General features: G+C 40.1%; 7 protein-coding genes and 1 long non-coding RNA gene across 9 annotated transcripts; 4 read left to right on the top strand and 4 right to left on the bottom strand.

The window, feature by feature from the left end:
- Positions 1-14,943: 14,943 nt before the first annotated feature.
- LOC134287356 (uncharacterized) lies at positions 14,944-15,689 on the bottom strand. Its single transcript, XR_009997246.1, has 2 exons — positions 15,376-15,689; positions 14,944-15,330 (listed from the first exon to the last, which is right to left on the bottom strand). It is a non-coding gene; the product is annotated as an uncharacterized LOC134287356 (long non-coding RNA).
- A 34,936-nt stretch (positions 15,690-50,625) lies between these two features.
- Positions 50,626-82,794, bottom strand: LOC109426668 (uncharacterized). 2 transcript variants are annotated; one of them, XM_062853569.1, is made up of 3 exons: positions 82,542-82,794; positions 63,013-63,189; positions 50,626-51,022 (listed from the first exon to the last, which is right to left on the bottom strand). In XM_062853569.1, exons 1-3 carry the CDS (start codon positions 82,554-82,556, stop codon positions 50,888-50,890), a joined length of 327 nt encoding a protein of 108 aa, XP_062709553.1. In that variant the 5' UTR covers positions 82,557-82,794; the 3' UTR covers positions 50,626-50,887. The 2 variants fall into 2 exon arrangements, with proteins under 2 accessions (XP_062709553.1, XP_019557744.3); XM_019702199.3 differs by lacking the exon at positions 82,542-82,794 and adding an exon at positions 72,746-73,609.
- Positions 82,795-97,397: 14,603 nt separating this feature from the next.
- Positions 97,398-104,721, top strand: LOC109426667 (uncharacterized). The gene is made up of 4 exons (XM_029869701.2): positions 97,398-97,632; positions 97,717-97,885; positions 104,153-104,238; positions 104,392-104,721. The coding sequence occupies exons 2-4, from the start codon at positions 97,856-97,858 to the stop codon at positions 104,507-104,509; spliced, it is 234 nt and encodes a 77-aa protein (XP_029725561.1). The 5' UTR covers positions 97,398-97,632; positions 97,717-97,855; the 3' UTR covers positions 104,510-104,721.
- On the bottom strand, positions 104,711-106,352 carry LOC115265269 (U6 snRNA-associated Sm-like protein LSm6). Its single transcript, XM_029869700.2, has 2 exons — positions 106,194-106,352; positions 104,711-105,010 (listed from the first exon to the last, which is right to left on the bottom strand). Exon 2 carries the CDS (start codon positions 105,007-105,009, stop codon positions 104,770-104,772), a length of 240 nt encoding a protein of 79 aa, XP_029725560.1. The 5' UTR covers position 105,010; positions 106,194-106,352; the 3' UTR covers positions 104,711-104,769.
- Positions 106,353-108,571: 2,219 nt separating this feature from the next.
- On the top strand, positions 108,572-116,888 carry LOC115265270 (charged multivesicular body protein 4b). Its single transcript, XM_029869702.2, has 5 exons — positions 108,572-108,731; positions 108,843-109,122; positions 115,571-115,748; positions 115,814-116,067; positions 116,143-116,888. Exons 2-5 carry the CDS (start codon positions 108,942-108,944, stop codon positions 116,199-116,201), a joined length of 672 nt encoding a protein of 223 aa, XP_029725562.1. The 5' UTR covers positions 108,572-108,731; positions 108,843-108,941; the 3' UTR covers positions 116,202-116,888.
- A 4,868-nt stretch (positions 116,889-121,756) lies between these two features.
- Positions 121,757-123,523, top strand: LOC134286877 (uncharacterized). The gene has a single exon (XM_062848571.1). It carries the CDS (start codon positions 121,757-121,759, stop codon positions 123,521-123,523), a length of 1,767 nt encoding a protein of 588 aa, XP_062704555.1.
- A 1,098-nt stretch (positions 123,524-124,621) lies between these two features.
- On the top strand, positions 124,622-125,920 carry LOC134286878 (uncharacterized protein K02A2.6-like). Its single transcript, XM_062848572.1, has one exon. The coding sequence runs from the start codon at positions 124,622-124,624 to the stop codon at positions 125,918-125,920; it is 1,299 nt and encodes a 432-aa protein (XP_062704556.1).
- A 3,181-nt stretch (positions 125,921-129,101) lies between these two features.
- LOC109426633 (uncharacterized) lies at positions 129,102-131,020 on the bottom strand. Its single transcript, XM_019702161.3, has 2 exons — positions 130,552-131,020; positions 129,102-130,482 (listed from the first exon to the last, which is right to left on the bottom strand). Exons 1-2 carry the CDS (start codon positions 130,567-130,569, stop codon positions 130,090-130,092), a joined length of 411 nt encoding a protein of 136 aa, XP_019557706.2. The 5' UTR covers positions 130,570-131,020; the 3' UTR covers positions 129,102-130,089.
- Between the last annotated feature and the right edge of the window lie 13,159 nt (positions 131,021-144,179).

Raw genomic sequence — 144,179 nt, forward strand, 5'->3', positions numbered from 1 at the left:
TTCATTGGAAATTTGTTTCAGAACTTTTTCGTTAGGTACATATTTGTTTGAGGAATTTCTTCAGAAATGATTTGAAAATTTACCTTAGACCTTCCCCAGTAGGGTGGCCCACACTTATATGAAAAACCAAAAATTTCGAAAAAATGCCGTGTCTTATCTCCTAAATCAGTTGTTTTGAACTCCCAGAAGCTACGTTCAAAATTTGAGCAGAATCAGTTGAGCCAAATGGGGTGCTCAAAACGCTTGAAGTTTGTATGGGAAAACTTGTCCAAATGTATGCAGAAATTTTAAGTTTTCGAATTTTGCCACTAGGTGGCAATATAAGCGTTCAATAAATAAACTCTTTTGTATTATTGTAGGTGACTGCCAAAGAACTTTGTCGAAGACCGCGAAGTGATCCGACGGCTGTAAAAAAAGTTATACCACAGGCAAAGTAAGGCAAAGTATTGAGATTTCATTATTGATATTATTCCTTTACATGCACTTGAAAAACAACAATAATGCTTCGCCTCACTTTACCTAGGGTATAACTTTTTCACAGACCATGGATCACTTTGTGGTCTTGGACAAAGTTGTTTAGCATATAGTCACCTACAATGATACCAAAGGGTTTGATTTTCATAAACGCTTTGAACGTAGCTTCTGAGAGTCTAAAACAACTGATTTAGGAGGTAAGACTTGGCATTTTTCAATTTTTTTTTATTTTTCATATAAGGGGGTCTCCAGTTAGCCTAGTGGTTAAGGCTATGGATCGCCAATCCGGAGACGGCGGGTTCGATTCCCGTTCCGGTCGGGAAAAAAAATTCTCGACTCCCTGGGCATAGTGTATCATTGTACTTGCCTCACAATATACTAATTCATGCAATGGCTGGCAAAGAAAGCCCTCCAATTAATAAGAGTGGAAGTGCTCAAAGAACACTAAGTTGGAGAGAGGCAGGCCCAGTCTCAATGGGAACGTAGAGCCACGAAGAAGAAGAAGAAAAAGAAGAAGAAGAAAAAGAAGAAGAAGAAGAAGAAGAAGAAGAAGAAGAAGAAGAAGAAGAAGATAAGTGTGGGCCACCTTATTCCCTAGTCATGCTTTTGAAACTCCTTCAAAAGTTTTTGATACTCCAGTTAATCATTTCGAAACATCTTTGACAATTACCTTTGAATCTGTCATGTAAATTGACGATCCCTTCATTTTCTTTTTCATTTTGAATTGATCTGATACTAAATAGTTTCTCTTTTCTTTTTTCATTTCGCTTTGCAGTTAGTTTTTTATTCTTCAATCACTTAACCTAATTTACAGCTCTTTTTGTCCACTAAGGCACTGCGTGAGCGATTCTAATTGGCGGCTGCACTGACAACTTTGTACAGCGCCTAAATGTATTCTATTATATTCTTATTCTACTTTATCGAACTGGTTTGCCTCTGTGCTGCTTTCACTTTTCTACCCTGTTCATGGTAGAATGATGAGCACAAGGATGTTGATGTGTGGCTCTTGTTGCTTTTCCAGTCCGATTGGGGGTCCATTATGAGTTGCCGTTTAGCCAAGTTTCCAGGTCCGTTAGAGCATACGCACAGAAGAGGGTCAGGTGTCAGTCGCTCTCGGGGGGAAGAACAACTGACGAAAAATTTGCAAGTGCTGGGGCTAGGATCGATCCCATGACCATCCACTTAGCCGGCTTTTTGGGCCCGTATGAAGTTGATCACCAATATTAACTTCTTTTCTTGATCAGCCTAGATAGCTGTGTAGTGTCGGTAGCGGTTGGTTCAACTAGCTAAGAATAGCACTACGGACCGCCTATTCCAGTGGTAGGAGTCCACTAATCAGGTGACCCCTAATTCAAGGTGTTATGCGGCTTGATGCTTACCGTGCCTAAGAATAAATGGTTAGGGGGTCTAATAAAAACCTAATCGCAAACGGAGCCTGTTGAGTACCAGGGTACCCTCCACAGTATTTTGCCCTTACTGCGCTAACCGAAGCAGTAGCTCTGTGGACCTTGTGTTTCTTCGAGACAATCAGCTGCCCTTCTTCAATCTTATACTTGAGGTTGAATAAGGGCGGGGTTATGAAGATGTTGTTAATTAGTTTAAATGTTCACCTATATGGTTTCGCATTATGCGTTTTACACAGTGTATTCTGTGTATCCTCGCCTTTGGCGCATTCAAATCGACCGAGTTGGCTTTATTGTTGCTGTTCTTTGTTGTGCTGTTGTTGCGAAGCGTTTAATCTTGCCTAATTTGGGTAGTGGCTACGGTTAGGATAGTTCAGATCAATCTTCAACACAAAAGCTACGACCAATCTTTGCAGACTTATGCAAAATGGTACAGCCCAAGTGACGTTAGTCCAAGAACCTTACTTTCGTAAGGGGAATTTCTATCTAGGAAACCTTGTTAATCCGGTGTTGGCTACTTTCAGTAAAATGAAATTTTGTGATCTCTTTACCGGTTTGAAGGCAGCCAAATTTCATGGATACTCACCATCTATTGATACTCCAAATGATTAAGATGATGCCATTGATACTACAACGGCCAACAACGGCCTTCATCATGGAGGCTTTTGAAGAAGCTTGCCCTCTGCGGTCTGTGAAGACCACAAGAGGAACCCCTTGATGGAACTCTGATCTGGCGAATCTCAGGAAGAAAAGTTGGAACAGACGACGTTCGGCTGGATCGGAGGCTTTCAGGTCGGCATGCAAGGCCTACCAGAAAGCTCTTCGGCCTGCTGAACGATCCGGCTGGAAAAACCTTTGTACAAATGTTTCCAGTTTGAGTGAAGCCAGTCGGTTGAACAAAAATCCTTGCAAAATCTAAGGATTTTCAAGTGAACGAACTTCGTTTTTCGAATGGCGATCTGACTTCCTCTGATGAGGAAGTTTTGAAATGTTTATTCAGTACACACTTCCCCGGATGTGTGGATGTTACATTTTCGGATGAACCTGATGTCTTTTCTTGTAGTTATGATTCTTTAGCTTCGGCTCGAAGTAGCATAACTTTAGAATCGATTGAATGTGCACTAAATAGCTCCTTTCAAACCTCCTGGTGCAGATGGAATTTATCCTATTTTGCTTCAGAAGGGATTTGATTATTTCAAACATGTTTTTTAAAAACTACTTGTTTGCAGTTTTGCTACAGGATATATTCCCAAATCCTGGCGGGATATTACTGTAAAGTTTATTCCGAAAGTGGGTCGTGCGTCGTATGAAGAAGCAAAGAGTTTCAGACCTACCAGTTTGACCTCTTTTCTTCTGAAATGCTTAGAACGCATTATCGATCATCACATCCGTGATGTTCATCTGGCCGGATGTGCCTCTTCATGTGAACCAACATGCTCACCAATCTGGAAAGTCCAGTGTGACTCTTTTACACAAAGTTGTTTACGATGTCGAGAAGGCATTCGCTAAAAAGCAATCCTGCTTGGGTGTTTTCTTAGATATCGAGGGTGCCTTTGTCAACGTGCCTTTCGATGCCATATTGGAAGCCGCACGGGGTCATGGTATATCTGCAATGATTTCCAATTGAATTCACCAAATGTTCAAAAACCTACATCTCTTCTCGACATTGCGTCAAGCGGCGATTAGAAAATTAAGTGTTTGTGGATGCCCTTTTGTGGAATCTCGTAGCAGATACGCTATTGAGGCAACTCAATAATAGCGGTTATCCTACTTACGGTTTTGCCGACGACTACCTAACATTGATAATCGGTATGTGCATCAGCACCCTTTTCAACCTGATGCAAAACGCTCATCAGGTAGTTGAGGGTTGGAGTCGCCAATATGGCCTTTCGGTAAATCCGAGTAAAACATCCATTGTTCTTTTCACGGAAAAGCGAAACCGTAAACCTTTGCGTCTCTTTGATTCTGAAATGTGACTGAACAGTTAAAGTACGTTGGAGTCATTCTTGATTCCAAGCTTTTCTGAACACCTCATGTTGAGTTCAGAATCAAGAAAGCTTGTATGGCCTTCGGGCAATTCCGGCGAACCTTTGGTACAATTTGGGGTCTAAAACCCAAGTATATCAAATGGATCTACACAACTGTTGTTCGACCAATATTGGCCTATGGATGTCTTGTGTGGTGGCAGAAGGGCGAAGTCAGAACGATCCAATCAAAATTTAGCTATCTTCAAAGGATGTGCTTAATGACGATGTCTGAAGCGTTCTCTTCAACTCCCACGGCAGCGCTCGAAGTTCTCTTTGACGTTGCCCCACTACACATTCATCTCAAACAAGAAGCACTTTCTTGCACTTGCGTCCATGGGTAGTCGGTTTTCTAGAGGAAACTCCTGTGAACCGCAGTTCAACACACACCTTTGGCGCAAAAGTCTACGCTCCATATAAATTTAATTTTTTTTTTGTACGGATAAAAGTCTAGTGGACAAAGGTGGATTGTATAAAATATTTAAACGGCTGCAGGTTGAATAGACAGAAAAACACATACGATTTAATAACTGACCACCAAGGCCACCATGAGGGTAACCTAAACAAGCAATGTCCAATACTTCGTTCAGCTTATAAGATGTAAAGATCTCTGTTTTGATCACTGGGAAAGTAATTGAATTGAATCTTGCAAAAATACAGAAGCAGCATTAGCTTAATATTGTTGGACAAATTTTAGGTACCTGTGATAATGTTGAAAGTATCAACGGAAACAGAAGCCAATTAATCGACATGATTGCTTATACCATGAACAAGAATTTTGTCAAATGAATAAAAGCGCGATATTCATTAACATGTTACTTCAGTTTGGTAGAGATGGTTTCTCGAAGGCACGAGAAAGGCACCATCATCGCTAGGTGAATTCATTAGGGTTTTTTTTAACTACCAGGTTGACCCCAAAAAAGGACAGTTTTGGCATAATCTCTTTTAGCAATTATTTTAAGTCACGTCACGGATAGGGCTTTTTTCTACAATGTTGTTTCAAGCGCAAAGTACAAAACTCACGAAGAGAAGGAGATGTTGTATTCAACCAAATACAAAACTGAATCTGTAAAAAAAAATTTGGAAGTTAATTTAGATTAAAAGTTTTTTTTATATACACATTTTTCTGCGAGATTCTTTTGACCAGGTTTAAATAAATAATCTCAGCAAATAAATAAATTCTTTCTTTTTTTAACAGAAATTCTAAGTGAATTTTAGATTGGGATGAAAACCGAATTTTGGGGAGAAATTTTTGGGAATTGTTGGAAAAAGGAAGGAGGTGGATTCTGCAAAGGACAGGATCTTGAGTTAACTGGGCAAACGTGAATTCTAGCAGACGGCATAGGACGTCTGGCGCATAAAGCTAGAATTTCGGAGGTCTTTGCAGGATCCTCCTTACAACGGGAATCGAACCCGCCGTCTCTGGATTGGCGATCCATAGCCTCAACCACTAGGCTAAATGGAGACCCTCACACTAGCAGATATACCTACGGGTAAGTTCAATTTTATAATTGGTACCGGATGTGATATGTGAACTCAGCTACAGTGGCTGGAAACTAAAAAATGTCCTGTATTTTTCCAGCTACTTGCAATCCAGAAGAGTATCATCGTCATCATCCTTGATAATCACCTCGGCGTGCAGCTACACTCCCGATCAAAAGTTTAGGATCACCCCGTCAAAAACATGTCATTTTTTAGGCCTACATATATCTCCGCCAATTTGCGTCCGATTTCAAAATCCTAGATCTCATTTAAAAGATAATTGGTCAAAGAAACTTTGCACTTGATTTAAACGAAAAAAATTCAAAAACTTAGATACGAAAGAACTGGATAGGTCACCCGAAACTCTTACGCAGTTTTGCAAACCGTACATCGTTGCTCTTATCAGTCCGGTAAACTTCCAAGAAATGCTGTTCTCGTCCATGATTTTGCATAGCGGTCGATACTGTCGTATGCCGCCTTGAAGTCGATGAACAGGTGGTGCGTTGGAACCTGGTATTCACGGCATTTCTGGAGAATTTGCCGTGCGGTGAAGATATGATCCGTTGTCGACCGGCCGTCGATGAAACCGGCTTGATGACTTCCCACGAGCTCATTTCCTTTAGGTGAAAGACGACGGAAGATGATGATCAGGGACAGTACTTTGTAGGCGGCATTCAAAATGGTGATCGCTCGAAAGTTCTCACACATTAACTTGTCGCCTTTCTTGTTGATGGGACAGATTATTCCTTCCTTCCACTCCTCCGGAAGCTGAGCTGTTAAGTTTCCCAGATCTTAACTACTAACCAGTGCAGATAGGTGGCCAACTTTTCCGGGCCCATTTTGAGAAGTTCTGCTGCGATACCGTCTTTACCAGTCACTTTGTTGTTTTTGAGCTGGTGGATGGCATCCTTAACTTTTCTCAGCGTGGAAGTTGGTTCATTCCCGTCGTCTGCTGCACCAATGCTGCTGCCTACATTCTCTTCGCCATACAGGTGCTCGTCGAAGTACTGCTTCCACCTTTCGATCATCTCCCGTTTGTCTGCCAGGCGGCTCCCGTCCTTATACCTGCAGATTTCGGCTTGCGGCACGTAGCCTTTGCGGGATGCGCTGAGCTTCTGGCAGAACTGGCGTGTTTCTTGGGAACGTCACAACAGTTCCATTTCCTTGCACTCCGCTTCTTCCAGACGGCGCTTTTTCTCCAGAAAGAGGCGTGTCTGCTGCTTCCGCTTCTATTAAAGGGTAAGTCCAGTAAATTGTTGACTTGGATGATGGAAAGTAGTAAGTTGAATCCTTGAAAGGGGGCGTCCATAAATGACGTAGCTTTTTTTGGGCGATTTTTAATACCCCCCTCCCCCCTCGTAGCATTTCATCACAAATTCGGATACCCCCCCTATAAATGACGTAGCTTGTTAAACACCCCCCCCCCCCCTCAACAAAATTTTTATTTCAAAATCGCAAAGCAAATCGAAACTTTGTTCTGATATCAATTTTAACGTGTATGTTTAACGAATACTTATTATGAAAAATAAAACAACAATATAAAGAAAACATTTCCGACTTCCAGGTTCAGATCACCGACATCAAGACCATAGGTGCAACCAGTGTAGATTATCACCAAAGCTAATGACTCAATAAACCGCCCATCGTTCTGCTTGATGCCGAAGAACAGAAAGTTGAAGCTCCCAATATAGTTAATCTGTATTGCAATCTGTAAACTGTAATCTGTTAGGAATATCAAATTGGTTTCATTTGAATAAAATGCACCATGACATTTAAACTCCTGTAGGGTTTCTTCTAAAATCTCTTCAGCATTTCATTCTAGAATTCCTCAAGGAGCTTCTTTTGGGATTCCCATTCTTGAGAATTCCTTCCTTTTTAATTTCTCCAACACTTCCTTCAGGGATCCCTCCAAGAATTCCTTCCGGAGTTTAGCCATGGTTTCCTTCAGGAGTTCTTTTAAGGTTTTCTTCTCCTCTCTTTCAAAACCCCTCCCGACATTCTTTCAAAACCCCTCCAGGAGTTGCTTGTGGGATTCCTCCAGGAATTATTTTTCGGATTCATTCAGGAATTCCTTCCTGGATTCTTCTGGGTGTTTCTTGTGGGATTCCTCGAAAACTTTCTTTTATGATTCATCCAGGGTTTTTCTTCTGGTTCCATTTACTCCTTCCAGTATTCCTATAGGATCCCCTAAAATTTCACGAAGAATCCCTTTACGGATTTCTCCCATAGTTCCTTCTGGAATTCCTCCTGGGTTTTCTTTCTTATACTTATGACACACATGTGATTCAAAAATCACTGTACAATTGCGCTTGAAATGAGTGCCATACTGAAAATTCTCTCAGTTCAAGTCAGTCTTGTTAAAATTTTCTTGACACTGCGTACCGTTGTACAGGAATCACACTCGTATCATATGTCTGTCCGGGGTATTAGATTTCACTAGGAGTTCTATCTGGATATCTTCCGGGATCCCCAAAAATCGGGATTCCTTAAGAAATTCCTTCCGGGATTCCATCAAAAATTTTTAAGTGTTTTCTACAGAAATTGAACCAGGGGCTCCTTCTGAAAATCTACAAATAGGTCCTTCTGAGATTCTTCCAGGAGTTTATTCAAGATTTCTCCAATAGTTTCATCTAGAATTGCTCCAGGAACTCCTCACGGGATTTCTTTAGGAATTTGTCTATGCTTTCTTTTCAAGATTCCTCCAAGAGTTTCTTCTGAAATTCCTCTGGAAGTTCCTTCAGGGATTCCTCCAAACCCATTTGGAATATTTTCAGAAGTTTTTTTTTTCTGGGATTCCCAGTGAGAATTCTTGTAAAAATGCTATCCTTCTCCTGTTGGTGAGACCTATACTGCCCTGAATCGCATATCTGTCCCATTTGCATAGGAAATCCAGCAAAGATGGGACTGATATGCGATTCACGGCAGTATAAAGAACCCAACTAACATATTCAGCGCTAGAAGCTTCAGTCATCTGCTTTCTGTTGTGTAACCATCGAGTAAAAGCAGTCAACGCTGAATAGAAGGAAAGCTAGTCAAATATAAATCATAAGCTAATACACGACTGCAAAACAAGCACCATACAGCTACCAAACTCGGTTTTCAGAAATCCATTGCTTGTCACTGGGGCTGCCTTTACTCCACCCTATTCCAACTCCGGGAGATTTCCCGGAAGATGTGAAAACTTGAACACATCGAACAGGAGTCCCCACTAACAAAACAGCTGCTACTATGCAGTACAATTTATTATACTGACAAATCCCCAAACCAGCAGAACTTTAAAGGCCGTTATGCGATTTCATTACGGCTAGAAGCTGTAATAAAGAAACTGTTTACCAACACGGCTTGTCGGTTATAAACATTATTGTCACAACAAACTTTAAGCGGGATATATAGCTATTACACAAATTCTTTACAGCTATCCATGTATGTGCTGTGAAATTATTTGGGTTGCTTTTATTGCACTTTAATTCAATGCCGGAAGATTTGCCGGAAGATGTGCAAATCGAGTAAGAGTCACAGCCACTACAACAGCTGCTTTTATACAGTACGTTTTGTAATGTTGCCAAAACACAAAACAGCAGCGCTTCGTAGCCGTTTAAAGAACACTCTTTCAGCTAGAAGCTGTGAAGAAGAATCTGTTGGCGCAACCACAGAGCTTGTTCAATGTAAACATTATTGCGTTTGACGTTTCACAAGCTTTTACAGCAAGATGAAGTTGGGTAAGGTTTCTTGTGGCACAATTATGAAGCCTTGTCTGGAGTAAAACAAAACGGGCTATTTTCTATGTTATTTATATATAGAAGTGTGGCAGCGAGGACATCAACGGGACCAGTGGATACGGAGATCGGGAGTTCGATTCCAACTAGCGGCAAGTACTTTAATTATTCAATTTTAAAAGTGATAATTCCAGTCAGTGTTGGTAAAAACTCAAAATCTCAAAACTCATGGTTGAGTTTTTTCACGCGCGATTCTTGACTCGCCGAACTCACTGCCTTAAAAATCAAGCATGATTTGACTCATGATTTTACTCATTGCTTTATTTCTCGATCTGCTTACTATTTGCAATGAAGTGTTGACGATTGTACGACAGAATGAGACTATATCTTGCATGTAAATACATTAAAAGTCGTTTAAATTGATTTGGATTCGTTTTACAAGCGAACGAGTTTTCGGCGCTTGACTCGCGAGAGCGAGATTTCGCATGAAAATCTCGCACGTGAGAAAATGATTTAGAATCGCGCGCGAGTTTGCTCACGCAAGAGCGGTTCATGAGTCAAACTTGAGTGTGATTTTACCAACACTGATTCCAGTTCCACATGTATTGCGTCACGGTATCCATAACCTAATTATATTTAATCGTTTAATTTGGGGATGCCGTAAAACTATTATTTAACAACTGCGAAAAGGCTGAAAAAGCGCCTTCTCAAGATGTTATTCAGTTAGTGGTTACATAAGAGCCGAGAAAAGAGCTATGACTAGGTGGCATAGAAGCTGATCGCACAGCATGTACAAGCTGATTAAGTTCGCCAGATTCATTGGTATAGGGCTTGCATAGAAGCTTCCGTCCATATGTACAACACAGTAACTCAGCATCTAGCCGTATTAAGGACGCTTTGTTGACGTTTACATTCACAATAAATGTTAGTTGGGAACACCATGTGAAATTCCTTACAAAGCTGCTAGAGGAACTACTAAAGATATTAATGCAGAATTTCTTCGAGGAAGTCCTGGAGAAACTATATAAGGAACTCCTCAAATAATGCCATAATGCCAAAAACTTGTTTTTTTTCCTTTGCAGCCTTAGCGGTGTGCAGTGCCTTATAGCAAGCAGCAAACTATTGATCGTGAGAAGCATTTGAGCGATATTGATTTTTTTTTCTGCGTACACAATACATTATTCCTTAAACAGGAATTCAAACCATTTTATCAGATGCAGTTGTTGCGTCTGATAGCTGCATGTATTATGAAAGGAAGCCGACATTTATATCCATTATTTGTTATTTACATTAATGTGAATGGAAAGAGAAATCATGCAATATATTTTTTCTTCGATTAACTAATACTTAATGCAAGTAAAAATTTTATTAATTACGAAATATTTTTTTCAATAGGCTTAGTAGAAAGCTACGTAGCATATCATAAACCCCTACCCCCCTATCGTCACACTTCGTCACAAAATCACAAACACCCCCCTCCCCCCCAAAAAGCTACGTCATTTATGGACGACCCCAAACTAAGCGAAAGTTCAACCACAAAGCTCAAACTATTCCTCATTTTAATTATAATTTGATTGAAATTTTGCTGAATGGACGCCTCATTGAAATATGTCAGCTTTTATGTGAATAATACAAACTAGCAGATTCATACGAGAATGTATGTGCTGTGCAGCATACACTAGTGTCACTCAGGGCTCAGGTGATATGAAAGTTTTCCAATGCATTTAGCTCCAACTATGAAACGACACAAGGCGACGACGATGTCGATAGGGCTTTCAATAAGCTCACTTATCCCCGGAGGATTCCGAAAATCAAACATTCCACCTTTTGTACAGCCTCGCTCACATGCTTGGGCCCCCCGGTATGAACCTTCGCATAAAAAGAAACTTTTCATAGCATCAGGCACCTTCTACTCGTTCGGGGCTTGGGGGCCAGATTGAATTGAATTCACTCAAACACACTATACACATTATTGGAAATTTAATAATGTTTTTATACATAAGGAGAGAGAAATCGAATATATTGAAGTGAATTGAGTTTTCTTTTCGCCTTGAGCTATCGGGGGTGCCTTCCGAGCCTGTTCCCGTGCTTCGGAATGGATGCAAAGTTTTTCCACCCGGAGTTCCGGTAGCTGATGCGACTTTTTTCGTCAGTGGCGGCGGTGTGGTATGCTGGGACGTGCAACGAGATGGGACTGAAATATTGACTGAAGTTAAATAAAAATTCAAAATTGAGTGAAATGAAGCATCGTTCGGAGTGGTTGATTGGAGGTTTTCGTCGATTTTGTGGCTGTAATCCGTCTTCTTTCAAATAAGGTCGCGATTACGGGATCGGGCTCTATGTCGGGGTTGCGCCGTGAAAAGGTGGGAAATTTTATTAAAATAAAGATTTTTTTTATGCTCAATTCGAGCGAAGAAGGGTGAGATCATCCGGACTGAAGGAATTGCGAATTTGTAAGGGATGATTATTTGATTGCCGTCTTTGGAGCGGTGCGGTTGATGATGATTGGGTTTCATCTTGGATGTTAATCTAGGATAGATTCAATATGAGTTTAAGCGGGAAATATTAATTTCTCTTCGATTTTTTTACATAATGGGAATGAGAAGCTCAAAACTTTGGTTTCTAGAAGATTTATCACTTTGGTAAGGTTTTAACTTTTCTGAAAAGTGATTTTAATTAATTGACGTGTTAAGTGATGTAAATTTTCTCCATATCAGCACCATATTAGCATTCAAAAGCAGTGTACAAATACTCTATTTCCAAGAAGTGTAAGTAAAATTACATTTTTCTCTCCATGTTTAAGATTTTTGTTGCTTTCCAGAGAAATCATCTTGATATGTCTCCAACATATCTGATACACTGAACTCCTCTCACCTTCTTGCTTCATGTAATGTTTATACTGTTATGTTAAAGGATTAGGATTATCTGTGCAGTGTGCATGATAGTTTATCTTTCGGTTTTGTGCTCATTTTCCAGCAAATTCTCTCTGCAGATCTTGACCGCATTGACATAATGTTTATATTGGGTTCTGCCGCCATCGCATGAGACTCTTGGTTAAGAACGTGTCCTTTTGTTCAATTTAGTCCTTCCCGTCGTAGGGGGAGCCGATTCAAAATGCATCACACGTCAAAATGAAGGCAGTGATCATGCTTCCAAGGATCGTTTGTTTGAAGACTATGTGTTTATATTACCTAAGTGTCATCCCTCAGGGGAGCATATCACCAGGGTTTCCCTTTCCGTCCATCCATCTCCTAGAACTGACGAAAGAAAGCTGCAGAACCAACCGCACGGACTCGTAGGTAATAGATATGGATCTATTCTGTAGCCACAAACACCACACGACCCGGGGTTAAAACTTATGCCAGTTCGGTAAGATGAGAAGCATGTGTGACCGATGATGAATGGTACTGGTTTCGGCTTCAGCTCTACCTTTTTCGCACATTGGAGTTTGCTTGTGAAGAGGATTACGCCCTGTACCGTTTTTCATATGAATCTCATGTTGCACTCAATTGACGAAATACTGGGATTTTGTCCTCCCAGCGACGACGCCGACGACGATGGGCGTGGATTTTACCGTTGTCCGATGACCGATGGTCAGTTTTCGCTGCACCGAATTCCGGCGAAAAACTGGACCACATATCATCCAGTGGGATTTGTCTTTTCTGCCAGCCAGCAGCGAAAATCTTCTCTGGTCGTGGCTGTGAAAGCTTTCAGATGCATGTGATAAAGTGATTTGTTCCCTTTGGATGCTGGAACAATGATCGGCTTGGGACATGTGCAAATATTTTGAAAGGCAACCACTGATGCCGATTTTGGTTACTGCCACGCCACTGCTAAACTGCATCCAGGGAGATCGTAAAATAGCAATAGGTTTTATTAGCAGCATTGGGTTTCTTTTGTAAACATTTCGGAGGTGTTGGACGGAGGGTGCGAAAACAAAGGTACTGTTTGCTCGAAAATCAGAGCGAACAAATTGGCCTTAATCCTATTTCGGGGAATCATGGGAAAATTAGCCTTGTTTCAACAACAGCTCACTGCAGCTATACCATGAATGTATTGTGTGCTACCCTAAATGACCATCGAAGAGCAGTGCCACTGAAATAGTTTACACCCATGTCATATGGGTGATATGGGGTGGGTGGAATGACATGGTCTGTAATTAAATTCGTTGAAGTTTAATGCCAGAAAACTTTGATTTACACAGAATCCATGCATTTACAATGTGAATTGTGAATGTATTCATTGCTTTCCTTTATCACAGTGCTAATTGACTCGTGAAGGTGGGAAATGGGGGTGGATTTGGTTTTAATAAAAAAAAGACCAATTTCGTAAAAAAAAAACATGAGCAGTTTGGCAAAATTACTAACCTTATCAAATTTTATGAATTTTCTGGCAAGCTCCATTTCAGGAAACTTAGGGACAAATAAACCCACAGAAGGGTCTCAGGAAGGATTCTAAATAAGCTCTGGTTGACTTCAGAGAGCTTCCGAGGGTTTCAAGGAGTATCAGGATAGTTTTCAGAGGTGTTTAAAAACGTTTGAGGGAATTTCAAGGGCGTTTCAGGAGTTCTGAGGAGAATATCAAAAGGCTTCAGAGAGTTTCAGAATAGTTTGCAGAGACGTTTTAGAGATTTTAGAGATTTCTTGGGCGTTCCAACGGATCTCAGAGGGTATTGAAGAGCTGTTCCAGAGAGGTTCAGGGTATTTCAGGGCGCTACAAGGGGTCTCAAAAGACCTTAAGGGGTCTTAGAGATTCTCAGGGTTAATTCAAAAGGCTTCCAGGGGATTTCATGGAATTTTTGGGGGTTTTGGAGTGTTTCAGAGCTCTCAGAATGGTTTGCAGGGGTGTTTTAGACCGTTTTAGACGATTTCACACGTTTTTAGGAGGTTTCAAAGCATTGTCGGGGGTTTCAAGGACTTCTAAGGGGCATGTCATGGCGTTTCGGGGGATTTCATTGGATTTCAGTGTGTTTCAGGGGATCTCAGAGTTTTTTGGGGTATTCAAAGACCATTTTATAGCGTTTGAGGTGGCAACAGAGGTATTTAAGTGTATTCGACGGTGATATCTAAATGGGTGTAAATGTCGCAATAGTTGACATGCAGATTTAGCCATGACTGAGCGGCCGAAAAATCAGTCGATACATTTCAATTCTCATAAACATCACCTAACGAAGGAACCCCTGGCCGATGTGCCAACAAGAGGTTTGATAGGGTTTTTAGGATCGTTTCAGGGCGCTTATGGAGCTTCAGGAGGTTCAGGTCTCAGAGAGTTTCAGGGTTTTTCAGGTGCCTTTTTGGAGCATCCTGAATCTATCTTAATCGGCTTTTAACACTTTGGAGCTGCAGGGGTCATATGTAACAACGGCAATTAAACCAAGCATAAAAGACTAATGGGTTCGAAGGTAATCCAAAAATTTGTGACAAGCATGTTATCTACGTATGAATAATATAATTGACGCATATTTTTGATTTTGACAATTGAAGAAAAAACCGCGACAACCGTACCAACCGTTTCATTTGTAGGAATATGGTGTTTGTATGCAGAATCGGTGGGAGAGGCGTAGCTAAGAAAATTATTGTACACTCCAGGAATGGGACACTTTAGCTCAGACAAATGAATTACATTGGCCTTAATGGCTAGGCTTAAGCGCCTCTATACTCGCTCTCTGAAACGATAAAATACCACCAACATACACCCCCCTCCCCCCCCCCCTCCGACCCCTCGTTATTTTTTCCTTGTTGGGTAAATAAGTCACTGCTGACTATTTATTACATCTAAGACGTCACTAAATCTTCAATATCAACGGAAATTTATGAGCTACAGGTCTTCGGCGTGTTGGTTGGGACCTGAGACGAGACCGGACAACTGGCTTCTTATTGATCTTCTTTTCTTCCAAAATGTTTGTTGTTTATTTACGTTTCGCTTCGATCGTCGTTCGGGCTAGTGTTGCCAAATATTTTATGTTGCTTCAAGATCAAAGTTTTTTACGGTAAATATCATTGTAATATTTTATTTGAGTAATTTGAAATACAGGACGGATGAAACAAAAATGAGAAGAGCCCATAAATGTTGTCATGAGTTTAGGGGAACGAGCAAAGGGAGATAACTTCCATAATTTGATTGATTGTCCATAGCGTGTTCGTAAATAAAAACTTATGAAGGATTAGTTCTAAATGATGTTTGTAAACATAATTCTTTGGTAAAAATACCTTAACGCATAAGCTAGATTTTCTTCAAAATTGATCATAATTCACGATTATCATACAAAATAGTCACCGAGATGTTGTAACTCTGCAAATGACACAATCTCCGTAATAAGAGTTTTGAATGTTGAATTTTTATTTAATTCTTCATGCATTTAAATAATTATAACGAATGGGCAAATTAATTCTCTTTCATTATTATAATGAACTTATAACATAATGAAAATGTATGCAGATCGTATTTTCAATCGTTTTTGACAACACTGCCCACACGCGGTCGGGAACGGTCGGATGATTTTTGCTTTTTTCTAATAGCATAAAATCAACCAATCAGCAGTTGGTCCGTTTTGGCCCCATATCGAGCTACGGTATTGACCGGTCTCGTTTCAGGTTGGGACGTTAAACAGAACTGGCACGATGGCCCTCCGGTGAGACAGGAGTGCTGGCGGAGGCCCAATAAGCCACCCGTAAAAATCCCCATTGCGAATAACATCCCAGGTAACCACTAAGCATTTGAATAAGCCGTGTATCAGCCCGTATTATGCATTGAAACTGCTTACTGCCCTACATAAGCAGTTCGAATGCATAACTGCCTTGAGTTAGCATAAGCTGTGTTGCTCAAATGCTTTTGGCTGTTAATAAGCATTTCAACTGCTTGAAGTGTTTTCACTTGGGAGCAATCAGAATGCTTTTCAACTGCTCTTTAAATGCTAGGAGCAAAAGGTTGGGAGATATGTTACGCATTTGGCAACACATATTGTCTCTCTCTTACAGAGCCTATGCTTCTGTTTACAAATTTGTGCATCTTATTTGTTTCTTCATTTTCCCCTACTCATCCAAAAGCACCAATGAAAACATTACTGCAGCTGTATTGGATTGAGAATTTGTCCATCAAAAAATCACCAATTATTCATCATTTCGTCGGAAAATGTGTGCCGAAAAGGTGGATGCTTTGGTGGATCATAGAATTGTTTGAAAGAAGGAAGAAAGAATCATATTCCACAGATATTTGAAAGAAGGGATCGTAATGCTCTACTACAATGAAACATCTCAATGAAAACAAGTTTTGGATGTTAAATCTGAAGCTGTCATTGAATCATTCTTTATATTGGCGATTAAATCAACGCACGCCACTGGAACAGCTTTAGCATCGTGGATCAGGAGCAACAGAATCAGAAGCAGATATGATTCATCAATCTCCGGATCGTGAGTTCAAACCTACATCACTACAAAAATCAGCAAAAAAGTACCACCTAGCACCGGCTGGAATATGGAAGGACGATGAAGCGGGGAAGCTGACTGAGAGAACGAGAAGCAGACGTCAATCTATTTTTGTTTTTTTTTTGATCGATGAGGCGTTACGCTTCTTTGACATTTCGTCACGACGTTCCTAAAGGGATAGCACTAAGACAGCCCGTTATTTTGCCAAAACCTGCTGTGAAGCAGCACTATAGGCGCATATACGGCTAATTAGCATTAAAAGCCTTGGCGTAAAAACTACTATAATGCTGAAGGAATGCTATTTTTAATGCTTACTGGTTACTTGGGATAGGAGAAAATACGACTCGATACAATCGGCAAAGACCCACGCAACGAAATAAGGACTACGATTGGAAACTTGGAACATGGAACTGCAAGTCACCAGGTTTCGCAGGATGTGACAGGATAATCTACGATGAACTACATCCCCGCAACTTCGACATCGACTTTGTTGGACTGGACAGAAAGTGTGGAAAAGCGGGCATCGAGCGGCTACCTTCTACCAAAGTTGTGGCACCACCAATGAACTGGGAACAGGATTTATAGTGTTGGGCAAGATGCGACAACGTGTGATCGGGTGGCAGCCGATCAACGCAAGGATGCGCATGTTGAGAGTTAAGGCTCAAGCATTCGTCATCATTTTTTTGGAAAATTAAAAGCAGTTTTCTCACTGTAAAGCAAAATATCGACCATGAAAATATATTCACTGCATTCTATTCCTCATGTGGAGTACAATGGTGTCAGGCCATTCGGCCGAAGGTCATTAGGCCGAATGGTCATTAGGCCGAATGGTCATTAGGCCGAATGGTCATTAGGCCGAATGGTCATCAGGCCGAATGGTCATTGGGGCTTCTTCTTGCCGTTACGTCCCCACTGAGACAAAGCCTGCTTCTCAGCTTATTAACTGAGAGCTTCCTCTGCAAATGACCATTTTGCATGTGTATATCGTGTGACAGGCACGAAGATACTTTATTGATGCTGAATCTACTGATATTTTACCCATGAATTTTTCCTTCTTTTAAATATAGGCTGTTCTTTCTAGTATCATTGTTGAAATAGTTTTTGGCGCTGAAACTGCTGATATTCAATTCATAAATTTTTCCTTCTTTAAAACATAGGCTATTCTTTCTAGTTCCATTGTTAAACTAGTTTTTGTCAAAAATTGTTGGAAAAGGTAAAAACAACGGCTAACTTTCAATTCGTCCTGATGACCATTCGGCCTAATGACCATTCGGCCTAATGACCATTCGGCCTAATGACCATTCGGCCTAAAGACCTTCGGCCTAATGGCCTTCGGCCTAATGACCTTCGGCCTAATGACCCAGCATCACGATGATTTCAATGACGAATTGTTCAACGTTAAGGGCCGTTTCTTCAACTACAGCATCAATAACGTCCACTGCCCACACGAAGGGAGACCTGATGACGAGAAAGAAGCGTTCTACGCGCAGTTAGAGCAAACATACGATGGTTGCTCGCCGCGTGACGTGAAAATCGTTGTCGGCGACATGAACGCGCAGGTAGGAAGGGAGGAAATGTACAGACCGGTAATCGGGCGAAACAGCCTGCACACCGTATCGAATGATAACGGCCAACGGCCAACAGCTCAACATCGAGCAGCTGCGTAACGTAGGAGTGGCTCAAGACTACGCGCAGCAGTTAGCAGTGGCCCTACCAACGGAAGAGCAGCTTGGCGCAGCTACACTTGAAGATAGCTGGAAAGACATCCGATCCGCCATAGGTAGTACCTCGGCTACAGCACTAGGCTTCGCGACTCCGAATCACAGAAACGACTGGTACGACGGCGAATGTGAACAGTTGAAAAACGAGAAGAATGCAGCATGGGCGAGAATGCTGCAACACCGTACGAGAGCGAATGAGGCACGTTACAAACAGGCGCGGAACAGGCAGAACTCAGTCTTCCGGATGAAGAAGCGCCAGCAGGAAGAACGAGATCGCGAAGCTATGGAAGAGCTGTACCGCGCTAAGGACACACGAAAGTTCTACGAGAAGCTGAACCGCTCGCGCAGAGGCTTTGTGCCACAAGCCGACATGTGCCGAGATAATCACGGGAATATTCTCACGAGCGAGCGTGAGGTGGTCGAGAGGTGGCGGCAGCATTACGATGAGCACCTCAATGGCGACATTGCAAGTACCGAAGGTGGCGTGGTAACAGATCTAGGAGTTTGTGCACAGGACGAAAGACTTCCGGCCCCTGACCTCCAAGAGATTGAAGACGGCACTTGGAGAAAGCGAATGAACTACGAGCTGCATCAGCTGCTGAGAGAATCAACCATCGTCCATACCGCGAAAATCGGGAGGCTACGGTGGGTGGGTCACATCATCAGGATGTCGGATAGCAACCCGACTAAAATGGTTCTCGAGAGTCAGCCGACCGGTACAAGAAGACGTGGAGCACAGCGAGCTAGGTGGGTCGACCAAGTGGAGGACGATCAGCGGACCCTACGCAGAGTGCGGAACTGGAGACAAACAGCCATGGACCGAGTGGAATGGAGACGGCCTCTATGTACAGCAGAGGCCACCCCGGCCTTAGTCTGATCGGTAAGGTAAGGTAAGGTCTTCGGCGTACATCGGACGCGAAGTGATGATGTGATAACATGGATATGGTGATATCTGGATGATCGTAGCGAGGAAATATGTCCATTTTCGAGATTATTGGCCTGTACAGTGATAAGTTCTTATCAAACATTTTACGGCCTTTGTATTAGCTTTGTCACTGTATCTAAAGTGCATCTTCAAATATTTCATGACAAATAACTATCACGGTCATTATGGCACTTCTGTCTGGTCGGATTCGAATTGAAACATCAGTAGTTCTATACATCGAATATCGAAGAATTTCGAGAAGAGAAAGTAATCGAGTGTGGTTACTGCCACAAATGCGAGCATTACGACTGCAAGAACGTCTTTGGAATAGCTATACGGAAGCTTTTCTCTTCTAATCAATGAGATGAACTACACTAAGGGATAAGATCGAGCAATGAAACCAACTCACAAGTGTTTAAAAACTAGCAGGCTGCCCTGAAGGAGGGTCGTGATACACGAGCTGCAATGCACGAGATTCGGAATACTGTGAAAGTGGATCACAAAGCGCTGAAAACAAACTTCAAAAATCTCAAAGCCGCTCTACTTTATCGCAAAATGCAGTTATTATTGGAATTCCAGCTGTTGAGGACAAGAATTCAATTAAGATTGTGCACAATTTAGCTACTACTATCGGATGACGGTTGCCTCCTGGTTCCGTTGTTGATGCCAACCGTTTGTATCCAAAGTATCGTGATGCTAGTTCTGCCCTGAGACGAGACTCGCGAAGACGGTCTTCTTTTTCTCCACTTTGTTATTTTTTCTTCTTCCTATCTGTGTTGACATTAAGTTTTGGGCTGGTGGTTCAAACACGTACGTGACCGCATCACCTCACATGCAGTGTGACTGAATCCCATTCACGCACAAAATCATGTTGAGGTGACATTTTGCATCGCCATCAATCGCCAAGCAAAGTAATCATTGGAATATTTTGTTTTCAATTTATTTATGACAGTACAGGAGAAGAAAATGCTGCTCGGAGTGAATTTTGACTTCAGAATTTATCTCGGATAGCAATACTTTACTCGTTTTAGGTAACGTAATCAAACGGGCTACAACTGACAGCTCAGTTGGACTGCACTTGACGTTGCTTTTTTTCCTCTTCGCGAGTCTCGTCTCAGGTTCTGCCCTGTTCTACCACTACAGGGCCAGCTTCCATCAAAGTGTGCTTCAAAGATGTGTGTCATAAAAAGGCACTTCTATCGAAGAAGGAAAAATATAGTCCACTACGCTCCTCTGATGTTGATCCTTCAACTACCCAAAGTCCTCAGGATTCTGAGCTATGAGATTTTTAAAACTTGCATGCTCACTAGCGCCGGCTAGTGGCAGAATTTCGAAACATTTTATGTAAGCCTATGTCATACTGATCAACTTTGCCGAAGGCACCGCCTTTCTAAGTTATCAGGATGTCGAGATATGAGGTTTTGAAAAGTTACTTTCTCAGTAGCGCCTCCTAGTGGAAGAATTACGAACTTCTCAGCTCATTTTCTTTAAGTTATCGGTCTACCCAACAACTTTTCCAAAGACATTAACCATCCAAATTATTGGGGTCTTGAGCTGTCGCATATCGAAACAGTTGCTTGACAACCTGATATGGTCCCAGTAGTGCAATGTACCTTCCAGGGATGGAAACACTCACTTGCAAAGAGTTACACTCACTTGCCGTTTTCTCAGCTCATAAGCCTGCAATTAATAAACGATGTATGGACGACGACTTTTGCCTTGTAGTTTTGTCTAAAAGTTTGCCGAATAGAGTTGCGGTCGCACACGCATACCAAAGTTGTGACAGAGCTGTCGAAGCGACTCTCCATAAGGTGAGTGTAATTTACAATCACCTCGTGGAGAGTTGCCATCGCAGCTCCCTCACGACTTCGGTATGCGTGTGCGACCGCAACTCAATTCGGCAAACTTTTCGACAAAACCACAAGGCAAAAGTCGTCCACACATCGTTTCTTGATTGCAGGCTTCTGAGCGGAGAAAACGGCAAGTGAGTGTTCCCATCTATGGTACCTTTCAAACTATTGAAGCAAAGTTCTAAATGGTAGATATTTCCAAGCACTACAACTTTGTATTGCGTTATCTGTAAATTAATAAAATCAATATCACTTTTTGATCGCCATACCAAAACATACTATTGAAGAGTGTATTTCTTCTTTCTGGGAAAAGTAATAAAAATCTATACTAATTTTTTTATAATTATTTTTCCACTATGTTTGTATACAATGCATAATCATCCAAGAGCCAACGGACTAGCATTTCAAAAGTCTCACCCCCAACGCTCCCATTCAAAGGCTTCGATACCATCTGAAGCATACACCTGCAAATTGCAAAGACCCACTTCACCACCCACATAAAATGATCCTTTGTTTTGCATTAAATGGAACAATCAATCGACAAAGGCACGGCGGATGATTGAGTTGAGTCTGCTTTGGGTGTCACCCGTCGTCATCATCGTCAGTTAGCAGAAGTGGGTGGAAAAAAGGATCGCTCATCGACCGACCCCTTCAACCCCGAAGCAAACGAGCGGAAGCTGATTGCTGCCTGACAAAGTAACGAAATAAAGAGCCTGTAAATGGTAAATCCACTTGAACTTTTGCGCTTTTGCTTTGGAACGACTTCTTCCACGCTGCTCCCACTTTATGTACAAATCTTACTTGGCAGTGCTTCAAGTTCTTTAGTACTATAATGGCGAGCATAATGGTATGATTCCCAATTCGATAAGATTTTGTTGCCCTTAGACGAAATTATGCAATGTCAAAAGAAACTCCTCAATAGAGAATAATGTTAACAAAATACTGAACTCGTAAATGCAGACCTAGTTTAAGAAAATATAAATTGTTTGAATTTTTTTTGTCTGTATTAACGAGATTTTAAACCCTAGGCTAGTTCATCTCGGGGCCCACGTTTTACTTCCCTTCCGAAGGAAGAACCCACATTTTGTGAGTATGTCGGGAGTGGGATTCGATCCCAGGTCCTCGGCGTGATAGTCAAATGTTCTAACCACCACACCAGGTCCGCTTCCAGCACAAAAAAAAATCAGCAAAATAAAATGCTGAAGTTCAGCAAATTTGTTGCTGTATTTCAGCACAACGTTGTTGATCAACTGTCAAAGTTGCTGGATGGTTCAGCAAGTTGAAAAATAATTGCTGATACTCAGTAAATTCGTATTGCTGAATGAAATCAGCACAAAAACAAATCAGGAAAGTTTGCTGAATACCAGCGAACAAAATTTGCAGTGCAGAAACTAAAACTATGTAACAGGTAGAGTTAACCGAATCGAAGCTTTGTTTCTCGGAAACAAATAACTTTGTTATGTACGTTACCCGTCATAAGTATAGACTCACAAAATGTATTACAACAATATTGTATCACCCTGGCTCACCTCGAAAAGTGTTTTTTTAGCTTCCGAATAACTTTGTTGAAGACAATATCTTTGTAAGTCCTCAGGTTATGGAGATATCGAGAAGAGTCAATGTTAAGCAATATTGTTTGCGAGTCTATTCTTATGACTGGTAGTGTATACAATATACATAAGTATAAATCGTCCCACACTGTATCGTTCCTTCTCAATGATCATCAGTTGATGAACTGAAATGAAAGAAAAGTGAATTAAAATAGAAATCTACACCCATACCTTCTCATAGAGTCACCGAACCGACCCTATCCTGTCTCGCTTACCTTACAAGACTGTAGCGAATACGACTGTGGAAAAAATACTTTCAACTTTTTAGTGCCGGCTCACACTGGGGCAGAACTGAAAATACATGGAAAAAACCTCTAGCTCGTCGAGATGTCGAGATACTCATTTGGTGTCTTCAGAGAAAATATTTCTATGGACATGGTCGATATTCTGAGCGGTAGTCAATTTTTCTTACGTTATTCGCATAAAAGTCCTATAAGTCATTTTGGCCAAATTGCATTTTAGCGATATGGTTTCTTCGGCAAAGTTGTTCGGCTATTTATGCTGAAAAAGTTTGCTGAAGACGTCAAATTTCCAAAGCCTACTATTCTTGAGATATTGACCGATTTATAAAATACCTACCTAAAATCGATTTTTTTCATTAAAATACGTTTTTAAACAAATTTATTGTCCGTTTTCGAGTTATAATAATGAAAAATACTAAAATAAAACATATATCGAGCAAATTAATTGAAAAAAATAAAATATGCATTAATTTTATATAGAAAGTTCCCGAAAAACACGCAAAATGTATATAGGACGTTCTTGCAGTCGGGCAAGTTCGGGCAAGTTTTTTCATCGGCAATCATCTGAAAAATACATTAGCTTTTATGTAAAAAATTTTCACAGACATGATATTTATTGATTTTTTTCTAAATTGAGTTCAAAGTTTACTGTTTTGGGTAAATTAGTACAAAGTTTTTGTTCATAAAATACTACACGGCGTGTGTATGGGAAAAGTTTATAACAAAAAAATGGGCATCGTCAAATTTTTCGCTATTCAAAAATAGAGGCTTTCAGCTTTCATTTGCAGGGTCCCTCAAAAAAATCCACCGAGGGATCCCGAACAACTTTTTCAGAATACTGTTTTTCCCCATACAAAATGCACGGTTCCAAATTAATCTCTATTTCTACTTAACAAACATACCCAATTTTTGTATGAAAAAGTTCCCCCGATGGAATATTTCGATGTTGGGCTTGAATGAAAGCTGATAGCGTCAACTTTCACGTAGCGTAAAAATTAGCGATGCCCATTTTTTTGTAATAAATTTGTTCTACCAGACACACCGTGACTACGTTTTAAGGTGCCAAGTGAACCATAAAAAGGATAGATACAATCTAGTAATAAATTTAGTTATTTCTAATCTCCAAACAAATTGTAAAACACAAAAATGTCCCAAATGCCGCCCATAAAAGCATGCCTTGATTTTATCATTCTTTAATGATTTATTCACACGTAATGTATTTGCGTGATGATTCAATGTCTGTTTTACAACACATCCAGATTTTGTAGAGATCTAGGCACAGGAAGCAATGTGATGGCCACTAATTTGAAAGACTGCTAAATAATAGAGGAAACAAATAACAAAGAATAGTTATTTTTTGGTTTATTTCTGATGAATTGTTATTAATTTTGCTTAGTACGCAAAACATTTAAATATTTGGTACGTACGACTAGGTTAAAATAATTGAAAAGCTTTTCTACATTTTTTACTCACATGCTTTTGAGTTTTTAGATAATTGAATACATTTATTTACGCTTATAGCTCTCATTTTTTTTTTAATATCTGTATTAAATAAGATAATATTCATACAATCAAAAAATATTCATGATGTGTGACTGTATAACGCATTGAAGAATGATAAAACCAAAGCATACTTTCATTGGCGTTTGGGACATTTTTGTGTTTTACAATTTGTTTGGAGATTAGAAACAACTAAATCTTTGACTAGATGGTATCTATAGTTTTCATGGTTCACTTGGCACCTTAAAACGTAGTATTTTATGAACAAAAAATTTGTACTAATTTACCCAAAACAGTAAACTGAAGTCAATTTAGAAAAAACCATTAAATATCATGTCTGTGAAAATTTTTTACATGAAAGCTAATGTATTTTTTAGATTATTGCCGATGAAAAAACTTGTCCGAACTTGCCCGACTGCAAGAACGTCCTATATACATTTTGCGTGTTTTTCGGGAACATTCTATATAAAATCAACGCATATTTTATTTTTTTCAATTAATTTGCTCGATATATGTTTTATTTTAGTATTTTTCATTATTATAACTCGAAAACGGACAATAAATTTGTTTAAAAACGTATTTTAATGAAAAAAATCGATTTTAGGTAGGTATTTTATAAATCGGTCAATATCTCAAGAATAGTAGGCTTTGGAAATTTGACGTCTTCAGCAAACTTTTTCAGCATAAATAGCCGAACAACTTTGCCGAAGAAACCATATCGCTAAAATGCAATTTGGCCAAAATGACTTATAGGACTTTTATGCGAATAACGTAAGAAAAATTGACTACCGCTCAGAATATCGACCATGTCCATAGGAATATTTTCTCTGAAGACACCAAATGAGTATCTCGACATCTGGACGAGCTAGAGGTTTTTTTTCCATGTATTTTCAATCCTGCCCCAGTGTGCGGCTGGTTCTATCTGAATCCAGGAAAACGTAGGTTAAAATGGACTGACTAGAAAACTACATCCAAAGAATACGAACATTTATATAAATAGTTTTAATGTTTCTGTTCAAGTATTGTTCATATAAATACAATTAACAAAGTGCTTCATGATCCATCCAATTGAGCAAACTTATGGAAGTACGTGCTTGTTAACGCTTTGTTTGGGGGGTTCTGTATATGAAATATGGTGGAAACCTAAAATCGAGCACAGCTTTTGGGATATTGTGACGATAAGCTTAGTAATAGATACAGCAAAGCGGCACTTATGTTTTCCCTAATCGCCGTTCGACCGAAATGGTCTTAGTTAAGGTGCATTATCCACTACATTCCCTTGCCGCCCACAGCTGACTAGTGCCAAGTGGAAATTCGAAAACAAATGAGTTTTAATGGAAGTACTTGTCCCGTTCATTTCGCGCTCATTTTTCCATTTGATTCCATCTCCAACCGGGTGGTGCTGGAGGTGGGTGCTGTCAGGAAGTCGGTAAATCGTCAAGCACCGTGGGATAAAGTGATTCGTAACGAGGCGTTAAGCTAGCTATAGGAAGTCTCGGCCTCATCTATGTGAATGAAAACTGCTACCGATGCCGACGTTGACGGCAACGACGTTTTTGGTGAGTGCCATTGGCAACCGGAAAGCTTTCTTCGAATTGAGTTGGAATGGCGCTGTAATCATAATGTGAAACATTCCTACGTTCATCATGCGTGCTACACATGTGCGATTATTTCTTTTTAACTTGATCCGTATAATGTAATATTATCAAAATGTAATATCAATTTGTTTCCTAATGTTTCCGCCTGAACTGCAACCCCAAACGTCTTGAATTGAATTCAATCTACCTTCGCGAATTAAAAGTCAATCACTCGTCCTGCCTGGTGCCTATACTTGTCTGTCCGTAACGCACTGTGTCAACACAGTATGGAATTAATTATCTTCCTATAAAATAAAATTGTCCCAACGTTTTTACAACCGATACGTACTCTTTTGATCTGGGATCCGCTCTTGCTGGTGTATTCAACCTCCGCCCACTTTCGGCTGTAGTCTTTAAGGGTATGCGATGAAACGTCCTATGGGTTTGTCAAATACATTTTTCATTTTTGTACTAGATGGACCAATTGCTCCCAGTACCCCTGGGTATAAGGAGTACTTTAAGAGAACAACGTTTCTACGATTTTTTACAGCATCTCGGGGGAACATTCAGGGAGTGCTGACGCGCTCTTCGTTTTGGCCATGATTACCCTGTGGGCAGAGGGTCGTTTTGGCTGCCAGGCAGATATTATCGAAGCACATTTCCTCACGCGCCTTAGTCTCATTGTTTTGTGCTAGTTTGGCCGCCCTATAGGCCTCACTTCGCTCCATTCTACCCTCATCGGTGCGAGCTCTTTGCATCCTCCTCCTAGATCCGCGTGTTCTGCGATTTCTGGACACTACAGGTATAAGTACCGGATTGCGTCCATTCCTGGGTGGGTTAGCCTTGACATTGCGGCGTCGCATGCACGGCTTAGGGTTTCAATTAGATCGTCGCTAGATCAAACCATGGAAAAAATCCCGAAGGATTAACTGAAGGAACTTCAGAAGAAACCATATGAGGAACTCCTAGAGGAATCCCTGATAGAATTCCTGGAAAAATCATAAAAGAAATTTCAGGTGACATCGCTGAATGAACTTCATGAGGAATCCAAAAAAATCCTGCAAGAATTCCTAAAGCAAGCCCTGAAAGAGTTCCTGGAGGAATCTCTGAAAAAAATCCTGGAGGAATTACTGAAGAGTTCCTGGATAAATTCCTGGAGCAGTTCCTTGGGAAATTTCCAGCGAAATCTCTTGAAGAATTCCAAGAGTCATTTCCAAAAGGATTTTCTTGAGGAACCCCTCAAGAAATTCCTAGAGAAATCCCAGAAGGAGTTTCTGGAGGAATACCAGAAGTAGTTCCTTGAAGAATCCCTGAAGAAGTTCCTTGAGAAAGCCTTGAAGGAGTTCCTTGAAGAGTCTTCTAAAGAGTTCTTTCAGAAATCCGCAAAGGAGTTCTTCCAGAAACCCGCGAAGGAGTTCCCGAAGAAATGCATGAAGGAGTTCCTGGAGGAATCATTGATGGAGTTCCTAGAGAAAACTATCCAGCCATTCCAGGGTAAATCCCTCAAAGATTTCCAAGGAAATCCCTGAAGAAATTGCTGGAAGAACTGATAAAGAAATGCCTTTAAGAATCCACGAAAAATCCCTTAAAAAAAATCACAAATAGAGTTCTTGATGAATCCAGAAATTTCAAGAAAAAAATTCCACAATCCATGAATAAGTTATTCCTGGGAAGACGAGAATATCTAAATCAGATCTCAAAACGAATCATTTCTGATATCATATCTGTATGTGATATTGATGTGTTATTCAAAGATTTAATGTAAACCACACGAATAACTCAACGTGATTGCTGTGCCTGTGTTATAAAAGCTTAAGAATACGCTATGCTATCCCAGAGAATGAGATACTCTCGAAGGCAAGAGCTGAACTGCCTCTCGAGCAGTGGTGTATACGAATAGGAGAAATATATTAGATTTGAGAAATGGTGTGACTGTAAACAGACCAAGACGTGTTTTATTGCATGTCAGGCTGGTTGTCTTGCTGAATATAACAGTTTCGTACGAGAATGAACATTTTCTATCGTAATGATGGCGGGCCACCAATAATTTGTTCAAATATTGTTGATATTATTTCTGATGTTATACCTCTTACATCAATCAAACCAATGTCGTTTTTTTCTTCAGTAAGTCAATTAGTAATAAACAAATGTGTAATTCGCTTGATTTTCTCACCTATTCGATTTCTTTCAAGGAATTCCAGAAGAAATTCAACAAGCAAATTCAAGAGAAATCTTTTAGGAAATTTCCTAAGAAATCCCAGAATGAGTTACTGCAGGAACCCTTACGGAATTTCCTGGAGAAATTCTTCATAACCTCGAATGATTGCAGTGTTAAATTTTGTTCTTCACGTTGTAAAAAGTCTCGCTTTTTGTACTCAACATTAGCGTAGTGCTGACAGAGGTGGCCAGCGGTGGTGCGACTGACGGAACGTTAAGGTATTTATAAAGGAACTTCAAGAGAAATTTTTCAAAGAATTACGGGAAAAATCCCAGAATAAATTCCTAGATAAGTGCTTGGAAGAATCTCTTAAGAAACTAATGAAGAATCCCTAATGAAAATTATTGGATGAATCCTTGCAAAAAAAAAACTTAAAGAAATCCCTGAAGAAATTCCCGGAGGACTCACTGGCAAAAATAAAGAAATTCCAGAATAAATCTTTTACGGAATTCTCGGAGGAATTGCAGAAGAAATTCCTGGAGAAATCTCTAAAGAAACTTCTAGAGGCGTAGGCGATGGCGTAGTGCACGTTCAGCGTGCCTGTTTAGCTCATATTGACATCAACATCCTGCCAGGGTTAACCAGTTTGACCCCAGGTAAAACATAAAAGTTCAAAAAATCGCCAACAGCCCATTTCTCAACAGAATTTAACCAAATTTTGAACACAAACTCGCACAACACTATAGTTTTGGAAATATACGAGATCAACATTTTCTTGGACTTCTGGACGGAGTAAGGCCGGTGGATCACTGGGTCAAGTCGGGCAAAAAAAAGGCCAAGTACGATTTGCACCCCCATTACTTTCTTCTTAACGAAGTTTTTCAATGGGACTTTGCACATTCTGTTGCCTAACGTTGATGTTGCTACAGGTTCAAATTTGAGATTTTCCGATAGGGTTTTTTTTTTTGAGTTCTTAAGATATTCAACATTTCTGAACCATCCAAGTCTTCATTTGCGTTTGTTGTTTTCAAATGAAATTAAACACTAGATATTATTCCCTTATTGACCCCATAGGTCATCCGTCTAGGTCCGACGCGACCTCCGACGCGGAATTCATTCAGGAATCCCTCCAGGAATTCCCACAGAAACTGTTAAAGATTTCCCTTTTTTTCTTGTTTTTATTTATGTGTATTTTAACATCACGCTAATTCTACACTTAAAGAATTCTCTTCGGAATACCTCCTGAGATTGCATCCGGAATGCATCCTGTTGTTTATCCAGGAATTCTTTCAGGGATTTTTTCAGGAACTGCTACTGGGATTCCTCTAGCAGTTCCCCCACGAACTTTTCTTAGGACTCTTTCAGGATTTTTTCAAGAATATCTTCTGCGATTTCTTTAGTTCTTCCACTTAAGATTTCTTTCGAAAATCCTCCTGAGTTACCTCCTAGGATTCCTCTGGGAATTCCTGCAGGGATTCCTCTAAGAAATCCAAAAATTCCTCCAGAGATTCTTGCAGGGATACTTCAAGGAATTTTAAATATTGCTCAAGGAATTCTTCTAAACAATCTTCCAGGACTTTTTTTTTCTAAACAATCCTCTAGGAATTGCTCTTGAGATTGCTCTAGAAGTCCTTTTGATATTCCTCAAGGCGTTCCTCCAGAGATTCCCCCAGGAATTCCGTCAGAGATTCCCCCAGGAATTCCTCTAGGGATTCATCCAATAATTCTTCCAGGGATTCTATTAGGAATACCTCCTGGGATTCCTCCAAGAAGTCCCTCAGGAATTCCTCCAGGGATTCATTCAAGAATTCTTCCAGGTATTCCTCCAGGAGATCCTCCTGGCATTCCTTCAAAAATGCCAGGCATTCCTCCAGGAACTGCTCAAGAAGTTCCTCTTCTTCCAGGGTTTTCTCAGAAATACTTCCAGGGATTCATCCAAGAATTCTTCCAGGGATTCTTCCAGGAATACATCCTGGGATTCCTCCAAGAATTCCCTCAGGAATTCCTCCAGGAACTCCCCCAGGAATTTTTTCAAGGATTCCCCCAAGATTTCCTCCAGGGATTCCTCCAGGAATTCCTCTAGGGAATTCTTCAGGAATTCCTCCAGGGAATTCTTCAGGAATTCCTCTAGGGATTCCTCTATGAATTCATACAGTCATGTCTTCAGGAATTTCTCCAGGAATTTCTCCAGGAATTCCTCCAGGAATTCCTCCAGGAATTGTTCCATGGCCTCCTCCAGGAATTCCTCCAGGAATTCCTCCAAGAATTCTTTCAGGAATTCCTCCAGGCATTCTTTCAGGCAACCCTTCAGAGATTCCTCTAAGAATTACTCATTGAAGCCCTCTAGGAATTTTTCCCAAAATTCGTCCCTTTATTCCTCCAGGATGCCCTCCAAGGATTTCTGCAGGGATTTCTCCAGGGATTCCGCCAAGAATTCCTCCGGAGATTCCGCCAGGAATTCGTTCAGATATTTCTTCATGGAATCCTCCTGGCATTCTTTCAGGCATTCTTTCGGGAATTTCGCCATAAATTCCTCCAGGGATTCCTCTACGGATTCCTTCAGGGCTTTCTCCAGCGATTTCTACAGGAGCTCCTCCCAGAAATCATTTGGGAATTCCTCCAGGAAATCCTCCAGAAATTATTTCAGGGATTGCTCCAGGGAATTCCTACATGTATGCCAACACGAATTCCTCCAAAACTTCCACCTCGTATTCAACCAGGTATTCCTCTAGGCATTCTTTCAGGGATTTCTTCAGGCAATCCTTCAGGATTCCATCCAGGAATGGCTCCAAGGAGCTCTCCAGGAATTCTTCCAAAAATTCCAAGCATTCATTCAGGAATCCCTTCAAGATTTTTCCAAGAATTTCTTCTGCGATTTCCTGCGGATGATTCTTTAGAAAATCTTCCTCGTGTTCCTTCAAAAATTCCTACAACAAAGGCTCCAGGAAATTCACCAGGAAATCCTCCATGGATGCCTGTAAGAATTCTACTAGGGATTCCTCCTGGAATTCCTCTAGGGATTTCTCCAAGAATTCCTCTAGCGATTCTTCCAGAAGTTCCTCTTGGGATTCCTCCAGGAATTACTCCAGGGATTTGTCAAGATGTTTATCCAGGGATTCCTCCAGGCATTCCTTCATAAAATCCTCCAGTGTTTTCTCCAGAAATTTTCTCAGAAATTCGCCCAGGCATTTCTTTACGAATACCTTCAGATTTTTTTCAGATTTTTTTCCAGGAATTTTTCCAGGAATTCCTTCAGGATTTTTTTTCAAGTATTCCTACAGCAACTCGGACAGGGATTTCGTCCAAGACTTTTTTTCTCTCAGAATTCCTCCAAGAATGCTTCTTGCGATCTCTCTATGGATTCCTCCAGATATTTATCTAGGAGTTGCCTCAGGAAATTTTACAGGCACTCCTCCAGGTATTCCAGGCAAGTAGGTGTCATTTTCAAACCAATTTAGCAACGATTGGTGGGGTTCCACCTTATTATTATTATTATAATTTATTTATGACATTTTACCCAAAAGTGGGCATTCGTGTCGGGCCAAAGGGTTCCACCTTATGATAGTGATTGTCAATTTGGGTTTATTCACGCATTGGTGGTCATCGTTTTGGAAGGCTAAAGAGCCTCCTCTAACAAGCTGTTTTGCTCATGGAATGCCCTCTTATCTGAGCTTTTGATTACTTGGGTAGATTACAGGATGTTTTATCTGCCAAAAAAAATGTTAAGCCCTGAGCTGGTTTATTTTGGTATCAGCGGTTTGATTTCAAAGGAAGCACTGTTTCGTGAGTTTTTCGAGGTGAGATTTTAATAAAGAAACTTAGGATATTTTCGTTCTTTACCATGCACCAGCTTTGTTTCTGAGGAATTTAGGGGAAGTTTTCCTTGAAGAGGGAAAGCGGACCTCAGAGCATTTAGGTACATAAAAACCAATTTAAGGGTTGGCCAAGTGGAATCAAGCAGAGCTCAAGGGCGCTCAAGGGCGCTTTCAATTAGATGTCAGTCGGTTTTATAGTTAGTTTCTCAGAGGGTTTTATGGGGTTTCAAGCAATAATGTCACAGAAATTTCAGGGGATTCATGGATATTTCATGAGGGTTTCAAGGGATCATATCCTTTGGGGCCGAAGGGGTCATATATGACCCCGGCCGGCAATGAAACCGAGCATAACGAACGTGTTCAAGACCAGCGATACTGCGACCAAAGAGGCATGTCAAGGGGTTTTCAGAAAAATGAGGTCGGGGGCTCTGGATGATATCACGTAACTCCATAAGTTTACCCAAGGCATTGAAATAAGGTACTAGACAATTTCGCATATCATTTTATTTCATACCTACATAAAAACTGCATATCATTCACCCTTAACCGCCACGCTATAAACGGTGGTCTGATCCAAACCGGTTCCGGATTCAGGAAGCGAATCCAGCGCGCGTTGCCCGAAGGATGCTCGTTCGGGATCCCGTTTGCCAGCGAGCACGCAGTCCAACTTGATGAAATTTATCTTTTCCACTTTTCCCATCCCAAATTGGCGTGATTTTTCCATTGGTTGTCGACCGGCCGCGCTTGGGGATGGGCGGTCGGGAGCGCAAACACCGACGACGTCCGACGCCAACCCGTTGCCGATCCGAATCGTATCGTGCCAGGCAGGTTAAATTAACTTTGGAAAATTTTCCAATATAAAACACGACACCGAAGCAGAATTTCATTAAAAGCTGATTTTATTTTTCTTTCTCGTTTTCTCACTCCTGGAAACCCTCCCGGGTGTCCTACGCTGCGTCGGGACGGAGCACGCTAGAAAAGAACGCGCACCAACAACGCAACGGTATAAAGGTTGACACCCACGAACAAACTCTGCCTCGAAGATAGGATAGGGCCTTGCCTGGCAAAGTTCCCTTCTTTATCTGCTTCCGTTGCCACACAGTCAGCGTGTCTTGTTTGCGGAAGATGTCGTTCTATTTTTTTTTCTTCGCCTCTGTTGCCGTACCGCTTAACGGTGGTTTTCCACAAACAGCTCGGGAGGATTTAAGATGAGGGTAGCGAAACGAACAGGATGGATAAAACTAATAAAATAAATTTCATTGCGGGTTCACTTTCAAACGAAAACAAACTTGCCTCCGGAGTTCATGGGGGCTTGCGACAGATAGGGTTTGATACGAGATTCTTTGGGAGTGGTAGGCAACCACACAGGGCTATCGAAATCCATGGAGCGAACCGGTATTCCAGATAAGCAATTCAGATTGATCAAATAAGCGGTGGACGGTGTGTAATCTGCGTAAAAGCTTGATATTATGTATTTCACTCGAATCTCGCCCGGGACTACGACAAGGTGAACTGCCATGCCTGTTGTTCAACATCATCCTGGAAGGCGTAGCCATGATCACTGCAGACTGGCCTGGCCATTTGGAGTCGTTGTATGTATATGGAATGTGATAAATCAACTCATGAAATAACAATTTAGTAGTAGTAGCCCAAAAGAAGCTAACTACTTTCTTTTATTAAACTTCAAAGCCTTCAAGCATTGTTTCCCTTCGGTAACCCACACAATTTATGCAACAGATTCTTTCTCCAACAAAAGAACTACAACGACCTTTCAACCAATCTAGTCCATAATGACCCAATCCTGTTTTTGACGTTGTCTATCCCAAGCAATTGCATCCTTTATTCCAGCAGTTTTCCCTCGGAGCTCCTGCTGTGTTTTTCCATTATTTTTATTATAATGATAAAATGCTAATTGAAAAACCCGATGAGCTGTGTCCTTCTTTGCAGAATTTCTACACGCAAAGCAGTCAACGACAACAGTGAGCATCAGCAGCAAGTAATTTGATCTTTCCGTAATTAACTTTGGTACGGTGCTCAGGAGCACACAAATTGCATCCTTTTCCAGGATGGGTATAGTATGTCATCTCTCAGGGTTAATTGTTCGAATCAGTCAGACTGGCTAGTCTTATTCTCTTGACTGTTAACTCTAAAGTGGAGAATCTGCAAACATGCTTCACTTGCCAGTAAACAGTTTCCTCCCGTGGTTTTGTCGTCTGTGCGCATTACTTGTTACACAATAACCATCTTTCCTGTAATTTTGCATCCTGCGAATCCTCTAAGGACTTCCTGCCGTCTTCTGATTCTCCGAAAAAATGTCATCAACCATCCCATCCGCTGCTAATTATACTCCCACCAAGGAACAACGATGGTGGGGCATTTTAAAATATCCCGCTCGAACAAACACCAAAAGTCACCGCCGAAGCGCACTTCCCCTATGGCTGTGTTTCATTCATTTCGAATCGTTTCCACCCTCTCCAGCGGCAAACGATGCTAATCATATTGAGTTTAACCACATCATAATCACCCATCATTATCATTGTCGTCCTACCTATACGGGGAGATGAATGTAGTTAACCCTCTACTGCCCCATCTAAATCTCGAATGGTTTTCCGGGACGAATTTGAAATGGTAACACGTCTGCACATCAGTAAGTTTTTTAAACCATTGCAGTAATTTGGCATTTTAAATATTCCCTTGATCATGTAACATAGAAGAAGCGGATGCAATTAATTAGCACCAAAAACATCGTTACCAATTCCGGATTATGCCAGGTCTTTTCCATCTCCACACTGTGATCAGCAGTGTGGTTTTTTAAGCTCATTAGGGTTACTAGAAGTTCAAATTAAAAATGAACCCCGTTAGTTTACATGAGGTATCATTCAAACCAAAGCAATGAGGGTAGATGATACTCCTCCCATAATTGGGTGATCGATATCCCGGTTGAATCTTTGGAGAATCTTCCCGAACACGCTATATCAACTTCTCAAATTATTTCACCAGCTATTCCTGCAAGAGTTTATTAATAGTTTTAGGCAATTCAGTATCATAATTTCTATTTTATAAAACTCATTTTGGTATCATAATGATCAACTTTTCCGAACTGGTTCATTATACAACTGAAATGAGTTGCATAATAAAAAATAGTTGCATAATGTTCATAATGCAACTCATTTGAGTTGCATTATGAACATTATACAACTCAAATGAGTTGCATTATGAGAAAATCATTGCATAAAATGTTGTATGGAACTCGTTGCAAAACTCGATTTTTTCAGCACTCTTCGTATTTATCCAACTCGGCAAGCCTCGTTGGATAAATGTACGACTCGTGCTGAAAAATTCAACTTTTTGCAACTCGTTACATAAATAACTATTTCAGCTTTTCATCTTGAAATCATCCACAGTGTTATATTCTTAAAAAAAGTCTTTTAACCTTCACGTACCCGACCCTCAACAAATCATTTTCAAAATGCTGGCATTTCATCAATTTTCATCCGATTGTTTTGGTTCCGGATACTACGTGGCCTTACCTTACTTACCGATCAGGCTAAGGCCGGGGTGGCCTCTGCTATACATAGTAGCCGCCTCCACTCCACTCGGTCCATGGCTGTTTGTCTCCAGTTCCGCAGTCTGCGTAGGGTCCGCAGATCGTCCTCCACTTGGTCGACCCACCTAGCTCGCTGCGCTCCACGTCTTCTTTTACCGGTCGGATGACTCTCGAGAACCATTTTAGTCGGGTTGCTATCCGACATCCTGATGACGTGACCCGCCCACCGTAGCCTCCCGACTTTCGCGGTATGCACGATGGTTGGTTCTCTCAGCAGTTGATGCAGCTCGTGGTTCATTCGCCTTCTCCAAGTCCCGTCTTCCATCTGCACTCCGCCGTAGATGGTACGCAACACCTTCCGTTCGAAAACTCCAAGGGCGCGTTGGTCCTCTGCACGTAGGGTCCATGTTTCGTGCCCATAGAGGACGACCGGTTTAATCAGCGTTTTGTAGATGGTTAACTTCGTGTTACGGCGAACTTTATTCGATCGTAGAGTTTTGCGGAGTCCAAAGTAAGCACGATTTCCTGCCACAATGCGCCTCTGAATTTCTCTACTGGTGTCGTTGTCGCCTCGATTTCATCACCGTCGATATAAATTCGGGGTGGAGGGCGCGCTGATTCCTCCCTGGAGCCCTTTGCCATCATGTACTTTGTCTTCGACACATTAATGACTAACCCGATTCGTCTGGCTTCACTCTTTAGTCGGATGTACGTTTCCGCCATCGTCTCAAATTTACGAGCAATTATATCAATATCATCAGCGAAACCAAGCAGCTGAACGGACTTCGTGAAAATCTTTCTACTCGTGTTTATCCCCGTTCTCCTAATTACACCCTCTAAAGCAATGTTGAACAGCAAGCCGTAACCCTCTGCGAGATTCGAAGGGACTCGAGAGTGTCCCTGATACTCGAACTACCACATCACTCGATCCATCGTCGCCTTGATCAACCGTGTCAGTTTATCCGAGAATCCGTATTCGTGCATAATCCGCCATAGCTGTTCTCGATCGATTGTATCATACGCCGATTTGAAATCGATGAACAAGTGATGTGTGGGCACGTTGTATTCGCGGTATTTCTGCAACACCTGGCGGATGGCGAACATCTGGTCCGTTGTAGCGCGTTCACCCATAAATCCAGCCTGATATTGCCCCACGAACTCTCTTGCAATCGGTGATAGACGGCGGCATACAATTTGAGAGAGTATCTTGTAGGCAGCGCTCAGTAGTGTGATCGCGCGGTAGTTCCCGCAATCCAACTTGTCGCCCTTTTTGTAGATGGGACACACGATACCTTCCATCCATTCCTCCGGTAATACTTCCTCCTCCCAAATCTTGGTAATGACCCAGTTTAGTGCTTTCACCAGTGCTTCTCCACCGTATTTTAGAAGCTCGCTTGGTAGTTGATCTGCTCCAGCGGCTGTGTTGTTTTTCAATCGGCCAACCTCCTCCTCAATCTCTTGGAGGTCAGGGGCCGGAAGTCTTTCAATCTGTGCACATACTCCTAGATCTGTTATCACACCACCTTCGGTACTTGCAACGTCGTCATTGAGGTGCTTATCGTAATGCTGCCGCCACCTCTCGACCACCTCACGCTCGCTCGTGAGAATATTCCCGTGATTATCTCGGCACATGTCGGCTTGTGGCACAAAGCCTCTGCGCGAGCGGTTCAGCTTCTCGTAGAACTATCGTGTATCCTTAGCGCGGTACAGCTCTTCCATCGCTTCGCGATCTCGTTCTTCCTGCTGGCGCTTCTTCATCCGGAAGACTGAGTTCTGCCTGTTCCGCGCCTGTTTGTAACGCTCTCGTACGGTGTTGCAGCATTCTCGCCCATGCTGCATTCTTCTCGTTTTTCAACTGTTCACATTCGCCGTCGTACCAGTCGTTTCTGTGATTCGGAGTCGCGAAACCTAGTGCTGTAGCCGAGGTACTACCTATGGCGGATCGGATGTCCCTCCAGCCATCTTCAAGTGTAGCTGCGCCAAGCTGGTCTTCCGTTGGTAGGGCCACTGCTAACTGCTGCGCGTAGTCGTGAACCACTTCTACGTTACGTAGCTGCTCGATGTTGAGCCGCGGCGTTCGACTTCGACGCCGTATCTATATTCGCACTGCGGTATGTGCGGACATTGGTTATATCCGAGAAGAATTTACCGTCGATTATTTTCATTTTCATTTATTTATTAGCATACTTGTAGATTAAGGGTTAACCCTTATTAGAACTCCACAATCGGTTTCTTGGTTGTCTGAACCACTTTAAGCACTAAATCAAATTATTTAACATAAATGCGAATTCAAATTCAAATTCAACTTAATTAAACACAAACAAAAAAAAAACTTACGTACCATTGACCTTCTACTTATTTTCCATTCCTATTAACTACTGTCATTTAGCCAGCTCATGCACTCACGATGGAATCTTGCTGCTGATTGAATATTCTTCATATTAGTTGGAAGCTGATTCCAATACACAATTGCTCGTACAAAAAAAGTATTACCATAGTGGGAAGATATATGTTGCGGCAAAATAAAGTGCTGAACACGAGTACTACGAGAGATATGTATTTTATCGGATAGATATTGAGGTCCCTGACGAATGATTCTGAATAGCATCAAACAACAACGTAATTTGCAAAAGTTATAAAAGGAACATCCTAGCAGTTGTTGCTGTAGATGAGTCACACTAGAGTATCTAGTCAAGTTGAATGCCCAACGTACGCAATGATTTAACGCAACTCTCAAACGGTGATATGCAGCTGCAGAAGCATTTAAGGTTAATTCCAATCCATATGTTAGGTGTGGCAGTAAAAGGGATTTGAAAAGGTTTACTTTCATCGAAACTGGCAACATTCCTGCAGTAAGTTTTAAGTGTCGCAGTCCTCCATAGATTTTGCCGCACTGTGAATTGATTTGGCAATCCCATTCAAGATTATTTTGAAAAATAATTCCAAGGTTAGAAGCTTTATTGACGTGATCGATTCTATCATTATTAATAAATAAACTTGGTAAAATTGGATCAACTAGTCGCCTGCAAATAAAAATTGCCTTAGTTTTCGAGGAATTGATAGGTAACAAATTATTTGCAGACCATTGGGATACATTTCTAAGGTCAGCATTAATCAATCGTGCCATAGTAATAGTGTCCATATTAGTTGAGTAGAAATACAGCTGCACATCGTCAGCAAACATGTGAATATAGCATACTTTCAAAGATGATGGAAGGTCGTTAATAAATAGGGAAAACAATAATGGTCCTAAAACCGATCCTTGTGGAACTCCTGATAGTATACTGATCGGGCTTGAATGATTTCCTTCAACGTCCACAATTTGAAAACGGTTGTTTAAATAGGATTTGATTAATAATACAGAATCACGATTGAAACTAAATTGGTTTGATAATTTGTGTAAAAGTTTAACATGAGAAACTCTGTCGAAAGCTTTTGAAAAATCAATCAATAGGAGAAAGGCTATTCCTTTTTTATCGATATGCTGATGGATATCATCATGCACTTTGAGCAATGCCGTCGTTGTACTATGACCAGTACGAAATCCAGATTGATAACGGCTTAGGAGATCGTATCTTTGAATATAGTTCTGAATCTGATTTTTCAAAATTATTTCGAAAGCTTTTGAAAGGGAACAAAGTATACTTATTGGCCGTAGATTATCCAAGCTGTTACTTGAAGCTTTTTTTCGTATTGGAATTACCTTTGCTGATTTCCAAGCACGAGGAAATTTTGAAGATGTGATGAATAAATTGAACAAGTATGTTAACGGTGAAATTATTGAAGGCAAAATAATTTTTATAAACCTCAGTGGAATACCATCCAAACCAATAGCGTTGGAGGTAATAGAAAAAATGGCTACGCTAACTTCATTTTCAGTACAAGGAACAAATTTGAATCCTGTTGGATTTAGTGGTGGAACGGATGGGAATGAGGCTTCATGAGTGAAATTTCCTCCAAAGTAAGCGTTTATTTCGTCAGTGGTATAGTTTAACTCTGCACGTTTGTTTGGCTCTCCCGTTACATTCATATTCTTGAGTTTTTTTCCATTTCTCTTTAGTAGAAACGGTAGATCCCAGACTGGCGCAAATATAATCGGATTTGGTTTTTCTTATAAGATCAGTAACTCTGTTCCGAAGCCTTCTAAATTGAGCATGATCGGATTCAATTCTACTGCTGGTCCATTGGCGGTAAGCTATATCTCTTATAATTATTGCATTTAATATCGTATCGTTAAACCATGGAGCGTTGTGTTTTGCTCGTGGAACACGCAAAGGAACAAAGTGTTCATACATTTCAGTAATACAACTATTGAAAAAATCAAGCGCTACGTCAGAGTCAGTTATGCTGTATAACAACGACCAATCAGTATCTCTCAAAGTATCATGAAGACGAGGTAAATCAATACGATTGTAATCTCTAAATGGCTTCACAGAATTTTTCCTGGATCGCATAATATTGATAGATGAAAAAATTATATCGTGCTGAGAAAAAACTGGGGCGGACACTTGGTTGAAATTCTTTATAAAATCTGCGTCATTTGTTAACAACAAGTCTATTAGAGAACATCCGCCGGAATAAAAATGAGTAGGTGCATTATTTACGCATGATAATCCATAGTTATCTAAAACACTACGGAACTTGTTTGTTCTGGAACAAGATTTGTTCAAATTCGTATTGAAATCTCCAATCAATATTGTATTCGAGTAGGTTAAAGATAATTCAGATAGCTTTTGGTCCAAAATGCCAGAACAATCCACTCCTGGAGGACAATAGAATAAACCAAGAAGAAATTTTTGATGATTGACTCGAACTTCAACGAATAAATATTCTGTACGATTAACATTCTCTGAACTATTCAAAAAATTAGAAGCAGAAACAATTTTGCAGATAAGGTCACTTTTATAAAACAAACAAATACCACCACCTCGACTATATCCTCGGTCATTCCTCAATAGGCTATACCCTTCAACATCAACAGATCTATTTAAAATGTCCTGATGCAGCCAAGTCTCGGTAACACAAATCAAATCCAATTTACTGTTTGTGAAACATTCCTTGAACTCATCAAGTTTGCTTAGTTGGCGGGCACACAGGCTTTGAGCATTCATGTGACAAATATTGATGCAATCATCGCGAAGAGCTACATTCATAACTACTCGAGGAATGCTGGCAATACTTCTATTTGTACGGGCAATATCAATTCCTTGATCACCCGGCATCATCGAAAAGCAATAGGTTCGAAAGTGTTGGCATGAACAAGCAAAAATGAAAAGTAGTTACTAATGGAAAAAGCAAATGGTCAATGGTATTAGTATCGGTCATTATGAAAAAAAAAAATCCCTAAATTAAATTACTACAAAGTGGTTCTAGATCGTGCGTTCAACTAATCCAACATCAGTATGAGCTACCAAAAGCAATAACAGCAACAGTATCCTCAGCAACAACAGCAGCAACATCCATCGGCAGCAGCGTCCATCGAAAAACAGCAACAACAGCACCCAGAGCATCCATCGTTGATTGACTTTTAGGAGGGAAGATAACACGGAATAGCTTGGGAGAGAAGTCATGGAACAAACTTTGGTAGGAGTACTAAGAATGTTTAAAGGAGAGGTAAATTGGTAAATAAAACTTTCAGGAGGGGAACAGTCATGGGACTATAAGGAAAGGAAACATGGATGTAGTAGGTAGGACGAGTGAAAATTCTAGGAGAGGTAATTATAAACGATGTCCGTACTTGTCCAGTTGACGAACGTGAAATATAGGCTGAACAGCAACATCATCCTTTGGTTTTACGTAGATTACTCCAGCCTTCGAAATGACGTTTTGGATACGGCCCGCACGTTTTAACTGAAGAGCAATCCCTTTGATGTTCCTTGCACTTTCAGTTAGATTTTCATTCAGAAAAATCCGTCTCTCCACATTGAACCCGAGATGTGACAAACTCAGATTCTTCCTAGAAAGGTAACGAAGGAAGAATTCATCCCTCACTGCTCTGAAGGCAAACTGGAGCAACCGAACCGTTGGTTACAGGAGCACGAGCTAGTCGTTTGGTGAATACCAATGGAATATTTGTATCACCATATCCAAGAACAGCAGCTAGCTTTATAAACAGAGAGCGAGTGTTCTCCGCTGGACTATAAGGCACTCCTGTAAGAATTAAGTCATTTGACTTTGAGAGCCTATCCACCGCATCCCTATTCTTCTGAACTTCAGCATCAGTTCTGGCGTGAGAATCCCTCAGTTGGTTGAAATCCCGAGCACAGTCAAACTTGAGTTGGTGCACCTCGTCACGAAGAGTGGCGATTTCGTTGACAAGAGAAGCATTCGATGAATCAATCTTCCTTTCTATCCTCGCATTGCCGTCGTCGATCATATGTTTCAATCGCGCCAACAGGTCATCGAAGTTCTCCACGAGGTTGGTGGTCCGGTCTAATTCCTCTCTTGAGCGCGTTTTGTTTTGGTACTCATTATTGGAACGCAGAGTTACAGCAAACGTAGGTCTGTGCTTCCCCATGGCAGTAGCTCGATTTTGCTCTGTGGTGGTCATCAAGTGAGTGGAATAGAGCTGACAATAGTGTTGCACGTAAATAATGCCGATATGGAGGGCAATTATCACAAAAAGTTGAACGGAGACTATGTCCAACTGGTAGCGGTAATCGGAATAATTCGGCTGCCTGTTCTTCGAATGGGTGTTAACAGATTACCACATCACAAAACACGGTAACTGAGGATCGTATTACGGGTTGAAAAACTTAGTCGAAGCACGATCTTAGACAACTCACTTGCTACCGTTATGCATCACACTCACTCCCATCGACAGAACATGGTCGATTTGGTTTTCTGTTTGTTGATCGGGTGATCTCCAGGTGACTTTGTGGATATCTTTGCGGAGGGAGAAGGTGCTTCGGACTACCATACCACGGAAGGCTGCAAAGTTTACGCATCGCTGGCCGTTATCATTCGATACGGCGTGCAGGCTGTTTCGCCCGATTACCGGTCTGTACATTTCCTCCCTTCCTACCTGCGCGTTTATGTCGCCGACAACAATTTTCACGTCACGCGGCGAGCAACCATCGTATGTTTGCTCTAACTGCGCGTAGAATGCTTCTTTCTCGTCATCAGGTCTCCCTTCGTGTGGGCAGTGGACGTTAATGATGCTGTAGTTGAAGAAACGGCCCTTAAGGCTTCTTACGGCATCATCAGCATCGGCAGCCATGTTAGATATGCGGCTCGAAATTTCAAAGTGATGATTCTCTGCAAACAAAGCGAATATTCGTATGAAAAAGTATCACTCTATTAGCTCACTCGTAGTGATTACGATGATACTTTTTCTGCTGTGTTGCTGCAGAGTTGACAGTTTTTTATCACTTCAAAAACGCGAGGCAAACAATCATTGAAAAGCAAATAGTCAATGATTCGTTTGAAAGCTTATGCATTATGACACCTTAAGGTTGAAGGATTCGTCATTGATATTATCGTAATCATTGAAATTTCAAAAGCAGTTTTCTCGTTCAAAACACAAATATTCGTTATGAAAATGTATTCACTGCATTCTTTTCTCCATCTGGAATACAGTGAATATATTCTCATAACAAACATTTGTGTTTTGAACGAGAAAATTGCTTTCGAAATTTTGAGGATGACGATAATATCAATGACGAATCCTTCAACCTTAACTCTCAACATGCACATCCTTGCGTTGATCGGCTGCCACCAGATGGTCGCATCTTGCCCAACACTATAAATCCTGTTCCCAGTTCATTGGTGGTGCCACAGCTTTGGTAGAAGGTAGCCGCTCGACGCCCGCTTTTTCACACTTTCTGTCCAGTCCAACAAAGTTCCTGCAACGCCACGATGTCGAAGATGCGGGGATGTAGTTCGTCGTAGATTATCCTGTCACATCCTGCGAAACCTAGTGACTTGCAATTCCATGTTCCTAGTTTCCAATCGTAGTCCTTATTTCGTCGCGTGGGTCTTTGCCGATTGTATCGAGTCGTATTTTCTCCTATGTTATTCGCAATGGGGATTTTTACGGGTGGCTTATTAGGCCTACGCCAACACTCCTGTCTCGCCGGAGGGCCATCGTGCCAGTTCTGTTTAACGTCCCAACCAACACTGGGACGACTACGCTGATGGGGCTACCACCTTGGATCTAGCTGGGCGTGGTGCAGCGTTTCTTACTCAGCCGCTGGATGCCAGAACAGACGCTGTTTGAGCCGCACCTCCTTGGTGAACAATCGCTCGAATCGTACCTCCTCAATCTAGCTGAAGTCAGAAGGACAACAGTGCCCAGGCTGCACTACCAGCTAAGCACACAACTCTTAGCTGGCGGTCTTTGTCATCGTTTGACCCGTGGAAGCATGAGGTAGGAACTTGTGAGGACCAGATCTATGTTGGACGCTCTCCTTATCGACTTACCGTTTTGCAGTCCAATATACATGGCCACTTGAGTTTAGCACCAAATTATGATCATTTAAGGGCGACTTCAAATAATATCATGGCTTTTGAAGCAAGAAATTCATAAAAAGCTTCGGGCATTAGAGGGTTAATTAGGGCTCGGTTTCCCTAGCCTCCCATCGCCACCGGATCGGTAGTTTGTTGGACATCTCAGAAACAGCACACCATCCGAACGTCATTCGCATAATAACTTAAGCAATTTAATTTCTTTTGTTCTGGTTGGAAGGATGGGTGGCACTGCCACGGTGAGGGTGGCAGCTGGAAGATGAGAGAAGCCACCCATCATCAACTCGAGGAGGGATGACAATTTTTCCGCAATTTCTTTTCATGTTTCAGCAGTGATGAACGACGACAAAGACTAATGTCGACGATCGGCCGGCTCGCATCCGGTGTGCTCGTATCTTGCTAGTTCTCTTTTGTGTTGAGCGTTGAGCTCCGTGTGGTATGCAGACGGTTGTGTCAAGTGGCCTAACTGTAGGCGACTTCCAGGGTTTGTGTGGAGAGATTTTTTTCTACATTTTGTCGGTTGACGTTAAATTGATTGAATGTAACCAAAACTACTGCAATGTTTTTTTTTAAATTAATAGTTCATGTTTCGAATTGGTGTTTCATATTCCTATGAAATATACCTACATAGTTTTCAAATTAATAAATTTTGCTAATTAATCATACCGCCCGTAGCGTTCGTTAGTGTGTTGTCTATTCGACGTTTAGCATGCGGCTAGCAATTGGTGAGCTCGTTTCAAAATATTATATATGTGAAACTACGTATTGCAACACATGATAGCAACACAATGACTTTTACAGGAATTATAAAACATTTATAATAATCAAACATTGGCACTCCAATTGTCGATGTGAAACCCTAGACTACAGTTTCTAGAAAACTTTTTGTAAGATTGTGTGCCTACACACTTAACGCTTTCAGCAATATTTTGCTGAATTTTGCCGAGCTGAAGGGTCCAGCAAATTTTTTTGCTGAACTTTCAGCAAAGTTTGCTGAATTCCAGCAAAACGTTACTGGTGATCAGCAGAGTTTACTGAACAAATCAGCAAAATTTTGCTGAATTTCAGCAAAATTTTTGCTTAGACCCTCAGCTCGGCAAAATTCAGCAAAATTTTGCTGAAACCCTCGATCGATTTTTGGTGTGTATTCACATACGGAGGAGAAGAAAGTGCTCATCTAATTTTGGCATTCTATATCCTATTTATTTCGCAATTTCACTGGTTCAATTAGGGATTAGCAATCAAAGATGTGTGCAGTAGCGCCTCATAAATATAAGAAAATTATCTGTACCATTCTTTATAAATGTTGTGCATCCTCATTTTTTAAAGAATAACACTTATTACTTCGTACTATGGAATTTTGATTCCGCCCTTCTTAACCCTTCAGCGCGCGCGCTGTTGTAAAAAGTACAACACTATTGCGCAGTTCCCACCCAACTGGACCCCTTTCGCAGTTAGTATAAGTGCGGGATCGTGAATAAAACTGCGATTTTGCATCGAATCGTTTCGGTGTCTTCTGCGCACTTATTCAGCACTTTGTAATGCATAAGTGCGCAGAAGACTCCGACACGATTCGATGCAAAATCGCAGTTTTATTCACGATCCCGCACTTATACTAACTGCGAAAGGGGTCCAGTGGGGTGGGAAATGCGCAATATCAAAAAACCTCGCTTTTCGTATACAGCGCAAGCGCGGTGCAGTTTCGGTTGCTTGATGACGCGCGTCCTGGAAGGTTAATTTAATTTAATTACCTATATCATTTGCCTAATCTTCCTGTGCTCTCGCAAACATAGAGTAAAATCTCATGTGAATTTTACGATGCCTTTATATGTGATGGAAATTTCTCCTCCTAAATATAAGAAACAATCCACGAGTTCTTAAATAATTATCCAAGAATTTTAAGTCCTTGTATGGATTTCTTCCTTTATCAATCTATGAAATCCTCCAGAAATTACTACAGGAATTCAATTTTAAAATCTACAAGGTTTCTGTCAGAAGCAAGTCCGGCATTTATTTTTCAGGAAATCTTCCCTGGTTTTTTGTGAAAAAAAAAATATCCAGGCTTCCTTCATATAGGGAATCGCGCCACTTGGGCGGTGGCTTCTATATTCGTCTGTTTTCCACTATAACTCAGTCAAATTTGGACCAATTGGCACCTTTTGGAATGTGGTGAGATAGGTATAGTATCTGCCCGTGTACAACATTTCAAGTCAATTGGTTCAAAATTGACTGAGTTATAGTGGAAAACAGACGAATATAGAAGCCACCGCCCAAGTGGCGCGATACCCTATTCCCTTATAAACTTCTTAAGAAACATCTCCAAGAATTCTTTAGGGTAGTTTTTGATGGATTCCTGAAACGCAACCAGGAAATACTTAAGAAATTCTTCTAGGGGCTCATCGGGAAATTCTCCAAAGATTCCTTTAGAATTTTCTACAGGTATTCTCTTAAAATTTCGCTCAGAGATGTTTTCGTAAATTGTTCCAGTGGTTTCTTTCGAAAATTATTCGAAGATTCCTTCATACATGAATTTGGGAAGTCCACCAGAGATTTGTTTAGGAATTGCTATAGGGATTCCTTTGAAATTTCTCCCATGAATGTCTCGAGAAATTTCTTCAAAGATTCATCTAGAACATCCTGCATTTTCTTCAGAGGTTCTTGCAGGAGTTCATAGAAAGTTACCTCCAGGATTTCCTCAAGATATTCATCAACGTATTTTCTCAGAAATTTATCCAGCTGAGGTTAATTGCAATGAAAAATCCACGTATTCTTAAAGAAATTTATTCACACATATTTCCTAGGAATTTTTGATTTAGAAATATTTGAAGATTTTTTCAGGGATCTTTCGAAATGCTCATCCATGCGTTTCTCTGCAGAATTTTTTTCAAGTTCAGATTTCACCAGGAGTATGTTCAGAAAATTTTCCAACAATTTTAATAAAAGATATCTCTTTGGATTTTCTCACCAATTCTTCAATATTTTTTAAGAAATTTAACCTAGGGTTTCTATAAGTATATCTCCAGAGAAAGTCAAATCAAATATATCTCCAGTAACTTTTTAAGTAATTCCTTCTTAGTTTCCCTGAAAATTCCCCTAGGATTTCTTGAGATATTCATCCAGAAATATATTCAAATGTACTTCTTTAATATTCTACAGGAATTCTACTGAAGACTTTTTCAGAAATTCATTCGGAGTTCTTTCGGAAGCTCCTGAAGAGATAATTTTATCTTCAGAGACTTCTTCAAATATTCCACCAAAAGTTCTTCCATGGAGTTAAATTCTTCTTAAAAATTCTTTACAAATTCTGCAGAGATTTCTTCAGAAATTCTTTCCAGGGTTTCTCCAAGAATTCCTTGAGAAATTCCTTCATTGATTCATGCAGAAATTCTTACAAGATATTTTTTTTTTTTTTGAAAATGTTCCGGCGTTCCATCAGGAATATCTCCTGAGATGTCTTTCTGCAGAACATGTTCAGATGTTCCTCCGAGGATTTGGCATAAATTTCCCCAAAGTTATTGGAGTAATTTCTAAAAATCCCTGAACGATTGTCTCGAGATATCACTTTATGCACTCCTGGAGATACCGTTTCCATCCTATCAAAAATCCATGAAAATAATCTGGAGGAATACCTGAACAAAAATTCCTAATCAATATATGAAGTTATCTTTGGAGCAATTCCTGGATTAATGCCCTGGAATATCTAAGAGAATACCTAGAGAAACAACTTAATATACCCCTTCAATTATCTGAAAAAAAAATCAATGGAGGCTTCTGGAAGAACTCTGCAAGTAATTCTAACGGAAAATGCATGCGAAATTGCAGGAGCAGTTCCTTTAAATCTATAGATGAATGTCTTAAGGAATATATTAACCCTCGAGCGATCGCGCTGTTGTATTTTGTACAACACGTTGAAAAAATCTCGCTTTTTGTACTCAGCATTAGTGTGGTGCTGACGCAGGTAGTCAACCGCGCGAGTTACGGAAGGTTAACAAATGTCTGCTATAATTCCAGACAAAGATTGGAATTTTTTGTAAAATCCGCCAATAAATTTCTGAGGGATCCCTGGTTTTTTTTAAGGAATCCTTGGTAGATTTTCGGAATATATATCTGAAAGAATTCTCTCAAAAATTTAAAAATGTCTGAAGGGATTTGAAAATTAACATACCCTACCTGGAGAAATTTCTGGTGAGAGTCATGCAGAAACAAAAAAAAACCTGAGAATTTCTTCGAAGAACCACGGAAGAAATTAAAAAAAAAAAGATCTTCTGGAGAAATCTTTGAAATAATACCTGTAAGAACTGGAGAACCCTTGGCAGTTATAGATATAAAAAGTTCTTTAAAACATCTTTAAAAAAGCGCTAAGGAATAGATTTTGGAGTAATTTATGCAGGATTTTTTTTTTAATCTGAATCGGAAACAGTTTTTGAAAAGTTATTTAACCCTTATGTGGCCGACAGGGTACCCGGGTACCCAGCGCCCATTTGAAAAGCACGGTGTAGAAAAAAGCAAAAAAAAATTGTCGGGCACATAACGGTTAAATAAATCAAAAGCAACGCCCGGAGGAATTATTTCAGAAACCCCCGTAGGACTTCCAGTAAAATTTCTTGAGAATTTTTTAGAAGAATTTCTAAATAACTGCTCACAGAAACTTCTAAATAAGAGTAGCTATACCTGATGGAACCTCTGCAGAAACAATTATTCCTAAAACTTTTTGAATTTCTAATGGAAAGAATCTTAAAACCAAATCCTGGATTTGCATTTTTAGAAGAAACGTTTGGAGAAATTCCTAAAGGAACCATTGAAAACGTTTCAAGAAGAAATTCTTGGAAAATTTCCAGAAGAATTAATGAAGAAATTCCTAAGAAAAACTTCTGGGAAAAATTCTGACAATATTTTAGAAATGTTTGAAGAAGTACATGAAGTAATACAAGCATTAACTTATGTAGCAACCCTTGTAGGAATTTCCTATAGAATCCCTTCAAAAATCCCAGAAGGAATTTCGGAAGAAATTTCTGAGTAAACCCGTAAACAAGTTTAAGGTAAATATTTTGCTATTTTTTAGTAACTCCTGTGGAATTTCCAAGGAAATTTGCTGCGAGCATTTCAAGGGGAATCCCCAGAGAAATATTTAAAGAAATGCGTGGACCAAGATGCACACTAAGAGGAATCTTTAGAGGAATTCTTATTGAAATGATTCCGAGAATTTCTGTGAAAATCTTCTTTCTGTAAACATTTTAGAAAAATTTTGATTAATCTTTAAAGAATCCTTACAAGAATTTTTGCGGTGTCCCTGAATTTTTGAGAAATTTCTTGCTAGAATTTTTGCTGAGCTCATGAAAGGAGCGGTTTTCCGGAATTATTCTCAATTGGGCGCAATAGTGAAGTAATTTCCCTGGGAGCTTACCAACACAGGGGGCGCTTAAATTTTGGAAACCTTCAGTAACCAGCTCTGATTTTATCATGACAGCACTGTTTGTAACGGATTAACATTATTTTGTAAGTATGTAACCGGCGATGTTAATTTCTTGCATGGGATGCCCTGAGAAATTTTGTTGGAGACCGAAAAGCGAGTCTTGTGGCAAAAGTTATAACCATAGGCACCAACATAGGTTTTGTCCTCCCAAAAGTTTCCGATTTTTTAAATTTCCCATACAAAAATAAAAAAAAAATACCTCCTTTAAGCCCTCCAAATATCCTCCCAATAATTTGGTAATAACCTACTGATTGTTTGAGCGTGCATAACATTTAACATGTAAAGGAATAACATCAATAACTTTTAGCAATTACCAAGGGTATAAGTTTCTCCACATGCGTCGGATCACTTTGCGGTCTTCGATAAAGTTCTTCAACACGTTCCGGACTATACTTCAAGAAGATCGTCGGATATAAGGTATAGGACAAATTTGGGGTCTCCAGTTAGCCTAGTGGTTAAGGCTATGGATCGCCAATCCGGAGACGACGGGTTCGATTCCTGTTCCAGTCGGGAAAATTTTTTCGACTCCCTGGGCATAGAGTATCATTGTGCTTGCCTCACTATATACAAATTCATGCAATGGCAGGCAAAGAAAGCCCTTCAACTAATAACTGTGGAAGTGCTCAAAGATCACTAAGTTGACTCGAGGCAGGCCAAGTCCCAGTGGGGACATCGAGCCACAAAGAAGAAGAAGAAGACAAATTTTGAACTATCTACAAGAAAAATTCAAAAATTCCTTACAAATTTCAATCGCGATGCGCAAAATGTAGGCTGAACCGTTCATGCCCAAATTTTGTACAATTATTTAGGACCTTAAAAATTTTGATCTGATTGAATCGACTCAAATTCAAATTTTCAATCTAATGTGCAGTCCGTTTACATTGAGCTTAGCTCTGTCAAACCAAAAATAATAAATTAAATATATTATCTAACTAGAAACATCATAATTACAAGAAAAAAAAATAGAGATTCTAACAGTTTCATTGACACAAGTTAGTTTTGAAATATGGTCGTGATACATCATAAAAGAAACAACATCATCTTAGCTTTAATGAAAAATTTGTTTCGCTCTATGTTAGCAATTCCATTTACTGGACCGCTTATTTATATTATTATTGCACATTTTCCTACAGCTTTTCCATATCGTAGCTACTACCAAAACAAGTTTTGGTAACACTACTCTACTCGAATAAAATCAAGCTAATTGCTTCAATCAGCTTCAATACATCTTACATACACGCAACGTATATTGCAACAACTGCGGCTCTATATCTCAAATTCTCGCCATCTAAAACATGTGCATAAAACCGACAACAAGTACGACTAAAACAGCACTGGGGGTATCATCATTGGGCAACCAGAACCAAACCGCACACACTCCTATCATTTGCAGACTCTCCGTTCACTCCGTGGTTGGACGACGAGGGACGTCAACAACGTCTCATCTCACCATCGTGCCACTGCTGACTGTTCCGAACTCTCAAGGCTGATGATCGTTCAACCCATTCAGATGTCCTTCGTCACGTGCTCGCTGCTGGGCTGCCCGTTCCCGGTGCTTGCCGTCGATTCCGAGTCCCAACCGCTCGATGGCCTTCTCTCCTCGATATCCGTGTTGCTAAAATTAGACGGTTGAGCAAAACAAAAAAAAATATGGTAAAATTAGAACAGTGAGGTAGAAGCTCATAGGTTGACCAATCATTAATTGATTGACTAGTTCTACTTCGGAATCAACCACAAGTGAATAAAAAATCGCCAGTTCCGCTTGACCAATGGATCAGAAGTCACCGGTGCAGAAAATTAAGCAGGCATGGTAAAAAATATTTTCTCATTTATTGATGATTCAGCCTTGCCATTGAACGTGACTCTTCGAGCGCAACTTCAGCTCAAATCAAGCGCCAGGTGCCGAAAATAAACAAAATAAGGAGACCGATCAACTGCTGGAGAAGCTAGCCACGGCTCACACTATAGCTAGAGCGAAGAGATGAACGAACGTGCAGCAGCGGTTCTTCATCTGGTTAAAGTCGTAAATCGTTCAATGGAGTTTTGGTTTTGGAATGGGCACGGGTTCTGAGGAATGCGACGAACCCTTGACGGATCATGCCGAGATGTTGGTACCGTAGCCGACACTTGAAAAGCGTTTCCAAAGTGCTCGAACCAGCGATTCAACTTTAACCCTTCAGGACGTGCGCTATTGCGATGACGTGCGTTCTAAAGGTTAAGGAACCACCCGACTGATCGGTGCTTATCAACTGTCAAAACGACTCTTTCACAGACATTGTAGCATTAATCTTAGTCCTACTGAGGCTCCGTGAGGAGCCAGCATTTGGGGGTTTCGTGCTTTGATTGGTTTGGGAGTCCACGCAAGCTCTTTTACCCCGTCTTCATGAGGTTTTTACTTTCTTCTCCAGAGCCGAATAGCGCTTATGGGCTACGGATTTGGCTCCTCATGTTTTCGCTCGCTCAATCACAGCACAGGCGTTCTTTCGCTCCTCTGTCTTCACTCACGTGCCATATGTAAACCAGTGCTCTGGATGTATGGTTCTCACCTGTGTCGATGATGCGTTCTTGATGGTGCTACATTGATCTTCTACGGTGTCACCTTCCAATATCGGCAATGTCACAATTTCGGTACAACATTTGTTCCGTATATCTCCGCAGAGGCTTCATCGCCTTTTACGGATGATACAGATGTGGTTGGTTTGATTATCCGTGGTGTCATCACGGGAAACCCAAGGTACTTTGTGCACTGGTCGATGAGGAAACAGCGATCCCCCATCGCCATGTAGTTGAGACCACAAAACTCAGCAAACAGCTCTCCTTTCTCGCTAATTTTTCCGAGGTCATGACTTGGAGAGTTGCTTAAAGAAATTACTATTAACATGGTACTTAGAAAAAAATCGTGGAACAAATTTTAAGAACATCTATTGATTATTTCCTGAGCAAACCCAAGTTGAATCTTTTTTCATTATCGTAATTTTACACTATCGTAGAAACGTGTAGTGAAAGCCGATTTGAATTTCATTCAGCTTCCGCTGTGAACAATGCGAATACATTAGTTCCACATTTTAACTTCTTCCGGTTTCGTTTTCTTTCCACGTTGGTTATGTGCACCATGTATTTGTAGCAAGTTCGGAATTTGGACAAGATCACGGAGGTGCTACGGTGATCTGATTTTGTTGCCGCTTAGAATGCGCAACCAGTGCTCACTAATACCAACATTCACTCAATACAGCAGTGGGAGAAAATAAGGAAAAACGCACTTTGGCGAACAAAGTTTGCAAAAAGAGGTGTTGTATGTCTTTTCACAAGTAATTCCCACTCTCTATAGGAACTTTACCTAAACATCGACACTCTGAAATTGAAAAGCATCAATTAATGCCGCTTTTTCATGATCAACACTTTTATGAGATCTAATGTGATGTAAGCGTTTTGCACCGATATCCCTCGTAAAAAGGTAAACATTCCAATTTCACGACTGTGTTGGTGAATAATTTGGCTGGAGCATAAATTTTTGCTCCACGTAAGGAGGCACAATCCAACCTGTCAAACTCCATAGTGAAAAAATAGGTTGCCGTCCCCTTGGACAAGATAGCAATATTCTGTCTTCGGCAAAATTATTCAGAACAACAATCACTCGCTATGGATTTTATAGTTCCGATTTTCAGTATCACGTGACGCCAGTGTACATAGTGACTTTGATAAGACATAGCACAAAATTTAAGCAAGATAGAGAAGTATGATCTTCGCAAAGTTATTCAGGACTACGAACATTTCCAGATGATTAGAGTGGTGCTTTGAATCCAGTTTAACTTTCTATTTCCCAGAATCGTAACTTGTTCTGTGGCTTAGTTGGTTAAAGCGCCGGGCAATACGGAGTCGTGCGTTCGAATCCCACCAACAGGGGTAATTTTATCTCAAATATTTCTCTTAATTTTTCAATTAAACGGCAATTATTCAAAGTGCTTACAATGCTTCAAGATTTTATTGCTGTTTCAGTCATATTGACTAACTGGTACTGGTATAGCAGAAAAAGGGCAATCTGTTGTCGTCCTCTAGCTGCACTAGCTATTCCTATGATGATCAATTTGAGAAAATGTATACAGAGAATTCCTCAAGGGTTTGTCCTGGATTTTTTTTCCAAGGATTTCTTTGAGAGTTTAATAGGGATTTTTTCGGATATTCTGCCAGAGATTCCTTTTTAATTTTTACATAAATTTATTCCGTATCTCTTAAGTTATTCCTACGGGAATTCATAAACGTATTCATTCTGCAACGTCTCCAGGAATTCCTCCGGAAATAGGATATCTCCGGTTTTTTTTATTGTTCTGGAAATTGTACCTCGAAGGATCCCTCCGAAGATTCCTGAGGGAATCTCTCAAAGAAATTATGGCCGTCTGATAATGAAAAGATGGAAAAAAGATTAATCCGCAGAAGATGGTCGAAGGCCAGTCAAATCGACGGAAACGTCCGGACAGTCTGACAAAAGTTTTTATTATTCCTCGCCGAAAATCACACGATGATAAATCTGCACTCAAACTTCTTTCCAGGCATTCATCCTCCTGAGATTCCATTGGGAATAACTGCAAGGATGCCTTCGTTTTGTTATCATTCGGGAAGTCCTCCAGTCAGGAAATGTTCCAAAGAATCCATCGATTTTTTTTTTACAGTGATTCTACAATTTATCTAGGGACCCTTTGTAAATTCCTTCAAGGATTCATCCTCTACCGCTTCCTTTGTGAATTTCTCCAAGGATTATTTCAGTAATTCCTTCGGTGCTTTGATACTTCAGTGATTTCATTTCAAATCGCTCCAGAGATTCCTTCTGCGATTCCTCCACAGAATTTTCAACGATTTCCTCTGGAATTGCACATGAAATTCCACCAGGAGTTATTTCAGAAAGTTTTTCAGGAATTTTCTGAAAGTATCACTGAAGAACCTCTCGATTAACGGCTACGCAGTCTTGGGATTTAAAAAACGAGTTGTTTTATTCACCCGACGTTTCGACACGGGGATAGTGTCTTCCTCAGGGGGGAACTGTAATTGGTACATATTTGGGTTTTGAACAATTTTGTCTTAACATAAATTTGCTTAGTTACTTACATAATTACTATCGTTTTTTGTAAATTGTTTTGTCTAACTGTAACTGTCCCTTTTTGTGTCGTTTTTGGTACATGCTGTAAAGTGGGTGTGCGGTTTATCAATTAATTATGTCCTTTAAAACTATAACATTAAAATATCTTACACTTCGGAATCACTTTCAGTTTAACGGTTTTTTGGCAATGGCGAAAATTTTCCCTCTTTAGCATACCCCCTTATTCGGACCGTTCATTTTGGTAGTGGTGATGCCCTATCGGAATAATCTAACTTTCGTCTAAATTATTATCGTTTCTCGATTTGTTGTGTTTGTCAATGTTCCTAATACTGTGTAGTATCCCTGCGTATGTCGTACTTAGCCTGTCTATGTCTGTTCTTTTATTGACTGTGTGTTCTGTGTTAGCAATGTGGCACATTTCTAGGAATGGAAGTGTGGATTGTTTGTGACTGTGGTCTACAATTTGTGTCTGGTCTAGGTTGAATCGATGGTTATGGTCTACGCAATGTTGTATTAGTGCGGTTGTCGCTTCAACTAATGCGGTGGTCGCTGTTTCAGTGTTTGTGTTGTCATTAATCATTTTGTCCAGTTTGTTTACATTTGATCTGTGTCCAGCTAATCTACGGTGCAAATTATTTCTCGTCATACCAATATAGCAGTTGTTGCAGTCGTTACAGGGAATTTTGTATATAACATTACTAATCTCTTCTTTTCTTTTAGGATATTTAACTTTGGTGTGGAGATCGTTAATTGTACGTTGCTGTCTGGTCGTAATGGAAATGTCGGGATAGTCTTTGGCAAGGATTTTTGTTATTCGTTGGGATAAAGTTGGTATGTAGGGGAGGGATCTGTATGTTTTTTCTTGTTCTGTTTCAGGTTGACTTGGGTTTACTTGCATGTTGGCGTCGAGGATGGATCCTGTGGTTGTCTGATGATCGATGCATGGTTCTGTTTGGTTGGTTGGTCGGTGGTTATCAATTTCGTCGATTGGATTGTCGTCTCTGGATGTCGTCTGTGTATGGGATTCGTGCAGTGCTGGCATGATTGCTAATTGAGGTGGTGGCTGGCTGTGGCTGTTTCTGATGATGGTGGTGGCGGCTGGTGGCGGTGAGGGTTGATCGGGGGTGGGTGGTTGCTGGCACGATGGTCGGCTGGGGGGATTGTTGTTGGGCGGCGAATCTTCATTCTGGTGAATGTTGACGATTGATGAAGTTGGGTGGTGTTTTGTAGTGTACAGCTGCAGCAGGCGGTTAATCAGTGACTTTGGATATCCATTCTTACGAAGATGTTGGTGGATTACTGCCGTTATTTCGTCCATCGATTTGTTCCGTGTGAGTGAGAAGACCCTATGAATGAAGTTTTTCGCTACAGAACTTTCCGAAAAACCCTGGGGGAATTTCTTATGGCTATGGACTTTTTTGGGAATTCTGATGTTCATTTCTTTTCATTTGGCAGGGTTTGCTACAAGAATTTATCCTGGAATTCGTTTGTGAAGTCCCTCCAGAGATACTTTTAGGAATTTCTGCACTGGGCACGGTAAAGGCTGGGTATGCTGCGCAATTCAGATCCCATTGTGATCCACTAGCCTCTGCCCAGCAAGTACCTCCACGCGGTACCGGCCGGAAACTATGAGCAACCTTAGGGAAGATCGGGTAACCAACCCCGGTGGGAACTTTGGTCGTAGGCTGACAGGGAAGGGGGGGGGGTTTGCTTCGGCAAACCTGAGCGTCTGTTCTCCAGGAGGAGCGGCTCACAACAGCGTCTGATCCCCATGTTAGGGGCGACTGATCTACGTCCGAGTGCCAGGGAAGGACTCTAAGCTCAACTGTGCACTATGGTCCTCCGGAAAGTAGGGGGTTGGTGTCACGCCGTACGAGCCAGCTGTAAAAAAACCATTGTAGCGGAAAATCAGCAACAGAATAATACGAACCGAGACCAACAGCAACGACCCCAGCGAACAGAAAGGACTTGCGATTGGAAACTCGGTACGTGGAACTGCCGATCTCTCAACTTCATTGGGAGCACCCGCATATTCGCCGATCTGCTGAAATATCGCGGGTTCGGTATCGTAGCGCTGCAGGAGGTGTGCTGGATAGGATCCATGGTGCGAACGTTTAGAGGTAATCATACCATCTACCAGAGCTGCAGCAACACACGCGAGGAACAGCTTTCATCGTGATGGGTGATATGCAGAGGCGTGTGATCGGTTGGTGGTCGATCGACAAAAGAATGTGCAGGTTGAGGATCAAGGGCCGATTCTTCAATTTCAGCATAATAAACGTGCACAGCCCACACTCCGGAAGCACTGATGATGACAAGGACGCATTTTACGCGCAGCTCGAACGCGAGTACGATCGCTGCCCAAGCCCAAGCCCAAGGAGATTTGAACGCTCAGGTAGGCCAGGAGGAGGAATTCAGACCGACGATTGGTAAGTTCAGCGCCCACCAGCAAACGAACGAAAACGGCCTACGACTCATTGATTTCGCCGCCTCCAAAAATATGACCATACGCAGCACCTTTTTCCAACACAATCTCCCTTATCGTTACACCTGGAGATCACCACAGCAGACGGAATCTCAAATCGACCACGTTCTGATTGACGGACGGCACTTCTCCGACATTATCGACGTCAGGACCTATCGTGGCGCCAACATCGACTCCGACCACTATCTGGTGATAGTCAAACTGCGCCCAAAACTCTTCGTCATCAACAATGTACGGTACCGGCGGCCGCCACGGTACAACCTAGAGCGACTGAAACAACCGGATGTCGCCTCAGCATACGCGCAGAATCTCGAAGCCGCGTTGCCAGACGAGGGCGAGCTCGATGAGGCCCATCTAGAGGACTGGTGGAGTACAGTGAAAGCAGCCATCAACGACGCAGCAGAGAGCACCATCGGGTGCGTGGAACGGAATCGACGGAACGAATGGTTCGACGAAGAGTGCAGAACAGTTTTGGAGGAGAAGAACGCAGCGAGGGCGGTAATGCTGCATCAAGGGACTCGACAGAACGTGGAACGTTACAGGCAGAAGCAGAAACAGCAGACCCGCCTCCTTCGTGAGAAAAAGCGCCGCCTGGAAGAAGCGAAGTGTGAAGAAATGGAACTGCTGTGCCGTTCCCAGGAAACACGGAAGTTCTATCAGAAGCTCAACGCATCCCGTAACGGCTTCATGCCGCGAGCCGAAATATGCAGGGATAAAGACGGAGGCCTCTTGACGGACGGACGTGAGATGATCGAAAGGTGGAAGCAGCACTTCGATCAGCACCTGAACGGCGTGGAGAACGTAGGCATGGGAGCCCACGGCAACGGAGGAAATGACGACGCCAGTGCAGCGGCGGAGGACGGAAATGAACCAACTCCCACGCTGAGGGAAGTTAAGGATGCCATTCACCAGCTCAAAACCAACAAAGCAACTGGTAAGGATGGTATCGCAGCTGAACTCATCAAGATGGGCCCAGAAAAGTTGGCCACCTGTCTGCATCGGCTGATAGTCAGGATCTGGGAAATCGAACAGCTACCGGAGGAGTGGAAGGAAGGGGTAATCTGCCGCATTCACTAGAAAGGCGACCATTTGGAATGTGAGAACTTCAGGGCGATCACTATTTTGAATGCTGCCTGAAAAGTGCTACCTTAGATCATCTTCCGTCGTCTGTCACCTAAAACGAATGAGTTCGTTGGAAGTTATCAAGCTGGCTTCATCGACGGCCGGTCGACAACGGACCAGATCTTTACCGTACGGCAAATCCTCCAGAAATGCCGTGAATACCAGGTCCCAACGCATCACCTGTTCATCGACTTCAAAGCGGCATACGACAGTATCGACCGTGCAGAGCTATGGAGAATCATGGACGAAAACGGCTTTCCTGGGAAGCTGACTAGACTGATTAAAGCAACGATGGACGGTGTGCAAAACTGCGTAAAGGTTTCGGGTGAACTATCCAGTTCATTCGAATCTCGCCGGGGACTGCGACAAGGTGATGGACTCTCATGCCTACTCTTCAACATCGCTCTGGAAGGTGTGATGCGACGAGCCGGCGACGAGCCGGGCTCAACAGCCGGGGAACGATTTTCACGAAATCCGGTCATTTTGTGTGCTTTGCGGACGACATGGACATTATCGCTAGAGCATTTGGAACGGTGGCAGAGCTATACACCCGCCTGAAACGCGAAGCAGCAAAGGTCGGACTGGTGGTGAATGCCTCAAAAACAAAGTACATGCTGGTAGGCGGAACCGAAAAGGACCGGATCCGTCTGGGCAGTAATGTTACGATAGACGGGGATACTTTCGAGGTGGTGGGGGAATTCGTCTACCTCGGATCCTTACTGATGGCTGACAACAACGTGAGCCGTGAAATTCGGAGGCGCATCATCGGCGGAAGTCGGGCCTACTACGGGCTCCAGAAGAAACTGCGGTCGAAAAAGATTCACCCACGCACCAAATGTACCATGTACAAGACGTTAATAAGACCGGTGGTTCTCTACGGACACGAGGCATGGACCATGCTCGAGGAGGACCTGCAAGCACTCGGAGTTTTCGAGCGACGGGTGCTAAGGACGATCTTCGGCGGCGTGCAGGAGAACGGTGTGTGGCGGAGAAGGATGTACCACGAGCTCGCTGCACTTTACGGCGAACCCAGCTTCCAGAAGGTGGCCAAAGCCGGAAGGATACGCTGGGCAGGGCATGTTGCACGAATGCCGGACAACAACCCTGCAAAGCTGGTGTTTGCAACTGATCCGGTTGGCACAAGAAGGCGTGGAGCGCAGAGAGCACGATGGGCGGACCAGGTGGAGCGTGACCTGGCGAGCATTGGGCGCGACCGAGGATGGAGAGCGGCAGCTACAAACCGAGTATTGTGGCGTACTATTGTTGATTGTGTCTTGTCTTAATGATGTTGAACAAATAAATGTATGTATGTATGCACTGATTCACTCGTAAATTGCTCCAGCTGTAGATATTCTTAGGAATATTCTAAAAATATTCGAAACTAGATGAATCTTTAAAAAACTTATTGTAAATATCGCTCTAGAAATATATTGTCAAAAATACCTAAGATAATCTAATTTCCAGGCGATATTTCGCACATTCTAGAAGAAACTTCTAAAAGAATATTTTAAATAATCACTGCCAAGTATTTCTGGACGTATGCTTGAAAAAAAATCAAGATATTACTAAGGAAATAACTGGAAAGATTCCTGAAGAAATGCTTGACAAATTCTTGGAGAAACTCCCTAAAAAAATCTGAATGTTTACAAAAAGAACTTCGTAAAATGTTTAAAATTTTAAAAGGGAAAAATGATGTGTAAACTTTTGATCATCAAATACCTTCCAAATTTTGAAGACGACTCTCGAGGTATCTCTAAAAATAATAAAGCATTTACCTAATCTGAAAAAAATATCGAAAACACATTGGATTTGTTAAAGAATTTTTAGCAAGACCCGATATATTGAAAAATATTTTTTTCTATCTCCTCAAAATGCAAAATCCAGCCAAACATTTTTGATGCGGAGGGGGGGGGGGGGTTTCAAAAAGTCAAAATGATAATTGTATTAGCCAATTTGTTTTGAAATATACTTACCTAACTTTTGAAAAGGGCGTATGAAAATTACCCAATTTTCTTCTTCAAAAAATTATTACTAGAAAACGTTTGTAGGAATGAAACGATGTCTTTGAAGATACAGGGGATAGACAAAATGATCGAGACACGCAAAATTTTCACTTTTCAAAAAAATTCTAAAAGTGCATCAAAAATTCTCAAACTTTCACTGTCAGATGATCGACTAGTTGTGTATCAGCGGTCCAAATTTGGAAAATCTCGGGCCATTCTGCACGAAGTTATAAAGATTCTTGAAAAAGGCATAACTATCCAATAGCCAACTTTGAGCTGTTATATCTCCGGATCCAATGAATCGATTGCAATGAAATTTTGACCATTTATGATTTATATAATAAGCTCTAGAAAACATTGGACTTAACTTGAAATATGTTACAAGAAAAGAAAAAGGTTTATCGATTTTATGGAATTTACGATTTTTAGTAAATTAGTCTATTTTTAATATGCATCCCATTACTTTTTTAATTTTTTGGGGGCTATGTTGTTACTTTCTTTCCAAACACATTTATATATAAGTCAATTATAGGGAAATTAAGTGAACTATAATTTGCATCTTGAATATTGAAACAATGTTGAAGTTTTAGATAATCGTTATAATTTTCTTCCGTGTTAAGAATTTTAAGTTATATCAAAGGTTTTTCATAGCTCATTATATAAGTCATAAATGGTCAAAATTGCATTGTATTTGGTTCATTGATTCCGGAGATATAACAGCACAAAGTTGGCTATCGGACAATTATACCTTTTTCAAGAATATTTATTACTTCGTGTAGAATAGCCCGATCTTTTCCAAATTTGAACCACTAATACACGACAAGATGACGAACTTACAGTAAGAATTTGAGAATATCTGATGCATTTTTTGTAAAGTTAAAGCTAATTGAATATTTTTGGAGAGTGAAAATTTTACTTGTCCCAATCATTTTGTCTATCCCCTGTATTTAAGGATATGTGAAGAAGTTTAAAAAAAAATATACTGAAAGTAATATTTTTTATCGCGATTTATATAAGATGTCAAATAATTTCAATTTTCCTAAAACCTTGTCCTTTTATTTTTTAGAATTATTTTTCTGTAGAAAACTGACTTTCAGCCTCAAAATTTGCCAATTATCTCAGGATGATCAAATGCGTCTAACTATTTCAATCTCGAATTTTAAATTTCATCGATTTTTTAGACTATTACATTGAAACAGTTGTTGGGATTTCTTATGCCAAAAATAGAATTCATATACAAGTTCCAATATAAATAACTATACATATTTTTTTCATCCGCCCAACAGTTGTCAAGTCACAAATCACAGAAATATAAAAAAGAAGTTGCACCTTATTAAATGTTATTCGAGAAGGCCTAAAAATTCATATTTCAATTATTAGATCCTTTTCCAGAAAAAATAACTCGAAAAACATTTCACAAGCTCCTTACATTTTTTTCACTGATTCAGTCGCTGTAACTTAAAAATATGGTTGAGTGTAGGAAATTATGCATGTTTTTTTTTTGTTGTAACATGTACGTTGATATAAAAAAACTAAAATATTGTTTCCTTTTGCATATTTCGAAAAACGATAAAAAAAAATTTAAAAAAATCCAGAAAAAACAGTTAAAAGCATCCAGGGCTACTTGACAAATTTTAAGACTGTAAGTCAGCTTCGCCCTCCTAAAATTCTGCTCTAACCATCTCCACTACATACATAAAAATATATGTTTGTATGGAGGGGCGAAGACTAGAGCAGTGGTGAAATCTAGTGCTTTAACCCTATTTAAAAGAATTATTAGAGGAATTCTTGCAGTAACAACTAAAGGTATACTGGAAAAAAAATGCGGAGGAAATCCTAAGACATGGTAATGCAAAGTCATTAGTTTCATATTTTTTTCCTGTCAGTATTTCACGTTGAAACCCCTGTTGGTATAAGAAGTGTTTATAAACTAGACACTTTCAATATGATCCTGCCTAATATTCGCATGTTTACCACTTCTTGGACTTGAGAGTTTCTTTCGGCCTTGCAGTCTTAGGTGTGCAATCAAAACGACATATGTTCTCTATGCCCGACGTTTCAATTATCTATGCCATCCTTCTCGGGCATAGAGAACATATAATGTCGTTTTGATTGCACGCCGACGACTGCAAGGCCGAAAAAAAAACCTAAGTCCAAGAATCAACAGTCGATAGCATCCACAGCAGTTTACCACTTCGGATAAAATTGCCCCAATAAAACGCAAACTTTACAAATTATGATATTATCATAAATTCAAAAACAACCACTGTCAACTTCAATGCCTACCGTTCATCTTATTTATCTACCACGAAGTATCATTGAACTTGGGCATTTGAGATTCATATGCTAATTATCATACATAGCCTAAATAGCAGTGTCATCACTATCGTAGACATACCGGGTCTATATGTCAATTCACCTTACACTCATCAGTAACCACATCCCAATCAAAATGCCTGTTTTACATCGTCCGTCATCGAGCGTGTCAATCGAGAGATTTGCAAAATTTGTTATGATGTGCGGGTACAACTCCAGGCAACCGCTGGCGCCGGTTCCGTCATGGTACCGCGACTTCGGCCTTGTGAAACCCACATCCGAAAATCAAACACCGACAATAGGCATCTCAATTAGCGGCACGAGACGGCTAAATCTTAAAACACGGCCATCAGCAACGGTCCGCTGAGGAAGAATTAATCTTCCAGTCGATACAGTCGATGGTTGCAGTTGCGCTTTTCTAGTTGGTATACCAGTACATAGATACTTTTATTGAAATTGAAAGCTCAAGGTACTTTAGTCGAATGGTTTTTTTTTTGCGGTACGTAACTGCTTGGTGGAACAAGCAGATTAAATTTGAACTATCTTAGGAAAGCATATTTATGAGGAAGGCGCTAGAAAGAACTTACCTCGTAGTACAATTCTCTTCGCTTTTTGCTAACTTCCGGGTCGAAGTCGAATTCTTCGGTTTTGTGAATCAACGGAATGCCGGCGATGTTGTTTTGGAGCGCTTCGGTGATTAGCCGCAAAACTGTGGCTTCCACTGGAGGGGTCTGGATGTTTGCCAAAACGAGCAAGACGCTTACCTGGGGAAGATACATATAGTAGAAATGAGTTAACCCACATAACTATTGATTCGCCACGCATCAAAGGCCCACCGTGATTTCTCGGCTTACCTGCATTTCATAAAATTATAGTTAATAGGGGTATATGAGTGCAGTGTTATGCCCTAAACAGGCAAAATAAAATTAAAAATATTGATACAGGGGGTGGCCAAAATGTTTGGGATAGGCAACTTTTTTTCTCCCACAAAAAAAGTTCAACATGCTATAACTTTTCATAGAGTGCATCAAAAATTCTCAAATTTTGACTGTTTGTCAACCTGTTATATGTGCATCATTGGTACAAATTTGAGCTCGATTGGTTAATCTTTCGTAAAGCTAGAACCATTTCGTAAAACACTATTTTTCAGACAGCTTATTTTGAACTGTCATATCTCAGAAACCAGTGATCCGAATTGAATGAAATTTTGAACGTTTATCAACAATATATTTATGCTTCACAAGTTATTAAAACATTGGTACTTTTTGAACATTTAAAACAGTTATCATGGGTTGACACTTTTTGGATCTATCTCGAAAAAATGTATATTTTACATCAATGTTATTAAATTTAAGGTTTGATATCCAAAGATTTTCTACTTCTGTTCTCAAGATATCTCTAATTCGATATATTAGAGCCTGTTTGGATTGAAAGAAGAGCACATTTCGTAATTTTGTGTGGTATTGTAAATTTGACTTAGTTTCCTCTATATGGGTGAAAATGTTCAACCGGTATAACTTTATTCGTTGTTAGAAAATATTACATTCTATAATGTCGCATCAAGTATCAATATATTGTTGATAAACGCTCAAAATTTCATTTGATTCGGTTCACTGGTTTCGGAGATGTGACAGTTCAAAAATTAGTTGTCTAAAATATAGTGTTTTACGAGAACGGTTCTAGCTTCGCGAAAGATTTACCAATTGAGCCCAAATTTATACCAATGATGCACATATAATAGGTTGACAAACAGTCAAAATTTGGGAATTTTTGGTGCACTCTATGGAAAGTTACTGCATGTTGAACTTTTTTGTGAGAGAAAAAAAGTTTCCTATCCCAAACATTTTGGCCACCTCCTGTAAGTTTATTAACTTCCTCGTAATATATGCCAATGTCTGTTTTCTGTAACTTTTTGATGAAATATCAACAAAAAACCTATTCACGGCGGTACTTATAGAATTTCGAAGCTTTTCTTATATGAAATAAGAAAGACTTTTCTGATTCTGGGACCCGTTGGTATGCTTTCCTTTCCAACCGTTCGTCGAATTTGCTCGAGAAGTTGTCAAAACTCGGTTGTTTTTGCGCTACTCTCGCGAACGAGAGGCCACCTGTTCATATCCAAGTTTGCCCGAGTCATCGTTTTGGACTCTTACCTCAAGGGCTTCCTCGAACAACTGCTAGCTTAACTAAAACCTCAAAATGCACTAAATGCAACTCACAAACGTACGTAATGGTCGACAAAATGTATAGTATGTATGCATGTGTGTGTGATCATGTCCATGAACTCAAAACGACGTACCTGCGCAGGTTTTTTGTTTGTCGGTGCTTTCTCGTGGCCAATCGTCGACGATACGCTCTCCATTTCGTTCGCTACAAGGCTGGACCGCAGAAGTGATCGCTTTTTTGAGTGTTTGAAGCGAAGTCAAATTTGGGATTTCGTGGCATCTTCAGGCGTCAAACGCGTCCACAAGTGGAGAGAGTCCGAGAGCTCGGACCCCCGTACGTCACCAATCAACGTACGCCGAATCGGATCCGTATTTGGGAAGTAGAAGACGTAGCATGCACCGCTCGGCCTAGCAGTAATAAACGTACACGAAGCCGGGTTGCTGAGCTCTGATACGTCTCTATTAACCTTTGGAGGATCAACCCGGGTAGCACGACTTCGTTCGTACCAAGCTCTCGAAGGATAGAAATCGGAAGCCTTCCGTCTAGCCACCACCTCCTCGGCACCGTAATTCGCCCATCCTATCCGAGCTCAACCTGCATCGCTGTGCGCCATTGCAGCAGCTACAGCGGCTAAGCCATCTGCCGCCAACGCTACCGAGGACGTCGAACCGAACATCATCAGAGCGAGCCGTCTTCGTCGGCAACGGCCGGGAACCCCGCAGCCAGGACAACATCGGAGATCGACACACCGCACCGCTACAAAACCTGCGTAGGTACGTGGGAACTTTTTTCATGGCCATGTTTAGTTACCCTTATTTTTTATCCCGTAACCGTATAGTTCAACCCGAATAAGATGATTTCAATGAATAAATGTTAATGATAGATTATTCAACCAGAAGTTCCTTCAGTTATTCGTCAAAAGTTTCAGCTGAGATTCATCCAGGAGTTCTTTTGGAAATTCCTTCGTTGATTCTTGGAACGTGGATCGACAGGAGGAGAAAATCGGGCTCCGGTTCAACACACGCCGACTGGAAGACGCTGCGGTGAAAAGGTCGTCGAGGAGCTAGAGAACCGTGCTGCGGATATTCAAGAACGCCTTCTTCGACACCGGCGAGAATAATTTGGGTGAGCTACGCACCCGGAGAAAGTGTTGGATCACAGATGATACCTGGAGGAAGATAGAGGAGCGAAGGAACGCCAAAGCCGCAATAGAGCGAGCAAAAACACGAGGAGCCAAATCCGTGGCTTGTCAGCGCTATTCGGCTCTCGAGAAGGAAGTGAAGCGCTCATGTAGACGGGACAAAAGAGCGTGGGCGGACTCCCTAGCCGACGAAGGCGAGAAAGCCGCAAACACCGGCGACAACCGTCTCCTCTACGATGTTTCACGTCGCCTTAGTGGCACAAAGATAAATGCTACGATGCCCGTGAAAGACACGTCTGAACAGTTACTGACCGAACCGACTGACCAGTTGAAACGCTGGTTCGAGCACTTTGGAAACATTTTTCAAGTGTCGGTCATGCCATCAGCACCTCAACATGATCCGCCAAGGGTTCGACGCATTACCCGTGTCAACACCGAAGCTAGCTGCATTAGTGCAGGAGATAGAAACAGCCATCCATAGCATGAAATCGAACAGAGTCCCAGGGGTCGATCGCATATCAGATGAGATGCTCAAAGCTGACCCCGTAGTATCCGCACAACTACTGCATCAATTATTCTGCAACATATGGGAAACCGCGACATTTCCGGCCGACTGGCTGCAAGGCGTCTTAGTGAAGGTACCCAAAAAGGGTGACCTGACTGTATGCGATAATTGGCGGGATTCCGTGTCGGACGATTCTGTGTGGATCATATTATCACGCTCCATATCATCCTGGAGGAAATCAATGAATTCCAAGAGTCTCTCTACCTGGTGTTCATTGATTACGAAAAAAGCTTTCGACCGTCTCAAACACGAAAGCATGCGGGAAACCCTCAGGCGCAAGGGTGTCCCTGAGAAAATCATCGGCCTCATTGAAGCACAGTACAAGGCATTTTATGCAGAGTACTGCACAACGGTGTTTTGTCCCATCCCATCCGCCCAAGTAACAATTTCAATTCCTTTTAGATTTGATTATTTTTATGGAAGCTTTATCACGGCATGACCAATTCATGGAACATTTATAGTTGTTTTTATCAAGAGAAAACAATCTTCGTTCGTTTGCGGTTTTTAAGTTGTCTTCAAGTTAGTTTTGAAATTCGCGCATAAAACAACTGAATTTACAAGAGCGTTAAATATTATAATAAGTTTTAAGGCGTATTTGAAGTTATTTTCAACACATAACATCAACATATTTTATCGAAAGTTTATGCTTCGTTTATTCAAGTGCATTTCATCTGGCTAATCCTCCTTTGAAAACTTCTTGAAGCCTTCTATTCTTGAGCTAGAGCCATTACTCTGGAACAAGAACTATGCGAAATAATGATATGACAACGAACTATTTTTCAATCCAAATAAAATGAATGTAACAAATTGGTTGAAAAACCGCGTTCTCATGCAAATATAAACACATAAACATGTTTGCTCACTGATAATTTAGTCATTCTTGTGCTAAAAAGTAATCATGTCAACGAAATAATGATTTTACGGCCAATCAAAAATGCGAGTAGCTGGATGCTGTCGTCCTGCCTTCAACCAGTTTCTCACACAGGCCATAGCTATGCGAATCGAAAATGAAATGGGTACTTACTGTGACTCTGCTCAAGCTCATGCCATATAGTGTTATTGTAGTAAGTTGCACTTCAATATTAATAGCAAAAATACAGGGAAACAAAAAAGAATTGGCACATCTTGACGCGAAACACCACGAAATGTACAGAGACAACTTTCTAGCATCGAAAACGTAAACAAACAATTGTCAAAGGCTGTTACTCTTGTATAAAACGAATAAGTTTCATTTAAGACGAACAAATCTGCCTTAAGATCATAACTAGTAAAAACAATCTTCAATAAAGGCTGTAGCGTTCATGCAAGGTGACTTGGTTCCATCATTGTTTTGAGGGGGTTTGGATTAAAGGTAATAACAATTGATGGCGGCTGCATGCGTTTTGTTCGCTTGGAACGGCAGCCATGCTTAGAAAGAATTGAAAAAGTGGCGTAGCCTTTTGTTTTTAAAGGAAATTTATGTCTTCGTATATTAATGATTGATATTATTTTTGAGGCGCTTTGTAATTTTCGTATGTTTTGGGTGGCATATCAACGAAAAAGTGGGTATGGCACGGAAAATTTCGATTCCCTGTCATCAATGATCTGTCAGGCAATTTAAATGTTTTAGCCATTTCAATTTGATGAAAATTAATTCGCAGTTCAATTAATATTTCATCCATGAAACAAAACTTGTTTGCATCTGCATAATGCTTAGGTAAAAGATTTCATTTATTATGTATTTTTTTTCTGTTTAATTTATTTGGCAGGCTCGGTCGTGAATAACACATTGCGGAGCCGAATTCAACATTAACACAATACAAGAAGATTTGCATTATTACACAAAATAAGTATTACAAAAGGCAGAAAAAAATCAGTCGTGGTAAAAAATAAATTGATCCATCGGAGTGTTGGTGGCCTCGGCAATTCTCTGCTTGTCCTCCTCAATAAGCGATCGTCGTTCGTTTTCGTCGGTGATCCAATCATAGCTTGCGATTCTCTGTGTAATTTTTCTGGGAGATGCATCAGCGGCGGTGATCAAACTGCTATCCTCACTTTCACTCGATGACGTGTTGCTTTTGTTCTGGCGTTTATAGGCTTGACTCTGTACAGAATCAGCCTGACTGTCCGTATCCAACGAACGCTGTCTCTTGGTTTCGGTCTTCTTCGTCTTCTGTTGTCGTTTATCGCTTGTTTTTTCATTTTTTTCCACAATGCCCTCCACAACAATAGAGGCGTCTCCATCAGCTTGCTTCTCGGATGTTCCTATTTCAACCGCAACCGTCGGCTGCTTCTCCTGTCTGGCACTCGTCCGTGCACGCAAAACTGGACAATCCTTTTTGAAGTGTAACTCCGATTTGCAACTGAAGCACTTCGCCTTTATTCCGTCATAATAGACTCTCCCCTTCCGGTTGCGGAAGTAGAGGACATCTGGAATTTCTTTCTCTACGTTCATGTAGACGCCTCGAACCCCGGTAAACAGATCCAGGTGAAAATCTGCCGGGAATCGCTCCCGTACCGTGCGCTTGATTTTTCCATACCTTTGCATCACCGTAACAAGATCCACATCCGACACTTCGGGTGGCAGATCGAAAACGCGCACGTATCGCGTGTTTCCTGCCACCAGCATGTGCACCGCCACTTTGTCCCCATTGGTGTAATGGAAGGGCAACGATTTAGAGTTGTTTTCGAACACGAATTTCATTGCTTCTTCGGATTTGAAGCGAATGAAAACCGATTTTTCATCCGAAATTTTGTAAGCTGTTTCCATCGACGACAAGTCACCTTTGAGTGCTTTCACAAAGCCGGCCATATCTGCTACGGTCGGTTGCGCAGCATCCTCCGGGAACAGGAACGCCAACGTGTTTCTAACCTCAATGTCGTTCGACATTTCGATCGGTGCACTGTATTTGATCAAACAAAAGAAACTACTGAAACAAATAAACAAAGGAGCGACTGAAAAAACGTCTATTCGCATCAAGAGCTGATCGTCCACTGACATTTATTATGTACTGCTGATACTTTTGAGAAAGACAGCTAAAAGATCAACATGCCTCAAGATATTCTTGTTAAAGTTTCATGAAGTTCTTATAATCAATCATCAGCGCATGTACATAAATACAACTAGTTTCAAAGCAGTCTTCAAAAGCAGCTTTGAAGATCTCCTGAAGAGTGGGCCAGATTAGTCTTATGGATGTTTTATACCTATTTTATCTCAGATTTGCAGAACAAAGAGCTTTATTGCTAAGTTTTATGATTCTATCTTAGAAATTACTTCAGGATTGCCACAAAAGTATAATTGTTACTTGGGCGGGTCGTTGCTGGAGTGAGGCAAGGATGTATAATATCACCGCTACTGTTCCTCATCATAATCGACGAGACCCTTGTAGGTGCGATTGACCGTGAACCGAATCGTGGATTGCTTTGGCAGCCCATTACCATGGAGCGCCTAAATGACTTCGAATCGAACTAGCTGATGACGTTGCTCTCCTAGCTCAACGGTGCTCTGATCTGCAGAACAAGCTCGATGATCTTGCTAATCATTCCTCAGCGGCAGGTCTTACCATCAACGTCAACAAGACCAAATCGTTGGATGTAAACACGGTAAACCCTTCCAGCTTTACGATCGCTGGACAATCAATAGTGGAGAATGTTGAAAGCTTCCAATACCTTGGTAGCCAAATGACGGCCGATGGCGGCACCAAGATCGACATAGGTGCACGGATCAAAAAGGCGAGGGCTGCTTTTGCGAGTTTAAGAAATGTATGGAAAAGCAACCAGATTAGTCGACGCACCAAAATCCGAATTTTTAACTCGAACGTGAAATCTGTGCTGCTATACGCCAGTGAAACCTGGTGTGTATCAATGGAGAACACTCAACGGCTGTAGGTCTTCATCAATAGATGCGTGCGGTATATAATTCGTGCATGGTGACCTTACAATTGGATCTCCAACGTGGAGCTACATCATCGATGTCATCAAAAGCCGATAGCGACAGAAATTCGGGAGCGAAAGTGGAGGTGGGTCGGCACACTCTACGCAGGGGTGGGAACGAAATCTCCAAACAAGCGCTAAATTGGAACCCAGAAGGACATCGCAGCAGAGGCAGACCCAGAGGCGGCGCAGCCCTAACAACGAAATCGAGCAAGTCGACAGAAATTTGAACTGGCAACAGGTCAAGGCAATGTCTGGCAATCACCCAGGATGGAAATCTTACAATTCGGCCCTCTGCACCACCGTGGGTGCCCAGGACTGAAATTAAGTAAGTTCGTGGATTTTCTAGATGTACCTTTTGTGTTTACTCTAGGAGTCCTTTCTAGATTTCTGCAGGAGATATCCAGGAAATCTTTCCGAGATTCATCCTGAAACTTCTTCCATAATTTCTCCATTTACTTCCGGAAATTCTCCAGGGCCTCTTTCTAGGATTTCCCAAGAAGTTCATTCATGGTTTCATCACATACCCAAGAAACAGTACTAGCTGAATAACAGTTTCTTAAGCTAAAGTTTACTTGAGAGTCGTTTGTTTTATTCTTATACAGCAAAAATGTTCCTCCAAGATTTCTCCTGAGATTACCCGTGATTTCTCCCGCGGTTCCTTTAGAAGGCCTTTCCTAGATTGCTTCAGCAAATTATTCCGAATTTCCTTTAGGAATATTTTCTATGATTCCTTTAATAGAATTCTCACAGGAATCCTTTCATAGAATTCTTACAGGATTCATCCAAGTAATCTTAACGGAATTCCTCCAAGAAAGTATTGCGGTATTCCTACATGAAATTCTTGTGTGATTCCTCCTGTAATGTTTACACATTATTCTGCAAGTCTTGCATTGACTCTTTTTCTAATTCCTTCAGATGTTTCCAATGGAAATCTTCAGAAGTTTATTATATTATGGAACTTAGTTTTTTTTATCGAATTACTCTAGGAGGAAATTCAGCTTATCAGTCCTTGACTTTCTAGAACGAAAACGTTCATGATTCATCTCTACGTTTTAGTAATGGTTGTTATCATCCTCAACCATTACCGAAACGTAGGGACGAATCATAAACGTTTTCGCTCTAGAATATCAAGGACTTATAAGCCGAACTTTCTAACCTAGAACATAGATCTAACAGTCGAACTCTCGCACATCCCTTACTCTAGGAGTTCCGTATGAAATTCTACTATGAGTTTCTCATAATATTCCTTTCATGAGGAATACCTCCAACAATTTCTCAAAAAAAATCCTGTATCAGAATTGTAAGGATTCATCCAGGAGCTACTTCTGAGCTTTCTTCCTATAGTCGTGCCAATAGTTCTTAGAGTTATAGTGATATTCACTTCCAAAATACCACTATAATTTTTCTACACACGCCATTAGAAATTCCCACCGGAATCGCAATTCAATTCCCTCCGATTTTTTCTCAAAGTCATATCAAAGAAATTCAGCTTTTAGAATTCTACAAGATTTGAATAACACTGAACCGCCACTTTTATCAGGCAAAAATTCTAACTGCAAATTTCTCCAAAATGGACTCCAAAATTAATATTTACCCCCGAATCCACCCAGTAAGTCATGAATCAACACACTTTTCAAATGTGGTGAACTACACATTTCGAATTCAATCACACTTCCAATAAAGGCCGATTTTATTTTCTTAAATCTAAACCGTAAACAAGGCCACAAAACATCAAAGACTTAGATAAATATTGCAAAGCAACCGTGGCATGCAGTGCCCTATACTCATCTAACGCTGTTACTTGGCTTAGATATAGGGTCTGGGACCATTTGGGTAGGCGGACCAACTTTGGGCACTTGCTGCTATAACTTAGTCAATTTTGAACCGATTGACTTGATTATTGGGACACGATCAGATGCATACAGTATCTAGCCCAAAATAGACCCTCTTGCCCAAATGGTCTCAGACCCTATTTATCGAACGACAGAAAACATGAATTCGATGCCACCCAGATTTGAAACAGTGTAGCTGCCAGTTTTCTTCATGCATCTGATTGATTCCCCATACAAACTTTGAGTTCCTTCCTTGTAGCAGCACCAAATGGGTAAATATTTGCATAGAATATTAGTCACGAAAATATTCAATTATTGGAATAAAGTTGAAAATTCTACATATACTAAGGCCACTGATGTACACTAAACTCCAATGTCAACTTTTGTACACACTTCGGCTAACCAGCAGCTTCAGCTGCTGTAACGAATTTGCTGATCACAAGTTCCATAATGATGATTTGCACCGATCAAACAAGAGCAAGTCCAATGATCTTCAAACACTGAGGTGCGACTCCAAGAGAAATCCGAAAGCGCGCAACTCCGCGCCCGTTGCTCAGCTGCTGCACTGCACCATTTCAGTTTCTCACAAAGCTTTCAACGGCCTTAGAACGCACTCGCGAATGCAAACATGCCGCTGAGATGAGCAAACATTAATTTGAGCCATGAAATCATTTCCCACACGGCTAAATTTACATACTTACAATTATCACAGATTTATTCATTTTCACTAGATGACACCTATCACAGGTATTTGGCACCGACGAAAAAGCACAACGAATAGCACTCAATACCGTTTTGGAAATCGATCGCCCGCCGCAGAGTGGCCTTCACTTCAATCGCTCCGTACAAACATCCGTTTTCGTAGAACTTTAGAGTTCGACTAACTCTTGCTCACCACTTTCGACATAACCGCCAGCCAGCAAAACAAACCAAACAACTACGAGCTGCGCGAGGCTGGGACTATAGCTTAGGCACTGGTTAATACTCGCATAACACACTGGCGTAAGAAATTACAGCCGTTCTCAGCGGTCTCACAAGGTACGATGCACTTTTCCTCCAAATGCAACTGAAGTGGTGTTGTTTTTTTATTAATCTACCGCATGTACAACATGCACGATGCACTTGTCTGCGCTAGCCTCGATTTCGATGAGATAATACGAACGAGCACACACTGCACTGCCCTACTGCACGCCAAAAGTATGCGACGAATGCACTGCTTGATTCAATTCCCTTTCGCGAATGCACCGTACTGGCGCCCAAAGCATGCTATCCGCGCAATTCACGAGGAAATGAATGCAAGAAGGTTACTGGCTCGTAAAAAATACCAAAAAACATATCACTTCCTGCTGGACGAGTTATTTCGATCGTTTCTGGCCTTTCGATTTGCCGATGAGCACCGTTCCGTTGTAGCGTACGTTGGAGGAGGTTCACGACGAGGAGGAGTAGTTCCCGATCCGATCCGGCAAACCGGTAGCGTGCGGTGCGATGTTTCTTGTTGCGCGGTTCGACTGTTTGTAAGCATCGGTGTGCGATTTGTTGGTTGTTTTGAAGCTTAAGCCGTTCGTTCTGAAGAGGAATGAAGAAAAAAAAAAACAATCCAAAACAACTCTGCATCTGGATCGCGCGAATACGAATTGCGATCCCGCACAGCGCTCAGCGGAGATCATCTCCGGGCACCGGTCGAAAATGCGGTAGTGGTTAAGGACAGACTTGTTAGAATCCCAAAATGGCCGCCACAATGGCCGACTTTGGGACCTACTCACGATTTCGAGGGCACAAATCTCTTCATAAACAAAACCAGCGCACCTGATCTTCTCATTTAAAGCTTATTACAAGTGAGCAAGAACAGAATAATGAAATTTACTGTTGTTTGAAGCTTGCTTCTTTAGATTTGTGCGTCTGAAGTTCTGATGCACTGTTGAAGCGGGATTTCAAGACGTTTGTCCTTAATTTCACGTTGATTATTGTCGGTAGGATAAGGTATTGTATTCGAGATTACCGCAAATGTTATTGAACATTAGTGACATATTTAGAACTGTTTTATGCCTAAAGATGCCGGGCACCTATATGGGACAGTTGTAAAGGCGTGGATATTCAGCATGACCATGCTGAGTGTGACTCCGCAGAACTCTACGATCGAATAAAATTCGCCGTAACACGAAGTTAACTATCTACAAAACGCTGATTAGACCGGTCGTCATCTATGGGCACGAAACATGGACCCTACGTGCTGAGGACCAACGCGCCCTTGGAGTTTTCGAACGAAAGGTGTTGCGTACCATCTACGGCGGACTGCAGATGAACGACCGGACTTGGAGAAGCCGAATGAGCCACGAGCTGCATCAGCTGCTGAGAGAACCAACCATCGTCCACACCGCGAAAATCGGGAGGCTACGGTTGACGGGTCACGTCATCAGGATGTTGGATAGCAACCCGACTAAAATGGTTCTCGAGAGTCATCCTACCGGTACAAAAAGACGTGGTGCGCAGCGAGCTAGGTGAATCGACCATGTGGAGGACGATCTGCGGACCCTACGCAGAGTGCGGAACTGGAGACAAACAGCCATGGACCGAGTGGAATGGAGGCGGCTACTATGTACAGCAGAGGCCACCCCGGCCTTAGCCTGATCGGTAAGGTAAGGCAAAGTCCAGTTTACCCTGCTGGCGCTGGGTTAATGTTAATACATTCCAAGTTCCAATTCTTGTCCGTAGCGTTTTAGCGCAAGTAAATCGTTGCCGTTGGATCAGTTCGTATTCTTTCATTCTCGCTTTCTGAATCGTTTTTGGATTGCGAGAACAGAAGGTTGTTGGCCTAAGGTCCCCTATCAATCATGGTACAGCTTCCGATGGAGGAGCATTTAATACTAAGCCACTGGATGCCAGAACAGACGCTGATTGAACTGCACCTCTCCATGATGAACCGACGCTCGGTGCGTATCTCCTCAATCTAGCTGATGTCAGAAGGACAACAGTGCCCAGGTTGCACTACCAGCTAAGCACATAACTCTTAGGGAGCATCAATAAATGACATAGCCCTTTTCCCAGACTATTGCATGGTCCGTAGCATTTTCAGGAAATCCCCTCTCCCTCCTAAAGTGCGACGTCATTTGAGGACGATCCCTTAGCTGGGCGCAGGGTTGGTCAACTCTGAGGAGAATTCAAAGTGTAGTGCATTTTTCTCACACAGCACCCACAGCTTACTTGATCTGATTCGCTCTACCAATCATCGCTCTCACTTCACAATGCTCTTTTGTGAAATCTCACCCGCGAGAAAGTGTAGCACATTCTCTTACACTTTTCTAGTAAAGAGCAATCAAGCAACAGTACGCTTGCACAAAATGAAAACAGCTTTCGGAAGTTCTATACTCTACTTTAAAATCGGTAGCCCAGGTTAGAACCCTTGTCAAAACCAGAGTGGCTGATGAAAAGGCCTAAGCATCGATCCCATTCCGGTCTGATCGAGGCTTATCCGAGTCAGTCCGAATCACGGACTCACGGCACGGCATGAGCAAGAACATAGAACATGATTGGAATAAAGTCGATGTCCTGGGGTCGACCAGGTCTTAGCACGGTACCAGCCCAGTCGATATACTGAAAGCTGTGGAGTGTGTATCCCTTCCTAGTTTTCGGGCAGTTCCAGTTTGTCACAGGTTTGCATGAATGAATGCGAATGATTGAGGCTGGAGTTATTTAGGGAACCCAAAATCGCCATTCGAAGCACTGACGGGGCCCTCAACCGGGGCTAGCGCAGCGCCTGGCCCCAACGCCAGCGCGGCCTGATGATAACTTCTTCTACAATAAAGCCCAGTAGAATCTCCGTACACCACTGCATGGTATGATGATCTCTAGATGATCCCAGAAATTCGTTCAAAGTGGGATTGAATTGCCAGCTGCATTGACAGTTTGCTGTAGCAAATCAGATTTTCATCGCGAGTCTCGTATTCGAGCTTGTGTGGGTGCCATGGCAACATGCATTCGTTCACGCTTCCCACACAACCGAGCAAGAAGAGGTAGTGCGGATAAATAAACTACTCTTTGCGTGGGAAAAGCTCGGTGCACTACGCTCTTTTTCGTGGTTTCACTTTTTGGTAAAGAGATATTTTTCTCTTTGAAACCAAAGAGCGTCAAGGCACACTTATCTATGCCGCACTGAAATTTGCACTTTTTAAGGGCAAGAGCGAGAATTGACCAACTCTGGCTGGGGGTTTTTGTCATCGATTTACCCGTGGAAGCATGAGGTAGGAACTTATGAGGGCCAGCGCTATGTTTGACGCTCCTTGTCGACTCACCATGTTGCTCAAACCTTCAAGTACGTTGCCCAGAATGCAATTATAATAAAATTGAAACTAAACCATGAAGATTGATTTGATTGATTTGTCTTTATTAAAGAGATTTTCAGCCCTTGGCTGATTCGTCTCTAACAATGAAGATTTTAAGATTGAAGATTTTACAATCTGTCATCGTAGTGGGAAAAAGTGCAATCATGCTTGCGTCTTGTCTCACTAATTTGAAAATGAGAATTGTTTACCTCAACATCGCACAGTGCACATTGGTCGGGCTCCATACAAAGGGGCGGCCAAAACTCTCAAGAAATGGAATTGATATTTTTAAACTTTTTTTCGCCTTATAACAAAGATAATGTATTGTAGTTTTATGATTACTAATTAAAAGCATACCAGCTTTTGTATTTCAATGACATTTTCACTGCCAAAGTGGCCTAAGTCATAAAATTGAAAAATGAATTATTCGAAAAAAGTAAAATAATAATATTTTGAGAATGGAATATATGTTTTATGTTATCCAGCATATGAAAGCTTGTTATTGGACTGTTTGAATGCACATATGGTGCAAAATTAATATGTCACAAAACTTTTCAAATTTTCATATATTGTACCTTAGGAATTTTGGTAATTTTTAAGTCAAAAAACGGTTCGTGTCGTCACGTGTCGCCGCAATTTCGAATAGTACATCTTAAACATCACGCTTAGGGCTGCATAAAAACGTTTAAACTTTTTGCAGAAATTTGCAGTTTTTCAAATTAGAGCTATTTAAAAAAGTCGTGTTTTTTCATATGTTTTACGTTATTTTTCCATTTTTGACTGAAATAAAATTTATCTTCCCACATTTTTCACACGTTTTGAACAAACTTGATTGGATTTGATCGAAAGATGATCATTTAATTAAATTCAAATTGATTTTCTAACAAAAAACGCAAAAAATGTGGGGTTTGCTGATTTTTACCGTTTTTGAAATTATTGAAGTTACGTAATTTTTGAATACCCTTTTTTAAACACTAAAAATACTATATATCATATCTAGACAACCTATAACTTCGATTAAACACATAAAAAGAGTTTTGGCCGAACTTTATCTTTTTCCGACCATTGTGCAGTGTTCGAAATCGATGATTTTACGATCAAAATTAAATAACTTTTTTTAGGTTGGTTCTAGAGGTTTGGCGTGTTCTATAAAGTTTTTCTGCATGTTAAAAGGCGTCTTTTGATAAAATGTTATAAATGATTAATCCCCCTAGAAGTGAGATAAAAATTTTATTTTTTCGAAATATTTTTTAGAGGTTTGACGTCTTCGGCAAAGTTGTAGCCCATAATAAGAGAACAAAAATCGTAGAACATGTCAAAGCTCCACCTCTTACGGTTTTCGAGAAATGGAGCGTTTTGTGCGAAGTACCCCTAAAACTAGTTTTTTCAGTGTAGCTTCAACAGATAAAATCCTACAGTTTTGTGACCTTTTACAAACTTGTTCAGGACGTCAAAATACACATTTCTTCCGAAGATGTTAAGTCATTATATCTTAAAACAAAAAAGTTATAGGTAAATTTATCATATTTTAAGGTGTACTTTCACCTTAAGTAACTATTTCCGGCGCAAAATGGCGCAGATGACTCAGTCGGTAGTTGAAAGATAAGACTTTTTACTACCACATGGGGGTGGAAACCCTCGTGGGCAATAGTGGGAAAGGTGGTTTAAATACATGACAAAAACTAGTTATTCTGCCTGTAATACAAGAAAAATTAATAAAAAATAATAATTTAGGATCCCGCAGTAATTTTTACTGCATTGTGTAGTTTCCAGCAATATTTTACAACATTTTTGAGCATGATTTATTTATTTATTTACTTAAATTAGCGATACTTTACGCCAAATTCGTGTCGTTTTTGAGCATTGTTTTTACCAAACAGAATATTTTATTGATGCTTTTGAATTCATACATATTGTTTACTATCAGATGATCAGGCAATTTCTAATAAAGTTACTTTAAAATGACCTATTTGAAGGTTTTTTGGGGCAATATTCAAGTTATGTAGCGCTAGAAATAGGAAGAAGGAAATATTAAACAGTTCAAGATGTGCATCAAAACACAGAGTAAATTTTTTTTCATGTATTTATATTTATATTTGTTGTTTGACTTTTCAACTACGGAATCAGTATCCGAAAATATCAGAAGAAGTTTTGATTAGTCCGATAGCAGATTAACAGCTTTTTCGGTAATCCACGAGTTTGACTTACATCTCCGAAGCAATTGAAATATATCAGATAAAAATTATTAAAATACAGGGTGTGCCAAGAAATAATGAGATGGTTTTTTTTTAATTTCAAACATTATTTTTAATCTCTTGACGTTAACCAATTACATATTTTGACGTCCCATCGTCTGCATCATGAGTTAATTGAAGTATTTTTCATATTGTTAACAGTACTTTTCACAAAAATCGAGTTGAAAATGAATTGTTTTATCAAATTGATCATTTGATATAAAAGATCTACTTTATTTTTACCAGGAAATCGTCAAAATATGTATTGAAGAATGTAAAATTGCAACTACCTTAATAAGAACTGCGAAGGTATTTATCAAAATGCATTTGATATTCCACCTACCGTAGCCATTCAATTCGATGACTATTGGGTAGGTAGTCATTCGTTTGGGCATAGATATGTTGTCATAAGTTTGAAGAAATTCAATACTTTTATTTAGAACCAGCTTTAGTTATAACTCTCGGGAATAATATTTTGTCCTGATGTTTTAATTTTTAGTGATAAAAACTCACTGGTTTTTGTAAAAACGTTGTAGAATATTGCCGGAAGAAACACAGTGCCGTAAAAATTACTGTGTGCTTCTTAATTATTTTTTTTTAATTTATTTTTCTTGTATTACAGGCAAAATAATTAGTTTTTGTCATGTATTTAAACCACCTTTCCCACTATTGCCCACGAGGGTTTCCACCCCCAAGTGATAGTAAAAAGCCTAATCTTTCAACTACCGACTGAGCCATCTGCGCCATTTTGCGCCGGAAATAGTTACTTAAGGTGAAAGTACACCTTAATTTATGTTAAATTCGCCTATAACTTTTTTGTTTTAAGATATAATGACTTGACATTTTCGGAAGAAATGTGTATTTTGACGTCCTGAACAAGTTTGTAGAAGGTCACAAAACTTTAGAATTTTATCTGTTGAAGCTACACTGAAAAAACTAGTTTTAGAGGTATTTCGCACAACACGCTCCATATCTCGAAAACCGTAAGAGGTGGAGCTTTGACATGTTCTATGATTTTTGTTCTCTTATTATGGGCTACAACTTTGCCGAAGACGTCAAACCTCTAAAAAATATTTCGAACAAATAAATTTTTTATCTCACTTCTAGGGGGATTAATCATTTATAACATTTTATCAAAAGACGCCTTTTAACATGCAGAAAAACTTTGTAGAACACGCCAAACCTCTAGAAACAACCTAAAAAAGATATTTAATTTTGATCGCAAAATCATCGATTTCGAACACTGTGCATCGCGTTTTGATCGTCAGTACTTAACCTCTACGCGGGGACTTTCATTCCATGAGCCTACATTTGTACATCTTCTGATCACTTTTCCTTAAACAATTCAAACCGATAGTAGTCCTACGTCAATCCATAAGCCCATACGCTTGCGTCCATTCACACCAAAGAGAGATTAATCTTCCGCGCGATCACCCCAGCAGTTCATGATCATCAGGAAGAGCGCGAGTGTAGTTTGCTCACGGAACCCGGTCAATCATTTGAATTGCTTGCTGCTACCTACTGCCGCTGGACGATCTCTTCGGTAAGGCACACCAAAATAATAACAACACGGAGTGTATAGAAATGCGGCAAAAGGCATCAGCACAAATTTCAAGTGCATCTTGAGTGAAAGGTAGTTCGTTTACCTGCTGGCATGGGCATGGCAGGTGATGTATGTACCTGCCTGCCTGCCTGCCTATGCATAGGGGAGATATTGGAACAATTCAAAAAAGAAATTGTAAGCGGTAGTTGTGGCCTTTTGATGGCAAATTGGGACGCCTCGTAGCGGGATTTGATGAAAGTTTTTGGGATGGTGAAATGATGATAGTTTAAGGCTTGCACTAGAAGGTTCGGTGAAATGTTTCACCCATTATTATCTTTGAAAGAAAATTAAGAAAATTTCCCAATTTTAGATTTTTTTCTCTGAATGGACAAAAGTGGAAGTCTTCTAAGGTTTCCTTTGAAGTTTTTTGAGGAAATTGAGAAATATTATAAATTTTAATGCATCATGATCACATACAGCAGTTTTCATGGAAGATTTTAGAGATAGATTGGGCTATAAGGGATTAACTTATCAAAAAGTTATAAAAAGATGTAAGTAATTAAGAATAAATCTGTTAAAAACTGAATAAAGATTTGAAGAAATGTACAAGTCACAATAAACGTTTAGCAGGTTTAGGGCTTAACCATTTTAAACAACAACCCAATGACAATTAAGGAGTTTTATTGCCTTGAATCGGCTAAATGTAAACAAACTCAGCCCTTCGTTTTAATGTCATTACTTGCCACTGCCACCCGGCATACCACCACATACATCTCAAGACGAAAACCTATTCACACCTGAAGACGAAGGTCGTCTACATTAATACGAATCCAAGTTACCGCATCATGATGGTAATCATTTAGCCCATTATATATGGCCCATAAATACCTTCCAAAGTTCAACACGTGTTGCTTCCGCCACCGTCACAAGCGATTCATTTCGGAAATGAGCGTCTTGGTCCTATAATTGAATTCATACTACAAAACAAAAAAAAAAACACGACAACACAGCAGCAGCACCATGTCCAAATTTATTGCAAAACTTCGCACCGCTCTGACATTGGACCTAATTGAACCCCGGGCAGTCCGTGTGGCTTCCGAGTCCGAGTTCCGAGTTCCAAGTACCGTTCTTCCGACTATTTTCGTCACGCAGTGGGCAATCTAATTCTTGCAATCTGATCCAAATAGGCATAACAGATCACCCGATGGATGATTTGCACCGACAAATTAATAGCAAACGGAACAGAGGACCGCTACCATTTTTTATATTGCGAATTTTAATTGTCGAATGTGCATGGTCTTTACGTTGTGGCGTACGTGACTTCAGGTTTCAGGCATGAATTGACAAAACGATAAATCATTCATAGTGCCCGGCAAATATTTGTAATTGTTTTGCCTGACCCAGTGCTCTCTGTTGAATTGAGAAGATGCACGGGCAAGACGCGTGAACTTGAAATACCTCAACCTACTTTCATCTTGCTGAAGTCTACGCTAACCGACCTGTGATTATCGCGTTGCTACATTTACAGCTACACAGTCGTTAAGCTCCATACGGAACTGAACGGTGAATGTTCTTTTCTGACTATAAAGAAAAAGCCTTGAACTTGACACTCAACCACTGGTCGTCCGTGGTGAGAGACTTGTATGCGTATCTTAGCTTAGTAACTAACCAACCGCCAAAGATCTTCAGGTTCGTCGCTTATACAAGCGCCAAGGTCTCCACCGGAAATTGGCCCAGTCATCTCACACGTCAGGTATCCACCTTCGTCTCTGCTGCCGCTGACACATTCCCAGATGTTTTATTGTTCACCAATGCTAGATATGAGGGGAACTGGTATAAAACGCTTTATTGGAATAAAATTATTTTTATACCTCTGATAATTAAAGATAACTTTCGTATAGGTCGGTAACATATGATCATGTCTCTGAATTACTGAAGTTTTAATATCTATGTATATTACGCAAAATTATACCTTTAAATTGAGAATTTTATTAGTAACAGTTAAGGTATTGATTGAAAATTACAAATTTAGTACTAATGATGACATAAAAACTTAAAATTAAGTAAAAGCTCATAGGGTACATCTCGCTCCGGTTCCTCCTTAATAGTAGTCAAACAACAACAGAAACGAGCGACAATACCACCGTCTCCCACCGACTTGAAATAACCCATTGAGCACACTGAAGTTGAGCAACCTCATCGTCGTCATTCAATCGTAGCTTGTCTCTCAGCCTCGAAGAACGCGTGCTAATGTATACGGGTAAAATTGCACGTACGTAATCATCGAGCCACAACAAGTGCAATCTTTTCAGCATAAAACAAACTATCATCATAACCGCACACAGAACCCAGCCAATGCGTACCTTTCGAAGGTCTAGCAGCGAAGTAAAAGCCGACCTACCTGTTCATGCACCATAAGTCCCCCATAATAACCAATTGAACTGAATGTTCTTTGTCGGTATGGATTACTTAGTTGGAGTACCTCGTAGTATACAAGCACAGCTTCACCACACTTCGGGTGATATACCTATCCCACAAACACTAGAAGAGTCCAACTTGCCATAAAAAGCACATAACCCGAAGCAACTTTCACTTTTCCGGCGCGAAGACATTCGCGAGAGATCGCGTGTAATGCCGTCACACAACTAGCTGCTTCAGCTGGCGGCGAGCGATCGAGAAAAGGAACAGCAGCAGGTGCGACGTCATCGACGATGTCCACGGTAGTGCTTCGATAGCGTTCGAAGATCTACTAAAAAGACGTAACTGAATGTATTTTATTTGGTCGGTAATCTCTACTGTCGTTTCATTGTGATGAAATATTTGCAGGGTATCTTCCTAGTATATTCATTCATATTTAATGTAATTTCTGATGAAAAGTTTTTCAAATGTACTATTTTCGATCAAGGATTTGTTAAGACATTTTGAAATATTCCTCTGAATACTCACTAGGTAGGGTAAGTGTTCCAATTATGGTTATAGTACCAATCATTCGCCATAGTTGATTTTCACCCTTAAACGGCGTAAACCAGCAAGAAAAAAAATTGTGAACAATAGATCACGTTCACGAAAGATAGTTGCACTCATTTAAATTCCACATTTTGCTCAAATTATGGTAGAAATAAATCATTTTCCTTAAAATTTCGGCTTCCCTGCACCCTTTTTCGCCATAGTGTACCAGTTATGGCTGATCCCATAAGGAATGCATGCAAATAGTGCGAAAAGGAACCGAAGTTAAAAAATGTAACCATAATTGGTACAGGGTTCCTATCATTGGCACACGCTGTAATAAATACTAAAAGTAGTTTTGGCTCCGTTTCTATATTTTTCCTGTAAAGTGTGGAAACTTAGCTATCTTTTAACATATTGATGACATTCGTAGATCTTCTCGTTATTTTTGTACAAATAGTTTTCCTTAGATAGTGCCATAATTGGTACACCCACCCTATGGTGTTTGTTTCGTTTTTTGTTCGAAGGCAGACAGTATGACCCAAATGTGTACGATAAAAACTGATAATGCTTCCACACTGAGATATCGGTTAATGCTTTTTGGACAAAATAGAACACGGTATTTTCAAAGTATCACATTTAGGGTAACGGTTGAATTTTGGACCCCTAGAGGACATTGGTTTGAATTTAATTCAAAATCAAACAGATTCAGAGGGTATTTACACATAATGATGATGTTAGTATGTTCGTAAAAGCCTCCACTGTTCGTTAAAAATACCCACAAGGTCATTTCTGGTTGAAAATTTGATGAAAATAACTGATTTTTGAAGCATCACTTTCCACTGTTTTGGACACCTCAATATATTTTGGACCCTCTTCAGTATATATTTTGGACACCCGGTGTTTAAACTCGTTTGAAACTATTTTGGAAGAGTTTGCCGATTGAGTATGCTGGAACACATCCTAATTACTTGATTGACAAAGGCTGATTAGACGAACTTTGCGAAACTAATGCGCTAGAATGATAAACGGTTTTGTTTACAACTGCAAGTTTCCTCAGCACTGCAATCTCTTTTTGTAAACATGAGGCGGCACTCGCACGGCTGACGAGATTGGCAAAAAATAATTTCAAGGCAAATAAGGATATTTCCAGTGAGGAAATGATTGCTGCCCGTGCAGAGCGATCCTATTTAGCGAATGATTCTAAAAATTTCCGTCATCTCATCATTAAACCTGTGTAAGTTGTGATAATAGGACACAGGGGGTCCAAAATATATGGGGGTCCAAATTATATTGGTTACCCTATGTACATTTTGCTTTAACCTTTAAGACCTGCAGCCATTGAGTGTTCTCCACTGATACACGCCAGGTTTCACTGGCGTATAGCAGCACAGATTTCACGTTCGAGGTAAAAAATCGGATTGGTGCGTCGATCGATCTGGTTGTTTTTTTTTTCTTAAACTCGCATAAGCAGCCCTCGCCTTCTTGATCCGTGCACCTATGTCGATCTTGGTGCCGCCATCGGCCGCCATTTGGCTTCCAAGTTATTGAAAGCTTTCAGCATTCTCCAGTGATTGCCCAGCTACCGTAAAGCTGGAAGGGTTGACCGTGTTCACATCCAACGATTTGGTCTTGTTGACGTTGATGGTAAGACCTGCCTGCGATTGGCAAGATCATCAAGCTTGCTCTGCATATCAGAGCGCCGTTGAGCGTGGAGAGCAACGTCATTTAGGTGCTCCATGGTTATGGGCTGCCACAGCAATCCACGATTTGGTTCACGATCAATCGCAACTACAAGGATCACGTAGATTACGATGAGGAACAGTATTTAGCGGCCATAATATACATCCTTGCTTCACTTCAGTAACAACCCGGATGGGATCGGACAAGACACCGTGGTACTCTGTACAAAAATGCCCTGTGCTGTGCTTCAGTGAGGCCGATCATTTTTCAGAGACACCCTTGCGCCTGAGGGCTTCCCACATATTTTTGTGATTGGAACGGTCGAAAGCTTTTTCGTAAATAATTAACATCAGGTAGAGAGACTCTTTCAATTCATTGATTTGCTCCTGGTTAATACGGAGCGTGACAATATGATCCACATAGGATGGTCCAGTACGGAATCCTGCTTGCTGCCGTCGGAGAGTTGCGTCAATCTTCTCCTGTATCCGGTTAAAGATCACTTTGCAGAGGACTTTAAGAACAATACACAGCAACACCAATTCGCATACAATCACCCTTTTTGGGTGCCTTTACTAAGACGCCTTGCATCCAGTGTGACGACTATCGAAAATCGTACGTTCGTCGGTCTGCTAAGACGTACAGATTTAAAGCTGACCATCCTACTACTGTGCCTGACCGTTGGAGAGAGCCACCGATAGATGCTCAACTATCTAATTTAGTATTAAGTAAACTGCAGAACGGTTAAGATTGGTATGTTTTTTCGTGAATAAAGTTTATGTTGTAAAGATCGTTGCGTTAGTGATATCGTCGTGTTACACCAGTCAACCAGAAATGTCGTGGTTCCCTAGATGTTGCAGAATAATAGGACGCAAACTTTAAAGGTTTAGATTGAAAGTAGTGAGTTGGGTTTGTGTATGGTGAGATGATCAATGCTCCATTTCTTCAATGAAATGGTGCAAACAGTGTGGATATTATGATTTCCTACCTAATTTGATACTGTTTGAGCAAAAGTTTGGGAAACTGTGTCAGTAAAGTTGCGAGAAATAAATAATCCCATAGGGCACTGCACTGTTTTGAATTTGTATGGGATTTTGACGTTTCGTGGCCTTGTTGTTTACAAAATTTCTGTGAGAGTGAAAGAGAAGGAGAGAATTTCATGCAGTGCCCTATAACAATTTCCCGAATATTATTATGCCGAATACCACTTCCCCGAGAACCATTAGCCCGAAAGCCATTACTCCAAAAAGATCGTTACCCCGAATTACACATTACCCAGAATGCCATTTTTCTACAAAACTATGTGTTTCAATTATAATATTTATAACTAGCATTGCACTGACATTGAATGCAAATAGTATGAAACTATCAGATATTTTTCCTTTTTTTGTTCAAGTGTTATTCTTCCGAGCCTGGGAATACCGAGGGTATACAGTAATAGTTTATTTTTAATTCATAAAAAAGCGGTACTGTGTGATAAGTAGGTGACAATTTCATATGTCATATTCATAACATATTCATATTCATAATTTCATAGGGTAACGGTTGAATTTTGGACCCCTAGAGGACATTAGTTTGAATTTAAGTCAAAATCAAACAGATTTAAAGGGTATTTATATGATAATGTTAGTATGTTCGTAAAAGTCTCCACTGTCGGTTAAAAATAGCCACAAAGTCATTTCTGGCTGAAAATTTGATAAAAATAACTGATTTCGAAAGCATTAGTTTTCACTGTTCTGGACACTCCAATGTATTTTGGACCCTCTTCAGTATATATTTTGGACACCCGGTGTTTAAACTCGTTTGAAACTATTTTGGAAAAACTTGCCGCTTGAATATGCTAGATCACATCCTAATTGCTTGATTGACAAAGGCTGATTAGACGATCTTTGCGATTTTAATGCGCTAGAATGATAAACGTTTTTGTTTACATCTGCAAGTTTCCTCAGCACCGCAATCTCTTTTTGTAAACATGATGCGGCACTCGCACGGATGACGAGATTGGCAAAAAAAAATTTCAAGGCAAATAAGAATATTTCCTGTGAAGAAATGATTGCTGCCCGTGCAGAGCAATCTTATTTAGCTAATGATTCTAAAAATTGCAGTCTTCTCATCATTGAATCTGTGTAAATAGTGATAATACGACACAGGGGGTCCAAAATATATGGGGGTCCAAATTATATTGGTTACCCTATGATTTTGCTGCTTTAATCTTCATGACTCTTCATGACAAGGCTTTCGACTTTGTTCCATGGATTGTGTACAACTCGCTAAACAATAGCAGGTACAACCTATGATAAAAGAAAGAGAATCTGTGTTACCGTAATCCGGGGTAACATTGATCAGAATTTCCGGTCTTTCTTGAATAATTCTCTTGTTAAAGCAAACGTTACATGTTTTATATTTTTAAAACAAGTACTGGCCCTCTGAGTATGTGTTAAGCTTCTCGAAAAACTATTGTAAAACTTTTAAACATGTTTAAATAGGCTTTTTAATCTAATTTTTGATTTTGTTGATTTGGGGTAACATCAAGGGGCGTGCAACTCTAAACTTTTCATAGTAGAGCAAAATACTAAAAATACTATCGAAATACTACGCCGATATTGGAGCAAAACAGATCAAAGATCCCTGGTTTTGGTTGCCTTAATTTGGTTGTGATGACCAGAAAAGCTGCTCTTATTGTGATATTTTTATCACAAAAATCAATGAAGAAATGAGAGTGAAAACAATCAACTGACCCTTCCAAACAGCCTGCATGTGGTGTATAGCAATAGCGCGACAGCCGGAAGTACACACATGCTCTTTATGGACCCGAGGGTTTGAGGTTTAGTCTGCAATTCTCAGTTATGAACTATTCGTGTGTTGTAATACATATTTTCAGCCGTATTGCCAATGCATAGATGCCGCAAGGCCAACAATCTAATCGAAAGTAGTGTTTGAGATTTTTTGAACAGATACGCTCACCGAGGAACTGCTTCTATTAAACAAATAGCAGTAAACTGGTCAGTGTTCTGTGATATCATTTCTGAGCAGGATTTGCCGCTCCCAGAAAATGAACAGACGATGCAACTGATCAATTAAGGCTTTATTTAATCAACTATATAGAAACAGTACGGTATTAAGTTGCTTTTCTTTCAGCCATATTCAACACTTCGAACATAATCTCTGGATGTCTCATGCCCAAAATATCTTCTTAGCTTGCAAGCGTCTTCATATCACTTTTAGCATTGATCATTGGGGTAATTATAGTAGTAACTGCAATTACAAACTTCGTCATGAAATATATCTAGTAAAGCACGGCATATAATCTTACCAATTGTAAAATTTCATTTGCACAACGCGTAACACAAGATTTCCAATTCAAGGTCCGATTCGAAAATTCGCATCACTCGTTTGGGCACAACAAACTGACGGGTTGACAGCTCACGGCAACCTATAGCAACATAGCAACCAGGTCAATCGTTGTTGCTTCGATTTGAAATATTACAAATACTAGAAATACTAGCACAGTACCACTAGTAAATATTTGTAAAAGTTTAGAGTTGCAGGCCCCTTGGGTAACATTGATCATGTCAGTGATCAATGTTCGTTTGTTTTGAAAATAACCTTACTAACTAAATTCGAGGTCGCTGATTTCGAATATGTAGTCCAAATTCTTACAAGTTATGTACTTTTTAAGTTATTTAAAGAATAAAATCCTCTAAACTGCGAATAACGCCTAAAGGTAGGCAATAGCTTAAGAAATTTAATGCCTTCTTTCAAAAATCGTATATTTTATTGAAAAAGAGCACCTTCATAAAAGTTTCATTTATTTAATCCAACTCCTGGATATCATATGAAAGTAATACAGTGACTTCGAACCTCATATCGTATCTAGTATTCATGCCAAGCATGAATGTTTGACAATGTATCTACGAAACACAGTTTTGGAAAAATAGATTTATTCCAATGTTTATGTAATTCAATTTTCATGAATTACATGTCATTTGATGGCTAAATAATAGCAGATTACGATATACCATTCGAAAGCAGAAACCGATTCATTGTAAAATGCTTGTTTGTACATTTCATGAGGTCGGTCAAGTCGATCAATGTTACCCCGCTGATCAATGATACCCCGTATTACGGTACATGTATTGTGAAGCACAATCTTATTACTGAGTCTAAAAAGAATAGCCTATGCACAAAAGAAGGCAAAATCTTCAAAGAAAATTTAAACCATTTTTCCACAGACATATGTTTCCATTGACAATAATTATTGGAATTTTTTTTTTCGGGTAAATGACATTCGGGGAAATGTCATTCGAGGTATTGAAATTCGGGGTACTGGACCTCGGGTGTTTCGCTGAGTTTGTTTTCGGGGTAATTGAATTCGGGGAAGTATTAACCCGTTTGACCCCAGGTAAAAAATAAAAGTTCAAAAAATCGCCAACAGCCAATTTCTCAACAGAATTCAACCAAATTTTGAACACAAACTCGCACAACACTATAGTTTTGGAAATATACGGGGTCAACATTTTCTTGGACTTCTGGACGGAATAAGGCCGGTGGGTCACTGGGTCAAGTCGGGCATAAAAAAGGCCAAGTACGATTTGCACCCCCATAACTTTCTTCTTTACGAAGTTTTTCAATGGGAGTTTGCACATTCCATAGGTTCCGATAGGTTTCTTTGAGCTCTTGAGATATTCAACACTTCTGAACTATCCAAGTCTTCATTTGCGTTGGTTGTTTTCTACTGAAATTAAACACTAGATATTATTCCCTTATTGAACCCATAGGTTATCGGACACATCTTTTGAACATATGTTGCCTTTGTAATATTTCCTGAATATCTCGATGGATTGTCCGAATCCTTCCTTACAAAACATGAACACTCGAAATAATTACCAAGGATTATTTTCAATTATTTTTATCGCTTTTATTGGCACCAATACTTGAACATCTGTATAATGTTTGTTATATCAATGAGCAGTAGAAATTTTGGACGATCTGATTGAAGTCATGCCTTGACTACAGAGAATCGTAGATGGACTACAATTAGATATATTTGCTTGCAGAAAACAACGGTTAGCTCCAGAAACCAATACTACATCGAACAGGAGTAAGTAAATGCCTCGACCAGATTCCTGAGTAACCGGGATGGCCTGGCTGAAGTCAGGCCTTGAGTTCATTGAGCTGTAGATAAACTGTAATAACATGATGATGTAATTAACATGTTTTACCTATGTTGTTCCTCTGTACACTACATAAACTCATATTCTATCTTGTGTCAAAAATGGTCTCGCACAACTATTCCTAGGAAAATTTGATGACCTAAGCGAAGTCATGCCTTGACTTTAGAGAACCATAGACGGACAACAATGAGAGTTTTATGCACGCAGAAATCAATGGTTATCTCCTGAAACCAATACTACATCGAACTGGAGTAAGTAAATTCCTCGACTAGATTGCTGAATACACGGGACATCTTGATTGAAGCCAAGCCTTGAGTTCTATGAGCTGTTGATGAACTGTAATCTCATGTTTTGCCAGTGTAGAATCTCTATTGACTACATAAACTCACATTCCATCATGTGTCAGAGAAAAGGTCTCTCACAACTATTCCTAGGGAAATTTGATAAACTAAGCGAAGTAATGCCTTGACTGCAGATAACCGTAGATGGACTACAATTAGACTTATTTGCATGCGGAAAACAACGATTGCCTCCAGAAACCAATAATACATCAAACAGGAGTGAGCAAAAGCCTCGACCAGATGCCTGAGTACCCGGGATGGATGGCCTGGCTGAAGTCGGGCCTTGAGTTCATTGTGTAATCATATGTTTTACCTATGTGGAACCTCTGTGCACTACATAAACTCATAATCTATCATGTGTCAATGTGTCTCTCACAACTATTCCTAGGAAAATGTCATGACCTAAGCGAAGTCATGCCTTGACTTCAGAGAACCATAGACGGACAACAATGAGAGTTATTTGCACGCGGAAAACAATGGTTAGCTCCAGAAACCAACACTACATCGAACAGGAGTAAGTAAATTCCTCGACTAGATTCCTGAGTACCCGGGATGGCCTGGCAAAAGTCAGACTTTGAGTTCTATAAGCTGTAGATGAAATATAATCACATGTTTTACCTGTGTGAAATCTCTGTGCACTTCATAAACTCAAATTCCACCATTTAAAATTGATCTCATAAAGTTCCTTCGCAAGCAAGCATACTTTACATTATCGGGATCGCGTGTGTTACACCAAAAATACAACTTTTGTGCTGATAATGAACTTTAGCGCATTAGCACAACCACGATTAATCGTTTTAAAGGTATTATGCGTTTTAAAGAACAGCCTATGAATAAAAGTATAAAACATTATGATGAGCGTGTTCATAGTTGTGTGCCATATTATTTTCAATCAGGTATGCGTGTGCGACCCCAATGTTATTCGGTAAACTTTCAGATACAACTACAACGTTAAATTCATCCATACATTGTTTTTCAATAGCATGTTGTTGAACTGAGATAATAGCAAGTGAATGAAACTCTTTGCAAATGAATGGTCCCATCCCTGTGGAGCACCCACCTTCATGTGATTTGTGTCAAAAAAAAAACAAAATTTAAAAAAAAATAAAAAAATTTAAGAGTCGTGGTCATTACGCAATCACCCACCCCCTTCAGCTCCCTTCCCTTTCCTATAACCACGTGGTCCTAGTACACAAGGTCAAATATTTGTCCAAAAAGAAACCTTATTTGACTCGATCGAGTTTTCGTTAGTGTCAAACAGATGTCGTTTCTTGAGTTCTTTCCTTGTCAAATATTTGACCCAGTGAAGGCCTCTTAACAAAATGAAGATTGCACTAAATTTTAAGATCTATACATCTATCTATATATATATATATATAAATGAATTTCTGTCTGTCTGTCTGTCTGTCTGTCTGTCTGTCTGTCTGACCGCTATGGAATCGGAAACTACTGGACCGATCGGTGTGAAATTTTATATGTGGGTGCTGGTCGCGCATGGCTTCAAACAATTTCACGTCCCCCACAAACATGTGGCTCCAAATCTAACAGTCTCTATTTTTGAAAATTTGGAGTTTTCTTAGTTGAAGTATCTATAACAAAAGAAAAATATTAGAAAAATTAAAGTCGATTTTGTCCGGGTTCCAACCACTGTCCGATTGAATAAGGGAACCTATTTTGGACATTTACTGCTATGCTTAATTCAATCAATTTGTGAATCAATAATTCAAAATAAGGTGGCAAATAGCCCCAGATCCTATTGATTGCATGTGGTTCTGGATTTTTTTGAAAACTCTGGTAATGCAAAATTGTATGTTTTACCAAGCATAGTCGCCACAGTGTTTACAAGTCTTAATGATATAGGAAAAACACACTAAGTATTCCCGGCTCAGTAGTGCAATCTATAAACTGATATGTTTTTTTTTTTCAAAATTGAACTTAAATTGTAACTTTTTTTCTGTTGGGTGCATTTCCACTGCGACCAACTGTTGATCTATTGTGGCTTGTAATCCTAAATTATAGAGATCTGCGGAGGCGGCCATTGTGTATCAATCGTGCAGAGAGAACTGTAAAAATGTGAGCCAAATGAACATGCTTATCGTTCGTTGGAATGCGTAGTTTGAACGCTATTGCAATCGGAAATAAATAAATTAAATTTATTTTTAATATCGAGATATTGGCGGCATATGTATGTTTAGTAAAAAGATAAAAATTTATTAATTCTGCTTTCAAAAGCTCATGCTTATGACGACACTTTTGTTGCTGAACTTGTCGAAAAAACTTCCATTGCTGATTCTTGTTTCACTTCTGCCGATATGATTAGCGTAACACTTTTGCAATGAATTTCAGATTTCTTCGATTACTCCGCTATTTCAACAAAATTTTGAAAAAAAATATATTATAATTAGAAAATGTAAACAAAACAACTTGAACCACAACGAAGTCACGCACAAAGTTTGAACATCTAGCTTTGTAGCAAGTGTTGGCAGCTGTTGTAAACAAAACAAACAGCGTTGCCGAATCGACGTATGTAACTTCCGCTCATCTCTATGTAGAGGATTTCTAATTGTGGCGTGCCCCTATTTAATATATATGCCATATGCCAGTGTGTCATATCACTATGAGTTAAGTGATTCCACTTGCTGACTATGGGCCTTTTCATGTGACGTCTTAAATCAGCTGATTTTTCGGGCGTTTGACAGTTCTTCTATGAAGATGACACGTTCGTGTTAGCAGCTGTTGTTCAAGCTTTGTAAACAAATGCATGCACGGATCTGTCACATGAAAAGGCCTATAGGCATTATCCCAGTAAGGTATTACAGATCGAATAAAATGTATAACCTTGCTAGGAAAAGTCATCCATACGTCTGATGGTTGTATTACACTCTTATCAAAATATATGCACCTCTTATGGAAAAGTGCATCACAGTTACACAATAAATGCTCCGAATCTTCCTTGCAACTTCTATAGAATCGACAAGTGTAATCTTCTTCCAATATTCCTAGTAGTTTTAAAAAGTATTTGCTTGAGCAGTGACCTGTTACTAAACCACAAAAAGTATTCAGATCTTTTTTAGACAAACTCAGAGGGTTTCGAGTAATGTTTTTGTTTGGAGATATAAATCTTTTAGATTGCCGTGCTATTCTTTCCCCAGTTTTTCAGTTCCAGTTTGAGGGTACATTCTGAGGCCCCACAAAATGGTTTTGGACCTAGGAAAGGTTTTGAAGATCCAAGTCTTGTTAACAAACCCGCCTTTTCGTTTCCTTGAATCCCACAGTGCCCAGGTACCCAGAATAGATTAACTGTGCTATTTTTAGCCACCTTGTGTAGGGATTGAATGCATTCCCAAACTAATTTTGAAGTGCATGTGAAAGATTTCAACGCTTCAAGAGCAGCCTGGCTGTCCGAGGAGATACATATATTTGCATGATTATAGTTACGTCGTAAACAAATTGAAGTACATTCAATGATTGCCTGTATTTCTGCTTGAAATACAGTTGGCCATTTACCCATAGATATAGATATGTTAATTCCAGGGCCAGTGACACCAGCTCCAACCCTGTCATTTATTTTTGAGCCGACTGTGAAAAAAAACCACTGAGCCTGGCCGAATATTAGGCCCCCCTGATTCCCACTCAGTGCGACCTGGAAATGTTACATTGAATAATCGTTCAAAGTTATACTGCCTGTTCATCCAATCTTCATGATTAATTAAAGAATTGATTTTAAAATCTTTCAGAACACTGAGATGACCCCTAAGGTCTCCAGAAAATAGATCTCTGGTTCTTCTCAACCTTAGAGCGGTTTTCTTAGCTTCTAATTGAACAAACAAATGTAATGGTAGCATATTTAGTATTGCATCTAACGCCTTTGAAGGCATACTACGTATAGCTCCAGTAATGGACATAGTAGCAAGTCTTTGCAGTTTCTCCAACCTCTGTTGAATATACTTTACTTTGGTTCTTGGCCACCAAACTAAAGCTGCATATGGGTCATTCCATATGAAGTGACCGAGAAAATGTGAAAACTTGCAATCGACTATCACGGATTTGAACCAAATTTGACTGAAAAATTTGTTTAGATGGAAAAAGAAAAAAATCAAATTTTGGTGCCGATCGGATCACCCCTCGGCCCGTGGCAGCACCCATCGTTTTGGCCGATATGAAAATTACCCTCTCTTTCTTTTATTTTTATCATTGAAACGATTTCACATACTCATTTTCGACCTTCGGCATTTTTGACGGAAATCGTTCAGGGAATCCAGAAAAAATATTATTTTTTTGGTACAGTGTTGCCAGATATCATATTTTTCAATTTTAAAACTAAAAATCGATTTTTCTCAAAATACGTATATTTTGATTTTAAAAATTTTGATTCCATCGTGTTTATCAGACGTTTTTCGATCGAAAAAGCTAAACTCCCCAAGGTAATTTGCGTCGTTCCTGAGATATAGCGTGATAAAATATTCATTTTTTTCATATAAAGTACATATCGTATAAAATCAGATGCAGTTTATAAATATGGGAGTTTTTCGGCTTTCAGTCACGGAAAAAGCGTTGATACTTCTATATCATTGCCAACGTTTCGATCCTTGGGTTGGGATCTTCCTCAGGGCTCGACGTTAAGATCGAGCCCTGAGGAAGATCCCAACCCAAGGATCGAAACGTTAGCAATGATATAGAAGTATCAACGCTTTTTCCGTGACTGAAAGCCGAAAAACTCCCATAGTTATCAAAAATCCCAGTCGAATCTTTCCAAAATCTGCAGTTTATAAATTTATCAAAAAAATATTGTTCGATGCCAGACGTTGAACAATGTCGAGTATAAAAAGGATTAAAAAAAAGTGACAGTGTTGCCAGTTTACCATTTTTGTTATACCATGTTATTCTGAAAAATCGCACCATGTGTGTTGCAAGATGTGTGAGCAAGATAAAAACAATACACATTTTCTCTAACGACCTTGTTGTTGACCTTTTCTTGACAGACAAACAGACGTAACTCCTAGAACAATTTTCGTAAAAATCCATCGCCTAGTTCACACTACCATCACCTGGTGGAAATGTTTCAATGCTCAATGCAGTGTATTGTGCTATATCGTCAACAGAAGGCACTAGTGTGAAACGTCAAACCCTTCTAACGTTTTCGAGAGCACTAATCTTAAATTTTCGTTAACAAATGTGCGTGATTTTGGAAATCTGACTCTTTCTGCAAGGCAGCAAAACCAGGATAAACAAAAATGCATCATGATTCGATACATTGTTTGTCAGGCTCAACCCGCTCAATTTTACGTCTATAAGGCTATCTGACGTTTGATCACCTTTCTCTGTTTCGCTCCCGAGGAGGATAGGTTTGTTTTCATACGGAAACGTTTCCCTATGAAAATATTAAACAAAAAATTGCTATCCTCTGTGACTGCTTGAGAGAGAAGGGTGGTGAACGCTAGATTGCCTTATAGTTTGTTTGCCTCTGAAGGAAACTTAGTTCATGTAAGGAAATAGCGTGAGGGCGTTTTGCCCCGGGGGTGCGTATTTTCTCAGATAATCCTACTACAAATCTAGTACTCCACCGAACGTGCCCCATTGCTGACCGAGATGCTACGAAACGCATTAAATTCCGTCAAAATCTTCACTCCAGATTTAGTTCAGGGTAAAGGGAACATTAGTAGGCAACAGTGGGGTAAGATGCCATTTTTCAAACTTTCATCGTTTTCAATGATATATAGCCTCATTTGTTAGGCTTTCAAAGTGGTAACAGCAGCTAGACAATATTTGCTCCATTCTTCAGCAAAAATATTCTCTAAACTATTGCATTTTCATCGATTTTCAGCGATTTTTAAAACTGGTTCGTAAAATGGAAGTGGTGAGAAAAGGCCATCTGCCATGGGGTAAGATGCCACTTCATGAAAACCAGTGAAGAAAATTGTCAGACAAAAGAGGCACAAAACAAGCAACAAAGAAGGTGCGACGATTACTCTTTATCCCTACTGGTTACAGATAATGACATGATCTCGAATTTTTTTGTTGCAGATAAAACGGAAGCTGAATTTGTTGCGTACTTTTCAACTCGTGAATAATCAATTTTTGCTAACCGAAAATCGAAACTGTTTGATGATAGAGCTTCACCAGAGTTGCAGTGTTTACCGACTCGACGTTACCGTTCGAAAATCGCAATGCAAGGCTTAAAAATCTCTAAACTCGTAGTGTACGATGTTATTCCCATTATTTTCAAGTTGGGACAAACTAAAGACACTATATATGTAGTTCCAATCGAGCAGGAGACCTGTCAAACGCGCTTTAAAAGCATTGCTCGAAGCATCATCGTCATGACGCGACAATCATCATCAATAGCAACAATCATCACATTTCGTGTCTTTAGCATACAGTGTCTTTAGGACAAACTAATGTCGCATGGGTTTGTGTGTCGCAACAAATACAGGTTGCGACATTGTCATTATTGTTGCGCGATGGTTGAATTTTGATTCACTGATGAAAACATTATAAAATTACGTCACACTTTTGTATGGGACTTCTGAAATTTTTATATGGGTCGTCACACTTTGCTGAACCCCCCTCCCCCTGAAAGCGTGACGTAATTTATGGACGTTCCCTAAGCACAGCTATTCTTACAATCACGGAGTAGCATTACTGCAGGCGGTCAAAAATGCTCAAAGACTATTCAAAAAACAACAGAACTGTACGTTTTTCATTTTGTTCATGATACTATTCTATAGTTATCTCGATCGTTATCTATATAATTTATCGCATCACATATGCTTTATCTTATTAAGCGATAGCTCTGTTTCGCACCTTATGAATTTTATTCTTTTTATCGAGCTTTTAAATCAGTACCACTACTGCATTGGGACAAGATTTTGGCAGATAAGCATCTCTGGATATTGTACTAGAGAAGAGTTTTGTCCGCTTAAAAGTATTTGAACCATTGTGCCACCCCAACCCGATCCATAAAGCATATCAACCGTTTTCCCCCTTCACCCATCACTCACCTGCAGCCACGAATACACCCCAACCGACTGTGAAAACACGATCTCCAACCGAGCGAGCACACGGTTGCACCATACGCGGTTAAGGGTTTTTATGGTTAACGACTTTCAGCTCCCCACAACAATCACGCACGCTGGCACTGTTGGTGTGCTTTCGGAGAGTCGGCTAAAGCTGAATATCTTCGGCGCGCTCAACTTTGAGTCTCCCAAATCAACACTTCTACTGATTGCCATAGCCGAAACCAGTCTCAAGTCGGAATTCATACGAGATACATCAGCTGGTGCTGTTGCTGGAAACGACGTTAGCGTCCATCGGTGGTGTGTGGCAACGCGTGGTATTCGCTCAAAAGTTCGTACGTCACCGAGCGTAGATCTCCCCAGCAGAAGCTGAGCTTCAAAGGCACCTTTGAAATTTGAATTTTTCCTCTTGCTTGTAGAGTGGACATCTAGTCGTCGGGCGTGTGACACCTGCAGAATCCGAAGGAAGGGGTTTGGCGTTGTGCAAAAGAACAACTGGTCTTTGAAGGTTTTCGTCTAAGGATTGATCAAGATCGTTCAGCTTCTACACGTTCAACCATGGGCCGAATTGGTGCAATCTGCCTAGCCGTAAGTACCCCCTGTTTTGGTGTATTGAAAATTTCATCACGCAAAGCTGGCGAAAGCTTGCCTGGAACAAAGCAAGTATCATGTAGGCATGCGGATGACTGAATTGCCGCGCGCAGAAGTGAATGAAAGTGCAATGCAATGGAAAAGTAAACCGATGAAAGTGTCCCGGAAACTTTCGCACATTCGGCCACTGCCGCGCCGTCTTGATCGATGATTGTTCGTTACCGTTCGATTGTTTCAGCTGATCCAATTCCAAGTAAAATCACAATCCAACAACGAACGGTACGCTGAACTCAACGGTAGTGTGGTGGTTGTATTGGCATGTTTGATCGACGAACCATCATCAACGCGAACCGCGATCGTTGTTGTGTGGTATATTTCGCCTTGAAGTTATTTAGTTTTACGTAATCGGCGTAACACTTTTCATGCGAGTGCACAACGCAGTTCACCAACTGTTGTTTGCTGCTTGATTCCGTGCAGCGATCGCGATCACAAAACGCTCTACAGACCCAGATATGAGCCTGGAAGATCCCAATCGGCGGGTTTGCGCCGAAAAAGATAAGTGGGTCATGGCTGCTGCAGCAAGCTGTGAGTGTGATCGAACGTATTTTTATCGCAGCAGTCGATCGAGCGACGACCTGCCTGATGTTATCAAATCGTTTTACTTTCATTGATACTTCCAGAGAATTCCACGTTGGTGAGTGTCATTGACACACACGCGGAAGATGAAGCGATCTCGCAATCGATTCAACGGTTGATACTTGTACTGTAGTAAAAGTTGATTTATTATACAAGAAGCTGAATAGCTTTCACTGGATTAATTCCTTTGAAAATATTTTTAGTTAGTATCATATTTAACTGGCAAAGCCTCACTGCACGTTACTCAGTCAAATGATTCCTCCATAGTTGCTATCTTGGCCAAAGTTCATTGTGCAGTAAAACTAAAAAAACTGTCATAATGAAACAATCATTTGCTGTACCAGATATTTGCCTCAACGCTAGGGTGTATTAAAATTGCACATGGGTAAAAAGCTTGGGGTCTTACCCTGCAAATGATAGCTAAGGGTGTTAGAAACAAGCTTTTGTACGACGACAACTTTCAGAAATGACATTTAGAGGTCGCCCCGGCGAAATTTTTGAAAAATTGTTAATTTTCGAAATAAATTTCAAACAAATATTTTTTACCGTACAAAAATTGGCAATACCCACCCCTATTTATATTTTTTACAGCTTCATATAGATCCAAACTACTTGGGAAAAATAATTAACAATATGTTTTGCAGGTAACTTTTTGTCTTGAATTTGATCAACATATAGGAGGATAAAAATGACGTCACATGTTTACGTCCAAAACTGTTGTTTACCAGTAATAGCCTACCTTGTGTTATTTTATGCCGTGTATGCGTTATGGTATAACCAAATTGTTCTAACCTCGGATAACATTACGGCAGTACGAAGCTTGTCAAGAGAGCTAGCTTTTTTAGCTACTCAACACCTTCAATTACCTCCCAAGCAACAATTTCAACAATTTCGAGGCCAATAAGTTGTAGAGGTTTTGAGAAATGTAATAATATCTAAATTCGATGATTTTAGTTTCTTGATGACACTTAAAGCATCATAGAAACTATTTGACTTAAAAATGTTACTTGTGATGCAATTCACCTTAACTCTTTAGGGTCTGAATTTTTCCAAGCGATATTATACAAAGGGGTTGACCTTCTTCGAGCGTTTTGGTGACCAAACTACAGAATCGGTAAAAAAAAGTGTAATTCCGAAAAAATCCACAGCTCAGGTGAGATTTGAACTCACAACTCTTGTTCGCTAGACAAGTGTTTTTCCAACTAAGCTACCGTGCCAATTAATGACACTGCATTGTAGTTGTCATAAGGTAATTCAAATCTCATCGATCATGGTTGATCCTTCCCTTAATTTGCACCGCAAATATATCCATCTCTTGTGTATATGTTGAGTTTATTAAAAGATCATTAATTGATTAGTATACCGAAGACTTTCCCCTTAAGTCAAAAAACCCCATTTAATCCAACTATGCTAAACAGAACCCTTCTTACACCTATTAAAATTATTGTTGTATTATTCGTATTTGCCATATTTAACTCGTGTGATTGTGCCTTTTGGGCACTCTTGAAATGTTTGGATTTGGCATCTAGTCGATTGGTTCCCAAAATAGCATCATTGACGATGGGCTAAGCTACCAGAAAGGCCAGACACCTCCTAGCCGTCTTGTATGGAATGCTTAAAAAATAGCTTACATATTCTAGAATATTATATCTTTTGTTAACATGAGCATGAGCATGAGCATTAGGATGGCCCACACTTATATGAAAAACAAAAATTTCGAAAAATACTAAGTCTTACCTCCTAAATCAGTTGTTTTGGACTCCCAGAAGCTACGTTCAAAATTTGAGCAAAATCGGTTGAGCCTAAGGGGGCGCTCAAAACACTTGAAGTGTGTATGGGAAAACTTGGTCAAATGTATGCAGAAATTTTAAGTTTTCGAATTTTGCCGCTAGGTGGCGCTGTGAGCGTTCAATAATCAAACCCTTTGGTATTATTGTAGGTAACTATATGCCAGAGAACTTTGTCGAAGACCGCGAAGTGATCCGACGGCTGTGAAAAAAGTTATACCCTAGGCAAAGTGAGGCAAAGTATTGAGATTTCATTATTGATATTATTCCTTTACATGTATTGGAAAAATAACAATAAAGTTTTTCCTCGCTTTTCCTAGGGTATAACTTTTTTCACAGACGTTGGATCACTTTGCGGTCTTCGACAAAGTTGTTTGGCATATAGTCACCTACAATAATACCAAAGGGTTTGATTATTGAACGCTTACAGCGCAACCTAGCGGCAAAATTCGAAAATTTAAAATATCTGCATGCATTTGGCCAAGTTTTCCCATACAAACTTCAAGCGTTTTGAGCGCCCCCTTAGGCACAACCGATTTTGCTCGTAGCTTCTAGGAGTCCAAAACAACTGATTGAGGAGGTGTAAGACTTGGCATTTTTCGAAGTTTTTGTTTTTCATATAAAGCTTAGTTTCTTGTTGCCAAGTAGAGCGCTCAAGTAAAATTCCACCTTTTTCCGCAAGTAATTTTGACAACTGATCCAGTATAGGGAGAAACGTTACTTTTCCTTACGGAATAATAGCGCGGACTATTTTTCCGCAAGGAAAAATGACAGCTCCATTTGATTCGCACGGGAGGCGTTACGAGTGTTACACTTTTTTCCTTACTTGCCATCTGCGAACAGCTCAAGTAATTTTGAAGCGGAATCATTACTTGATCATTACTTGTTCTATCTTTTTGCACAGTACGTACCAGGTGGAAACTAGCCATAAGTGTGGGCCACCTTAATGAGCATAGATGACCGTACACTGAAAAACAAGTAAACCCAAATTTAAATATTTTAAATTTTTGAATTCTTTTTTGCATCCTCTTTCATTCGCTCTCTTTGTTGTTGTCAGAGAGTGAATAGCAAAACAACCCAGCTTTGAGAGTTCGATGCGGGAAGCCTAAATTGAGTAAGTGACATAGAACCGAAAGTTGAGTAAATTTAACTGATGGTTGAGTAAACAAACTTCGACTCCAGGTACTTGGCCGAATACGCCTAAATGCAAACTACCTACCTCAACATCAACTCCATCAACTCAAAATTGGCTTCCCGCACGCAACCTTGGGTTGGGTTGGGTGGATTGAACTCACTTTTGGGTACTTTTATTTCTCCGTGTACAATTCATAGTTGCTACTCCGTGATTGGTTGTACTGTATCTTTTGTTAACTGCCAAAAAGTCTTGGCTAACCAAGGGGTTGGTCATTCAGCACACTTCATTTGTGCCGTGATTTTTGAGCGTGTGCCAATATGTGCCTAATCTGTGCCGGTTGTTTTTCAGTGTGTGCCGAAGTGTGCCGAACGTGCCGGAGGTGTGCCGAATGTGCCCAGTGGAATATTTTCTTAGAATGTTTTTGCGCTAATTATAATCCTGTCTATTTTTGGCGTATGTTATTGGTATAGGGTAACCAATATAATTTGGACCCCCATATATTTTGGACCCCCTGTGTCCTATTATCACAACTTACGCAGGTTTAATGATGAGATGACGGAAATTTTTAGAATCATTCGCTAAATAGGATCGCTCTGCACGGGCAGCAATCATTTCCTCACTGGAAATATTCTTATTTGCCTTGAAATTATGTTTTGCCAATCTCGTCATCCGTGCGAGTGTCGCATCATGTTTACAAAAAGAGATTGCGGTGCTGAGGAAACTTGCAGATGTAAACAAAAACGTTTATCATTCTAGCGCATTAAAATCGCAAAGTTAATCTAATCAGCCTTTGTCAATCAAGTAATTAGGATGTGATCCAGCATATTCAAGCGGCAAATTCTTCCAAAATAGTTTCAAACGAGTTTAAATGCCGGGTGTCCAAAATATATACTGAAGAGGGTCCAAAATATATTGGGGTGTCCAAAACAGTGAAAACTGATGCTTCAAAAATCAGTTGTTTTTATCAAATTTTCAGCCAGAAATGACCTTGTGGGTAATTTTAACGGACAGTGGAGGCTTTTACGAACATACTAACATCATCATTATGTGTAAATACCCTCTGAATATGTTTGATTTTGAATTAAATTCAAACCAATGTCCTCTAGGGGTCCAAAATTCAACCGTTACCCTAGTCGGTGTTTACCGACAAAATTCCACCCAGAACACTTGTCTACAATCTGTATGAAGGGATTTTTTGCAATCGTAAGTATAATGACAGTTTGATTCCATACCGCAAAATTGGATTTCTATGTTGTGCCCATGTGTGCCGGCATGTGTGCCGAGATGTGCCGGCATGTGTGCCGGGCACAATGTGCCGAGTGACCAACCCCTTGGGAAAAAATCTATATATGCTTTCACGTAAACCTAAGGTGAATATTATTTTGGGTGTGCGGGTGCGAGTATAAGCACAACATCAAACTGTTTTGCATTTACAGTGTACATCGCTGTGACATTTGAACACTTTTTAATTCGACATGTGTCGAATAATCGGGGTACGAATTAAAAAGTGTCGTATGAGCCATTTTACGAGTGACAACAATGTTGATGATGATATTGATTTTTACGGGTTATTGGACACTACCTCCTGTCAAAATTCATTCATAAAATCGGCTCGTAAAATGGACGATTAAAACGTGTCGAACCATCGGGGTAAGACGGTATTCTGAATATTCTCTCTTGGTGTTTGTTAAGGAAATCTTGCAGTGGTTATTTCCTCCAGAAGTCACATCTGAAAAACCTGCCGGGTATCCTTATGTGCATACGCGCCAACTTGTGACGTAGTTGGGGGGGCGAAGCTCTCCAAAATTGGACAATGTTCAACTTTTTTCAGCTCAATGTACTAGTTTTCACGTGAATATGCCCAGAATACATAAACTGCGTCGATATTTTCTGGATTTCATTGATTTTGAGAGGCCTTGCCCCCCCAACTACGTCACAAGTTGGCGCGTATGCTTATGTGAATTCTGCAGAAATTGTTTCTGGGAATCTTAATGAAGAATCCTGTAGAAAATACCAGAATTTCTTTTTGGGGTTTATCCAAGAAGAGAAGAAATCCATTAAGGAATCTGGAGGAATCCACGGAAGGCATCCGTGGTAGAATCTCCAGGCGGAACTTTTTGGTTAAGCTGAAGGTTTTGAAGAAATTTCGGAAGTAACCGAAGCTGGCATTTCTAGAAAAATCGATAGATATTATATTATGAATTTTTAAAAGATATTCCTAAATACCTAGATGGAATTCCTTGTGTAATTCACAGATGGAGTTGCTAGAAAAAATCTCCAGAAGAAATATCTCTGGTGGAATACCCAGATGGGATTACTGGAAATGTCCCCAGGACTTCTTGGAGAAATCCAACAGTCAAGTTGGCAGATTGTGAATGAATCGGGGTTTTCAGAATATGATCAATGAATAACCATTAACTATGAAAAATCTTAGGTAGGATAGCGCCTAAGATCGGTTTAACGCGGTAAATTTAAATTACACGAAATACAACATACCTATACGGAAAAAATAAATACACGGTAAATATTACTGGGTACCTGATTGGACACAGGAAATCAAACGGTTTTCTTCAGAGGTCTTGAAATTAGCTTTGTACTCACCTGTGGGGCCGATCAAGTACCTAACAATAATCTTCACCTAGTGCATGGCCCACTGAGTAGCCCCAAATAAATACCACGTTTACTAAAATAATCTCTCTATTACAGATCTTTGCAGTATTACTTTCACTCATAACGCAAGTAGTGGAATCCACCGTTCAACCTAAGGCACCAAATTTCCAGTATTTTGAAAGGTACGGAATTGATTCATATCATAGATCCGAAGCAAGCATAAGCGATTTAGTAGAATAAAATTATCTAGTCGGACAAAGAATTTAATAAAAACAGATAATCGAGATTATGCTGGTGACATTCAATAATGCATAATTTTCTCTGTCCTCTTTCAGGCCCAAATACCGATACCCGTACTATGATGAACAAGGCCGCGGAAAACTGCTCTACGGCTACGGAGGTCCCGATCTTTACCAATACAAGAGCTACTCCCCACTGGACGGAATTCATTGACATCCGCAATGAAATTAGGCTTAGTCAATTAGTCAACTTTAAGAAGCTTTGTACATAAGAAAATGAATAGTTAGTTTTACGCGAGACGATGATTCCTTTATCGTTTTTCAGTGGCCGGAGCGCAGCAATTTTGAAAGACTTACTTTAAATGCAGTTGATTTGTACCCAGTAACTAAACATATTAATAAAAAAGAAAATGAATAAATCTTTTACGCACAGTTCTTTATTACGAAAGAAAGTTCCCCATTCTTATCGGTAAGTTAAACTCTCCGTTTTTGCGTCGAAATGTACAGAACGTTGTTACCTCGAATGAAAGCATCGCCATACTTGTTCTTCAGCTGACCGTTGGCGTACTCTTCCGTTTGATCCAGGGCGATGTTCATGTAGCCATCGAGGCAAGCCAGCACACCACGGTAATCGACTCCGCTGTTCAGTTTGACTACCACCGGGCGACCGTGGATCTGGTTGATGAACTGCGAGAGCGCCTCTTTGCGGGACATTCTGAAATGGGAGGAAAACCACACGGAATAGGTGAATCCATTAACCCTTTATAAGGCAGTGGCAACTATATTGCCACCTACTGTTTGTATTTTTTTCTGTTTTATAACAATTTATTTCGAACTTTCTTTTTGGTTAACGCAAAATTGGGATTACTAACAACGCCTGGTATTTTTTTGGTACTAAACAAAGCTTTAACAACAATTTGGGAGCCATTTGTAGCTTTAAAAAATGGCTAGATTTGACCGCGTGAAGAGAATTAGCTCAAACTTATTGAAAAATTATAGATTTGGTAAATATTTTAAGAAATAATATAATTATTGGTTGACATGAACTGAACTACAACGTTTATATTATGGGTTGAACCCTAATCTACTTTAAAATCTCTTTTCCGGCTTTTTGTCGAAGTCAATTGAAGAAAAGTACCCTAAACGGGCAGTGGCAAGAATATTGCCACCTCAAAAGCTCGTTTTTGGGGTGAACGGGCAGTGGCAACTATATTGCCACCAGCGTTTTTGGCCTAAACGGGCAGTGGCAACTATATTGCCACCTAGATTTTAGCGAATTTCTTTCAAACAAAAATTGTTTTGTGCATGTAATCATGTATATAATCATTTCCACAATAGTATGCGTTGACAACTCTTCTAGTTTTCTCGGCCTTATAAAGGGTTAAATCATACACGCCTAAAAGTTGAAGCAATGTGTGATCAGAAAAATGTGTAAATTGCATGTCCATTTCAAGCCGGATTCTTGATAATGTCGAGAACATTATACGGCTCAAACAGGTTGGATAATCAGTGAGAAAATGAATCTGCAGAAATAAAATAAATGTCTGAGATTTAAACAATCTCTCTAGAAAAAAATCCTGTACAATGAAATGGTAACGATCAAAATTACAAAATATGGGAAATAAACGATTTGCAAACACATTATCATAAAAAAAATGCACAAACGAACAGAAAACTCGTTACTCATGAAAACAAGTCAAACATTTTTTGTTTCATTACTGGTTGTGTGCATTGCGTGGTGCAGTGACCGGTAAACGAAAGTTTGGGAGCCACTGATAAATTTGTAGCATTTCGCCACACCAATCAAAACCAGAATCGGATTCCACAAATAAAATTCCAGTGATTATTGCTTCAGTTGATTCTTGTTAAACATTGGACTCATCTATGAGAATACTTACATGGAAAAATTAGAACAAAACCGGTGTAAGATTCTAAATTATGCGAAAAACTAAACGTTTTGTCCGTGCACGGATTTTATGCGGCGTTGCGGCTACACAGGTTGTTGAACAATAACAAAAACTGACAGAACGAATCAGCCGCCGTGATGACGGCGGCTAAATAAATTTTGCACTGAAACAAAACGTCGTGTTGCCTTAAAAAATCAAAATAGGTATACAAATTCGACAAGGGTTCATTCAAATATTACGTAACGCAAAATTTGACGATTTTTAACCCCCTCCCTCCCCCGACGTAATAAAATTTCCATGGGCAATTTTGAAATTTTGTAAGCAGCGTACCACAGCCACAGAGCCAGACCCCTTCCCCCCTTAGCGTTACGTAATATTTGAATGAACCCCAATGATTAATAGGGCCTGGCTTGATAAGGGAGCGTCCATAAATTACGTCACGCTTTAAGGGGGGAGGGGAGGTTCAGCAAAGTGTGACGACCCATAAAAAATTTTCAGAGATTCCATACAAAAAGTGTGACATAGGGGGGAGAGGGGGGGGGGTTGAACTCGGGGTTGAAAATGATCAATTTTTGCGTGACGTAATTTATGGACGTTCCCTAATCCTCCTCGAAATCAAAAGAGTTTTGCAACATGCTCTAGAGCGGTGTTTTGCATTTGCCTCGTTGCGAGGGAGCGAACCAACCCCAAACAGAGTGGCAATAAAAACTGAGCGAGGAAGAGGGGAATGAAAAAAGAGCCGATGTATTTATGGGAGTGGAACTCGCGAGAGCTTTTTGAGTGTGAGTGGACGCTCGAGTGGACGTGAGAAACACAACAAGTAATTGGGTTATTTAGTGAATAATATATTGCTATTTTCTATAGCCTAATCGAAAGAGCTTATTTTTCTGAGTATAACGTGATTTTATTTGTTTTGATGGTTAAATTAACAAAACAGCACAGACAAACAGACGTAACACTTCGAACATTCTTCGATTCAAAATCTAGTCACGGGAACATGTTCGCCCAACGCTAAAAGAACCGAGTTTGGCCGACCATCGACTAGGTGGCGGTAGTGGGCAAACGTCAAACTCGAACAAAAACGATGCGAGCGCCACGAGTGGTCAGTTGGCCAACTATCAAATTTTTAAATTGGCCGTTAAATCGGTGTACGATGGGATTTATCAGAGTGTTACGTCTGTTTGTCTGTGAAAACAGTTTTAAATTTCGTGGATAGAATGACAGTTCAATCGATAAAGTGGCAGTTCGACCCGAACAAAAAAATTTTCCCATACAAACTTAAAATGCATTTTAAAAATGATTTCCGGACTCCAAAAATTATGAAATTTTGGATTTCGAATAATTTTTGGGCGGAGAATCCGATTATGAAATAATCCGGATACCCCTAAAGAACCCAATTCAGGCCAAACATTTCAATAGGTCCTATCTGCATTTGAGAGGCTCTCTTTGTTCACTTTCTCTTTCAATTATTGCATTGTAATGGTACATTTTCAACTACTTTTGCAGTACAAATCAAAAGACAATTGTTTTGACCATCGTTCTATGCAAGGAGACAATCATTATTCAAATAAACTGCTGATATATTAACGAAAGAGAGGGAAACCAAAGAGAGCCTCTCTTCTGCAGATTGGACCTTTAGACATGTTTGGCCTGAATTATGAGTATTCACTCAGCCAAATAACCTTAAGATTTCCATAAGGCCGAACTTATGAAACGGCCTTTTAATGATTCGGATGAATTTCATAAGGTCACTCTATGACGTAAAATCGTCTAACAGCTTGGCTTTTATTCATGTTTAGCAAAATGGTATTCTCAAGCGTCGGTCGGGATAAAACACGGGCTCGGTGATCCCGACGTTCATGGATCGAATCCAGTCTGCATCATTTTAAGTTTTTTTTTGTTCTTTTCATAAGTCTATCTTATGAAATTTGTCATAGCAAGCACGATTATTTTTCATAAGGTATTCTTATGTGATCTATAAGAATTAGTTATAGCAAATTTTCATAAGGTATTCCGATGAATTTCGCTAGTTTTTTTCGCTCAGTGTTGGACAAACTCCTCGCCCTCGCTGCGCGGCAAGCTCGCGCTCGATGCTGCTGAGGATTTGCGTTGTGATTTCTGAGTTTATTTTCACTCCTCATGAGGAGAAAATCGCCAAAATCGCTTCCTCATTTTCTCGCGAGGGAGTTTCTGTCAAGCCTGGGCCTATCTGACCTTTCGGTGAAATACGCTTCCAATTGCTCAAAGATTTTGTTTCAGTGTAATATTTATTTAGCCGCCGTGATACCTAGCGGAGACACGAACCACTAAAATGTCAACGCGAGGAAGAAACCTTTTTCGTCGATTTTCGACGAACACCTGTCACCAGCGCTCGCTGCTGTTTTGCTCGATGAAGTGACGCATCGGAGTGAAAAAGGAAACCAAAAGTTTTTTCGTCTGGAACGCAAACTGCGAAATTTTTGTGAAAAGTGGTTGTTGTCTCGCAGTTTGGAATAATCTGATTTGTGCAAATTTAGCTGCAGATCGAAGGTAAGTTGGGTTGATCAGAAAAAGTTCGATTTTGTCGCGCGCTAGTGCAGTAAACTAGCACCATGTTTACGGATTGTTGCTAATCATATTTCGCTCACCCTCGTCTTTCAGAGAAAGTCCTTGAACAGCAGCGCAGCGCTCGGTTAGTTCCCGATTTTTTGTTGTTTTGTCGAACCCTCAAGACAGACAAGCGGAGACGCACGCAGCAAGATGAGTTTCTTCGGGAAGTTATTTTCCGGAAAGAAGGGCGAACCAGCCCCGACGCCCAGCGAAGCCATCCAGAAGCTGAGGGATATCGAGAATATGCTGACCAAAAAGCAGGAATTCCTCGAGAAAAAGATCGAAGTCGAACTGGACACAGCGCGGAAGAACGGAACCAAAAACAAGAGAGGTGAGTGCCAGGATCGGTGGGGTGACGTGCTGAAGGGCAGTGGATTAGCAGGGAAAGTTTTTACTGTTTTGATAATGTACACTTGATAAGTTAGGCTGGATGACTCATTTCGATGTTTGAAGATGTAGCGCGAACAACACACGAAAAATATCAAAAAGTGGAAAACTAATTTCATACCTAGTTATGGATTTTAAACAAAATGATTGCAGACTCAGATAGCTATCTCGTAGGTCGTATTCTTCACAACATCCGCTCGGTATCGTGCCTTGGGGTTGACAGAGCAATCAGTTTCAGCAGGTTGAAAACTAAGCTTGCGCAATTCAGATGAGGTTTACATGGGATTTTAAATCTACTCTATGTGAAATCCGGGATAACAGATGGTCTGTAGTGATTCGCTCGGCCCGCTTTTGCGTGAAGTTAGGGTATTTTAACCAGTGCTGAAAAATTCATTTCGCTATATCTAAATTCAATCACCTACAGCTCATTTTAGAAGCTGAACCTGAGAATATGGTATATGAAAAACTTGTGCGGCTAGACCAATTCTGCAAGAAAGTCACAGAAAAACCACTATTTTTCGAACATTTAAGGTAAATGTCACGGACTACCTTTGAAAAATGCCAAATGATATTCACCGTGAATATCATTAGGCATATTTCGAAGGTAGTACGTGACATTTACCTTAAATATTCGAAAAATATCGTTTTTTCCGTGACTTTCTTGTAGAACTGGTCTAGCCGCACAAGTTTTTCATATACCATATTCTCAGGTTCAGCTTCTAAACTGACCTGTAGGTGATTGAATTTAGATATGACGAAATGAATTTTCCAGCAATGATTTTAACCAATAGCGTATCCCTTAGTAGCTGAAAATTTTTCTAGTCGAGAAAACAGTAATCCTGTTAAACGACGTAGGTTGAACTTACTCGAAGTTGCTGCATTCCGCTCTTACCTATCCGCTTGTTGATAAAATGAGTAAGAGCATCTTCGAGTAAGTTCAACTTTCGTCATTAAACAGGCTAATATGATATCCTTATTGGTGTATCAACAATTGTGCAACAAATTCTATGTCTTTCCTAGATATTACAAACAAAAACTGTTGTTTATCTATATTAACGAGATTTTCAACCCCAGGCTAGTTCATCTCGGATACAAACAAAAACTATACACATCTTAAATTTATAATAACATAATCATTTTGCATTAATTATCCTTAGTAATTGTAATTGTAATTGAATTTATTAATCATACGTGAACCATCTTGTACATTTATCGGGTCAAGGAAACTTTGAGGGGAAAAAACAATACTGATAGGATAACTAATAGATAACAATTAACAGTGCTAAGGTGCTAATAATTAGATGATATAGAATTATTCTATATCGATTCAGTGATGAGGTACTCGCAAAGCTGATACCCGGGGGTCCACTATTGGGTAGATCGTATCTCTTACCATGTTAAATCGGTGACAATAGTAGAATCCCTTAGATTTAAGCAATACATAGTGGACCCTCAGACTTTTTTTTTACAAATTTATTGAAAAAACGCACTTATTAACTTAAAGATGTTGAATGAGTGCGCAAAAGACTGTGCTAACTGTGAAAGGGGTTCAGTGGGGTGGGAAATGCGCAATGGTCCACTGCACGAGTTTATGCTGGCCTGCTTACTCTCACAGAAAGTTTGACGTTTGAGCGGTGCCGACACTTCTCAAACGTCAAATTTCGTGTGAGAGTAAGCAGGTCAGTATAAATTCCTGCAGTAATCCATAGTGATGTCAATCATACTACGACATAGTGCAACGGTATGTTGTCGAAATCACTTATGTGTGTATCGGGAAATGTAATTCCAAACTAGTTAGGATATTACATATTACCACTGAGGGGGGTTATGAGCCCAGTCAGACCCTTGGTGGGACAATAATGTGTGTGGGAATACCATTGAATGTGATAATATTCTCCGAGGCTTATGAAATCCAACAGGGCACGTGCATTGAGCTGCGGATTTATGCTAAGTTAGATCAGTAGCATCTGTTTGTTAGTAGGACAAAATGCCGTTCTACCGAAACGTAGTGTGAGTGATCCCCTATGGCGCTGTAGTACTATAACTAAACTTATTCTCTGTGAATCTCCAACGCCCTTGACTATCTAGTCAAAAAATAGTGAGAAATATTACTAAAGGTAAGACAGCTTAAGGCGAAACTGGAAGCATTTCCTCACTTTTTGGTTTTGATTTTTTATTAAATAACGAAGCAATATTTTCAAAATCGGTTTTTGTGCACATGTAGAGTATGGATCAGAGTGTCTTCTGACTTTTTTTGGTGTGGAAAATGTTTTTCGTTTTTGAAGAAACCATTTTTGAACAAAATTTCACATAAAAATAGTTTCTGCAAAAATGGATAACATTTTCCACCTCAAAAAAATTCAGAAGATACCTTGATCCATGCTTTACATGTGCACGAAAACCGATTTTGGAATTATTGCTTCGTTATTTAATAAAAAAAATCAAAAATCGAAAAAATGAGAAAATGCTTCCAGGTTCGAGCTGAACCTTAAAAGTATACATTTTCTAAAAAAATAACAAGGTTTGTCAAACATAAGAAGAGCATCAGATTTTTATCTTCCAATGAATCATACGCATAATCGTATGTGAGACATAGGGTCGTGTCGAGCAATTGATTCAGTACTACAAATCCACGCGGACAATTTCATCACAAACTATTGGTTTTTGTCAATCTTGGGAAGAAATATTTCAGCTATACTGCAAATCCATAGATTAGAATTTCGTTCATAAAACATATACAGGGTGTTAGGTTCGTGAGTGCAAACTTTTTAAAAAGGGTGATAGAGGACCATAAGTGGTGAGAAAAATTGTTCTACGCATATGGTCAAATCTCAACCGTTACATAGTTGTTAAACTTTCCATGTTTTTGATTATTATTGCCTTAACTGGCTATAACTTTAAAATAGTCAAACTTATCGCAGCTTTTTGACCCTTATTCGAAAGATTGTTGACTTTCTATCAAATGACTTCTTTGAATCGATTGGTTTAGTTAAATAACTAAGTTTTCTAGAGCAAATAGCTCAAAAGTAGTGTGTTTTAGTTTGTTTTTGTCAATTATCTTTGAAACATGCGTAATGAATTAAAATTCTTTTTTCGGCAAAGTTGTGGCCCCTGTTCCACTTTGAAACAAATTCGTTTTTTGACATCAAACTTCTAGCTCTTATTGTTTTCTTGCAATTTCGATTGCAGACGTGGTGGTGCAGACGTAAACGCCAACTTTCACATAACAAAGGTTGCTATTAACATTCCTTCCCTCTTCCAACCTGACTGCAAGGACGAGGCCGGCGCCGTTATTGTACCGTTAAAGAGAGCCTCCGAAGCGTGCACAGTGAGAATGTGGACCACTCCCAGTCAATTATTCAGTTGATTCATTGTGCAACTGTCATTGGTTCGGGTCAATCACGGAGTAGCAACCATAGATATGTGCAGTCAGTCTAAGATAAGCTAACATAGTTAGCTAAGCTGGTCATAGTTGCTACTAGCAATGGTGAGGACAGAAACCTAATGTGTTTCAACTTAAAACCATTACTCATTAAAATGAGACGATATACCAGTGAAATGGCGTGCGTGCCAGCCGAAATGGATTTACGACCAGGGCGCAAAATGTTCGAGCAGACGAAATGAAGTTCACCGTGCGGCAATTTTCATTCACTTGCCTGCATATTCATATTCAGCTGCTCGATACTCGTTTGTCAACTGAATGAAAGTCAATGAATATTTGTAAACATCTTACAAAGTGTTAAATTTCTGATAAAATATTATCGTTTTCGATTACATTTAACGGTGCTTTACACAGATCTTTTCCCATTTGATTGTTGTGGAGTGTTTTTGGAAGGAATCGTAGCCATAAACGTAGGTAATTATGAAGATGTTTCTCGATCGGTTTCATATTCAATGACTACGAATTGACTGACTGTGTGAAAAGTGCTACAAAGAGTGAACACTGCTGATGGCCTAAGGGGCATTTTGGAGCTAAATCCGGTGAGTCTGTTCCATTATATTTCCGCTGTCATTATTTTAAATTCACCATGGATAGTTGCGGCTATTTTTACATGCATATTGTTATGCATCTGTTTGTGCACATTTTGTTACCCATCTTTCGTGTATTTACTCAACTAGCACTGTAAAGTTTGTCACTTTTATGTCCGTGTATTATTAAAGGAGATTTCTTCTTCCTAGTTATCTAATGAAATGCTGTGTGGTTGATACAATAAGAGAGCGAGTCCCAGCTCGCCATGTCTATTTATTTCATCTTCATGAAAAGATATTATTCGAGCCTAACAATCGTTAGTGTACATCAAATTACAAATGACACATTCCACGCACTTCTACGCCAAGGGTGTCAAATTTCAAAGTGATTGATTTGCCCCAAACTTTCCAGCATATGAAAAAGGGTAGATTCAATATTAGGAAAACCAATTGTTTTACTTAAAATTTGACTGGTAACGTATTTAAATAGCTAGGTGAAGTAATAGCATTTTATGTAAGAAAAATGAAATTTTTCATTGATAAATGGCAAATATGCCTGCTCGCATGTTAAAGTTCGCAAACATTGCACCTATTTTTTGTTAACCCTCTAATGGATACCTGGGGTCCATTGGACCCCAGAGCCACTTTGAAGTGGCCGCAAAAAAGTTTGGATTGACATATCGGCTCCATTTTCACAGTACCTGCAACTTCTCTGTCTAATTTTACAGCTTGCTGTCTTGTTTTTCTGCGTTGCTAAGATTATTGGTCCCCAAATTGGTCTCTTTTGGGCTGACTAGTTGTCGTATCCTATCCTAGCCTCAAACTACACCGCGATGAGTTATTTGTGCAAAAATAACAAATATTTCATGGCGTACTATGGATTATTTTTTATGTCAAAGTTGAATCGGACGATTTTGGTCCCCTGGGGTCCATTGGACCCCACGACACGAATGATCGTATCTTGTGATCGTCACTTCTTAGAATAATGCTGTCTTCGACAAAATTGTTCAATAGACCAAGGGCAATCTTATGACGAACAAATTAAATTGGAATTAGCCCGGTAGATGGCGCTAGTGTGTATTCAAATTATGGATTAAAAGCTAAATTTAGCTTGAAGATCTTGAGATTGTGAATGTATAGAAAGTTTGTGTCTTCGGCAAAAGTGTTCAATACATCAAGGGCTATTTGGTAATGAAAATTATTTTAAAGTTTTCCTGCAAAATGGCGCTAATTAGTTCGTATACGCCCCGCAACCTAGATTCCCGAGTGACAAGCGTCTTCAAATAAGTACACTTCTTTTGAAGTGAATATCTTGAGAATAACACAATATAATTACATTCTGTTCACAACACCAATACTTCCTATTTATTGGATAATTTACTTCAGAATTGACTCACCCGAATAACTCCAGGAATTCCTCCCAAAATTTCTGAAGGAACTCCTCCTAGGATTCCTTCAGAAACTAATACAGGGATTCTTTCAGTAATTGCTCCCGAGGATCCTCCGGAAGTTCATCAGGGAAATCCACTTAGAAGTACTCCGAAAATTACTCCCGAGACTGCTTCAGTAATTCCATTCAACTAGAAATTCGTAAAAGGATTTTTCCACAAATGCTTCCCGGGATTCTTCTCAGGGTGTCTCCAGGAATTCCTCTCCGAATCGGCCCAGGGGTTTCTTCAGAAATTGAAATTTCTCCAGGGATTCCTTCAGGAATTCGTCCCGGGATTCCTCAAAGAATTCTTCCCGGCATTCATCCAGGAATTCCTCCCGGGATTCCTTCAGGAATTTCTCCCGAGATTGTCTAGAAATTTCTCCCGAGATTCATCCAGGAATTTCTCCGAGATTCTTCCAGGAATTCCTTTCGGGATTCTCCAGAAATTCCTCCCGAAATTCCTCCAGGAGTTGCTCCCGAGATTCCTCTAGGACTTTCTCCCAGGATTCCTCCAGGAATTCCTCCCGGGATTCCTCCAGGAATTCCTTCCGGAATTCCTCCAAGGCATACAATTTGAATGCTAACTAGCACCACCATGTCATTCCTTCCTATTCCTAGAGTTCCGAACCAAACGGCACATCAGGGCTGGATGTACGGGGGGCCGGGGAGGGGGGCGGGCCCCGGGCCCCCACATTTTAGGGGCCCCCACAAAGACCTTTTTTGGTTATTATCCGCATCTGCTCGGGCCCCGGGCCCCCACAATCCTTAATCCGGGCCTGGCTATGTTCAAGAGTATGGAACCACAAACGAACTAACGTGACCCTCTTCAAATGAGCTTTTGTATTTTGTCCATGAACTTTTAGTAATGATCAAGCTCTCAGTGAATAACTGCGAAAGTGCTCTTAGAACACATTGCTGAGTATCATGCTTGGGACGTTACGCCAAAAAGAGAAATATTAATTCTTATAATTCCAATGTTCTCCATTTGCAGCTGCACTCCAGGCCCTCAAGCGAAAGAAGCGATACGAGAAGCAACTGACTCAGATCGATGGCACCTTATCCACGATTGAAATGCAACGGGAAGCCCTGGAGAATGCCAACACCAACACAGCCGTCTTGACCACAATGAAGAAGGCCTCAGACGCCCTCAAGGCAGCCCACAAAGATATGTATGTCGCCGGAGTCGTTGTTCGCATAACCGATCTTCTCACTAATTTCTCTGATTCTCTTGCAGGAATATCGACGACGTGCACGAGATGATGGACGACATTGCCGAGCAGAACGATATCGCCAACGAGATCTCCAATGCCGTCTCGACGGCGGTGGGCTTCGGCCAGGACATCGACGACGACGAACTGGAGAAGGAGCTGGAGGAGCTGGAACAGGAAGAGCTGGACAAGGAACTGCTCGGGGTGCAGCCGGAGACGGACCAGCTGCCGGACGTGCCAGCCACCGATCTGCCCGCCAAGGCGAAAGAGAAGAAAAAGGGTAAGTTTTATCATTCGCGTTCGTCATATCTTCAACGAACATTTACTGAACTATCCCCGTTATCTGTTGTTCCAGCTGTTGTCGAGGATGATGATGATCCGGACATGAAGGAACTGATGTCGTGGGCTAACTAAAGGGACGGAGAGACAAGCGGATCCAGTTCGTTGTGGGTCCGTCGTAACTCTTCATTAATACCTAGGCGTTTCCTTAGACCAGACATTATCCACACGCATATATCTACTAAAAGCTTAAGAAAGGAGGTACTCGACAGGCTAGGCTACTATCCAATGCACTTAATATATGTTTTACAACAAAAAAGGCAATCCAAACCACTCCTAGCCGTACCCCACAGCTACGCGTTACACTGCGCGGAACATGAATAGAAAAGATCATGTATTGAGATTGAAGACTTCGAGGGGCGTTTTGGTCTTGTGTAAAATAATTATGATAATCTATTCTGATTATTGTTTTTATCATTGTCAAAAAAGTAAATGTAAATTACAATTCTTTGTGCCGTGTTATGTTCGAAACAAGTTGATTTATCTCAACAAACAACTGCTTTTGTGTGTTGGTTTTAGAAGGATGCCCTAAATTGTACATTAGTTCGATCTTTCCGGTGTACCGTGATAATTGCAGTACTACTACAGTCAGTGATGAGCTGTTGGTTGGAGAAGCATACCCCCTATAGTCACTTACGAACGAAACGATATTTGTTTGAAGCTTTGAGTTCCAGATCGGTAATATTTGACCCATTGTGGAGAGTTTGGAAATATATTTTCTTACGCTAAGTTACACTAATATAGGTACATTGAAAAGTTGTACGTGGCTAGGAATTTATTACATAGATTGTAAAGAGAAAGCCAAACATCATGCGCGATCTAATAGATCTAAATATAATCGAGTTGAAACTTACATTACATATTATAAAATTGGTAAATCATGAGACAAATCCAGTATCGGTCACTGCATTCATCGGGAAACTATCAGATTCTTCCCGAACCATGTTTTGTAAGATACGAATGAATGATCTCTGAAATGCCACTTCCTAAATGTATTGTACATAATCTACACGGCAATGAATTTTTGAATGAACAATTTTTAGAATTCCTAAAATACCTACTTTTCAGCTAAAATTATGCTTAAAAGTTTACCTACATAGGGTGACTTTGAGTATTATCGGCAATTCGACTCCGGCAACATATTAAGCATCATCAAGCATCAAGCGAATTCCCACTTAGAGCTCTAATTGCCTTTATGGTTCTTGTTTCGATTTATGCCACAATCGGATATTAGGAACCCTATCGCAAACTACTCTACGATTCTTCTTTTATTTGGCGTAACGTCCCAATTGAGTTCGTCAGCTTAGTGTTAAGGTTAGTGTCTACACTGTTCTCGGTCCTGGGAAAATCGCTTCCTCGCCCTGAACGTTTAGAGTTCTTAGGTCCTCATCAATTGCAAAAGCCAAAAACCAACTTGTGCGTGTACCATGAAACCGACGGCCCCTTGTTCTCTGCTGATTAGGGGAACCAGCATTAGGCAGTTCAGACTTTGGACATGTCAAAAATTCAAAGCTCCCATATGTTCATTGCATTCATCATTGAGATCTGAAGAATTCAATTCGGCTTTGACCCTATGACTTCATCCATGTAGTAATGCTCTACAGCGCGGAAAACCTTTTTCCAAAAATTCTCCATAGTAATTCCCATATAAACCTAATTCGCTTTTGGGCCACCATTAAATCATCACCGAAATGACTGAAAATTTGACAGGACTCTAGTTTTGCACCAAGGATTGCAATGATCATATAAGAGCTTTGAATTTTTGACATGTTCAAAGTCTGAACTGCCCTAACCAGCATATTTTGGGCACATCAAAGCGCCATTATTTTTTGGACGCTAACAACGGTAAATGGAAGTGTCCAAAATATATTTTACGTAAAGACTCCAAAGAATCTCCGATTCATGGCCCGTAAAAAGCGACAGGAAAAATCAGAGTATCGAATGGTGACGGCCTGCGATGCGTAAACTTTGCAGCATTCCATGGTATGGACTATCCACAATAGTCAACTGCAGATCGCCCGATCATCAAACAGAAAACCAAATCGACCAATGTTCTAAACCGTCGAAGTCGAACACCGCGGCTCAACATCGAGTAGGGTAAATCGGGGTAATTTGGCCAACTTAAGCAAAAGTCGATTGAAGATGCAGAAAACAACGTTGAATCTCTCGTACATCGTATGGCCAGAATGTTTCTGATAATACTAAACTAGTTGCATAAACATATCATAGTCTAATCGTGTTTAAATGCCAAAATATGGTTTTTGAAAAAAGTGTTGTTTTTGGGTCGTTTTTGAACCGTCGGGGTAATATGAGCACCCTATTTTCAATAATGAATTTTTATCGCCTAATGCAATACAAACTTAATACCTATGCTTCGCTTGGTGTTGAATCATATAGTATCAACTTGAAGTGTACAGAAAACAAACTAATTTGAAAGTTGTTTAAGGTATTTAAACAAGAGAAGTCTCATGAGATGTTTTTGTTCAGCCCTTGTCGGGGTAATTTGGCCAACAATAATTGGCAATAAAATAAAATTATTTTAAATTTTATTTTCCCAATTTACTATGAGACTAAATTACTTCGTTCTAATGTTTCAATCGCTTCAATATCAGGCCAGCATTGGAGCTCCTAGGTGGATTTTTTCAAAAATTACTATAGATTTTAAGTGATTTTCCAGTGGTGCTCAAATTGCTCCATTGGTTAAATTACCCCGACTACCCCTAGCTGCGTAGCGTAGAAGTGGCTCAAGACTACGCGCAGCAGCTAGCAGTGGCCCTATCAACAGAAGAGCAGCTTGGCGCAGCTATACTTGACAATGGCTGGAGGGACATTCGATCCGCCATACCTCGACAGCAGCACTCACTGAGTAAACTGATCTTGAGAAGGGCATAAGTTTGTCTAATGAAATTTCGACAGAAGAAAAAGTTTTGATTTCCATAAGAAATTCTTATGATATCATTTCATAAGACATCTTATGAAATATTTTTGCGCAACATCAAACAAAATCTCAACCTGGAATCGAAACAGGGTCGTCGAGATCGGAGAACGCGTGCTTTACTAACGTGCCTATCGACGCTTCGAAAGTTGAAACGGTTGGAGTGCAAAGTTTGGCTTTTCGGGATCAACGTTTCATAAGATATCTTATGATTTTCATAAGAGGCTTATGACATTTTTCATAAGACCGTTGTGATGAATTTCTTAAGAATTTTTTTCCTCAGTGTATGAATATACATGAGTTGTATATGTAGAGAAGAGAGAGAGAGAAAGAGAGAGAGAGAGAGAGAGAGAGAGAGAGAGAGAGAGAGAGAGAGAGAGAGAGAGAGAGAGAGAGAGAGAGAGAGAGAGAGAGAGAGAGAGAGAGAGAGAGAGAGAGAGAGAGAGAGAGAGAGAGAGAGAGAGAGAGAGGAAGTTGATAGAAAGGTACAAAGTAGGATGGAAGGGACGGGCCAGGGATTGAACCCATGACCTTCTGCATACGAATTAGAAGCGGTAGCCACTAGACCACCAAGCCCGTCTCAAAGCCACTGGAGCAGATCAACTATCAAGCGAGTTACTAAAATACGGTAGACAAGCACTGGTAAGAGCACTACACTGGGTCATTACCAATATTTGGGAGGAGGAAGTATTACCGGAGGAATGGATGGAAGGAATCGTGTGTCCCATCTACAAAAAGGACGACAAGTTGGATTGCGGGAACTATCATGCGATCACACTACAGAGCGCTTCCTACAAGGTACTCTCTCAAATTTCATGCCGTCGGCTATCACCGATTGCAAGAGAGTTCGTGTGGAAATATCAGGCTGGATTCATGGGTGAACGCGCTACATCGGACCAGATGTTCGTCATCCACCAGCTGTCACAGAAATGCCGCGAATACAACGTGCCCAAACACCACTTTTCATCGATTTCAAATCGGAGTATGACACAATCGATCGAGAACAGCTATGGCAGATTATGCACGAATACGCATTCCCGGCTAAACTGATACGACTGATCAAGGCGACGATGGATCGAATGATGTGTGTAGTTCGAGAATTAGGGACACTCTCGAGTCCCTTCGAATTTCGCAGAAGGTTACGACAAGGAGATGGTCTTTCGTGCTTGCTGTTCAACATGACTCTTGAGGGTGTAAATAGGAGAGTGGGGATAAACACGAGTGGAAAGATTTTCACGAAGTCCGTTCAACTGCTTGGTTTCGCTGATGATATTGATATTATAGCTCGTATTGTCGGTTGAAACACGAAGTTTCCCCACACCCGACTGTGATGTATTAATCTTAAGAGTGTCAAATAACTTGAGTCACGAGGAATAAAGAGAATGTTCAGTTACAGGGGGAAGGACAATATAGAATAAGCGGTGTGATAGGGAGAACGGGTGAAATAAAGATGGCTTTCTGAGTGCGCGACTAAACCGGACTAGATGTGTTTGGTGGTGACAAATTCCGAAATCGAGGACGTAACAATTTGGCGAACGAGGTTGGGGATTTATTTATCGCGGTTGTGAGTTGTTTGGCAGGCAGACCCTCGAGATAAACTTTTTGGCGTTTGGTGAGCCAGGTGAGTGCTATTTTCGACATTTTACCGCTGATTTTACTATGGGATCTTGACCAACAACACTGAAAGCATGATTGTAGTGAATGGAGGGTACTACGCCCTGTTGTCCGGGTGATACAAGTGAGGTTATTGTCAATTTTATCATAGTGATGGTGCGAGCAACAAAGTCTGTCAATCGTGAAATACGAGTGGAACTAGAAAAGAAAGCGGTGGTGTGGAGTTTGAATGATATTGCTTAGAATATGAATTAGTGTTGGTGATGGGAAAGGCGCTGTTAGCTTTGGCGTCGCTCATGGAAAGAATTCTGAAGCGGTAAGTAATGGTTAACTGAGAGAGGTAGAGATAGAGCAGAGAGTTAGCAACTTGAACTGTTGGTTCAAGATTTTTGACCGGAATGTGTATGTGCGAGTGTCCTTGATTCCTTCAGGGGGGGAGGTGAATCTAAACTGTTGGTTTAGAAGATAGTTCTGTGAAACCAAGAGCTCCAAACTGTTGGTTTGGAAGATAAAGAGATGTGAACTGCTGGTTCCATCAGAGTGAAAAATGTTGAATGCTATGAGGGAATGAGGGGTTAACTACTCAAGAAATATTTTGTCTGTACTGTTGGTATAGATTATTTGGTAAAACTATGACATCCGAACTGTTGGTTTGGAACTTGAGGCATAATAATACTAAGGAGATGCAAGCTGAATTGAGCTTGGAATTCCGATATTCTTTCGGGGAAATAAAACATAGAGCTGTTGGATGGGAGTTAATTGTCAGTTTTATAAATGAAAGAACTTGAGTATTGGGAAATAATGTTTTGGTAAAATTACACTTATAAATAAATAAAAAAATAAATAAATAAAAAAAACTGGAGGGATATATCTTACAAAACTATAATCACGCCTTAATTATAAAGCAAAGGGGACTGTTTTCACATGTTACCTACAATCATGCAGTGTTCATTGGTCAAGAAAAAAAAAAGAGAGCCTATAACATATAACATGGAGTAATATTTTTTTTTTGGATCATATATCATTTTTTGATAGTGATTCAAACATCATGGAAGCATTTCGGCCAGTGCGGCCATTTGACATGAACATTGAGGATAACCGCATGGCATCTGAATGGGAGAAATGGAAAAGACAACTGGAATGCTATTTCATTGCTTGTGGAGTTCAAGATCAGTCCGACAAACTTGCAAAGCTCTTGTACCTGGGAGGCCCAGACTTACAAGAGTTGTACGATAATCTGCCAGATGCAAAGCGTGTTCCTTTGATAGTAACAGAACCTCCTCATTACGACGTGGCCATTAAAGCCCTGGATGATCACTTCGAACCGAAACGGATGATTGCATACGAGCGTTATCTGTTCAGACAAATGGCTCAAAAGCCACAAGAACGGTTATCTGATTTTGCGTTGCGCTTGAGGATCCAAGCCAAACGATGTGGGTTTACTCCTGATCACTTTGAGGAAATGATCGTGGATCAAATTACCGAGAAATGTAATTCTGAACCACTACGAGTTGAAATTTTGAAGAAGGACCATAGATCTTTGAGTGAAATCATTGCTCTGGGAACTACCATGGCTGATACGAAAACAAAGTCGATGCAAATGAGCAAAATGAGCGGATCATTTGGCGGAGCTTCAGACGAAGCTAGAATTCAAATGGTGCGGGATAGGTCTTTCCGATCCAAACCAAGATTGCCAGTGAAGGTTGCCATGAATCAAGGAACAGTAATGACATGTTTTGCGTGTGGTCGTCTAGGACATCTAAAGGCCAGTAAATGGTGCCCGGCAAAAGATGCACAGTGTAATAAGTGTCAGGCATACGGTCACTTCTCAAAGACGTGTTTTCGGTTCGGATCTTCAGGTCCGGGTTCATCATCAGGACAGGAGAGGTCCCATCAGGACCGAAACGCTAGACTTGGCAAACGCAAATCCGAATTCAGGGGCAACCCCGGGAATAACAGCTACGGAAATGAGGGTTTTGGTAGACCGGCAAAGCGCATTCGTGCAGTAACGGAAGAGGATGAACACGAGAAACGGATGGAGAAAGAAGATGGTTATGTGTTCTACGCCATGGGGAGCAACGAATTTCATTTCGCTGTCGGAGGAGTTACTATCCGTATGACTATTGACTCGGGTGCAGATGCCAACATTATTTCGTTGGAAACTTGGACTCAAATGAAGGAGGCAGGGGCAATAGTCACAGATCAAGGGCACCCAGACCGGGTTTTGAGAGCGTACGCGTCGGACACTCCACTGAAGCTTGTCGGTACATTCAGAGCTAACATTACAGCCGGTTCTAATGAAGTAAACGCAAAGTTCTATGTCGTAGACGGTGGTCGCCAATGTCTGCTGGGAGCGAAGACTGCCGAGGAACTACACGTCTTGAAAATCGGCTTTGATGTTGCAACAGTAAGTGGGGGCACTGAGGCGTTCCCTAAGGTGAAAGGGGTACTGCTGGAAATCCCAATTGACGAGTCTGTCCAACCAGTTCAACAACCGTACCGTAGAACACCGATCGCAATGGAGAAAATGGTTGAAAAACGACTCCAAGAACTGCTGGATAAAGACATAATCGAAAGAGTTACCGAACCATCGGCCTGGGTTTCTCCTCTAGTGCCGGTATTGAAGGATTCCGGTGAGGTTCGACTTTGTGTGGATATGCGGCGAGCAAACCGTGCTGTTCTTCGAGAAAAACACCCTCTGCCAGTGATCGACGAGTTGCTTGGCGGAATAGACGGGGCGGTTCGTTTTTCCAAAGTCGATGTCAAAGATGCTTATCATCAAATCGAAATTTCCGAGCGATCCCGAGGAATAACCACATTCATGACAAAGTACGGGCTATTCAGGTAAAGCATAGTTTTTGGGTGTTGCCATGCTCATGAGTTACTGAAATAAAACTATCGAAGAGAACTTATGCGTTTCATTTTCTTTTATAGATATAAGAGATTAATGTTTGGTATCTGTTCGGCTCCCGAGTTATTCCAGAAGGTGATGGAGACAATTGTTGCTGGCTTGGAGGGCGTGGTTGTGTTTTTGGATGACGTAATGGTTTATGGGAGGTCCAGTGAGGAACATGATAGGAGACTGAATGCTCTTCTGGACCGATTGGAATCCTACGGAGTTTTGCTCAATCATCAAAAGTGTCAGTACAACGTTACTAGTCTACAGTTTCTGGGTTATGATCTATCAGCAGACGGGGTGAAGCCGACTGAAAGTCGAGTACAAGCAATCCAGGAATTTCGTGCTCCGCTGTCCGCTTCTGAACTTCGTAGCTTTTTGGGTTTAGTGACATACGTGGGTAGATTCGTACCTCACTTGGCATCAAAAACCGACCCTCTTAGGAGCCTTTTGAGAAAAGGAGTTCCATTCAAGTGGGAAGAGACACACCAAAAAGCTTTTGAGTCGATCAAACAAGAAATACTGTCGACTGGCTTTCTGGGATTTTTCAACCCAGCGGACACCACCTTGCTCATCGCAGATGCTAGCCCTACCGGTCTTGGAGCGGTACTTCTTCAGGAAAATCGCAGTAATGAGAAAAGAATCATCGCTTTTGCTAGTAAGGCGCTAACAGACTTGGAGAGAAAGTATTTCCAGACAGAACGGGAGGCGCTGGCGCTGGTTTGGGCGGTTGAGAGGTTTAAACTGTTTCTTCTGGGAACAAAATTCAAATTGATAACTGACTGTAAGCCGTTGGACTTCCTTTTCTCTCACCGATCGAAGCCCTGTCCGCGCATCGAAAGATGGGTGTTGCGAGTACAGTCATTCTCTTTCGAAGTCGTTTATCAACCAGGAGCCACCAATCTCGCGGATTCACTTTCAAGACTGCCTGTCGTACAACCGAAGCCTTTTGATCAGGACACGGAGTTGTATATCATGAAAGTTACAACCTCCGCGATTCCTGAAGCACTGACGATTCAAGAGATAGAAGAGCATACAAACAGGGATGAGATGATTCAGAAGGTTATGATTGCGCTTGATAATGGCGTCTGGCCAGATGAGATTAAGATGTTCAAACCCTTCCAAACAGAGTTGTATCGATCGGGAGGTCTATTGATGAGAGGTGAACGGATTGTTATCCCTGCAGATCTTCAGCAACAGACGCTGCGAATAGCGCATGAGTCGCATCCAGGCATAGTTTCTATGAAAAGAAGGCTGCGGCAGAAAGTGTGGTGGCCTGCTGTGGACAAACAGGCAGAAAAGGTGGTGAAGAGCTGTAAATCGTGCACAATTGTGTCTGCCCTCGATCCACCGGAACCGATAAAGAACACTAGGATGCCAGATAGAGCTTGGGCGGATTTAGCAGCTGATTTCGTAGGGCCTCTCCCGTCGGGGCACAATCTCCTTGTCATTGTCGACTATTTCAGCCGCTTTGTCGAAGTCGTCGTAATGAAGCAAATCACCGCTACGTTAACCGTTCAAGCGTTCCATGAGACATTTTGTCGGTTTGGCTTTCCAGAGACGCTGAAAACCGACAATGGCCCCCAATTCACGGGAGAAGAGATGAAAACATTTTGCAAACAGTTTGGAATAGAGCATCGAAAGACCACTCCATACTGGCCTCAAGCCAATGGGGAAGTGGAGCGCGTTAATGGGATGATCGAGAAACACTTGAAAATAAGTCATCTGGAGGAGACGGAGTGGAAGTGGGATTTGCGAATGAGTGTCCTCATGTATAACTCAACGCCACACTCGTCCACAGGAGTTGCACCATCGGTTCTGATGTTTGGTAGATTAATACGCGATAAGTTGCCAGCAGTATCCACCGGCCCAAACCGATTGATCGAAGAAGCAATGGACCGGGATAAAGTATCGAAGCGGAAGAGTGCTGATTATACGGATAGTCGTCGGAGAGCTAAACAGAGAGAACTGAAGGCCGGTGATATTGTCTTCGTCAAAAGGATGATAAAGGATAATAAATTGGCATCTACGTTTAGCCCAGAAGAATGGAAGATTGTTCATCGCTGCGGATCTGATGTAACCTTGCAGTCCATGGTATCAGACAAAATTATCCACAGGAACGTGGCGCATCTCAAGCTGCGGACATCTAGTCGAAGTGACAGTCAAGAGGAAACATCGGACGAAGAAGAAGTATCAACAGAGGACATCTGGAGCAGCCGAGGAGGAGCCACCACTCAGGAAACTGATGGCCATGAGCAACAACCGGGAGAAGAGTCATCCGTGCGTCCACGAAGGATGATCAAGAAACCAGGTTACCTAGAAGACTACAAAATAAATAATTGTCAGTGATTTGTATGAAAAGGAGGAATGTGATGTATTAATCTTAAGAGTGTCAAATAACTTGAGTCACGAGGAATAAAGAGAATGTTCAGTTACAGGGGGAAGGACAATATAGAATAAGCGGTGTGATAGGGAGAACGGGTGAAATAAAGATGGCTTTCTGAGTGCGCGACTAAACCGGACTAGATGTGTTTGGTGGTGACAAATTCCGAAATCGAGGACGTAACACCGACAATCAAATCTTCTCCAAATTCATACTGAAACCTAACGTCGGACGTAGTGGCTCCTGGCTCTCTATCCAGCGCACTGTGCCCGATGTACGTCCGACGCATGGTTTAGGAGAAACATCGATTTCCGCGCGTCAAAAATTCAGATTTTCAACTGCACGAACAATAAATTTAAGACGATGGCGGAAATGTACATCCGACTAAAGAGTGAAGCCAGGCGAATCGGATTAGTCATTAATGCAGGGCTGTTACAGGTGGCGCGGATTTTGCGTTTTTCGCGGTTTTTGCGTTTCGCGCGGATTTGGCGCGTTTTTGCTAATTTCGGTGCGGTTTTTGCGGAAATGGTTTTCAAATGCACTTACATTAAATATGTTGACATGTAGCTCAACACAATCAAAATAAATACAGAACATTTCCAAATTGGAGTTATGAATTTTGTGATTGAGTAAAAATAATGATAATAGTCGCTAGCTTGGAGTGCTATATAAGTTGCACTGCACTAAACGCTCAATTTTTGAAAACAGCGAAGTTTCTCTTCTGAATTTCGTAGTCAACCTCTTGAAGTCATTTATGTATTAACCCGGCTAAATTTTCGGATAGAATATTTTGAACGAAACTTATTTAGTAATGTCTATCCTAAAAATAAACTTCTGTTGTCATGGTAAAATTTATCTTTGATTTCCAATCGGAGCATTCGTTGAGAGGGGAGTATCAAGCACAATTAATAAAGGGTTTTTTGGTAGAATTGTGGAGGATTTTTTTACATGAAAACATGAAGCAGCAAATCCCATGCAGGACATTCTTGCTGAAATTTCCAAGGGTGTGGTATGGGCAGAAACTCTTATCTTAAATTTCTAATGAATTAATACTTCTTTACATACCTTTTGCTCAAAGGTGAGAACATTTGCCTGACATTTTTTATGAAATGATTCCTTTTTAATAAATATCACCCTTAAATTTTATTCCTATTGGAATTGGTGATTTATTTAATCAATGGATTACGCTCAATTACTATATGTGTATCTGAAAATTTTCTTGCAGTTCTCTCGAACGATCTTTTGAGACTTACTACAGATTTTATAGCAAGATTTCTACAATAATGTTGGTTATAATTATTTCAAAAAAATCGCCAAGAATTCTCCTTTTTGGAACTGTTTCAGGGAACAGGAAATCCCATTCTCGTGAAATAGTAGTCACCCTGATTGGCAAGCAATCAAATAACTATTTATTCAAAACTTTTTATTCCAATTTGAAAAACTTACCTGTTTGCAACATTTCTTGGTTGATGTGGAAGTTGCATGGATTAATAATAGCTAAAATCGGTTTTAACATTAGAAATGATCTTCATCTGGAGTGCAACAAAAAACATGCTCGAAAAATTGAAAAATTCAGACTTTTTATGAGCCTGAGTCATCAAAATCATATGTTTTTGTACTGGCGCGGATTTGATGACCTCGGCGCGGATTTCAAAATGCTTGGCGCGGATTTTGCGGTTTCCAAATCGACAGTTTTGTAACAGCCCTGTGTGTCGAAGATAAAGTACATGATGGCAAAGGGCTCCAGGGAGAAATCACTGCGCCCGCCTCCCCGAATTTCTATCGACGGTGATGAAATCGAGGTGGTTGAAGAATTTGTGTACTTGGGCTCACTTGTTTTAGGCAAACATTAAAACTAAAATTCTGAAAATCAAACTTTTTTCAAATTTGAATTTTTCAGTAGTAAAACATAAAACTGGTTTATGGTTTCTTCCATTTGGAAGGAAACATGATGGTGCTTCATGTTAGTGCCAAAAAAAAAGTGTATTATAAAGTGTTTCGTGAATAAAATTGAACTCTTCCTTAACGTGGGCGTCTTACCCCCAGTTCCCCTAACCGCCGACAACGACACCAGCAGAGAAATTCAGAGACGCATTGTGGCAGGAGATCGTGCTTACTTTGGACTCCGCAGAACTGTACGATCGAACAAAGTTCGCCGTCACACAAAGATAACTATCTACAAAACGCTGATTAGATGCAGAAGACCAACGCGCCCTTGGAGTTTTCAAACGGAAGGTGTTGCGTACCATCTACGGCGGAGCGAAGATGGAAGACGGGACTTGGAGAAAGCGAATGAACCACGAGCTGCATCAGCTGCTGAGAGAACCAATCATCGTCCACACCGCGAAAATCGGGAGGCTACGGTGGGCGGGTCACGTCATCAGGATGTCGGATGGTTCCCGAGAGTCGACTAAAATGGTTCTCGAGAGTCATCCGACCGGTTCTAGAAGACGTGGAGCGCAACGAGCTAGGAGGGTCGACCAAGTGGAGGATGATCTGCGGACCCTACGCAGAGTGCGGAACTGGAGACAAACAGCCATGGACCGAGTGGAATGGAGACGGCTACTATGTACAGCAGAGGACAATCAGGCCTTAGTCTGACCGGTAAGGTAAGGTATACCGTCTCGGTACGACAGAGGAGGTGTGGACTCAAGGAGTGGCTAGGTCATGGGCTAGGTCAATCATCAATAAAAGGTGGTCTCAGAGTTCGGAGTTAGCTACGCAGGTCATACTGATGCTCTGCGATTGAACTCCAGCATCCCTGCAGGTATGTCGCTGTCAGTCAACAAGGTTGGATCCAAGCCCGCGGCATGAAATGGTATCCCGGAAAGATAAGTCGCATATCATCAAGTCCTTGCGGTGTATGCGGATAAGGCCTCATTTGCGGTGAGTTCAAATTGCGGTACACCGCGGTTTCAATTTCGATACCTACGGTACTGCGGTGAAACAGATGTGATGGCGAGTCGACCCTGCACCGCCATCTAAGGATATGTAAAGAGTGAAAAGGCTCTTGCTAGGGCTCTTGTGTGGCAATCACGAGTAAACTCCATATGTATGTCCAAGGAAATTTTCGTTACGAAAAGTTTCTGGACCTGCGTGAGCAAACTCGCGCCCGATTCCGCAGTCAAGCATCGAAATTTTGTTCTTCTATGACATAGGTTTCCAAACTTTTTAGATGCGCAACTCCCTTTTGCCAGAAGACGTGCTTTAGGCGACCCACCATAGAAATTTCCTCAGTATATTACAGTAAATTATTCAACTATCCCTCGTGACCCCCTGGATGAAAGCCGGTGACCCCCCTGGGGGGTCGCGACCCACAGTTTGGGAAACCATGCTCTATGGTGTTGTACGCAAGATTTGGTCTTGTTCTGTCAAACAATCCTTAAGTCTTCGATGTAAATAATAAGAACACCTAGAGATAAAGCAATGATTAAATCCACGAGTCAACTCACATGATTTTTTCGTTGATGAGTTTGGTGAATCAAAAATCGCACGTAAAACAATTAAGCCACAGACAAACAGACGTGTCACTCTACTCACTTCCCATCGTTTCCCTTTTTAACGGATTTTTCAAATATTTCATAGTTCGCAAATCACTCGCTTATAGCGCTCGCATCGCTTTCGCTCCTGTTTGACGTTTGCTCACTACCAGCATCTACTCAGTGGGTTTGCGTACTACAGCATAATTAGCCTTGGGCGATTATGTTTTCGTGACGATGATTTTTTTCGCATTTTGTTCTAAGGGATACGTCTGTTTGTCTGTGATTAAGCCATTAGATTTGAGTATTTGAGTTTTTTCTTTCAACACGGTTCACAGCTGCGGCTATATGGGCCTCTCAAATGTCTGTTAAGCAGATCTGCCTCCTATACGTTTGAAGAAGAAACAAAAATATGGAGCGATATGCTTGTTCTGTTTCGAAAGGTGCAAGATTGCCTAAAAGAAGCAGGATCCGCTTCACAATCTTTATCAATTTGTAACACTAACATGGGAGACATGCCTTTAGAAATTTAAATAAACGGGGGTTCTGTCATCAGAAAGCTTTCAACATCCTGTAATGGTTTAGTCTTCATCACATCACATAAATAATTTCACAGTTTCAGTCCACTCACACTTAACAATTATTTAAAGCTTAAGCTAATACGGACCGAAATCACGCCCTATTGCACCGTAATACCGCAATTCCTGTGGCGAATGTCCATTTCCGATCAGCGCTATGAGATTCTTCCCCCGATAGCCAAACTGTTTCTGATAGGCAGCCCTCAGATGCAGTGCCCTCCTCTGGTTGACCTTGACGCCATAGTTCTGCATCGGTGGTCCAATGGCGAGCTTCTTGAAGTATCGGAATATCGCCGCTGCCTTCTGCGTCAACGAAGGATTAGGATTGCCCGGACGTACTCCGTACGGTGTTAGCCTTCCGGGATATTTGAAGAACTTGAAGTTCTGAAGGTCCAGATTGTAACTGCGCAGTGCATCCGGGATGGAATCCGCTTTCATGACCGTTACAAGGGCGGCAACGATGACGAAGATCTGCGAAACACATCTTAGTTGGTTAATTTGCTAGCTTTGAGCGGTTTCTCACAACGGTTCTTCACCCACTTGCAAAAGGATGCGCATTGCTCTTCGAGTAAATGTTTTACTAAATTATCACTTCACCAATCCGAGCAACTGTCCCGATTGTCACTATTCGAATGAGGTGCACCATGACTTCAGCGGTACCATCCACCGGTGGATCAGTTGTTACAAGACCCCAACAATGACGACTCATCGCGCGTGGTTCGTAGTTGACTGTAATTGCGCCAAAATTGTACGTGCCGATCCACCTGCCGATCGATATAAGCGTGCACTAATGGATTGCGTCGATTCAATGGGGTAAATACGATGACAAATTGGCGAGGACGCATCACCTCATTGGTATTCTACAGGGATAACATTGCCGGTTGCCCGTAACGCAGATTTCGTGCTCTTACGCAGCTTGTAAACTTTATCGGGTTAACTGAGTGCAACGAAGCCAAACTATTGTTTTGGTGGTTGATTGGCGCACATGTCATTACATATGGTCGATCCTCTACCTCCTTAACTGTGGGGCAGTGCATGGACGCTGGCCTTTAAGCAATATGCAATTAAACTCGAGTTAACATACTTTCCCATTTCCTTTCAAGTACAAGTTTTTTTTTTAATTTATCCTATATCATAGGATGGACTGTAAAATGGTGAGTCGACAACCTTGAGCGTCCAATATAGCTCTGGTTTTCAGCTGAGACTTCTCACACATGATTTGCCTCATCATTTGTAACCAAAGCGACAATCTATATACCCTTTCTACCAGGATCGACACTTTACGGACGTCATTGATGTTACAACTTTGAGGGGTCCACTATCTCGTAGTTAGTAAGATTAGAGCTCGGTTATCAATCGTGTCGGACTCTAGAAACCGACGACTGATGCGTTCCAATATCCAGCATTTCTCAGCAGACGGTACGGTAGCTGACTATCATCAGAAACTAGACGAGCGGATAAGTGAGATCAACGAGAGCGATAATCTCAACACTCTGTGGGAGTTTATCCTCGGAGCGATGAGTACGGCAGTGCGGATTGTGATAGGCGCTGCTTAACCCGTAGGCTACGGGGCTTACAACAAAATTTCAAACCGCTGCCAAAGATGCAAACATCAATATTTTTCAATGAGATTCACTTCACTTTTAGTTGTAGTTTCAATTATGCTGGGAGCCACAAAAATTGGAGCCACGAGGACAGTTTTATTCCGGTGGACGTCTGGGTCAGGAGGGGTAAAAGTTGCATAACCTTCCTTTTAGCAAAGCCCCATTAGTTGGAATTCAAATGAATTCATCTGGAAAGTTGTTAGTTCTATGTATTATTGTATATTACGTCAGGCCTGGAGGTTAAGAAGTATATACTGCCGTAATTCTGCAAAGTGACGTAAGCGCCATTCAAAATTTCGATATTTTTCGGTATATTATTTACAATACCTGGTTTTAAAATAAAGCTGTATTGGAATGCAAGATCTAGTCGTAATCTATCATCTATGGAAAGAAACTTAGAGGATAGCCAAGAGTTTTATGCATAATAACCAAAAAATGGGACAAAACTATCAATGTCGCTTACGTCACTTTGCAGAATTACGACAGCATAGGTGGTGTAGAACTTTTTCCAGGCCTCCAAAATATTTTCAATTTTGAGTCTAGTTTCTATGCGCTTGTAAACGATTTTAAGGCACGCAAGAAGTAGATTTTTCTGTCCTAAGCTAGGTCTTAAGCATATGGAATTTAACTATAAGTAAAACTTGATGGTAACATACTGTTTTTGTTTTTCACGAAAGTAAGACGATTTTACAAGAATTTGCCTACTTTTAGGCGTTCAATGTTTCAGGCATTAAGCGCCTAAATGTAGGCAAATTCTTACAAAATCGTTCAACTTTCGTGAAAAACATGATTTTTCATGCTAAAACAGTATGTTACCATCAAGTTTTACTTAAAGTTAAATTCAATATGCTTAAGGCCTAGCTTAGGACAGATAAATCTACTTCGGGGCCGTCCATATACCACGTGGACAGCTTGGAGGGGGGAGGGGGTTAGTGAAAAGTCCACGCTTGTCCACGGATAGGGGGGTGGGGGTTCGTCAAATGTCCACGTGGACAACATTAACATATAAATTAGGAAACAAGAATCAACAAACGAAACAAATTATGTCGCATTATTGATGAGATTCTCTTCAACAGTTCTTTCATACATTTTATTTTATTATACAAAAAGAAATATGGTACTGATTCACAGACTAATTTGTTTTAAATTATCAGAATTTCTAATTACTTAGTTTTCTTCATCGAGGAATATACTGGAGATTTAAAATGGAGTGTAGACCATGCGAATGTTGGTGTTTCAGTCAGAAATTTTTCTTTGAAGTTCTGTATGAATTTTTCTAAGTTTCAAATCATTTTTAAGCTACTTCAAAGTTTCAAAATACATGTAGTGATTTGCAGGCTTATCTCAAAAACCTTTTTTGTAGGTTCCTTTAAAATTTAAGATGTTTCTTATTGAAGTCTAAGCCTCACCCGTACAATTTAGTTGCTGTAAATTTTGGTTTTTGTAAGAATCTAAGAAATATGTATAATCTTATCTCAACAAAAATCTAAGATTTAAAATTACCTTATCTCAACAAAACAATCAGACAATCATAGATTGAATAAATATTCTAAAAAACACCGTCTTCAACCAGAGGCTGTACGGGCTAAACATTGAACAATCACTAACATTAGGCGATAGACATTACACGAAAACACCCAATGAAGAATTTCCGTTTGACGAAAATTTTTCACCAACTGGAACAAGAATCGAACCCACACTCTCACAAACATTAAGCTGATTAAAAACAATGTTGAAAACTTGTAGGTACCTATTTTGTGCTACTTGTATTCTATGTAATGCTATAGAATATTTGTATTTTATAAAGTTTTCAGTTATATTTAAGTCATGACTTACGAAAAAAACAAATTAAAAAAAAAACTTTTCAAGATCACTTTTTCTATTTTTTTAGAAATGTGAAAAAAAAAACTTTTTTTCTTATGTCCACGTGGACAATGGGGGAGGGGGGTAGGGGTCAATGAAAAATCCACGCTTGTCCACGGGGAGGGGGGAGGGCACGGTGTCAAAATTTTGATTATTATCGAACTTTCATGTACCTCGGATTTTTCTTCATACACACTTAATTTGAAATGCCGGAATCTCAGCATTTTCTCAAACTTTCGCCGAGATCCGCACAGCCGAGCGCTCGGCAAACAACAACATAACCGAGATCTCAGCAACTTTGACAGTTCATTACTGAGGTTCGGCAACTATTTTGCTGAGAATCAGCTAACAGATGCAGTTTTAACTGAGATATCAGTTTTTGAGTTTGCTGAGTAGTCGGCTGTGCGCGAAAAGCCGAGCCCGCGAATATTTTTTAAGTGTGTAGAATGTCAGAACTTCGGCTATAATTTATAAATGCAAAATTTGAAAATATTCTATCGGGGAAAATTTGAGTTAGACGAGTTTTTGGCTATTTTCCATACTAAAAATCAATAATTACTATTTTAGCCCAAAAAACATCCCATACAAAATGTATAGAAAAATTTTCGCCGATGAAATATTTTCTAGTTTTCCGATTATGAATGCATAGCCCAAATACTAAACATTTTCGAAGAAAAATCCGAGGTACATGAATGTTCGATAATAATCGAAATTTTGACATCGTGGAGGGGGTCAAAAACCATGAATTTTCTGTCCACGTGGTATATGGACGGCCCCTTCTTGCGTGTCCTAAAATCTTTAACAAGCACATAGAAATTAGACTCAAAATTTAAAATATTTTGGAGGCCTGGAAAAAGTTCTACACCACCTATATACTTCTTAACCCCTAGGCCTGACGTAATATACAATAATACATATGACTAACAACATTTTAGATGAATTCATTTGAATCCCAACTAATGGGGCCTTGCTAAAAGGAAGGTTATGCAATTTTTACCCCTCTTGACCCAGACGTCCACCGAAATAAAACTGTTCTCGTGGCTCCAATTTTTAAGACTCTCATCATTATTGAAACTACAATTAATAGTAAAGTGAACCTCAAAATTTAATTGAAAAATATTGACGTTTGTTTCTTTGGCAGCGGTTTGAAATTTCGTTGTAAGCCCCGTAGCCTTCGGGTTAAGCAGCGTTTCTCAAACTATGGGTCGCGACCCACTGGTGGGTCGCGGGCGGATTTTTGGTGGGTCGCAAATGCTTGGACATATTGTGATAAATGTCTTAATTAATGTATGTCCAATTATTTTGTTGGACGTGATTTTTAATCCCAAACTCTCTTTTGGAGAATCAGCAGATACTTTCTGATATTAAGGTTTCACCACAGATAAACAGACGTAACACCTTGAACGATTTTCATGGAAATCCATCGCCCAGTTCACACTACCATCACCTGGTGGAAAACTTGCACGAATCACTTTGTTGTGCAATGTCATTAACAGAAGGCGCTAGTGTGAAACGTCAAACGCATAAAAAACCGATGCGCACGTCTCTGGTTGTGAAAGCCACAACTATGAAAATTTAAAATGATCGTTAAAAGCGTAGTCGGTGGAAATTTCGCAAGTGTTACGTCTGTTTGCCTATGGTTTCACCCTTATTATTTTCACACACTTATATAATAAGCCTGCACACTTAGAAAAAAATCACCGACTTCGGTAATTTTTTATCAAAATCTCAACCGTTAAGTTTTGTTTACCGAAAAAAATCGTAAACTGGCAACATTTACCGTACTTCGTTAAAGTTTGACAGATAAACGATAACATTTTACCGAAATTTGTAATTATTGACAGAATTCCGGTAAAATCCATTACCGAACGCTCAGCAGTTGAGATTTCGGTAAAAAATACCAAACGCGATTAACTGTGTGAGTCTGGAAATATATTCAAAAACTTTAAGCAACATAGTATTAAATCTATGCTATAAGCTCAGACAGTTTAAGTTTCTTATAAAATTTTAGATTTTCCTTATCTTTAGGAAAAAAATAGATCATGTTTTTGCATAAAGTGGGCATTTGCAGTTCCTCAGTCAGACTTGGTAGTTATAATTTCAGAAAAAAAAGAATACACTACAAATCAACAACAAAAAAATTACTAAACCAAACTAACGAACGTTTATTCGGTAAAGCGCGAGTTTTTTGGAATTCCTCCAAATTTAGATAACCTGCCACTACATTTCAAAGGACTTTGTTCAAATTCTATAATTCCTTTAAGCACAAATTGCTGAATCACCTAAATTCTGTGGTATTCTACAGTGTAGCATGGAGCCAGGCTGGTTAAATTTGTATTAGAAACTTGCAAACTTATCTTAAATTCTTAAGACAAACATACACGCTAACCTTGTTTTGACTTTCCAAAACTAAATGAAAAAAAAAAACTACTGCTACCTAACGTTAGTTTATTGAAAAGTAGGAAAGCTATGAAATGTTTTTATACAAAAAGTTATTCCAATTTTTCAAAATGACGTATGTCATGAAAATACGAGCTGGTGGGTCGCCAAATTTCAAAAGTGGGTCGCTGGCTGAAAAAGTTTGAGAACCCCTGGGTTAAAGACAACATAGGAACGGGTGGTTCGATGAGGAGTGTCAGAGGATAACGGACGAGTCGAGTAGAAAGCTGCCAGAAGCCGGATGTTGGTGTCAGGAGCCCGGTAGAGTAGGAAGAAAGAGCAATCCACCGCAAAAAAGAGAGCATGAGGAAAGTGTGATGGCTCAGACACTATGGAATATGAAACAGAATGATATGCGGAGGTTTGGCGAAAAGGATGCCTTCAGGGATACTTCAGGAAAATCCTATAAAGATTACCATAGAAGTTCGTACAGGTATTCCATCATGCTCAAATGAGTGTAATCAGTTTCGTACCTTTTAATTCCGCCCTAATTGCCATTAGGGCGGAATTAAAAGGTACGAAATTGATTACACTCATTCGAAGAGGGTATTCTGCTTAGAGGGTTCGAAAAGTCGATACAAGATTACCTCATGTGTTTCTTCAAACACTTCTGGAGGAATATCTCCAGAAATATGATCAGAATTTCCCCCAGGAATTTATCTCTGGCATATCCCCCGGAAGGCTTCTAGCATTTTTATTTTTCTAGAAATTCGTCAAGACATTTTAGTAGGGAATGCTACAGGAATTCCTCCAAAGACTTTTACAAAAGATGCAATACCAGGAGATATTTTTCACAGAGATACGCTGATTCTTTCAGAGATTGGAAATTGCACAAAAATTTACTCTTGGATTTTTTTTTGTAAATTCAGATTTATTTTGGAACTTAGGCATTTTTTAATTTTTTTTTTGGGGAGCTTCTATAACTATCTGCAGATGTTGTCCAATTTTTCCAGGTATTCTTTCAATAAATACTTCAAAAATAAGTTTTATTCAAAAATTTCTTCAGTGGTTCTCTAAAAAAATCCTCCACGATTGTTTTCGATTCTTCAGAATTTTTTTAAATATTTCTACAGATGGTACTTTAATAATGTCTGTACCTTCAGAAATTTAATTAGAAACTCGGAGGCGGCTGGTTCAATTTTCGTTTCGATCGGGAAATTTTGCTCGATTCCCTGGACATAGTGTATCATTATACTTGCCCCACAATATACAAATTCATGCAATGGCAGGCAAAGAAAGCCCTTCAATGAATAACTAACTATGAAAATGCTCAAAGATCACTAAGTTGAAGCGTGCCAGGCCAAGTTCTAGTAGGGACGTCGAGCCACAAAGAAGAAGAAGAAGAAAAAGTCTCATACATATTTTCTAGAATTTTACAGGAACGACTTCAAAAAATCTTCCAGAGATCCCTAAGAAGTTTATTGAATTGTTTCTTCAATAATCCTACCAGTATCTTTGTCTGTAATATCTGCGTACATTTTTAAGAGATTTTGTCAAAAAAATCCTGTACGAATTTATCCATAAATTCCTCCAGAAATTTGTCAAGCAAATTTTCTTTGAAATCACTACCAGAGTTCATCCAAAAGTTTCTCGTGATTTTTTTTTTCTAGAAACTAAGGAAGTATCTTAAGGATTTTTTTTAGGTTTTCTCCCTAGCATTCACCGAGGAATTCCGCCAGAAAATTTTCAAGAATTTCTTCTGAGAATCTCTAAAACTATCACATGGCGTTTTATAAAGGACTCATTCCTTCAGGGATTTCTTTAAAAATTCCGTTTGGGATTATTTCAAGAATTCTCACAGTATTTTTTGTGCAATTTCCAACAGAACTTCTGAAAAATCTCTGGAGGAATGAATATCTGTAACAAATCCAGCACGAATCTGTAAAGGAATCCCAGCATATACAGAGGATAGACAAAATGATCGGGACAAGCAAAATTTTCACTTTTCAAAAAATGTTCAACTAGCTGTAACTTTTCGAAAAAAGCATCAAATTTTCTCAAATTTTTACTGTGAGTTCATCAACTAGTTGTCCATCAGTGGTTCAAATTTGGAAAAGATCGGGCCATCCTCCACGAAGTTATGAAGATTCTTGAAAAAGGAAAAATTATCCGATAGCCAACTTTGAGCTGTTATATATCCGGATTCAAAGAACCGATTGAAATGAAATTTTGACCATTTATGACTTATATAATGAACTCTGGGGAACATTTGACTTAACTTGAAATTTATAACAAGAGACAAAATTATAGTGATTTTAATTTTTTCACGATTTTCTAGTAAATTGGTCTATTTTTTATATGCATTCTATTACATTTTCAATTTATTGGAGGCTATGTTGTTACTTTCCTTCAAAACACATTTATATATAAGTCAATTATTCAATAATTTGGTGGTTTATTAGAAAAATTATCTAATCGTTACAATTTTTTTCCGTGTTAAAAATATTAAGTTAAGTCAATGGTTTTTCATAGCTTATTATATAAGTCATAAATGGTCAAAATTTCATTGCATTTGGTTCATTGAATCCGGAGATATAACAGCTCAAAGTTGGCTATCGGATAATTTTACCTTTTCAAGAATCTTTATAACTTCGTGGAGAATGGCCCGATCTTTTCTAATTTTGGACTACTGATACACATCTAGTTGATGAACTTACAGTAAAAATTTGAGAATATTTGATGCACTTTTCGAAAAGTTACAGCTAGTTGAACACTTTTTGAAAAGTGAAAATTTTGCCTGTCCCGATCATTTTGTCTATCCCCTGTATCTCTAACGTAACCGATCGACCAATATCTAAAACAAAACTCTTGTAGGATTTTGTTTACAGACATCCCTAAAGAAATTGTACTGTCGTGTACAGCATTGTCCCTTGTTAATAAGGGTTCCTGTAGAACATGGGACAACTATGCTGCACACGGAAGTGAAGGACTTCTTGGAAGATTTTTTTCCGGGAATCTTTGTAGGATTGTCAAAGTTATTTTAAGTCAATTTCTGGGAAACTTCATAGAAGAACTTTTGACGAAATCCCTTACTGAAAGTTTTGAAAAAAAAACCTTGAAATTGTAAAGAAGTCTCCAAAGATATGTTGGTAGGAATTTCTGAAGGATTCCGAGCAGGAATTTCAGGAGAAATCCCGAACAAGAATTCCTGAAAGAATGACTGAAAGTTTTTTTAAGTATTACAAGTAGAATTCCAGCACAAACCCTACCAGGAATTGCTGAATAAGGAATATTTGAAGAAATCCCAGGTAAATTTTTGAAGGTATCGCAAGAGTAATTTCTGAAGAACTTTCAGGATAAAAACCTAGAAAACCGCCTCGGGAATTCCTTGGCGGAATTCTTAGAAATATCTTTTTAGATTATTTTGAGAAATTCCGGGAGAAACTATTCAATACAATTTTTGGAGGTTGTTCTGGAAGAATTCATGGAGAAATGCCTAGATAAGGTTCTGTATGGATCCCTAGAAACTCTCTTGAGGTATTTCTAAGGCATTCCTGGAAATATTCCAGAATTCTTCTTCTTATGGGTCTACGTTTTCACTGGAACTTGGCCTGCTTCTCTTCAACTTGGTGTTCGTTGAGCACTTCCACGGTCATTAATGGAAGGGATTTTCGTTGCCTGCATTGCATGAGTTTGTACATTGAGCGATTCCAAGCAACAGCATCAAAATTAAGGAAAATTTTTAATTCATGATTTTCTATTGAACTGAAACTTTGCACAGTTTTTCAGTTCCATCTAAATCGCCATTTTTCGATATCAAATTTTTATTTAGAGCCACGACTAACTTTTCAAAAGGGTGTATGTGAAAATGGTTCAAAAATATTCAAAAATATGCACAGCAAAAACGGATTGTTCGATTGTTATGAATTTTTCAGCAAAGTTAGATAGCTAAATGGTGATTTCTAAGAAAATATACACTGTGAAAAAAAAAATCTATTTTATCATTGAAAAACATCATTTTTGTCACAAAAACTCAAATATATCAAAACCCTATCTTTTTACCAACTTGAATTTTTTAGGGAAAACGGTCCATTGTATTAGCAATCTACCATAAAAATTTGGTGATGGTAAACTAATAAACAAAAAAGTTATAACATTTCAAAAATTTCACAATTTTTACATTTAGTAAAAAAAAATTTTCTGTGTAAATTATTTCGGCCGGGAATCGCGATTTGATGCTGATTTTATTGTTCAGCAAAGTTAGATAACTAAATGGCGATTCCTAAGAAAATATACACTGTGAAAAAAATCTTTTTTAACATTAAAAAATATCATTTTTGTCACAAAAACTCAAATATCTCAAAACCCTATCTTTTTACCAACGTAATTTTTTAGAGAAAACGGTCCATTGTATTAGCAATCTACCATGAAAATAAACAAAAAAAGTTATGACAATTCAAACATTTCACAATTTTCACATTTAGTAATAATTTTTTTTAGTGTAAATTATTTCGGCCGGAAATTGAAGTTTGATGCTGATTTTATTGTTAATGGCCTTGCGTGAGTAAAACAAGTTGTTTTTATTATATATTATATATACATATAATATAATATACTATGTACCGTAATGTTCCGATTTTATCACGCCCTCCGCGCATTAGTCGTTTATTCATTAATTTGCTGTTACATTTGAGGACAAGTGTTTTCCCTCTTCTTCAAGATGAATGTTGAAAGCGTGTTTTGCAACGTTAAAAATATTGAAATGGGTATAGATGTTGAGGAATATTACAGGGCATTTTTGAAAAGGGGCGTAATTAAATTGTTTAAACAGATGTCGCTGATGGCAATTTCTCAGTTGTTGTCGTTTTCGAACTTCCTGCGCCCTGCTTTACCGATGATATACAGATGGCTCGTTTGTCAAATTCTAGACGGCAGGACGTGCAAATGCGTAATTTTGTACACAATGTGAACATTTGGGCATAACCAGTCTCTTTCAGTTTATCTATGGTGCTTTCGGTGAGATTTCGTAACTCTTTTGAACATTTTTTTTCATCAAACGGTCTACAAGAGAGCGTTGAGTTGAAGACCTTTGAGAAAGCGACTGTTCATCTTGTTCGTTAGATTATAATAAACAAAATCACTTATTAATTTTAACTTACTTGTTTGGTGTTGGTGGCTGAAGAAAAAAAATACTATACAATTTTTAATATTCATAGCGGTAGTATTTTTTTGTTTTTTTTTGTGAGCATTGTCAGGTATGTATACAGACAAACAAACGTAACACTGGCGAAATTTTCATTGACCACGCCTTCAACGATCATTTTGAATCTTGGTTGTGGCTTTCATAACAAGAAGAGCGCCCATCGTTTTTCTTTGCGTTTGACGTTTCACACTAGCGCCTTCTGATGACGATATTGCACAACGCAGTGTTTCGTGAAACATTTCCACCAGGTGGTGATAGTGTGAACTGGGCGATGAATTTTCACTAAAATTGTTCTAGGCGTTTCGTCTGTTTGTCTGTGGTATGTACCTCTTATGCATTTGTTGTTGTTGAAGTTACTCGCATTCTTCCGATCATAAAGTCTGTACTCTACACACTTAATTTTGATTACCGAGTTCGGTAATTTTTTGACGAGATTAAAACTGCTGAGCACCGAACTCGTTCAGCAAAAATGCATTGTTTACCTTTTCCATACGATTTTGACAGTTGTTTTACTGAGCCTCAGTAAAATCGATTACCGAAACTACCGAGATCGTACTGCTGTTATAATCTCGTCAAAAAAGTACCGAACAGGCAATTCAGAAATAAGTGTGTAAGAGGGATTTTTTTTGCGGATAAACTAGACGTATACGCGTATAAAAAAACTTTTATTATACAGCTTTTGTCTTAAAAATAAATTCAATTCCATTTTTCTTATAATCAACAGCTTTTCAACACTATCAAGGGATTTTTTCACCAGTCACGTACAATAAAAAGTATGACAATCTCAATATTTTTGATCACAACACTGGATCGCGTCTAAGTTTCAAATAGATACTATAGTAATTACGAATAATCAAACTAAAGTATCATGAAAACAACTTGTTTAATTCAGGCGGTAGCCTTTACAATAAAATCAGCATCAAAATATAATTCTCGAAATAATTTACACAGAAAAAATTTTTTTTTTGTTACTAAATGTAAAAATTGTGAAATGTTTGAAATGTCATAACTTTTTTGTTTATCAGTTTACCATCACCAAAATTTTATGGTAGATAGCTGATATAATGGGCCATTTCCCCTAAAAAATTGAAGTTGGTAAAAAGATAGGGTTTTGAGATATTTGAGTTTTTGTGACAAATATCATATTTTTTCAAAGTAGAAAAAGAAATTTTTTACAGTGTATATTTTCTAAGGAATCATCATTTAGTTATCTAACTTTGCTGAAAAATTTATAACAATCGAACAATCCGTTTTTGCTGTACAGCTTTTAGAATATTTTAGAACTATTTTCGCATACACCCTTTTGAAAAGTTAGTCGTGAGTGAATATGAAGGTTTAATATCAAAAAATGGCGATTTATATGAAATTGAAAAACTGTGCAAAGTTTCAGATATTTTTGAAATGGTCGCTCAGGATCGACTAACATGACTCCGTGGAATTCCTCCATTGTGAAGCAAGTACAATGATACACTATGTTTCTTATGTAAAGAATTATCCTTAGACAAAATGCCAAAGAAATTTCTGGGGAAATACATGGAGGAATATCTGGATGTCTGAAGAAATCTCCGTATGACCTCTGGCAGGAATCTGTGGAGGAAATGTTGCCTGAGTCTTGCTGGATTCTCTGGATTAATTCCCGAAGAAATTCCTAGACCAGGGGTTTCCAACCTTTTTGAGGTTGCGAACCCCTTTAGAAATTGTCAAAACAGCTGGGGCCCAATGAAAAGGTTTGGAAAAAAATATGAATTAAATGAACGAATCTGAGTTTTCTGAGTACAGTGACGTAGTCAGAAATTTACTGTGGGAGGGGTTTTCGAAAGTCAGTGATACGTTTTTTCATTCGACATTGTCATTTCGTAAACAATGATGTCATGTACATTCAATTTGAGTCATAGCTGAAAAATAGCGGCGCAGCCGAAAAATTTTTTCTTCTGAAGGCGTTTTATACTGAAAATTGTTCCTCAAATTGTGGCTTTTGGTGGCAACGGTATACGAAATTAAAAATTTGTATAATTTGCACAGAATAGAATAAAATTTTAGCCATTTTTTGGTAACATCGCGGCCCCCTTGGACTGGTTTCACGGCACCCAGGGGGCCGCGGACCACTGGATGGGAACCCGTGTCCTAGACACATATCTGCGGGAATTTTCGATGGAATCCCTAGATCAACTACTGATCAAATCTCTGGTGGTCTTCTAGAAGAAACACCCGATCGAATTTCTGAAGGAATCTCTGGAAGATTTTCTAAGAATTTCTGAAACAATCACTGTTTATAAAGAACGTCTTTCAGAATTCCCAATGATAACTTTTAAAGTAGTTTATGGAAGGTTTTCTACAGAAATCCTTGGAAAAATTTTGGGAGGAATTCTGCCCAAGTAACCAGTAAGCATTTAAAATAGCATTCCTCCAGCATTATAGTAGTCCTTACGACAAGGCATTTAATGCTAATTGATCGTATATGCGCCTATAGTGTTACCCCACAGCAGGTTTTGGCAAAATAACGGGCTGTCCGAGTGCAGCATCTTCAGGAACGTCGTATCAAAATGTCAAAAAAAGCGTAACGCTTCGTCCAGCAAAAAAAACAAAAATAGATTTACGTCTGCTTCTCGCTCTCTCAGCGTTCCCGCTTCCTCGTCCTTGCACACTCTAGCTGATGCTAGGTAGTACCTTTTTGCATGTTTTAGCAGTTATTGGTGTTTGAACTTACGATCCGGAGATTACTCAAGCATGTTTGCTGCTCAAGTTTCTGTTGCACGCTCCAGAATATGCTACAGGTGTTCCGTAATGGGTGATGGGATTCGGACACCGGAAAAACAGCGGATTTGTACGGAAAATAACGCGAGAACAGTTTTTATTTCATCTAACTAGGTACAGTTCGGTTTGGTTGTTTTGAACTAATTGACAGCAGCACAAGAGCCGCGCAAAATACACTCTTCAGGTGTGTTTAGGCAGAAGGCCCATAAATTACACTCTAATATTCCGATGTCGTGCGTTGATTTTATCCCCAATATAAAGAATGATCTGAAACTGAAAACAGCTTCAGTTCCAACACCCAAAACTTATTTTCAAATAGATATTCCATTTTGTAAACAGCACTTTCGTTCCCTCTCCGATCTATA

The sequence above is a fragment of the Aedes albopictus genome, chromosome 2, assembly GCF_035046485.1.
Source record: "Aedes albopictus strain Foshan chromosome 2, AalbF5, whole genome shotgun sequence".
Taxonomy (NCBI): domain Eukaryota; kingdom Metazoa; phylum Arthropoda; class Insecta; order Diptera; family Culicidae; genus Aedes; species Aedes albopictus.

Coding starts and splice junctions, on each gene's coding strand:
- LOC109426668 (XM_019702199.3), bottom strand. CDS start 72,766: ATGAATAAATCTGTGATAATT. Junction 63,190..72,745: donor TGAATAAATCTGTGATAATT/GTAAGTATGTAA, acceptor TATCTTCCCCAG/GTAAGCGTCTTGCTCGTTTT. Junction 51,023..63,012: donor GAAGAGAATTGTACTACGAG/GTAAGTTCTTTC, acceptor GTCTAATTTTAG/CAACACGGATATCGAGGAGA.
- LOC109426667 (XM_029869701.2), top strand. CDS start 97,856: ATGGGCCGAATTGGTGCAATCTGCCTAGCC. Junction 97,886..104,152: donor TTGGTGCAATCTGCCTAGCC/GTAAGTACCCCC, acceptor TCTCTATTACAG/ATCTTTGCAGTATTACTTTC. Junction 104,239..104,391: donor AATTTCCAGTATTTTGAAAG/GTACGGAATTGA, acceptor GTCCTCTTTCAG/GCCCAAATACCGATACCCGT.
- LOC115265269 (XM_029869700.2), bottom strand. CDS start 105,009: ATGTCCCGCAAAGAGGCGCTCTCGCAGTTCATCAACCAGATCCACGGT.
- LOC115265270 (XM_029869702.2), top strand. CDS start 108,942: ATGAGTTTCTTCGGGAAGTTATTTTCCGGAAAGAAGGGCGAACCAGCC. Junction 109,123..115,570: donor CGGAACCAAAAACAAGAGAG/GTGAGTGCCAGG, acceptor CTCCATTTGCAG/CTGCACTCCAGGCCCTCAAG. Junction 116,068..116,142: donor GGCGAAAGAGAAGAAAAAGG/GTAAGTTTTATC, acceptor CTGTTGTTCCAG/CTGTTGTCGAGGATGATGAT.
- LOC134286877 (XM_062848571.1), top strand. CDS start 121,757: ATGAACATTGAGGATAACCGCATGGCATCTGAATGGGAGAAATGGAAA.
- LOC134286878 (XM_062848572.1), top strand. CDS start 124,622: ATGATTCAGAAGGTTATGATTGCGCTTGATAATGGCGTCTGGCCAGAT.